Source organism: Natator depressus, chromosome 4 (genome assembly GCF_965152275.1).
Source record: "Natator depressus isolate rNatDep1 chromosome 4, rNatDep2.hap1, whole genome shotgun sequence".
Taxonomy (NCBI): Eukaryota; Metazoa; Chordata; order Testudines; family Cheloniidae; genus Natator; species Natator depressus.
Genome location: NC_134237.1, coordinates 123,280,849 through 123,425,027, shown reverse-complemented (window position 1 = coordinate 123,425,027; position 144,179 = coordinate 123,280,849). Strand labels below are relative to the sequence as shown.

Genomic DNA, 144,179 nt, shown 5'->3' with positions numbered 1-144,179 from the left:
TCCTGGTGGCCCTGTCTGCCGGGGGGGGGGGGCAGCTCCCAGAATCGTGGCCACGCGGGTGGTGCTGCGCAGAGCCACCTGCACACCCCCGGCACCAAACAAGAGCTGCCCCAGGTAAGTGCTCTGCACCTCCTGCCTGCCCCAGCCCTGAGCCTCCTCCCTCACCCCCACCCTGAGCGCCCTCCCGCACCCTAACTCCTTCCCAGACCCCGCACTGCACCCAGAGCGCCCGCTGTATCCCAAAGTGTTAAACCAAGATTTTCAAAAATAATAAAGCATATTCAATCACATTGCTCTCACTAAAAATATTATTAATAATAATTTTTTAGTGAGAGCAAAAAGGCTTTTTGTACCGTTAATAAATAAATAAAAAATATTTTTAAAATATTGTTTATTTCATCTTTATCTCATCATTTTTTAATTTCTATTTTTTGTGAATGTTTTATAATTTGCACAGTATATTAGTACAGTAGTACATGTATATAATTTATACATAAATAAATATACATATATTGGGGGTGCGTGCTCAAAAATTTTGTACTGATAGGTGCGCGATCAAAAAAGTTTGGAGACCACTGGTCTAGGGGGTTTCAGGACCAATGTTTGATTGTCTAGTGGACTCTGGACTCTGGAATTCTCTTCTCCTGTTGGTCCAACAGAGGCCGTTTTCTAATCCTCAAGCCCTGCTGGGGCAAATCCTATCTGTTTAGCTGGGCTAACAAGATGAGAAGAGCAATATTAGACTTGTGGTTGTTACAGCAGAATCTCTGGTAGTATTGTTATTATTTATGTGTACTGTGATAGCTGGGCACTGTTAACACAGAGAACAAAAAGGCAGTTCCTGCCCAAAAGATCTAATTCTATATTAATGTGTTATTGTCTTTACCTGCACACAAAGATGCAGCAACAAGCATGGTGTTAAATCATTACAAAAGTTCTTCCATGTGCTTCTTCAGAAGGTGAAAAAACTCGTGTCTTTTCCCCACTCTGTGTCACTGAAATGAGGACTTTCCAGACGGTTTTCTTCTTGCTGTCCAAAATCCTCCTCTCCTTGTTTTTATTTTCCTCTCTCTCTCCAGCGCTGCTCTCGCCTTTGGTCTAGGCACTCTCCAGCAGGAGTTGGGGAGCAGCTAGCTGCCTTCTGAAAGGGCAGCAATAAGTAACACTGTTTGCAGTCAGTGGGCAGCCTCTATGTCTTGGCAAACACCCCTTAGAATCTCAGCATTTGGACAACAATCTTTTTAAAATGTCTCTGCCCGATACTTTCCACGGGTTCTAGGAAAAAGGTTGTAGGCTATTTCTGAGACCTGGTGTACACTGGGAAATTAGGTCAGTGTAAGGGTGTGAAAAGTTCACACCCCTGAGTGACGCAGTTAAACTGACCTAATCCCCGGTATAGATAGCACTAGGTCAACGGGAGAATTCTCCCGTCGACCTAGCCACTGCCTCTCGGGGAGGTGGATTACCTGTGCCAGCGGGAGAAGTCCTCCTGTCGGTATAAGTAGTGTCTTCACTGAAGCGCTACTGTGGGTCTGAGGAAGTGTTGTAAGTGTAGACAAGTCCCTAGCAGTTACTGAAGACTTCTAGGTTGCAGCCCCAGGATGCTGTGTACTTAGAGTGGGGCCCAGTCAGGATTTGATTGAAGGAGCCTAGGTTATTAGGTCTGTCTGCACTTTACTCTTCCTTTTTTTCGAAGCTCTTCTGAAAACCTGATTGCTCTTAGAAAAAGCATCACGGACTGTGATGTAGTTCTGGGCTTTACTGTAGCATTACCTAAACTGTACGATAGGTTCAAAGAGTGCACACCAAGCAAGGTACTAAGCCCCACCTGAGCAATTGACGTCAGGGGGAGATGCCCACAATCAGTGCCTTGTGAGACGAAGCACTTTGTTCCTGGAAGTGACTTCAATGCGGGTATATTCAGGCCCTCTGTATATTTATAGTTTCTAACCTTATTCTGTAATGGTGGGCCTGATCCTGCAGTCCTCACTTGCATGACACCCCAGCTGAAAGCAGGATCGTAGGCCACACAATCAAGCCCTGTATTAGTTCTGTGGAGCATCTGGGGGCATATTTTGCTGAAAGATACTATCTAAAATAAAACATGTTTATCTGTTCGTTTGTGTTCACTTTCTTGGCAGATAATTGGTGGAGGGCGGGAAAGTTTGGCTGTTAGAAAACAAACCCAAATCTCTATTGTTAGCAAGGAAAACCAGATCTAAAATAAGGCATAAAACTTCTTAACCAACAAGCTTTGCTATTTAATTCAATGGGAGCAGGCTAAAAATTGTGAAGCCCTGCTCCCAGCACACTGAATGCAGCCTTTATAAACTAAACGAAATTAAAAAATGGAGACATCTAGTTGTTTTCTTTCTTTCCTTTTTACGCTGGGGGGGGTAATAGTGATCATATTTCCTTCTTTTTCTGATATTTTTCTGTAAATAATAATTGGTTCCTTTGTGCCGGCATTTACACATTGGCAGTTGCATGCAGTGTTTTCTTGGAGGTGAAAAGAAAAAGGGAGTGATTTGTTTCAATGGGTTATTGTTGAGTGAATGCAAATGTCTGCTACCACTGGAGCAAATAGGAGTGGGGGATTAGGAGAGGGGAGTTGGTTGAGTGGCATAGGCCATCTGTCCTGGTCCTGAGAAAAGAGGATCCTCATTTGCAGTGTATGTTAATTAGCAAGCTGATTGGCTCAGCTGTCACCTCTGTAGATTGAAAGCACACAGGCACAATTAAATGCATGTCCTTATATGTTTATCAAAGCACATGTTTTAGGCTGCACTGTTTGAGTTGTAATTTTGTCGTCTTAGGTGCTGGGGTGGTTCTTTGCTATTGTGCCTACAAATATATATAAAAAAAGAAAAGACGTTAATTAAGATGTGATCTGGACTGTTTGCTCAAGCGTCTCTGGCAATTGCAGGCTGCATTCTTTAATGCACTCGAAATTACTCATTTGCATCAATAGGCATTAGCTGAATTTATTTCCATGCAAATGTATTCCCTTGATGTTTCTGCACAAAGTGCTGGGCATGGAAATATCCGTATGGCAGGCTTGGGCTCCTACAGCGTCCCCATTCAAACAAAATGTCAATATCTTACTCCTAAAAGGACACCGTTCGTTAAAATAAAGCACTGGCTGGGTTTGGGTTTGTTTGTTTGCTTTTCCCCTACAGTGACACATGCAAGACAACATCCCAGTAATGTTCCTCTGGGAGAGGAAGCTGTCTGCCTAGAAGCCCCAGGGAGCTATTTGAGCTTATGCTCAAATAAATTGGTTAGTCTCTAAGGTGCCACAAGTACTCCTTTTCTGTTTCCCATGGTGTCATTTTTTGGTGTATTTGCTTGCTCTGTTTGAGCCCTTGTGCATGGACAATGCCCCCATCTCACACACACCCTCCTCTGTGGGTACATAGGGTCCTGTCTGCAGGTCCTTCTGCACAGGTGCTCCAGCACATCTGTAGAGCAGCAGCTCACTGGGGTCTAAGCAGACAGGAGGCGGGCAGGTCTGGGCTGATGGAGCCACCTCTTTCAGAGCCCCCAGCCATCAACCCTTCGCACAGAGGAGTGAAAGGGCTGCAAAGCCAAACAGCCAGGGAGTGCTTCTGCTGCTGCTCCTTAGCCTAGAGTCCTCCCTACTGCCTCTTCAGAGAACCCATAACCCACGCTGCCCAACCAGCTGGGATGGGTGCTGGGAAGAGGCATTGCCATGCAATACCCACACTCAGTGGGACCTGACTAGGACAGGGGCCATGTCCAGAATTCCACTGCAGTATCTGAAAGAGGAAAGTCGCAGGAACGAACAGACTATCCTTCCCAGCCCATCTTGTGCTTTTGGTGTCAGACTCCCAGAATATAAAGAAAGGGCCACTTCTTCATTCTCCTTGAAAGAGAAACACCTGCCTGCACAACAGGAAAGATGGTATTCACACCGTGTGTGTGTGAGCGCATGACTCCCTGTGAGCTGATTTACCAGCCAGGGAGGGGGGAAACAACCCCATCTATAGAGCACTTCAGGGATCACTTCACTGTCAAAATAAGGTCCCAAAACAAGAGCAAATAACCTTAAAATACTGGGCTGTGATAACCAGAGGCGTTCCCAGCGTCCAGCAGCCGGGAGGGGAGAGGACATAGCCTTCCTCTGGTATAGCTCTTCCAGGCGACGCTAGAGAGGACTTCCTGGACTCTGCATCCTCTCTTGGCAACTGCTTCTGTCTAAGAGGCAGGAAGTTTCACATCTGGTCTCCTGCTTGCTACTAGTCATGTATCCTGCAACTGCAGCTTCCAATTTCAGAGTCCCCAAGGGCCACCAGAGCCCTACTGGGAGATGCTTATGCACCCCAAACCTGAGTGTCCTGGTCCCCTTTCCCATCAAATACCTAGTCACTTAAGGGAAAGTTCACTGAGCAGGGAGCCATGAGGCCACAAGTTCATGGGCTGACTGTATTGGCTATTTCCAGCCACTTGTATTGTTTTAAAATGTGATTGTAATACACGGACATATTAATAGACACACAATATATGCACATAAATACACATCCATGTATGTAAAGTTTTCCAAATCATGTAGGATGATATGGGGCAAAATGTACCAAATAAGTGTAAAATCTTCTATTAATTAGTAAAGCTAAAGACTTTGCTCCTCCTTTGGAGAGCTTATCATGTGTCACTAATTTAGAGCTCGGTGCAGAGCTAGTGAAAGAACAGCGTATATGGTATTTGTGACTAAATGGGGCTTATCCATGGCACAGACTATCAACCATATTCAACCTTGGAGATGGAGTCCCTCTGTCTGATTAGCGCACTGTTCGCAGGTCTGGTTCTAGGGTACTAGGGGCAGGCAACCAGGGTGGTCACCCTAGGTGCCAACTTCCAGGGAGTGCTGTACCATTGTGCCACTCGGCTTTTCTTTTTTTTTTCTTTTCCTCAGCCGCTCAGGGGTGAGCATCAAAAATGTTTTCTGCCCTGGCTGGCAAAAAGCCTAGGCCGCACCTGATTGCATGATCTATGAAAGCCAGGTTGGAACTGGTGAAATTTCTCTCCCTCGGTTACTGATGATGAATCCCATTAGGAGGGAGACCCAGGAGAGCGGCACCGAGGTGGCCATTGATGGATGAGGTGTGCTGCCTTGTAAGTATGCTCCGTAATGGAGTTCCTCACAGACTAAATTCCATTTTAGCTTTTTTTTTTTTAGTTGCACTGTCCCTTTTTCTAATGATTCATGGGTGCTGGCCAAGTATGAAATTCCCAATCCTGTTTACTGGCAAAATTTGCAGATTTTTTTGTTTTTGTTTTTTATTTTTAAAATAAAGCACTAAATCAGCTATATGTAGGGGGCTGGCAGATGGCTAACGGACTGTGAGAAAATGGTAATTGTCAGGATTAGAAATCTTAAAAGGGAATTTAAACAAAGCTCAGTGACACTTGATGTGATTGATCTCTGGAATTATATTTAAAATGTTTAAAAATAATGGCCGGAGGCCTCATCATGGTAGTACCTCAGTACCCCTCATGTGAGGCAGGGCAGTCCTATTAGCGCCATTTTACAGAAGGGAATGAGGCACAAAGAGACTTGTTCAAGGTTATATGAGAAGTCGGTGGCAGAGCAAGGAATGGATCCCAGGTCTCCTGAGTCACAATCCAGTGCCTTAACCACCACACCGGTGTTCCATGCAGCCTGCAAGGATCAGGGACCGGGACGGGAAGGCTATCTCCTCTGTGGGCAGCTGGGATATGTCATGTATTGAGCAGATCCTGGGACAGGAAGTGAAAGGGGGCATTGGAAAAGGCAAAGTGCCACCTTCTTGGCATCGTTTCTCCTCACCCAACCCCATAGAAGCCCCTCTGTGGATACGTCACGAAGTGGAGGATCCATTAGTGAGGAATGGGCAGGCTGAGGGGGCAGCACTGCTGCTGCATCCTGGACCCATGGGGTTTGATAAGTACAGTGGACCCTGTGATCATTAACGTACCAAGCAGCCCTTTGTGGAACTTTCCAGGGACACTGGCCCGTGGGAAGCCCTGCTGGAGCTCTGCAGCCTAGGCTCCAGGATGGAAACAGGGAGTAAGTACAGGCCCTCCTTGTAAGAGGCCCTCTACTTCACTGTATCTTGGATGATCTTCAGGCTTAGAAACCAGGAGCCAGTTCGGCCAGAGGAGACTCAGGGTCTGTCTAAGCTTGTCTAAAACGTATTTCTATTTAAATCTGTTAACTAACACAGCTAAAAACCCTAGTGTAGACAGAACGAGATGTATTTTCACTTATGTCTGCTAGTCCAAGTGGACCCCAGGTGGAATAGTGGGTTCACTCCAATCAGCTAACAGATGCTAAAATACAGCTTGTATTGTTCTATGCTAGGGTTTTAAACTGTATTAGCTCAAATGTTTTAAAAATACGCCTTTTATCCTAATTTACACCAACCCACTGTATGGAACTGTCTTGCTTTAGTCTAACAGTTGCAATGGACAGTGAGAAATAAAACTGTTTTATTAAGAAGTTTAATGCTCAGCACCATGCTGAATGACATATCTATTTCGCCATTGCAGTTGAAGGTAGAAGCATTGCTCCACCATCAGAACAAATGTCACTGTCTGATCAGTAAAAAGATAAGGAGTACTTGTGGCACCTTAGAGACTAAAACAAATTTATTTGAGCATAGGTTTCAGAGTAGCAGCCGTGTTAGTCTGTACTCGCAAAAAGAAAAGGAGTACTAGTGGCACCTTAGAGACTAAGAATGCATCCGATGAAGTGAGCGGTAGCTCACAAAAGCTTATGCTCAGATAAATTGGTTAGTCTCTAAGGTGCCACTAGTACTCCTTTTTTATTTGAGCATAAGCTTTCATGGGCTAAAACCCACTTCATCAGATGCATGCAGTGAAAATACAGTAGGAAGATATATATATACACAGAGAACATGAAAAAATGGGTGTTCCCATACACACTATAAGGAGAATGATCAATTAAGGTGAGCTATTATCAGCAGGAGAAAACTGAAACCTGAATGATCAGTGATCCTGAGGCTAGAATCCCTATGTCACAACTTTTGAGAACTGCCTGCTCTGTGGCGATAATTAACAAGTACAAAAAAATGCTAGGTTATTATTACTAATTGCACAATTACTTGATCTACCTCTGGCACTAACACAACACTAACACTGCCTTGTGTAGCCATTTACATGGCACAAATGGAGTGCAAAGTGGGTGTAAATCGATACTATCAATGTGAATGTCGAAGTCTGATTTACACTCACTTTTTCCAAGTGTTAATGGCTCCACAAGGCAGTGGAGAATCAAATCCCTCTATTTTGGCTGCAGGACAATATCACAAAGAACAGCAACATAATTTTCTCAATACTTTCTCACCCTGCTATCTCTGAGGGACCATTCCAAGGAGCGAGACTGTCAAGCAGACGCACACACATATATGCTCTTTTTCCTCAGAAACACTTGTTGGGTCACCTAAAGTATTCACCCCTCTTGGCTCCTATCTTACACAGCAGCTTCCAGTTCATTTGTCTGCAAATTGGGATTCATAGTCACTTGCATTTCTATTTTGAATCCCTCCTTTGAGCATCCATAATTTCCCTTTTGGAAACAAAGCAGAACAGTTGCAAAAAATTAAAAAAAAATAAACAAGAGAGAAAAAAACTCTTAAGTGCCTCATTGAGAATCAAAGAGTTAAACTATCAAGGGAAGCTCATTTCAGAGAAAACCTAGTGGAATTATTTTGAAAGCAAATTGCCCAAGGTATTCCAAGAATGTTGATATCCAAAACTGTCATAATAGTTGACCCTCAGATACATAAATATCCATCCCTTGGGCATAGTCATGGCAATAATATTAAAAGTGAAAAGAAAAAGAAAACACTTGTTGTCTTTCAGAAAGAGGGGAGTGGTGTTTTACAGCAGGGATTCTGAGCAGAACATGCAGTGAAGGGAAAGTTTTTTGTTTTTTTTTAAATAAGCTTCAAGCGCTTCCAGTCAGGAGTCTTTCATCTCCAGCTCTGTAACCATTTAAAGATGAAAGTCCTAAAGTTTCACTGGGAGTGATGAAAAACATTCCCTGGGGCCTTGCTTAAAAGTTTTGCTGTGCTTAAGAGTTTTTCCTCATACCTAAATTATAGGCAAAGAGCCAGATCTTGGAGGAGAGGCTCATCTGGACAGGTTAGGGTGTGTGCAAAAGTGGCTTAAAGCTCACATTTACACGACTCTGAACCTGATCCCTCTGCACCAAGTTAGAGCTGTAAATGGCCCTAAGAGACAAATCTGCCACTGAGGACTGGCATAATACCAAGGCATCCTGGTCACTTTTCCCTGCTATTCCAGCAGCGGGGGGGAGGCGTAAAAGAATCTCTAGGCTGTCTACACCATCACTCACATGGCCCTGCTCCTGCAATGAACTGTATTCGGTAGATCCCTTTGAAATCACTGCAGGATCAGAATGAGGCACTGTATATTACAGGGGGAATTATCTCCTCTGACTGTGGGGATCTGACAATTTTGCTATATGTGACTGAGAAGATCATTTTCAGTAACCTAAAGTCTGAGATTTGACCTTTGACCCTTGTGACGGGGTGAACTCCCCCCACACTGGACGGGGAAGGGTTGACTCCTCACTGTGGGCAGAAGAAGCCACACCCCCATGTCCCTACTGGCCATGCTCCAGGTGTAGCACCAGTATAAGAGGGAGCAGCCCATCTTAGTCTGGGCTGACTGATGGAGAGGAAGGACACTCCTTGCCAGCTCCTGCCAGGATCCACTGGATCCGCAGACCAGGGAAGCCAGAGGCGCCGAGATCCAAGCAGATGTCCATTTACCTGTGGACGCCCCAGGGAGGTCTGAGCGACAGGGGGTTACATCAGCCGAGGAACACAGAGACCCCGAAGACACTCAGACTGCCACCGCAAGTATCACAGTAGGAATACCGTGGGGGACTAGCCATTGTCCCGATGATGGTCAGCGTGTTGTGGATGGATCCCCACTGACCCAGTAGCAGACACACTCCCCACTGACAGGGCTGGGACCCGGTGGAGCAGGGAAGGCCTGGGTCCCCCTACCCTGGCCGTCACCCATCCCTCCTGGGTGGCGGCCCACATGGTCCAACTGGCCCATAGGCCATACAGCCTCACCCCAGAGGACAACCCTATTAACTCTGGCCGCTAGGCCATACAGCCCCGCCCAAAGGGCAATTCTATTGACTCCAGCCACTAGGCCATTACAGCTCTGCCCCATAGGGCAACTCTGTTGACTCTGGCTGCTAGGCCTTGCTGCCCTGCAAACCCAGGGTATTGCTATTGACTCTGGCTGCTAGGCCTCACTGCCCTGCAGAGAAGGACCACCCCACTGACGTAGGTTACGTGACCCCACTGCCAGCGGCGTATTAACGCCTAGGCTGACTAGAACTAGGGCAGCAAATTTGCAGGGGCGGCAAATTTATAATAGCAGCTAGAGGCTGCTTCCCCCGGCGCCGGTTCACAACCTCCTCCCCTGGCCCCACCTCAACTCCACCCCTTCCCCGCCCCCATTCCCCACCCTCTCCCTGCCCCTATTGGTCCCCTTCCCCAAATCCCCGCCCCCTCTCCTGAGCGCACCGCGGTCCCCCCTCTTCCCCCCTCCTTCGCGAAGCTGTTTCGTGCACAAACACTGGCAGGGAGCGGGGAGAAGCAGGACCCGGCGGTGCACTCAGGGGAGGAGGCGGAGCGGAGGTGAGCTGTGGGGTGGGGCCGGGACCTGCTGGGGGCGGCAATTATTTCAGGGCCTAGGGGCGGCAAAATCATTAATCCGCCACTGCCTACCGCCCAACCCTGATGCCAATTTGAGACACATAGGCATTGAGCAATTGAAGCATCCAGAATGAGGGCTGCTTTTGCAAATGTTGGCTATTAAACTATTCAGTGGATTCTCGCGAAAAACAATTCTGTTCTCGGAAACCAGGATCAGTCAGTGTATGCTTCACAAACAGGGGGAAAAAGGAAGAAATTCATGGGATAATTTATTCAAAATGAATAATTCAGCCAGCAGTAGTGACTACTTCACAGATTGGGTCAAAAGTTGAGTGCTTGAATAAATGAATTGCCCTTTCACAAAAATAAAAAGCAGAAATTTCAATATTTATCATTTGCAGACACACAAATATCCCAGAACAACATTTTATAATGAAGGAGAGCATTCAAATTCTATTGATAACCGGCATTAGAAAAGCAAATAATAACTGACTGGAGCATGTTTATGTATGAAAAGTGACTTTTCAAACAAACTGTCAACAGTGGGCTACGTTATAAGGCTATTAGGAAATAGAAACTCTGTAAATAACTTTCCTACCCTGGCAATTATTGAGCCTGGTGCCAGTAAATAAGCATAGTCTTGAAACACAAACTAAGCTGTTGTGAGTTCTGAGATACATGGTGAAAGCAAGACTGAAAGGTTAGTGATCCACAGCTGAGACCAGGGGAAGAGCCGTTGAACCGGACATAAAAGTGAAAGCTTTCAAAGACATCTCAGTATCACAAGCCTAAAGGAGTCATATCAATCAATGGATTTGGTATAAAATATATTCTAAAGTGAAGGCTTATGAAAGGCACTGGATTGACAGAGTGGGAGACTGGAGTCTTCTTTTCATCCAGGTGGAGCCCAGGCAGTGCTTTTGTAAGAGTCTGTCTTTCTAGCTTGGGTTTTATTAGAGCTAGTAGAAAAACGGCAGTGGAAGGTGGGGAAAATCACAATTTTGGAGGGACATTTTTTGTGTGTTTTTGGAATTTAAAATATTTCATTTTTTTATATTGCACCTGTGATATCTATGAGGTATTTGAGCAACTATCCTACACCCCACCAGCTTACAGAGACTGTAAAGTCTTTGGGTCAGGCACCATCTTTTGTTCCATGTTTGTACAGCTCCTGTCACAACGGGGTCCTGCTCCATCACTGGGGCTCCTAGGTGCTACTACAATACAATAAATAAATTAATTAAATTAAATAATAGCCCCATGAACATAAGAACATAAGACTGGCCATACTGGGTCAGACCAAAGGTCCATCTAGCCCAGTATCTGTCTACCGACAGTGGCCAATGCCAGGTGCCCCAGAGAGAGTGAACCTAACAGGTAATGATCTTGTGATCTCTCTCCTGCCATCCATCTCCACCCTCTGACAAACAGAGGCTAGGGACACCATTCCTTACCCATCCTGGCTAATAGCCATTAATGGACTTAACTTCCATGAATTCATCCAGTTCTCTTTTAAACCCTGTTACAGTCCTAGCCTTCACAACCTCCTCGGACAAGGAATTCCACAGGTTGACTGTGCGATGAGTGAAGAACTTCCTTTTATTTGGTTTAAACCTGCTACCCATTAATTTCATTTGATGGCCCCTCCTTCTTATATTATGGGAACAAGTAAATAACTTTTCCTTATTCACTTTCTCCACACCACTCATGATTTTATGTACCTGTGTCATATCCCCCCTTAGTTTCCTCTTTTCCAAGCTGAAAAGTCCTAGTGACTTTAATCTCCCCTAATATGGGACCCGTTTCAAACCCCTAATCATTTTAGTTGCCCTTTTCTGAAACCTTTTCTAATGCCAGTAGATCTTTTTTGAGATGAGGGGACCACATCTGTACGCAATATTCAAGATGTGGGCGTACCATAGATTTATATAAGGGCAATAAGATATTCTCCGTTTTATTCTCAATCTCTTTTTTAATGATTCCTAACATCCCGTTTGCTTTTTCTGACTGCTGCTGCTGCACACTGTGTGGACATCTTCAGAGAACTATCCACGATGACTCCAAGATCTTTCTCCTGATTAGTTGTAGCTAAATTAGACCACATCATATTGTATTTATAGTTGGGGTTATTTTTTCCAATGTGCATTACTTTACATTTATCCATATTAAATTTCATTTGCCATTTTGTTGCCCAATCACTTAGTTTTGTGAGATCTTTTTGAAGTTCTTCACAGTCTGCTTTGGTCTTAACTATCTTGAGCAGTTTAGTATCGTCTGCAAACTTTGCCACCTCACTGTTTACTCCTTTCTCCAGATCATTTATGAATAGGCTGAGTAGGATTGGTCCTAGGACTGACCCTTGGGGAACACCACTGGTTACCCCTCTCCATTCTGAAAATTTACCATTTATTCCTACCTTTTGTTCCCTGTCTTAAACATGCCCCCTCCCTATTCTAAATGGACCACCACTAGGATTGAGAAGGAAATGTGTCTCCATGACTGTTCTGTCCTTAGCTGGTAAGCTGAGGCTACACCAACAAAGCTGACTATTAATGCTAGTTATGCTGTGAGCTGCTTGTTTGGAAGGAACTGATGTGACACCACCAAATCATATCTCACTGCCCACCAAAGCACTGCTGGACAGCAGTGACTTTTGGTCACTACTGACCTGGTGCTAAATGAAAGCAGTAATTGAGCAGTCTGTATAGCCCATTGCACATACCCTGGGCCATCCAGCTTCAATCAGGCCATGATTCGTGTTTATCAAATCTACATTTTCAGTAGGATAAATTGCCAAACTTGGAATAAGCAAAAATACCTAGGCAGCCTTTTCATATTGTCTATATCACAGCCCCAGCTGAGATCAGGGCCCCTTCTGCTAGGCACTATCCAAACACATACAGAGCTCTGTGCCCTGAAGATCTTAGAGCTTGAACAGACAATGGGTGAGTGAAAGGAACTATCATAGCCATTTTACACACGGGGAACTGAAACACAGTGAGACATGTCTTCACTGCAAAGTTAATTCAGGCTCTGTCCCCGGTGTTGCCTCTAATTCTCCTCCTAGCCACACCCCAAACTCTCTCAGCCAAGTTTAGCATTGCTTTAAATCTGAGCTAGCTGGGGGTATAGGATGGACTAACCACTCAAGTGCTCATGGTCCTCCAGTGCCTTCCAACAATTCCTCCCCGTGTGCCCAGAAGGACAGACAAATTCTCCTACAGTTCACTGGGAAAGATTCATAGAGTGGTTCAGCTTACTGCAGCACAAAGACCCATGAGATATGCCTTTCTGAAGTCTATGGTGGAGTGCAGCACTAATGAGGAAAAGCAGCTCAGATATGGCTTTATAGGATGGCTACTCAGATCTGCGCTAGGCTAACCGTGGTGTGGATCACCTACATTAACTCTGAAGACATAGCCTAAGTGCCTTGGCCACGGTTACACTGGAAATCCATGGAAAGCCAGGAATTGAACTCCAATCTTCTGAGTTCTTGCCCGGTTACTATAGCCACAGAATATCTATTCTCCTAGATTGCCAGGCCCTAGAAAAACAAGAAGGGTTCTTGTTTGGTTGGTTTTTTGATAAAACACCATTTTTCTGATTGGCAATAAGAATAAAGTATTGTGGACGTAAGAGAGGCTAATGCTGGCCTTTCCTTACAGAACTGATACAGAGGGGAAAGTGTGGTCTAGTAACTGTAGCAAGGGGCTAGGGAATCAGCAGGACTCTGGTAGAAGCAGTTAAAAAAAGTGTTAGCTGTAAAAAAGTTTCCTTTCAGTTTTATAGCTTAACCCACCAATAGGAGAAATATTCCTAACTTCCAGCAAACAAGAATGACTGATTTTAATGGGAATCAGCACCAAAATGAAGGGCTTGCTTTGTAAAATACGTAATATAATCTCTCACCTATTAAAGGCCTGTTTCTCCATTGCCCTGCGCCTTGTGCAGTTATTTAAACTGGTGCAAAGTGGGTGTAAAATGCTACCAAAACAGAATTTGCTACTCTCTTATGTCAGTGCTAGTAGTATACCCCCACTTGACACAGGTGTGTGTGACTACTCAAGACTTCAGGCAAGGCAGAATTAAAGAGGCAAGATAGATAAAGAGCAGTTGAGCAGTGGCCTAGGACTTGGGAAACCCAAGTTCTGGTCCCTGTTATAAACCTCCTGTGTGACCTTCAGCAACTCTCTCTGTTTCAGTCCCCCATCTGTAAAATGGGGTGAATCGGATTTCCCTGCCTCACAGGAGTGTTTTGAGGACAAATTCATTAAAGATTCTGAGGTGTTCAGATGCTGTGGTAATAGAAGTCATATAAGTACTTAAGATAGGCCCTATGTATATTTTTTTAAGTGCATGAGTTGTACATGACTTTAGAGACGAACAGTAAAAACTCGGCAGCAAGTAAGGTGTGGCTCTGAACTTTGCCTGAGGTAATCTTAAACTGTTTGACTACTGCTGAATGCTTCAGTTACCATACCGCCTAATATTCCACGGATTGTCAAGGGGATGTTGCAGCTGCATAGTAGGAATGTGTAATGCCAGCAATAAAAGGGTTAACTGGCCCTCCGGCCGTATCTACACATTCCATATAGTGTAGCAATCTACTGAAATGTTCAATGCAAAAAAAAAAAAAAAAAGGTACACTTAGGCTATGGCTACACTGTGCAGCTTTTAGCGACACAGCTGTGCCGCTACAGCCATGCTGCTAAAAGCCGCGCAGTGTAGTTGCTGTTTGTCAGCAGGAGAGAGCTCTGCTGCCGACAAAAAACTTCCAGCCCCGCCTCACGAGCAGCAGCAGGTTTGTCGGCAGGAGAGCGCTCCTGCTGACAAAGCATTGTTCACACTGGCGCTTTTCGTCGGCAAAACATTTGTCGTTCAGGGCGGGGAGGTTAACACCCCTGAACGACAAAAGTTTTGCCGACAAAGTGCCCATGTAGACGTACCCTTACAGTGTGTATAAACTTTCCATTTATAATCACAGTAGAAAATACATTACCAGCATGCCAGGGGGAAAGGGCCTTCATAGCACTTCAAGGAGCCATTGGGTTGAATCATTTTGTTGCTTTGTTCAAAAGAAAATTCATATTTTTTGTTTTATTTTTTTCTGTTAATATTTTGGGTAAAAAGAGAGTGGGGGACAGTAGAAGAGAAGAAGTAAAGCAGGGAGAGCAAGATCTGGTGAATGAGACATCTGTCAGAGGGGAACATGGCAGCAAAAGGTATCCCTGAAATAGTTACCTTAATTCATCTAGATTCTAGAGCCTTGTGTTCATTCCTTTCAGGGGAGATGGATTCTCCTCTCATTAACAGTGGGGTGGCCACACAAAGGTCAGCGGAGTTGCACCGGTGCAGACCAGGTGGCCATAAGAGGAGAACTGGGCCCAAGGAGTTGGGGCAGCTGTGCCCATGGGGTGATCTCTGTTTGGAGAGGCAGTGACTTTGGCCCCCACAATGAGCCACGTCTCCGCGAGTCATTTTAAACCAGCTTTAGTTAAGATATTGTTGTGCACACTTGCTGTGCTGGGTTCTGCAGGCTGCTGATCTCACCTGTGAGATGCTGGGTGTCCTCGGCTCCCATGGAGGTCAGTGGGGCTGAGGGTGCTCAGCACCTTGCAGGGTTGAACCCATTGAAGTCTCCGGTACTTGATACAATGCTGCCTTCAGCAATTTTTAACCTTTCTTGGATCGCTCGTTTCTAGGGCAGCTGCCCTGCTCTACTTGTGGAAGAACCACCATTAACGTGCTCTGAACCGTGTAACGCTGTCGTAAGAAAAGCAAACGTCATTCTGGGATGTATCACCAGGAGTGTTGTGAGCAAGACACAGCAAGTAATTCTTCTGCTCTACTCCACGCTGATTAGGCCTCAACTGGAGTATTGTGTCCAGTTCTGGGCACCACATATCAGGACAGATGTGGACAAATTGGAGAAAGTCCAGAGAAGAGCAACAAAAATAAGGAAAGGTCTAGAAAACATGACCTTTGAGGGAAGATTGAAAAAACTGGGTTTGTTCAGTCTGGAGAAGAGAAGACTGAGAGGGGACGTGGTAACCGTTTTCAAGTATATAAAGGGTTGTTACAAGGAGGAGGGAGAAAAATTATTCTCCTTAACCGCCGAGGATAAGACAAGAAGCAATGGGCTTAAATTGCAGCAAGGGCAGTTTAGGTTGTACATTAGGGAAAAACTTCCTAACTGTCAGAGTGGTGAAGCACTGGAATAAATTGCCCAGAGAGGTTGTGGAATCTCCATCATTGGAGATTTTTGAGAGCAGGTTAGACAAACACCTGTCAGGGATGGTCTAAATAATGTTAGTCCTCCATGAGTGCAGGAGAGTGGACTAGATGACCTCTTGAGGTCCCTTCCAGTCCTGCAGTTCTGTGGTCTGTGCTAATGCCAGGACAACATGCACTGTTTAAACAACGTTTTAATGCTTCTCTCTAGAACATTCATTGTTCTTTGTGATGTTGTAGCACCCAAATGTGCACTGGGTGCTTCACAGAACCTGTGGAGAGAGCCAGGGGCAGGCTCATCCCTGCTTTAGGGCTGGGGCCTGCACAGAGGGAAGGTGGGTGGTGCATCCCCTATTCATGGACTCCCAGGTTCTGGATCCAGTACACAAAGAAGACAAGAAGTTGGTGTAACTGGGTACCTTGGATTCCTTTGGCATAAAGAGGGTACCTTGGTGGTGCTGACCCAGTGTAGTTGCTCTGTGTTGCCTCCCCGCCCCCCCCCACCCCCACTCCAGCCTGTCTCCCGGCATTGAGGCCATTTGGGGGAGGTGGCTGAGGGAAAGAGTGTGTGGCAGTGGGCGGTGTTGCAGCAGGGAGCAACTTAGAATCATTCTGAGACTGCTCCATGTTGTGCTAGGGGACAAATCAATCCCAACCAAGCCCAGGATCAGAGGATATAAAAGTGGTATAAAGCCACCTGTGCATCTCATCCATCCCCAACTGCACCAGACATATCACAAGCACAGCCGAGCAGCTGGCCTCAAGGATCTCTCAGCAGATTCAATAAACAGATGCAGAGAAACTGAAGAGAGAGAAATGTTATAGATTAAAGAGAACGACTGTGTCTCCTGTAGGTAAGGCACCTGATGCAATGTACGTAATGCAGTGTGGGTCTGAATGGAGGTCAGTCATGGCTGTGTTATCAGCTTAATGGGCTATCATCTTTTATAGCCAATAAGAAAGGAATTGGTCTCTGTCTGATGTCTTTCCATAGGTTGTCCACATCATACAAACCATCACAACTAGCACCTTTTGTTGTCAGGCTCAGAATAGAGAGGCAAAGGACTCAATGGTCATGGAAACTAGTCTGCTTGCTCTCACAAACTTATCACAAGGCATCAGCAAGGACCTGCAGCAGAAGCCCCACTACATGAGGAGAGGCCCAGCTCTGTCTGCCACTAGAGGGAGACATGGCTGCAGAGACTTGGCCAGCAAGGTACATCCCCTCAAGATTAGTCCCTCCTGCTGGGGGTTGAGGCACAGTGACATGTGAGGAAGTTTGCGCTGCTGTTGGCCTGTTTTATGCACATCAGTTTCCAAGGTGGCACGCGTCAGGTACTGTTTATGAGCATAAGATTAATTTCTTTTAAAAGAAAGGAGGAATCATGTCCTGTTAGTGGATAAGCTCACACCAGTTCATTCCAGTCTGTGAGTGAGAGAGAAATGTGTCCATGACCATATCAGTTTTGTCCCTGACTTTTCCTGCCTCTGCCAGAACCACGCTCCTTGCTACTACAGCTAATGCTGAGCTGCAAATATGTCCTCCCCAGATCAGGTTTTGTTGTTTGCGTTGAAGAAATGTATGTTGTGCTGGGTTGCTGTCTGGCTGCAAATAAAGGAGGAGTCCTTTAGCTCCTGCTGAAAGAGGGGAAATGGATGGCTCTGCTTGTGTACACAGATGACCCAGATTTTTGCAAACAGCCAGCAAAATGTGACAGGCAAATATATCCAAACCAAAATAACTACAGCCAAGGGAACGACTATGCCTAAGGAATCGTTCAGTGATACCAACTAACTAATGATCTCATGGAGAGCATCATCCTTCTTACTGGAGCACCATCCATTACTGCACTACTTACTTTAAGCTAATAAGAAACCTCCTTTCCCAGCTGAACTTGTGTGGGCCCCAAAATGCTGAGTGGGTAAATAGGAAGGAGAGAACAGCACAGTACTCACAGTAATACAGGAGGGAGAGTCCCGCTGAGGTTGGACTGGGAATCTCTAGGGGAGCATGGAGACAAAATGTTTCTTGTATCTCAGTTATCTGCTGAGAGTCTGATGAGGGCTGTAGCGATAGGTTGTTTATAGACGGCCTTTACAGCCTGCCCTGAAGGGCCTAACTGGTGCACTTGTGCCCTTTGCATAGACACCTTAGGGTGAACAATGCTGCCTCGAGCTGGTTCGGCAAAGGGGAGGTTGGTGTGGGGATTTAGTCCTTTGATTACTGGCATGGTGGACAAGGCAAGGCTCAGCAGTAGGAGACCATGCTCTAAAAAGTGCAGTGCAGCTCCAGCCACTAGCCCACACACACACACAGCACCGCCACAGGAAGGGGAATCCTCATGGCCATGTTTAATTATTTCCCCTTCTTGTGTGTGCCCAAGAATTAAACAGATGGCAGAAAACAAGCCTGTCAAGCCACATAGAAGACACAGAACAAGAGAATAAACCTTCATGGAAGTCCAAGGGCATTGGACTAGAATCCACGGCTTTGTTTCCTTGCAATACCTGGGTGACTCTTGGATACATGTTTGGCCTCCATATGCAAATCTATAAGACCTTTTCAGCTGTGGCTCATTACAAAGGCACAGCCTGTTTCTGAATGGAAACTGTAGCAAAAAAGAAAATAGATCTCTGGATGTAAAACTTCTGACATCTTGAATTCATAAACTGAGCGACAGCATTCTTGTGCAGAGTCTGAGGGTGGCCTTTTCGGCACGACCCTCTTTTATACCAGATGAGTCTAACCTCAGTCAGGATGACTCCAGCAAATATCATTATGCTAAAATGAAGAAAAGAACATAACTCAAGTCTTCACTATAAATTACATAAATGGGGGGGGGGACGGCGCACAGGGGACTAAGATTGCTGCCATCAATCCATGCTTAAGAAATGTCCATTGACTCTGTGAAGGGCTCCTCATTTCTTGGCCTATGAAGAAGTCTCCAGAGATGGTAATTCTGTGCTAGAGTCAGACAGCTTTGCTCACAGAGAGAGATTTTCCCAGTGAGTGAAATGTCCAAGAAAAACCCAGTAAAACAGTAAAAATACATTATAGAAACAGAAGAATAAACCAACAAACCATCCTGTTCCACCTATTGTATAACCAGACCACCTCCATTTTGCACAGCACACCCAGAGCCTCTCTTGTCAAGAGCCAGCACTGAAGTCAGGCACAGAGTGGGCTTCCTTTTAGAGTAGGGCTAGTCCTCCAAGATACATACACCTCCTTCTCAATGATGCAGTGACAAAAAGTTCTTGGGCTCCTTCCAACCCCCCAGAGAGGGAGCATCTCCTTTTCTCTTCCATTTTAACTCAGCGGAAGGATAAGAACAGTTCTCTGCTCAAACAGCAGCTTGCCCTACAGCAGATTTCCATGGGTATTTTGAATGCAGAACAACAAGGATTGTGCATATGAATGCTTATCACCTTCATACAGAATCATGTGAAAGAAAGAGATATGGTAAGAATGTCTGGGTAAGCATTTGACAGGGAGGTGGCCATGTGATTAAGGCACTGGGAGATCTCGGTTGTATTCCTTGCTCTGCTACAGACTTCCTGTGTGACCTTGGCAAGGCATTTAAATCTCTCTGTGCTTCTGAAAAATGGGGATGATGCTTATCCATGAATCCATCAATGTTGGTGAGGTGTTCAAATACTGCGGAGGTGATGCCACCCTAAGTATCTGGATGCCCAGCATGTAAGGACAATTTGCAGGAGTCACCTGAGAGAGTGCTTAAAGAAAAAGAGACTTTATCTAATATGCTTATCGTGACAGTCCCTCGTTACCATGTGGAGCGAAACTGCCCTGATTTGATCTAATCCTAAACAATGTGTACCAGCCCATATTCTCACAGTAGTAGCAGGTTTCCTTCTTAAAGCTTATTCTGAAACTCCTCCAGCCTACCCCAAATCATGCTCCTCCGGCTATTCAGCTAAGGCATCACCATTTCCCAGCAGCTTTCAGTGTCTTCCCTAATGTGACCCAGTTTGGGTTCAGTGACAGTATGCACTGCCAGCAGGGCAGTTCAGCTAGCTCAGGCTGTGCGAGCACTTTTATTTCACGATTGTTTTTTAAACTATCAGTAAAGAGAAGTGCAGGCAGCGCACGTCATTTTCCCACCTGAGCAGTAAGACGGAAGGCGCCAGCTACCCAAGATAAAAGCGCACAGAGCTGTGGTTGTGTGGGTTCCACCTACTGTCACCAGAGCGGTAACCATTTATTCTTAGTCTGTTCATCCCCTTTGCTCCATCTTTCCTCATACAGTTTAGTTGTTCACCTCATTCAACGAGTAAATCGTTCCCCTTTTCTCAATACTCTTATTCCTGTGAACCACATTTTTATGCTGGGTGGTTCGTTGCAAGCATAGGACTGAAATAATGGTTTATTGGCTGCAGCAATTCTCACTAGGTAGCTGCCTTTGTTTAACTTGAGTAAATTAGGACATTTTTCCTAACACCGTATAAACAGAGATTTTTATGGGGTGAAGGGAGGGTGTATCTCCTTGAAATCAACTTTCTGCCCTAAAGCCAGAAGTGTTTCAACCAGAGACATTCCCAGAAGTTATCAAGAGGCTTCCCCACTCTGTGGCATTCCCTTCATCATTTTGTAAGGTGAAATTGTAATTTTCAACCTATATTTTCTTCCAGAGTAGAATTTATACTAGTCATAGTAATAGTCATTAGCATAGCTGTCCATTCCTTGGGAGAGACGCATTAGTTGGTTTTCTTTCCCTCCTAGCAAATGTATCTTGCTATATTTTAGAAAAGAACAACTATTAAACAGTTTTACTCAGAGAGATGCATCCTGGTGTCTCTCATGAAAACCAGGCTACAGCCATAGTAGGATGCTCTTTTGTATGCTTCTATAGGCATAGTTTCACATGCAGTTTTAACAGACATAGTTTAGCACAGGGGTTCTCAAACTGGGGGATGTGACCCCCTCAGGGGATCATGAGGTTATTACATGGTGGGGGGGGGGGTCATGAGCCGTCAGCCTCCACCCCAAACCCCGCTTTGCTTCTGGTATTTATAATGGTGTTAAATATGTAAAAAAGTGTATTTAATTTATAAGGAGAGTTGCACTCAGAGGCTTGCTGTGTGAAAGGGGTTACCAGTACAAAAGTTTGAGAACCACTCGTTTAGCACACGTGGCCTTATTGCAGAGCGGCAGTGTGTGTAAACTGTAATACAGTTTTCAACAAGATGGTAGCTGTCTTTCAAACGGGGTCAGGACTTGGGTTTCCAAGAAGCTCAAAGCCCAATATACTAGTAAACATTAGGTAAGGTACAGAGTTCAGTATCATGTGCCACACTGGTAACTTTCTGGGAACCCAGAGGCTTTATCTAACCTCCATAAAATGGAGTCAGTGGAAGATGGCCCAATCTTCCATGAGGAGCTGGGGTCCTTGGATGCTGCTTGGCCTCAAGAGCCATCTTCCACTTGGATCAGATTGGGCAGTGCATGCTGGGACTTATAATTTCCATGGGCTGTGCTTCTGTACTGAAACAGAAGACAGCTGTGGCCCACTCTATGGGTCACCTTTAGCCCACGGGTTGCATTCTGGCCACCCATATTAGATGGACAATTTACAAAGCTGGAGGCTTGGGGGGTCCCCTGAGAAATAAAAAAATAAAGAAATGTTGGAAATTCTGGCAGCTCTAAAGATGAATTTCTTTGTTGTGGTGCCCAACACTGGCACAGCATGTCAGCCGCTGACGAAAACTCTGCACTCCCTCAGTAAAGGACCACCAACCAAGAAAACATATTGAACTATGAATGAAATTATTCTTCAGCTGTCTAAATTATACAAGTGAGGCCTTCCATAGCTGTGAGGGTGAGCCTTACCACCTGACATCCAACCTTCTTGATAAAAAAGATTGACACTTTTGCACCAGTGAAATTGAAAAAAGCAATGTCTTGGGGCCAGAGTCTGATAGACTTGCTCATGTTGATTAGCACCTTACTCTGGAATTGTTCCCATTAAAGTCCACAGAGCTTTTTGCGGAAGAAAGCGCTATTCATTGAAAGTTAAAGTGACACAACTGGGCCCTCAGTACTTACTTGGGTGTAACTGCTTAGGTCGCTTTGGCTTAAAACAGTGGTCCCCAAACTGTGGGGCGTGCTCCCCTATGGGGGTGCGGAGGAACGTTCAGAGGGGTGTGGTGGGGCCCGGGCCAGCTCCCGCGGGGGACAAAGAGTGAGTACCACCCAGCCCCATTCTGCCGAGGCCCCGGCTGCCACCTGCAGTTCCACCCCCGGCCCCAGCTCCACCCCCAGCCTCAGCCACCAGCCGCGGCTCTGCTCCCTTGGCCCCATTACCCCTGTCCGCGCCCCCAGCCCCAGAGCCACCACCCCACTCAGCTTGGGGACCACTGGCTTAAAAGGACTTGTTAAATATACTTTATTTACCACAGCTATTGTTGAAGTAGCGATCCACTCTGCAACATCTTGAAGTATTATGGTAGGCCAACAAGAATAATTAACATCAGAAAGCCTTTATATAAAGGTACAGCTTGAGCAGTTAAATGAAATGCAGACTTAAACAAATGATTTAACATAGACAATGGTGTCAAGCTGAAAATCTGCCACAGGTAGAGACAGACATCTAAATGCCTCCGAAAGTAAATGCCTCCAGAAAATACTCTGTATTCAATGGAAATAAATTTATAACAAATGGTGAGACCCGTCAGAGCGTTCAGCAACTCTTCATTTCCAATGTTATCCAGAAAAGAAAATGGGACTATGAGGGACATGTGTTAAGAATGAAGTGAGAGCATCTGCCAACACAGGAGTGCCATTGGGCAGCTGAAAGAACATGTGACAGACAGAATCCTACCATCAAACATTACTTAAGAGGGGGGAAACTTATGGGACTTAACATAGAGGATGTGCAAAGCACAGTCCAGCATAGACAGGGATGGCAGAGCATTGTTTGTGCCCTAAGTGAGGTCCAGTGGCACAGGAAAGATTCAGATTGCTAAAGTCCTGCAAATAGGTAACTGGACTCTCCAAAGGATTAAATGAAAGAATATGTCATTTTTCAACTTGTTTTAAAGAGACCCACCTATTTGAATTTCTTATTCTTGAACGTACCACCGTATCTCAAAAAATTCAAAACTAAATGACTGATGTTCAATCTACTTTTTTAAAAAGGGCAGTTTGAAAGTGTCTTCACTAGATGCTAATTTCCTAACTATTCAGAAAGTTGAAGTCTAGGCTGTGAGAAATGAATGGAATGCAGTGGCCACTCTTTCCAGCTTGCCAAGTGCCTTAGGCCCCGCCCTGGACTTCAGTGGGGCTCTCGAAAGGGTTCAGGGGTCTGCCCATGAGTTCAGGGTAGGACTGGAGCCTTCAGTAGTTAAAACATATATCCATTGTATGCATGATATTCCCTAAAGCTGGGGTGCTTTTAAGGGTGATCACTGTGCCTTTACTCTCTCATTCTTGATCTTATGTGAATTACAAATACTGTATTCGTGTAGCCTGACTGACTGCCTCAGGGAGTACCTGTGGGATTAGAAAAACTGTCAGATATGCAGATGTCTGTTATCTGCAAAGGTATCACCTGCAGAAAAATACTGAGCCTGGAATCTCAGGCCTTTGCTTTATGAAAGAGATAGCGTGCCCCAAGTATGCGGTGTTTTCTCTATACGTGTGCATTTTGTACTTTGCAAGTTCTGTCTTTGAGAGAAGCATTATCAAAATGTTGCCAGTTTAAATTCCATAGAACAGATCCTCAGCTGGGGGAAGTCAGTGTAGCTCCACTGAGGTCAATGAAGCTATACTGAAACACACCAGCTGAGAATCTGGCCCTGTTCTTTATGAAGTTCAAGTACTGGTGATAAATGAAGGTCATTTAAAATGCCATTATCAGTTTTACTGGAAGCAGGCTGATTGTGAAAAGAGAATTTGCAATGTTGACAAATTCTAAAGAATGACTCAGTAGAATACAACATTAACTGAAAACCAGTAGGCCAAATCCTCCCCTTACTTAGAAATCCTGTGCAGCTCCAATGAAGTTATATGAGGGAGGTATAAATTGATAGAATTTGACCCACAGTCACTGCTTTTATGGTGCATGAGAATGATCCATGTTCACAATGTATAAAGAGATCCAACTTTCTATATGTGTATTAGCTATATGGTTTGCCAGATTCCTGGACAAGGTACATATGTTTTCCATATTGGAGGATGAAGACATTGCATTAGGACACTGTCTCATTTGCGTTGTTTTGTCATCATGTTGTAATGACTCTGGAAACAGTACTCATCTTCCTCTTAAAATCTTCTGTGCCCTGTTAAACAGTTGACACATTCCATGCATCACAGAGGTGGCTGAATTGTAGTGATGGGTGGAAATGATTTCCTGTAAAGAAAATGTAAGTATGCGTTAGTTTCCTCTCTACTGTCTCCCTCTGCCCACCCCACCCCCACTGTCTTTGTACCCTTCCTTTCTTCCAAAGATACATTTAGATGGGACAGAGGTCCCGTTTATACTGTAGACTTGGACTTGACAGAACCTTGCTCTTAGGATTTTGGCCTCCTGAGGAACTGAAGTTATAATACAGAACACAGAAAACACACTCAAAATAACACCAAATGATTTCAGCAAGGCAATAACTATCTTTTGGAAGCCACCTACCTACTCTGAAAATCTCAGGCAGGTTTTCTTGGCTTTCTTAACCCAGATCCCCTTATTCAAAGGTGGTCTTGGGACACTTCAATATTACCACCTTACAACTTTACACCCCCTATTGCAGGTGCGGTTAAATAAAAGATGCATAAAACAGGGTAGATAACACCTCCTGGAATCAAATTATTTTTTCCAGATTATGTGACATTTTATGGCCTGGTTTTTTAGTTGGTAGTTAGTGCCTCTTGTCTAGTATCAGACAGATCCAAAAGAGTGTGTGGGTCACATCCTAAATATACAGTACATACAGAGAGAGCCTGGGACATTTTTGAGACAGGTAGGGAGATAACTATGGACTAAAAGAACTAGAATCAATCCAAATGATTATGTACACAATAATAATACTTTATAATATTTTTCATCTCAAATGATGCATACATCATCTTTGCCATATTAACAGTGAAAGTTCCAAGCCTTTTTTGTTTTTTTTTCCCCCAGTATGATTCTGTTCTGGCTTTTGAAGAATATATTTCTCCATAAAAATTTCACTGACCCAGTTCAATTTGGTTCATGGATCTTTTAAAGTTTTCCAACATCATCAAACATAAAATAAACATTCATGATGTGAAAGGCTGCTTGATTTTTCAGGTTTTCCCTGTCCATTCACAGGAAGAAGCATATATTTACCATTTTTGTGTGTGGCTACAGTGAGGGCCAGGCTGCAGACGGAATGACACTCACATTCTCAACAAGTATCGACAATTTCTCAAGCTTTACTGGTTGTCTGTCAGAATGCCTCATTGAACAGACTATCTCACACAGACGTCGCAAACAAACTAGATAGCAATTTCTCAAGAAGAAGAAAATTCTTCTTCCTGCACAGATAGATGCAGAGATGTGCAGTACGGTAATGCTGATATTCTGAAATGACTTACATGCTTCTAGCTCCACATTGATTTGAGGACAGATCGACATACCAGGGAGCAGGAAGAAAACAAGGGAAAAAAAGAAGACGATAATGAGCAAAGAATTTGAAAGGTAAATTATTGTTGTTGCCCTTTTTGGCCAAGCCGTAGCCAAAATTTAGGACCTTGCAGTGTGGTCTCCATTTGGATGAGAAATTGGTGACATGGAGCCAGGATATGTTCTTCGTGTAATGTGTTTATTTACACTGTGGGCACACGTCCTATTTCCCTCCACAGTGGTAGGAACAAAACAACACACATGACACAGCTCTCTTTGTACAGAAGCCTCAGACCAGCTACTGCTGACGTCTCTCTTGCTTCTTTCTCTCCAGAGACCCATACAGACTCACAGCAAAAAGGAGAATCCTCTCTGCTAACTGCTGACACAATAATTTTGTCCCAACCTTCAGCCTCTGGGTTTGAAATGCAGGAAATCCTGTTAGCTCCACATTCCCCTCTCAGCTGGCTGGTCTTGCCAGGTGGATCCAGACATCAGCACCGTCCTTTGTCTGCAGCTGTTTTTCCGATACAAGGTAGCTTCACGCACCCACTTTAGTGAAGCCTGTGAAGCGGACCATTAACACCTCTTTCATAACGTTATTTGTATATGTAGAACCTAGAGTACCCAACTAAGTTCAGGGCCCCATTGTGCTAGGTCCTGTACAAACATGTAGCAAGAGCCATTTGTTGCCTAGAAAAACTTACAGTCTAAAAACAGACAAAGAATCAGAGAGACACAAAGAGGGAAAGTGAATTGTCCAGGTTTACAGTCAGTGGCAAATCAGGGAACAGAATTGAAGTCTCCTAATTCACAGAGCAGTGATCCACCCAAGTGAAAGTTACATCTGCCCATGGCCAGTATTTAAGGCACCTTTAAGATTTCCAAGGTTAGTACTAGTTGTGGCTGACATTTTCAAAAGGTCTTTACCAGATTTACCCAGTGTATTGGCCTGAAATAAAAAAAAAAAGATGTGGAAAGGAACGTTAGCTCATCTAGCGAATGCAGGGTTGATTCCCAACAATCTATATTTCCCAGTGCTTTTCCCAGGCCGATTGTAAATGACTTAACAATGGGGCTTCCTTCCCTCAGAGTCTAATAGAGCTCACCCTTGGCACAGTTCAAGAAATGGCTTCTGTGTAGAGTCTCTCCCTCCAGAGGCCTGCACAGACTCTCTGCTAACTGCCTGAACAATAATTTTATCCCAGCCTTCAGCCTCTGGAAATGCCAACAACCCTGTTAACTCCACACTTTCCTTTGGGCTGTGTGATCTTAACCAGGTCCCTCTGTCCTTCACCATCATCCTCGGAGACAAAGCAAACTCTTATCTGTGAAGAGCAGCAACCGAAAAGCTTTGGATCCTGAGAGCTGGATCATGTCACATTTCTCATTCTGAAAGGATAATCAACAAGAGGGAATCCCTTTCCTTGGGAATACTCCCAGTCTTAGGGTATGTCTACAATGCAATTAAACCCCCCAGGCTGGCCCATGCCAGCTGACTCAGGCTTGTGGGGCTCGGGTTAAGGAGCTGTTTAATGGCAGTGTAGACATTCACGCTCGGGCTGGAGCCCAGGCTCTAGGACCCTGCAAAGTGGGAGGATCCCAGAGCTCAGGCTGCAGCCTGAACCTGAACATATCTACACTACAATTAAACACCCCTTAGTCTGTGCTCTGGAAGCCCGAGTCAGAGTCAGCTGGCACAGGCCAGCCATGGGTGTCTAATTGCAGTGTAAACGTACCCCTAGAGTCCATCTGTTATGAGAAGTTTTCTAGGCGTTTTGCCTGTTTTAAGAACAAAAACTGTCCATTTTTCGAAAAGGTTGTGGTTCTGAACACATCAGAGCTACATGGACAACTGCCCTTTCCCACTGTCATCTTTCATTTCACAGCCACTTGCAAGTCTGTTTACTCGTTGCATACTGTGCTATAACTTGAGCCATAAATTACATCCATAGGAAACATGTTAGAGTATCTAAATGTGTCTTGGAATGCACGGAAATACCTGTCAAAACACGACTCTTGTATCATTGTTAATTCTACTAACATTCTAACTTTTCCCTTGTTGATTAACTGGCTCTGTGTAACTCCTTACCTGCCTCCTGTCCAATTTCTATGTAACTACTGCTTTCAGCACCACAAATATTTTTTCTCTAAGTGATGAATGAAATAATTTATGCCACAATTACTACGTAGAGGCCTTTCAGTGCTGCACCAAGCCAAACCTCCAGGACCACAGATTGCTTTTTTTGTTTCATTTGATCTGGACATACAATATGCTGCATCGACAGAATCACATAGAAGCCACTTCTGCAGATGTTCAGGAGCAATGAAGACTTAATATACCCTGGTTATGACAGTGCTATATTTGATGTCATGATGAGAGCAGAGGACTGAGAGCCAGTTAACCTCTCTGTGCCTCAGACTAACCACATGTAAAGTGGGGATAATACTTATCTGACAGAGACCATCATCTGAGAAGTGCTTGATAATTGCAAAATTGCTAGACATGAACATGGGATCTGTAAAGTCCACTCTTATTGTTTCATGCTGCAGAGCCAAAAAAAATCTCTTCATGATCATTTGATTTTAAAAATGGCTTGTATATTTAATATACTAACATGTGTCCAGTATTCATGGTAGAATCCACACACCCTCTTGTCACAGTAGTATACTCCAAGCAGGGTTTATACTGTGCTTCTAGTCAAAATTAAACTGCCACAAGAATTGCCAAGGAGATACACATACAAATCAGCCACTAGATGAGGCTGGGATGGAGTCAGACACTGTACTGTATCGGCTATGTCTTGTGGGAATACACTGTCAGTATTAAAGTGGCTTTAAGAATGATTGATTTGTCCCAGCGTTCAAGTCCTATCATAAAGTAAGAAAAAGTGCCACTGAGGAGAAAAGCTCTGCTGGAAGCAGTAGAAATAACATCCTCATCTTGAGTAAAATTCTTCAGTCCCTAATAGATTAAAGACCTCAAATGGTTATTAATTATTGATAATTATTGTTTTAATTAAATGGCCAGTGTACGAACTTTAATAATAACTAATATTCCTGCCCCTCCCAATCAACCCACACTGTGGAGAGGAGAAGTTCCCCTGAAAATCCACAGTAAGGTGATTCCAAGGGAGAAACCAGTTAAGCAGAGTGTTTCCCTTGTAATTTACATAGCCATCTTCCCTTTCTTAGCAAAATATCTGAATGCCCAAGGAGCATGTGGATACAGTAAACAGGGTGAAAGGTTGGAGGGGGAGCCAATGAGCATCTGCACTAAGCAGCAGGATGGCAGAGGAGCTGCAGGTAAATTAAGGCTGCACTGACTGACACTGTCTGTGCTTCAGAGTAGCAGCCCTGTTAGTCTGTATCCGCAAAAAGAAAAGGAGGACTTGTGGCACCTTAGAGACTAACCAATTTATTTGAGCATAAGCTTTCGTGAGCTACACCTCACTTCGTCGGATGCAATCACGAAAGCTTATGCTCAAATAAATTGGTTAGTCTCTAAGGTGGCCACAAGTCCTCCTGTTCTTTTTACTGTCTGTGCTGTGACTGCCACACACAGTCACCAAATGGGTGTCAGTCAGCACTAATGGCAGCACAGCCACTGCCCCTTCGGTGCTGGCTGGGTAAGGTTGGGGCTGGAGGGGAGTGTGAATGGGGAGTCCCTCTATCCAGCTGGGCAGGATCTTTGGAGATGGGAGCCTGGATCTCCATAGCTCTCCAGCCTACCACTGATGATATGGATAATCCTGCCACTGCCAGTTCTGCACCTCTGCCAGTTCTGTGGATTAGGACAGAAAATGCTTAGACCCCACCCACTTTTATACAAGCGAGGAGCATATGTGGGATGACTTACTGATGAAGATTTCAATAAGGGGCTGGGCAAACTGTGTCGACAGAGTCTGTGGATGGCCTCAAACCTCATCGGAGCGAGGTCCACATCTCCAACACACCAGAAGGCTGCTTGAATCAATACCTGAGCTGGTCCACAAAGCCGCTACCCTCTCCTCCTTTAAATCCCGCCTGAAGACCCACTTCTTCTGCGTCACCTACAAGAAGTGAGGTGGATGAGTGGTCTGTTTGCTTTCTTCCTGCTCACTTACTGTGCAAAAAAGGGGTCCAATTCTGGGAGGCAGGTGACGGTGGATCTGGAGCTAGAGATTGTTGGGGAGGAAAAGAGTTTGAGAGGAAAGGGAGAGGGGCTCAGTTGCTGGAGGAAATTTAATGAGTTTATCTTAGAGCAACAAACATCCAACTAATAAGCTGTGGACCTTTAACCTGCCCGATCACTTTGCTGGCGTGTTGCATCCTCTTCCCCCTCCTTTGTCTAGCTTTTCAGACTGTATGTTCTTCAGGGCACAAAAAATGCCTTGGACATTTAGGGCTCTACCTCTGTATTAATAATTAATGAAAATAAGATGGAGCTTTGTATTCTTGCATCTGGGACTGCACCACCATGCACAAGAGCAGGGCAGTGGCAATCTCCTGAAGTGTGGTTTAGATCTCCTCTACACCAGGCAACAGTGCAAATATGGAGTCACTCCTGACCAGTGGAATTGCTTAAGTGTGGCCACTGGGCTCCCAGTAAATGGACAACATTGACCTTGGTTTAGGAAAGTTTAGCAGATCCTGCTACAATGCTGCATTAGTCTCATAGGGATAGGAGTACACAAGTAGTCTGCCATTTCAAAAAAATATCCCCTGCCCCCCCAAAGTAATTCTGTCTCTATGGCTATCAAAGGGAAATGTGGTGATCAAGGCTCATTTGAAATGAATACACACTGTGCATGGTGTATATTTGATAGGTCTGTCTGGCAGAAGTATCTTTACGTTCTTATTCCCCAAGCCTAGAAGCAGAAGATAATTTTCTTCTAAGGGCTTGATTCAATCCCAGGCCTCTGGTAGCAGAAGCTGGTAGGATCTATGCTGGGGGAGGAAGGTATCCTACAGTCACACGCTCTAGGGGCTCAGAGCCAGCCCATGGCAGTGGAGGAGGTGACATGGCCAGCGTCCCCGGGAGATATGTTGAAGTAGGATTACTTCAGTATCCAGTTCCAAATCTTTGTTTTTCAAACCCTCCAGAGGTTCTCTCCAGCCTTGTGTCTTTCTCTTCTTCTCCCCATTTCCTCCAGGTCATCCAGCACTCCCCTCCTCTCTGCCCTTTCATACTGTCTCACTGCTGCAAGAGCCGCCTCCTCTGCAGCTGCTGCAGAAGAGCCTTCCTGTAGCTCGCCAACTCACCAAAGCCTTATCCTTTTACAAAGCTCAGCTTAAAACTAGGGCTGTCAAGCAATTAAAAAAAAATTAATTGCGATTAATCGCGCTGTTAAACAATAGAATACCATTTATTTAAATGTTTTTGGAGCTTTTCTACATTTTCAAATATATTGATTTCAATTACACCACAGAATACGAAGTGTACAGTGCTCAGTTTATATTTATTTTTGATTACAAATATTTGCACTGTAAAAAACAAAAGAAATAGTATTTTTCAATTCACCTAATACAAGTGCTGAATGCAATCTCTTTATCATGGAAGTTGAACTTACAAATGTAGAATTATGTACCAAAAATAACTGCATTCAAAAATAAAACAGTGTAAACTTTAGAGCCTACGAGTCCACTCAGTCCTACTTCTTGTTCAGCCAATCTCTCAGGCAAACAAGTCTGTTTACATTTGCAGGAGATAATGCTGCCCGCTTCTTGTTTACAATGTTAGCTGAAAGTGAGACCAGACATTTGCATGGCACTGTTGTAGCCGAAGTCGCAAGATTTTTAAGTGCCAGATACGCTAAAGATTCATATGTCCCTTCATGCTTCAACCACCATTCCAGAGGACATGCATCCATTCTGATGATGGGTTCTGCTCAATAATGATCCAAAGCAGTGCTCTAGTCTATACCTCATCCCTCTTAGATTTTGGAAGGCACTTCAGATTCGTAAATCTTGGGTTGAGTGCTGTAGCTAACTTTAGAAAGCTCACATTGGTACCTTCTTTGTGTTTTGTCAAATCTGCAGTGAAAGTGTTCTGAAAATGAACATATGCTGGGTCATCATCTGAGACTGCTATAACATTAACTATATGGCAGAATGCAGATAAAACAGAGCAGGAGACATACAATTCTCCCCCAAGGAGTTGAGTCACAAATTTAATTAATGTGTTATTTTTTTAACAAGCATCATCAGCATGGAAGCATGTCCTCTGGAATGGTGATTGAAGCATGAAGGGGCATATGAATGTTTAGCATATCTGGTAAATACCTTGCCCATGTGAATGCCTGTTCTCACTTTCAGGTGTCATTGTAAATAAGAAGCGGGCAGCATTATCTCCCATAAATGCAGGCAAACTCGTTTGTCTTAGTTATTGGCTGAACAGGAAGTAGGACTGCATGGATTTGTAGGCTCTAAAGTTTTACATTGTTTTGTTTTGAGTGCAGTTATGTAACAAAAACAGCTACTTTTGTAAGTAGAAAAGGAGTACTTGTGGCACCTTAGAGACTAACACATTTATTTGAGCATAAGCTTTTGTGAGCTTTCATGAGCTTCATCCGATGAAGTGAGCTGTAGCTCATGAAAGCTTATGCTCAAATAAATTTGTTAGTCTCTAAGGTGCCACAAGTACTCCTTTTCTTTTTGCGAATACAGACTAACACGGCTGCTACTCTGAAATCTACATTTGTGCATTCTCACAATAGAGATTGCACTACAGTACTTATATGAGGTGAACTGAAAAATACGATTTCTTTTGTTTATCATTTTTACAGTGCAAATATGTGTAATCAAAAGAATAATATAAAGTGAGCACTGTACTCTGCATTCTGTGTTGTAATTGAAATCAATATATTTGAAAATGTAGAAAAACATCCGAAGTATTTAATACATTTGAGTTGATATTTTATTAACAGTGTGATTAAAACTGTGATTAATCATGATTAATTTTTTTAATCGTGATTAATTTTTTGAGTTAATCACATGAGTTAACTGCGATTAATTGAGAGCCCTACTCAAAAAATAGCACTTCTCCCTGATTTAGGCTTCTGACTTTCCCTCTGTTCATCTGCCCTTATTGATTACACAGTTTGGGCTGTGTGAAATAACTTTTATAAGACAAAGTTGCATTCTCACAACCTTTCAAAGTTCCATGTTTTTCATTTGCAAGCTTAGAGGAAATCTTAGCATGGTAGTTTAGCCTTATGTGATGTTTACTCTGACAATCATTTGGACTCTTACTCTTAGCAACAATGAGTATTAGCTTGAAATTCAATAAACGTGTTTGGAATCTCAATCTCTCAAACTGACGAGTTCAATAAAAAATGGTTTAGCCATTTTCACGTCCGTTATTGATACAAATGGATGCTGACATGATCTGTGGCAAATTTACTTCAGTATGCATTTCTATTATGCTAATTCTCTCCAATGCTTCAATTCTAAAAGTTAGGAAACCTTGACCTCTTCTCAAGCAGGCTGATGAAGATCTGATTTTTGAACCAATATTTTAGCCCAGTCTGATATTTAGCTAATAACTTTTTATCAGTCTGGAGAAATAACTTGTTACTGTATTATGTAGGTATGGTATTGAGTGCATCCAAGCCTTCCGGTTATGACAAGATTTATTTTGGCCAAATTCATTGTATGTACATAATCTGATGTGATTCTGAGGTTTATGCAGCTGTGCCTCTCTATAATCCTGAAGCACCTGCTTCAATACATTAAAATGTTCATTAATATTTAACCTGTTTCAATGTTTTGTTCATCCTCCGTATTGATTCACACTTGTTTTCTGTATACTAAGGAGACTAAATATGAAAATGTGATGATCCACTGAATGGGCTATTATATGATAGATATTACATGATGAGATACCAACCACTGTGCTACCTGGACACATTTTACAAGGCTTAAGTTACGTCCATTAACATTCCAGGTAAGAAGAACAAATCACCATACTCCTCTGCTGTCCACAGCTTTTCATCTGACTATTCAACTAGGAACCCAGGAATTAATAGTTTAATTGATTAAAAAGACCTGAGCAGACAGCCATCTTGCATCTTTCTCTTTATGTGACCAGATTCATACTTAAGCATATTTCTGCAGAGAGTAATTCCAGATCTGTGGGCCCGTCACTAAGAAAGTCATGCCTCTGCCTGCTATGAGCATCATCCTGGGAGCATCAGGTTCAAAGGACAGGTCTTGCAGTGATTCAGAGATAGTGAAAAGAAAAGGAGTACTTGTGGCACCTTAGAGACTAACAAATTTATTTGAGCATAAGCTTTCGTGAGCTTTTGCTGAATGCATCTGATGAAGTGAGCTGTAGCTCACGAAAGCTTATGCTCAAATAAATTTGTTAGTCTGTAAGATGCCACAAGTACTCCTTTTCTTTTTGCGAATACAGACTAACACGGCTGCTACTCTGAAACCAGAGATAGTGAAGCAGTCCTTGAGGTAACATGGGCCTAGGACATTCTTTATACCAACTGGTAACTTGAATTTCACTCAACCATCAATTGGCAAGCAGCACAGAGACCTCTTGTCAGCCAACCCCCCCTACAGAAGACAGGCAGCTGCATGTCAAGCGAGCTGGAGTTTCCAGATGACTTTCAATGACAGTCAGAGATGCAGCCTGTTGCAACAGTCCAACCAATATGTTATAAAGATGTGGATGAAAATTGCATCTAACAAGATAAGGGGCAATGTCTTTGCCAAAAAAAAAAAATTTCTGGGAACTAAAGCAACTTGGAAGTCAAGGAGCCATGTTGTGTCTAGTAAGAACTCCAGTCTATTTGATGACAATTCGACAAACGCTCTCAACTGAGGGAACAGTTGTAGATTTCACCAAGTCCTCAAAGCCCTTCCAACTGCCAATCAGTATCACCTCCACCTTGCCTGAGTTGAATTGCAGTCAGATGTCTTTCCAAATAGATCCTAGTTTTCACCAGACATTGGGTTGCCAGGAGACGACAAGGAGATGCACAGCAGAGTGACATTGGTGTAGTTATGACACTGCTGCAACCCTTATCATCTCACAATCTTATCTAGCAACTTCACATAGATGTTGAACAAAAGAGGTGACAGGATTGAGGATTGCTGAGAGTGGTCAGGAATGAGGAGAAATTACCCACCACCACACGCTGAGAAAGGAATGAGCAGAACCACTTGAAGGCTATTCTATCCACTGTAACAAGTGCCAGCAACACTTTGTGATTGGTTTCAGAGTAACAGCCGTGTAAATCTGTATTCGCAAAAAGAAAAGGAGTACTTGTGGCACCTTAGAGACTAACCAATTTATTTGAGCATAAGCTGTCATGAGCTACAGCTCACTTTGTGATTGACTGCGTTAATGGCTGCTGAAAAATTGAGAAGTGTCTTCTTTCAGTAAGGACAGCCAGCGTCCATCCCTTGCCTTCTGAACCCTGATCAAATGGGATACAAAGAACTTTAGGACATTAAATGGTTGGGAAGCTAGCCAATCAGCATCTTCTAAATGAGTTTTCTTGATAAGGGGTAGTTGGCGAATGAGAGGTAGTTGGCCAAGATGCTCATGCTTAGATTTGATTTCTCTAGTGGCTGCCTGACTATAACTTGTTTCAGAGCTGTCAACAGATTGCCCTCAATAGGAGGCATTGACAGTTTCTTCCAGGACAGGGTCCAGGCATATTAACATGGTGTTAGAACAAAACATTAATAGGATCTGTTGCTGAGAACACTGGCAACATACTTATGTCACGTATTCACAAGAACAAATGCAGCCCTTGCTCTAGCAAGAGCATCTTAAAGTGACTTGATTTTCATCACAGACAACTGTGGATATTAAAGGGCACTTAAAATACTAATGTACAGTCTGTGAACGCACTTTCTATAAAGAGTAAAAACTTAACAAATGCTTAATAATGTTAGTGATTCCTACAGTCTGATAAAGGAAAAAATCCAGTATATTTTTCTTTGTTAAATGTAGCAATAAATTAAGATGAAAGGTACACTCAGTATATCTGTCTGGGGATAGATACTATGTGTCTTTTGGCATACTGACTTCAAAATAAATTCAGAGTGTTGTATAGTGTTTACATGTGCATATAAATAGACTTTTTAGTAAGAATGTGACCAAGATACAAGTCAGAATCTTCGTTTTTAGCTGCATACACTTCATCTAGGAAGCTGTTACAGTTGTCACCACAGAATACAGTGAAGCAGTTCCCAAAAATCTGTGCTTAAGTGGATCTGTGTTCTGCCATTTCAGTTGAATGTACTGGGGGCAAAGTTTGATAAAACGGAAACCTAAAAATATTCTGCTCTGGGGAAAACTACAAACTGTGAAAGTCTTCTTAGAGGACTATCTCAATACCACTTTGATTCTCTGTTGCAAAGAGCTCCCAAAGTGTTTAGTTTTCCTCCATATGAAAAACAGTTCAAAACCATTAATGTGTTGAGTTTATATGATTGCATGTTCAGATCTTTACATATCTCAGCTAGCATAAGAGGCAATCTCCCAATTCACTATGCTGGGATCAGATGTTATATTTTCTAAACACAACTCTTGCCCCAAGACTCTGTCAATAACCCCTTTCAGGGTTTAACTTGATCCAACATTTCAATGATTCAAGGTCACGGTAGAATTTGGCTTCATCTGATGTGGCAGCAGGATATAGTGTACTGTGCACAGACCTAGGAGCAAGGAATTCTTTGTGCTATCTCTAGCTGCCTTATGTGGATTTAGGAAATTTACTTACCCTCTCTGCCTTAGTGTCCTCATGTACCATGGACAATAATAATTACTGAAGTACTATGAGGGATAATTAATTGTGTTACTGCTCTCTGTGCAGCGCCAAATTCTGTACGCTAATGATACATGTAAATGAGATCAGAATTTGGCTCAATGTCTTCAAAAAGACAAGGGCCTAGACATCTTCAAAATGACCATGAGATCACAATGTGCCCCTTTCTGTGCTATGTTAATTTATTATTGTCATTGTAATTATTGTACTATTTATTGATTTTCTGGCACCAATAACTTAGCATTTGTGAGCGACACCATCTTGTAATTTGACACACTAGCAAATGATCCTTGTGCCTGTACAATAACCCTATTTTATTAATGTGTCTGATTCCCACCCCACCATTGTTTTCAGTTAAGATTCATGTTCTCACATGAGAGGGCTGCTGAGATCTGGGGTTTCCTTACCCTAGACCCATATCAATTTTTCCTGACACAGTACGACAGTATTGAGACATCAATATCTCTGTGACTGATAAAGGTATCTTGACAGAATCTGATCTCAGTTACAATGGTGCAATCTCAGAGTAATTCTGCTGAAGTCAAGAGTGACTGACTCCAGACTGGCAAAGAGATCTAAACGTGGATCATCATCTTTAATTTGGTTTACTACAAGGAAATCTCAAAGCTGCCAAGTGCCAAAACATTTGCCTTAGATTTTTACAATTTTGACAATGCCCTGTATCTATTTGCTTTAAGAGGTTAACTATCACACCCGCTTGCTTTATTGGATCCCCCAAGAGCTTTCTCATCTGATGTGGATAATATCTTCATCTCCCTATCTCAGGGATTTACTATGTCAAGAGGATTAAGACAAAACTATGACTTATTCCCAGCACAAAACAATTTGAATCACCTCTTAGCTGTAAATGATGCATGACAGTGAGTCAATTGTGGTATATTACAGCGCCTGAGATGATTATGGTATATTTGTAAGATTTTAAACTAATTTTAATCTCTCACACATGTGGTGAAGAGGATGGTCTGCTGAAGAGCCTGGCTTCATTCTGGAGGAGCTGATTATGCTGAGAAGAATCTGATTTTATTTTAGGAGAGGGTGGAGTCTTTGAAAACTATGGCTTTCTGGAGGCTGTGCTTCTAATGTTACAATGCTCAGAAGCAACCTAGCAAAATGCTTTTGTCTCTTTTTGTTCTCCTCCTATTAAAAAGATACTAATAATTAATAAATCAGTGTAGCTGATGCCCACCCACAGTTTAGGAAGTTGTGGGACAAGTGATATGATCTACAAATATTTCTCTAGTGAAGATAATAACATGGGGGGAAAAAGTGTGGGATAAAAGAATAGACTGTCCCTGTTAAATAATAATAATTAAGCATAAACAATGAAAAATAGCACTTATGTAGCCTTTACTGTTGGAAAGCACCATATAAATATTAAATAATGAACTCTCATAACACCCTCTGTGTGCATACTGAGACGATAACAGCCTTTGAAAGGATGTTTTCTGTCATTTTATAAATATATATAACTAATGAGACAACAGAAGGAATCACTCAGACCCAAACATTTCTCTTCCCCTTCCCAACCCTCCTCCGCCCCACTCAGCAGAAGATGACCTCAAAGGCCTTTTCCAGCTTGGATTCCTATAACTCCATCAAATCATACGATGTAAGCAAAATAGTAAGAATAACAGGAATCAGCAAGGAGAAACTCCCTCTAGTCCAGTGGTTCTCAACGAGGGGTACGTGTACCTCTGGAGGTATGCAGAGGACTTCCAGGGGGTACATCAACTCATGTAGATATTTGCCTAGTTTAACAACATGCTACATAAAAAGCACTAGAGGAGTCAGTGCAAACTAAAATTTCATACAGACAATGACTAGTTTATACTGCTCTATATTCTGTACTCTGAATGGTAAGTACAATATATTCCAATTGATTTATTTTATAATTAAATGGTAAAAATGAGGAAGTAAACAATTTTTCAGTAATAGTGTACAGTTGACACTTTTGTATTGTTATGTCTGATTCTGTAAGCACATACAGAAGTATTTAAGTGAGGTGTAGCTTGGGGGTACACAAGACCAATCAGACTCCTGAAAGGGGTACAGTAGTCTGGAAAGGGTGAGAGCCACGGCTCTAGTCCATCACCCCAGCAGTGCAGGACTGTTCCTCATAGCATATTTTGCAGGGCTATGTCCATTCCAGTTTCAGGGGTCCCCAGAGATGTGGCACTCTGCTTGCTGTCTCTGAGAGGGAGCTTAACAGTCTAGCTCTCTGCTCCGTGTTTCCAAACCAACTCGTTCAGGGCCGTTGGGATCTGGGTTCTGGTCCAGCACATGCTCCGGGACTGGAGTTGGGGGCAGAGGGGCAGACCCAAACTCTCCCCAAGCTGGGAGGGCTCTGAAGTCAGCGTCTTGCCCAGCGCTTAATTTGTGCCAGGGCCAGGCTTGGCAGTTCCTAGCCCGGGCACCTCCGGGCTTGGCAGTTCATAGCCCCGGCACCTCCGGGCTTGCCGCCTCAGTTATGAATGAAAAAAGTGGCTTGCTCCCCAGCACCTCTTGCATTACAAGTGACGCAATGCTCTTGCTGCGAACCCCTCTTTCAGGGCACCGCCGCTGACTCACTGGCCGGGCTCTGACGGCTGCGGCCCCACGTGCCCTGCCCGGCCGGAGGGAGCCGAGCCGGGCCGGGCTGCGGGCCCGGGGGCAGACGGGCTGGCGCGGAGGGGAGGAGCCGCCCCCTGCTCGGGGGCCGGGGCGTGGGGAGGAGCCGCCCCACCCCCGGCCTGGCAGCCGGGCGGGGGGAGGCGGGGTCAGCGCGGCGGCTGCTCCCCTGCGAGCGGCCAGGCGGCCGGCTCAGACGCGCTGGGGCTGCGGGAGGGAAGAGGCGGCAGCGGCGGCGGCTCCATGAGCAGGCGGTGCCGGGGCAGGGAGCGCCGGGGGCTGCCGCGGGACTCGGGCAGGTAGGTGACCCGCGAACAGCCGGGCTCGGGCTGCAGCGGGAGCGCGGGGCACCGTCCCTGCCCGCTGGCAGCGGGCGCTGGAGAGGCAGCGGGCTGGGCAGGGCAGCCGCCGCCGGGCGCCCTGGGGCGCTGCGTCGGGGGGCAGCTCCGCTCCCTCGGGGGCTCTGAGCGGCCCCCTCCCAGGGCCGGCTCGATCTCCCTTTGGGGGGCCTGCATTGCAGCCGGTAAGGGGGGGGTGCTGGCAGGGACCCCCCAGCTCCTTGCACTAGCTGGCGAAGGGGCTGCAGCCCGTCAGCCCCGGGGATCCCTAGGCGAAGCCCCCGGGGCTGCTTTGCAGAGATGGAGGAAGCGCATCGCTGCGCCTGGCAGGGGGTTGCTGGGCTCTTGCCTGGGACTTGCGGGCTTGTTTTTCAAAGGGAATGAAAAAGAAAAGTTTCCCAGGGACGTGCGAGAGCTCGCAGCGCCTCTCTGTCGCCTCGCGGCTCCTGGTTGTGCTTGTTCTGCGGCGAGAGATGCAGCCCGAGCCAGCTCGTTGCAGTGTAGCCCTCTCTAGAGACCTTCCGAAACGGGAGGGGAGCGGGATGGGGATGGAGGTTTCATTTGCACATTTTAAGAACAAGGCAGAGCGCAGCTTGATTGGGTTACATTTACCTTTGCTGTATTGGGCCGCAAAAATGGAAAGCTGGTAAACAGGGAAAGAAAGACAACCGAGTGCAACTTCTGTGCATTAAAAAAAAAAAAGTAGAGAAGCAGATTTGCCTTTAAAAGAAAAGGACAGATTGCAGCGTTGACACACAAAAGTCTAAGGTAGTTTTTACACACCGCTAAAAAGCAAACGAGCTGGTGTCTTTAAGTGGCTTGCATCTTGGGTACACAACGCCGATGAACTGTGGCGGCGGTGTTTCAGGAGATTGCCCCGTTAGTACGTGATAAAGCAGATCAGTGAAGTAGCTTTTGCGTGGCTTGCAAACTCGTGTACCCCGGAAAGCTGTTAATCGGGTGGTATTTTTAATAACAGTCCTGCAACTTCTGCGCTTAAAAGAAGACGCGGCTGCAGATCGCAACGCTTTCACGTGAAAGAGAAAGTCTGTTGCTTTAATTCTGCGGTGCTGCTCCCTGAGACTCACCGGTCTGGGCGCGTCTCTCACTCTTGTGGCAGAGCCTTGGTTGTGGTGGTGCAGCAGTGATCCCCATCGCAGCCGGGACCCCGGGGAAGGGACAGCATGCGGCCGGAGGATGTCTGAGGCTGGCTGGGGCAGTTTTCATACTACTCTGCTTTCTCCGAGCGTTGCCAGAGGAATGATTGCTGCGTGGGGTGCCTTCTTTTGCTTTTACCTGGTGGTGACTGTCAGCAGCCTCCCAGAAGCCAGGCTGCCCATCTCAGACCTAGAAGACAGGATCACTCGGAAACCAACAGGTAAGGGCAGCTGTACAGGATGCTGGGTGCTGTGAATGTTGGTACCGGTCCCATCCAGCGGTTGGGTTTGCTCTTGCAATCTTCCAGGGGAGGGGGAATGGGGACAAATCTCCAAGGAATCCTTGTTGCTTTGCCCGCTTACTTCACCAGCAGTCATGATAAATGCACAAGACTTCCATCTCCTTGTGCAATTGCAATCCTGGTGTTCTCCCAGGCAAACGAAATGTAAACGTTAAGGCAGCAGGAGTGCAAACTGTTGAGTGCATCTGAGCTGCACAGCTTTGCAGGTGCATTGTTTTGGCAACACAGTTCCAAAGTAAAAAGAACAGGAGGACTTGTGGCACCCTAGAGACTAACCAATTTATCTGAGCATAAGTTTTCATGAGCTACAGCTCACTTCATCAGAAAAGTTGTTGGTGTTTTGTTTTTCCGGCCACCTTCATCTGCATGGGCACACCAATGAGAACTGGTGTTACTACATTAATTGATAACTGAGGCTCTTCAAGGGGTAAAAATTAAGATATACTAAAACTGCAGTAAGTTCCACCTATACCAGCCAACCAACCCCCTGTCCTAAAAGGTGATTTTTAATCGTAAACAGGGTTTCCAGTAACATTGAATTTGACTTTCAGTTGACAGCCAGGTTTTTTTTTTTGGGTAGCTGCTTAAGAGCATTGTGACAAAGGTGGCCCACAGATAAAGTGAATATATGCCCATCCTCAGCAGAGTGATGGAGAGGGCTAGACTGTATAAATGATAATCTTTATTTATAAAGAGCCACGCCCACTAAAATTCTAGTTAGCAAGAAATATAAGCACCTTTTAAACTCACATAGAGTGACTATCATGATGTTTTAAATATTGGAGTCCAAGGTTAGGATTTAAACTTCAGTTAGAAATACTGTACAAATCCACTCTTCAAACATGCCCTCATGATCTATTCGTCTTGTGAAATGTGTCCCATGCACTTTGTAGTGTTTGCTTTGTAGTTGGATTTTTGCTTACAGAGACTAGGAAAATAGTGAGCAAAAACAGTTATTAAAAGTGGTCTCGTTTAGCGAGGGGGCTTGTTTTGCTTGCTGGCTGGAATCATGACATGTACCGCTGTTACGGATTTGGTTCATGTCAAAATTACTAATCAGAGCTTGGAAAAGCAAAGATAGTTACATGGACACCATACCTCTTATTCTGTATTAATTTAAAATGTCTCTCTATATATTTGTGTGTGTGTGTGCAAGTACACTTTGCAGGGATAAAACCAGAATCGTGGTTCTTTTTTTTTTATTTAAGTCATGAAATAATGTGTGCTGAATTGTGAACATATTGAGAGGGAGAAAGAAAGTGTTTATGGGAATCCAGTAACTATCCTTCTCAAGTGAAACATTAACGTAATCAGTGAGCAAAGTTAACATACAGGACAAAAGCTGTTTTAAAAATATACGGAATGTTTAAAATTGGTGTCGCTCCGATATGCCTCAGCTGCTACCTGAGTCTGTTTATTTTTCAGAGGCCTTTAATGGAAGGTCGTCTCTCTCTTTTTTTAAAGGTTCCATGCACCAAACAGAAAGTTTCCATTGTTCAGGAAAGGGTTTGAAGCATGTTCGCCAAAAAAGTGACAGGGGAATAAATGTGCTTCGTGGAGGCTGGGAGGTGGGGGCTTTACTTCCATACCCCTTTTGGTTAAAGCTATAAATCACACTGGGGGTTGGTTTTGTTTTCAAGAAAGTACTAATAAAACACTAGATTCTTAGTGTAACTCATTTGGCTCATTTTTCACAGCCAAAATAATTGATTTATGGGGCAACATCTCAGCTACTTTGTCAAAGCAGCTGAATATGGTGTTTTAAGAGGAAACAAGAGCAGCCTGTGCTAGTGAGCTTTTCAGGAGTTCACTCAATTTAGTAGTCCAGATTTTTTCCTGTTTTAGTCTTTTTGTTTTGTTTTTTGGCCTGTTTGAGCCAAATTCTGTTCTCAGTAACACCAGGATAAATCGGGAGTGCCCCCATTGCCTCCACTCTGGATTTATACCCACAAACTGAGATCTCAGTTTGCAGCCCATGGCACTATTTTACCATGGTAATGTTCTGTTCTTTAAAGCAACCAGGCTTGCATTTTAAGTTAATAGGATGGCATTTGAAATATATCAAATGATGCACAATCAATGGCTTCCAGCGTGTTGCTAGACTGTAAGTGGTTAAAGAAAATGGTCCTACGCTGATGTGTCGAAGAGCTAAGTTACACTGTGGAATTTCCAAAGTTGGTGGTGAAAATTCTACGTGCAAGTCTATTTTTACCATGTTAGCTTTTAAAAGTAATGACACGCTTCTGATCCTGCTGAAATCAATGCTGAAACAGCTATACAACTTCAGATGGGGCCGGATTAGGCCCCAGCTGAGTGCTTCTAAGGTAGAGCATATTTTAAAATATTTCTCCGTTGGTTTCAGTTGTTGAAAATAGCGGTGTTTTTGACATACATCATGTTGATGTGCAAAATGTAACAGCAACAGCTGATCTTGGGGAAAACAGGTACATGTACAAAGCCACTAAAATGAGACAGAAGCTTCTGACATCTGAAATATGGAGTGAGAATTTTTGGTTGGCTTGTAATGATGATTAATTGGCTGGTCACTCAAGGGTAAGGGACCTATTTTGAATGTACAGGGCGCCCTTATTTTGGAAAAAGATTCTGCAAAAGAAACTGTATAAAGAATATAAACAGTTGGAGCCAAGTAAAAACATGTTTTACTTTTCAATCTTTAAATTGAATGGCAAAAAGCAAATTCTTTCTCCTAGTCAAATGGGTCATGGGTATTGGCTCATTACTGAAGGTTGTTGTTCACTAGCTTTCGCGTTTACAGTCTAAAGCCTTATTTTCCATAAAGGGGCTTGGAAGGATTTTTCCCTAGTGATCTAATTCTCCACACGGGGCTGTGAAGGCTGTAACAGCTACTGCTTTGTGCCTATGCTCAGCTACATAAAACACACATTGAAGGGAGGCATTCTAGAGGTATGTGTATGTTTGCTAATATGAATACTAGCTATTAGTGGAGGTGGAGGGGGTGCAAGTTTTAACATCTCCACAGGGAGGTGTTCTGCTGTTGGCAGGAAGAAGGCAGATGGCGGGGTTGTTGCTGAATAGAATCCAAACTGAAAACACTAGGGGCCTCATCTAGGCTGAGTTTCTCTTCTCTCCCTTTCTCGGGCTGCTGCAGGAAGAACAATGTCAATTTTTTTTTTATGAATGAAAGTAGAGAGGCAAGGCAGAATTGAATGTGTTTGTCATTCACTGGCTATGACAGAGATGATTAGGGAGGTCAGTGAACTCCTTTGCTGCCTTGAACATGCGGTCACTCTATTCAGCAGCCACAGAATAGACATCAATATAAAAAAAGCCCTTCCAATTTGCATTAGTATTAGGATAAAGATATTACTTCGCACGATCTGTGAATGTCAAGTAATGCTAGTTGCATTGTTAGGGAACGGATTGATAGAAATAACAACATTTCACTTTAAATACTTCTGCAGGCTGTCCTGCCTCAGTTGTGCTTATCTTTCATATCAGCCGTGTGTGTGTGTGTGAGAGAGAGAGAGAGATATGACACACGCACATCATATTAGAAAGGGAAATTTCTCTACATATTAGATCTCTATTCATCTGAATAGCACTTTGAGCTAGAAATTTTACATCAAGAAAGAAGTTTGCATGTGTGTGAGAGAGAGGAAAAAAGCCATCAAATCTGTCAGTGGAACTGAAGTTTAGTGTAGTGTAGTTGTTGCATTTGATCAAGTCCTTGCGAACAGTTAGTGAAAGTTACTGTACTGCTCCAAATAGTCACTTTTCCAAGCCCCCCAAAAAGTGCGATTTTGGTTTGAACTTACCATTGATATTTGAATATTAATGGTCTCCTGCAACTTCTCCAGTTTGAAATACTGATGGCATACTTGGTTTGTTATTGTCTTCAAACAGCTAATAACAAGTTTGTTTTCCTTTATCCTTCCCAGCTTCAAACTAGCTGAGGATACATAGTCTAGGACATAATTATCTAGGTTGATGGTCATTTTGTTTTATTGTGACTGTGTTCCAGAGTCCACCATGAAATTTAACTGCATTATTGTGAGTTTTAATGGACACGCATAATGTCTATAGTGATGGTCAGCTTTTACACAGTCTCTTAAAGGTATTTTTAAAGGAACTATAAAACTGTGTCACATACAAATTAGTGTCATTCTCTACTTTGTAATTCAGACCTAAAATTCTTTATAATGTGCTGTTTTGAAGAGTATATCTAATCATACTTCTTCAGCTTAATAGATTCATTTAGTCCTTTTGCAGTAGTAACAATTTTAAAAAAATGAAATGTATATGTTAAGATTAGCGTATTTCACTGAATCATAAATTAACAAGGCATTAGTAACAGATGATGAGAGTTTTGCACCATATCCTTTAAAGAGCAAGGAGTGAGTTGGCAAATCTGTTGAGTGCAGAGTGTTAACAGACTTGATGCTGGACTTGTACACGTCAGCGTTTCTGTGTCTGTAGATTTAGCAGGAGCCTGGATTAAGCCTGTGGTTGGTTGGTTTGATTTTTTTGTTTTGTTTTTGTTTTTTTGAAGCCTTCATTAACAAATAGTAAATGAGGATGCTAACAAGCTGGGATAAGTGTAAATCTAAAAATTGTGAAGAGAAGTGTCAATCTGCAAATTAGCTGATGCAATTAAAATGAGCCTGCTTGACCATTAGGATAACTTCCATGGGTCCATCTCTCAAAATTTCACCCCAATTCAGGAAAGCATCCATATTCAGGAAGGGTGCTTAAGCATGCACTTAAAGTTAAGCATGTGCTTAAGTACCATTGAAGTTGGTGGCACTTAAACTTGTGTTCAAGTAATTTCCTGAAGAGGAAATTTCCAAATCTGCACTCTTTCTCTTTGGGGTCCAGTCCTGCAGTCCATTCTAGGATGAAACTTCCATTTAAATGAATGGGAGTTTAGTCTCAGTACACACTGTAACACTAAACTCTTCTTTCTCTATCCAATGAATGAGTAGAACTTTGGCGTAAAATGTGGTATTAGAAAATACTACATTCTTTTTCCCCTTCACAGAACTTCAATGCATCTATCTGCTACTTCAGATACAGAACCTAAAAATAAATGAAAGTGCCCCAGTTCTCTGTTTCTAACAGTTACGAAGATTTAACTATTATGAACTCCTTTAAAAGTTTACTGAACCACTCGTAAAGGTACATACTGCTAACCAGGAAACAGTTTAGAATTGAAGACATTAACTAAACAATATTTTGGGATAAGGTAAAGGCAAGACCCACTAAAATATCTTTCTGTGACAATCATTTTAATCTACAGTATTGAATGTTGTATAGATCTTATCAAACCGCCCAAAGACTTCTTGAAATGGGAAACAAAGCTATCTATCCTTGATTTTGTAGCTTAGGTGTTGATACCTTTAATATACATGGTGAGAGTGCCCTAGGGATACAAACATGCTTTTGCTCTGAGGTGTTACTGGCATAAGCCGGGGTAGAGCTGGCAGTCATGTACCAAATTCAGAATTTTTGACAAATTTAATTGGAATATCAAATCCAAAATCCAGGATAGATTTTTCCCCAGTTTTTTTGACCAGGTAGAATTAAGTGAGATTCCACTGATTTTACTCAAATTATACCAAAGTGAAAACAGTTTGAGATGGGAATCAGACTCTGGATATCTTGAGGAGGCAGGCAAGTACCCAGGCAAAGCGACCTGATTATGGGTATAAATCTTTCAAAGATTTATGCAGGTACTTTAATTTTTGCATGTGACTAGTGCTCGCTGCAGTCAAGTTTTTGTAGGATCAGGGTCCAGCATGCTTATTGTTTTACACAGTATAATTACATTGATCCTCTGCTGATTGGGTAACCAGTACTATAAAGTGTAGAATATTCTAATCCTGGAAAAAATTACTACCATAAAATGGGATAAAAATGACCAATGTCTGGCAATGTGACTACTTTCTCTCAGCTAGGCTGAATCTGATAGCCAGGCAGCTTATTTAAACCGTATTGATCTGTAGTATTCCCTGTTTCCTGACTCCATTAAGTACCCATAACAGTTTTTCCACTGGCAAGTGCTTGTAACTGATCCTTTGTCAGTGTTGCGTGAATGTGTTTGTATAGCTTTCCACACTGTTCTGTTGTCTTCTCTCTCTCAAATCCAAAACAAAACAACAACCCACGAATAAATCTAGACCCTTAAAGCTGCTCGGTAGCTGTGTCAGATGGCACTTTCTCAGCTTCCCCTTTTACATTTCTTTTTAATACTGTTTAGTTTATAAACCTTAGTCTCCTCCATGCACCAGGCTGAATGCCAAAGAGGAAGGCAACTTCATAAAAATTCGACATACTCCCTTTCTACAGATTATTAGACTGCAATTCAACAAATCCATTCACAGTGTGTGTGTAAATGGGCGCTCCAGCCCAAGCCCAAGTGTGAATATCCAGCACCCCAAGTGAAAACTCTTGAGATAGAATCATTATACAAGTTTCAGAGTAGCAGCCGTGTTAGTCTGTATTCACAAAAAGAAAAGGAGTACTTGTGGCACCTTAGAGACTAACCAATTTATTTGAGCATAAGCTTTTGGGTTGCATCCGATGAAGTGAGCTGTAGCTCACGAAAGCTTATGCTCAAATAAATTGGTTAGTCTCTAAGGTGCCACAAGCACTCCTTTTCTTTTTTCATTATACAAGGGATATCTATGCTGCAGACATGTAAAGTATCTTAGAGACTGCAAGCCTCTACACTGCAAAAAGAGCCTTAGATAATCTTTTGCACTTTGAATGTGCACTTTTCCTCATGCATATCTGAGTTCTATTGCCCGTGCAAGCTGTACCTTGAGTGCTATGTATGCTTATCACTTTAATTTTCACTCCTGTCTGTTGGTTGTACATCTGGAGCCCTTATGAAAACCCTGGTGTATAATTTTGTCTGAGTTATAACTATCTTCACTGTTCCCCTCTTTCTGATGCACTTTCAGCTTATAGTTAGCAAATGCTGTGGACACTGTTTGAAGGTGCTGTGCTGTGTGTTTGTGAAGAAGGGGCTTCATTGTTGCTGAGAATGTGATATTCATTCTGTGCTGCCCTCTAAAGAACACAAACTTGGCTTGAATAACCAGGAAGTTTCTGTAATATCAAAAACAAACAAGAATTCTGAGATAAGACCACAGTAAAACCTTGGGTAAACTTGGTAGTTAAAATGTGAAAGGTAATCAGTTGTAAACCTGCCCTGTCCTTCTGATAAACTATCTGAAGGAGTATTATAACACTGAGGAGTACTGAGACTGGCCAGGTGTTGTATTTGCTGTGAGACTCAAGTTGCATAGTATATCAAAGCTTCAACTTCAAAAATCAAAACATTTTAAAATAGGAAACACTTCTCCACTGGAAACACTGGTTTAGTTTCAGAAGAACTGGATTAGTATGAAGGTTAGGGTATTTGCTACGGCGCAGCAGCTAGTATGAGATTTGATTTTTTTGTTTGGTTTTGTTTCAAAAAATAAAACCAAGGGAAAGCTATAGAATTTGTTGAAGACAGTAATTATTTAGATGTTGCATTAAATCTTGGACCTGCATTGTAGAGGGTTTTTTCAAGTATTAGTTTAAAGAAGCGTCTCAGTCATGGTCACCAAGGCAATGGGAACTTTCCAATTGATTCATTTGGAACAGATCTGTGTTCCAGGATCTATACCTTTAACTCAATGTAAAGTTTCACAAATTATAGTTCATGTGGGTGTTGTAAGGTAATGCTCACTAAAAAAAACCACCATGAAATATAGCATAGTGTAGTTTACACCAGTGAACACATTACTGATCTTAAAACCTCAGGTTGACATATGGCAGCTTGTCTTTATTTTCTCTTTCTTTCACCAAAGGCAACCAGGTGTGACGGCAATTTCAGCAACTCAAATTTGAGACTCTTAGGAGGATAAGCAAATTGTGGCTTTTCATGGTGTACTGTGCAGTGATACATGGGAATTTGGGGTCAGAAGAATAGATTTCAAACTCTTGTTGCTTGATGATGAGTTTCAACATATGTTACACTTCTGGCCAAAAGCTGAACGCTTAGTAGTGTGCATTCATGATCTAAGACTAGGGACCAGTCTATACACAATTTGAGCACAGTGATTTACTGAAATTAGTACAATTTCTGTATGGGTAGCCCAGCCGTTAAGCCAGGGAGTTTGGTCCAATATCCTGTTGTAGTAGAGCAAATGATGATAAATGTCTAGAGTTTCAGGCTATGTCTACACTTAAAACACTGGTGTAGACACTCACTGTAGTGATGGGAGGGGTGTCTAGGCGGACCAGAAGAATTCTTCTGTTAACCTAGCACTGTCTACACCAGGAATTAGGTCAGTGGATTTTTCACACCCCTAGCCAGGAACTCTTCAGTGTAGACCAGCCCTAAGAGTTTTGAGTTGAGCCAACATGCAGTCAGGGAGCTGTGAAAATGCTAGGTAGTATTATTGGGCTAAGACCCTCAGTTTATTCGATTTTTTTTTTTCCCCCCCCCATTCAAGTAAACTCCCTCATTGAGGTCAGGGGGGAATTTCCTGAGCAGGAACCAAGTTCGATCTGAGGACCTGAAAACCCACAGGAGCGGCCTGAGGGAAAAAAAAAAACTTCCACACACACACAGCTCCCCGCACTCAGCCCCACCTGAGCTCTGTTAAGGAACAAGATCTCCATTTGCCCCCCTCCAGCCCCAGCCCCCAGGCTTCCCCAGCCAGCAGCTGCTCCCGAGAGTGCTTTTACAGGGGGGATTCTAACTGTGGGAGGATGGACCAGAGCACGACAGAGTAATGCAGCCTAAGGATATGTTACATTTCTGCTCTGAGGTCCACATGGGTGCTGGAGGGATAATGTGCATCCCTTCTGGACCACTCACTTCTTCGCATGAGTGTTGGACCTGCATGCAGTCAGCTGGGGAAAGGAGGAAATGCTGTTGTGGAGGTTGCCAACACCCCCTCTCCCCCCCCACACACACTTTTTCATGCAGAAGGGGGACTGCAGCATGTAGAGGGCCCTCTCCCTGTGCAGAACTATGGGACAAGGCTGGTCCCAAAGTAAGGATCTCAGGATTTGGCTGACTATGAACTGAGGAGCTCTATAGTGTTTTTTACAATACTCTTGACATTTGGTTGTGGAGCCTCTACAGCTCTGTCAGAGGCAAGTTTTGTCAGCTTGTTCCATGGTGTGTGTGTTTTTGTTTTTTGAAGCTTTCTGTATTGCCAGCTTGTAGGTCCTGCCTGGTAAAACACAAACATGGGCCTGATTCTGTGCCCATTGAATTCTGCATCTGAAAATGCCCATTGACTTTCAAAGAAAACAGGCTCAAGCTTTTAACAGATTACAGTATGAGCAGCTATTTAGCATAAGGAGGGATTGTTTGGAAAGGATTCTAATGATCCAAACATTGTACCAAGCAGAAAAAAATTAGTTTATAATACTAGCCAGCTGTGTGTGGTGCGTGCGTTTTGTTTTTTGTGCCTTTTTTTTTTTTTTTTTTTTTTTTACTGTCTGCTTTTAGTGTTTGGTTGATCCTTGGTCTTCCATAAACTCCAGTTTCTCCAGAAATGTGCCTTGATATTGGGAAAGAATTCTTGTGATTTGCCAGTGGCTGTATTTGTTTATTTTTATAATTCTTATCTAGATTTGACACAGCCCCCATAACTACTTGCAGTTTGAATCTGCTGAAGCAAAGTATTCTGACAAAGCCACAAATATTGTTTTGACCTACAGTAACTCTTGGTTTGAAGTCTGAGAGAGAGAGACAGGATCAGAGGAATGTCAGTCAGTGTCATATTAGCAAGATTCTCATGTCAGTGTGTTTCCATCATATCAATGTCGCATGGCATTAGTACCCTCTGCTGTGATTTGAAGTTAGCACAATACAACAGGGAAAGTGTTAATAATCCACCACAGGGGTCTGTAATTGAGGCGGGGCTCAGACTGCTCTCTGGCAGTCCACGTACTGGAAGGCAGGAGGCCAGCCTCTCCAGAACTTGGAGTGTGAAAAATACTGTAGCAATTTGCATAGGAACAGAAGATCAGTGAATGTGGTGGCACTCTGTCCCTCCTGCTAGAATAAACTGTGGTACAATGGAGAAGGCCTGGTACATTGCGTACCCTCTAAGGAGAGTTCCTCAGAGTTTAGAAGACAAACAGGCTGATGGGGTATCAAAGAGAGTTTTCTGAAAAGTTGTTTTTTTTTGTTTTTGTTTTTTTTTGTGTGGTGTGTTGTTTTGGGTTTTTTAAGTTTGGAGTCTGAGACTTAGAAATCCTCTCCCAGCGTGTGTTTTAACCATTTATTTGGAGATTGCAGTAGTCCTGAAGTAGTCCTGATTTTTATAAACGTCTGTGAATAGGTCACTATTGCAAATGTGTTGTTACTAACCAGTACTTGAATCCATAAGGAATCAGCACATTGGGTCAGAGCAATTTACCTTGTGAGATTAAATCTAGAATATGAAGGGGAAGGACAAAGCCCAATAGAAATAAGTCGCATGCGTACCTAAAGACAAATCCTTTATTACCTCAGTCTCTAATTAAAATAATAACTGGAATTAGGCATAGCGCTATCCACTTTCTATCTGTGTGATTTGTGTCTGTAAGAATAAAGCTTTTTGTGGTGGGGGGGGGGGGTAGAAGAAAATATTTTAATCTTCCTTTGGTAGCTGGTGTTTCTGCTTTAGAACTGGTAAAAACCGTATTTCTCTCTGCCTTGGAATACACATGCTTTTTGACAGTAGACAGCTGTCCTTTAGCACTTCATGAAAGAAGAATAAAGTTTTAAAGAAAAGTTCCCCAACTGAAATAGTAATGTTAATACACTGAGGCTGGGGATTAATGAGTAATTGGGAGGAGTTGATAGCTCAAGGTGCATAAATTAGTTGATAAATGCTGTGTTAAAAATAAAAAAGAACTTGCTATTGAGCTGGGAGAACACTTACTGTACAAAGTGAATGCAATATTTTTTGCCAGTTTGTTATGCATGAGCGCACAGTTCTTCCTCTTCCCCCTCCCTGCGTGCCTCCCCCCCATCCCACCCCGCCGCCTTCTGCCCAGACAGCAGATTTTCATGAAAGGTGTTTTTACTGAAAACTCAGAGAGCCTCTTTCTTGCAAAATGTGGTGGAGATGGTTCCCTGGAGGCCTAGAGAAATGAGCCACAGGAATGGAAGCCCAGAACTCCCACTAACAGGCCTAATAGCACTTCACACTACAGATACACTTGGGCCTCACAGCATGTATGTCATTAGTTCCCTTTTGCAGAGGTAGAATCCAAAGGTGAGAGAGGGAAAGGAGCAAATTTGCTGTGATTGCAAAAAAGTTTTGTAAAAATTAGCAAATGTTGTCCAACCTCTCCCCCCCCCCCCCAACCTTCAAAACAAAATTGCTACAAATATCTGGTTTCAGAGTAGCAGCCGTGTTGTTCTGTGTCCTCAAAAAGAACAGGAGTACTTGTGGCACCTTCAGCTTGTCCTGAGAAACCGCTGAATCATGGCTGAATGTGAAGTGGTCGTTCCAGGTCAGTCCTAAAACATCAATGTCCGTTCCAGGTCAGTCCTAAAACATCAATGTCAAAATTTTCATTAAGTGCCTTACTTTAGGCACTTGAAATCTATAATTAAGCACCAAATTAAGTGTCTGGATTTTTTTTTTTTTTCAAAGTTTCTCGGCATCCACAGATCCGCTTAGCTTGGAGTTAGAGGCCTATATTTAATAATAATAATAATATTTGGGACTTTTCATCAGTAGATCTCCAGGCACTTTACAAAGGAGGTCAGTATCATCACCATGCTACAGAAACTGAGGCACAGAGAAAGGAGGTGCCCATGGTCACCCAGCAAGCCAGAGTCAGGAGTAGATCCCAGATCTTCTGAGTCTTGATCTGGTTCTCTGTCCACCAGCTCACACTGAGACCTCTAGATTTGAATATCTTGACCAGGGTTTGCATTTGCAGGTACTTCATAAAATCCCTTTACAATTTTCTCTTCTTCGAAGTGAATCAGCTAGTCTCAGCTGAGCTTGCCCCTCTTCAGTCAGTTGTTGCTCAGAGGCAGCTCATTGGGAAGACAGCAGTTTCAGAATCTAGCAGCTGATGCTCACAAACTCTATTGGGTGGGGAAGAGCGGAATGACCATGCTGAGCAGAGGCCTCAACTCTGCCTCCATTCAGCTCTTTAGCCATTCACTGGCCAAATGCATTTCAGGGAGGGGAACACTCATAGGGCTGCCTCTTCCTTCCCCCATTGCTGCTGCAATCATTATCAGATGGAGGGCAGGGGGCATGTCAAGTGGATGGGGCAGCAGAAGGAGATAGGGACTCCAGAAAGACCAAAGATGGGGGGAGGATTGTAGTGCCGTTTGTTTTGGCTACTGATTCAATTAAATAACACCATTATTTGGATCTGAAGCCAAAAGAAACCCAGCCATAAAACCTCTGTCCCCAAAAGTGTTTTGAAATCTTCCCCCCGCTAAACCACATGCACGCACAACTCAGACAAAAATGAAACTAAGTCCCTGGATGTGTTTATTGATTTGTACTGTGACTTCAACATGTGTATTATTTAGTGAAGAAATAAATTAGTCTTTGACTCACTTTTATTTATAGTTATGGTGGTAGATGTGGGTCTTAAGAAGGAATTTGAAAGAGAAGGTCATGGGCTACTTGATTAACTCAGGCAAGGATGCGTGGGTGGAAAACCACAGAGTAGATAGTTGTATATGAACAGACAGCTTGTTGAGGTTGGTGTCAGTGCCTGAATAAAGGGATTGGGGTTGATACAGTAGTTTGGTGTTCTGGAGAAGGGATTTTAGGTCCATATCCATAAGGTAATTAGGCTGCAATTTTCCATTGATTACAAATACCTTTGTGGATCTGGGCCTTTGTGATTAAGGCCACTGAAGCGGGGCTTAGGGGAGACCTGGGTTGTGTTCCCATCTGTGTCACAGTTTGCATGTGTGACCTTAGGCAAGTCACTTGATCTCTCTGCGGCTCGGTTCCCCATCTGTACAATGGAGATAATGCATCTTTTTGGTTACCTTTTGTTATCTTTGTTTGGACTGAAAGCAGTTGGAGCAGGGACTGTTTCGTACTATGCGTTTGTAGAGTGCCTAGCACAGTGGGCTCTGATCTGGGTTGAGGCTTCTGGCTGTACCATAATACCAGAAAATACATTGAACTATGTATCTGAAATAATACCATGTGATCCAGTACTTCAGTGTGACTGAAACACAAATCCTCCTTACAAGGAGGCATTTAGAGTAGGATAATACAGAAGATGGAATGTGTTAGTCCTGGCAAAAATGCCTGAAACTTTTTTTTAGGTATTCTCAAAAATGTGTAAATATTTAATTTACTGTTCATTGGGGGAGGGAGAGAATCCTACTGTAGAATTAAACAAGTCCCTACACTCTTTACAGGAATTAATTTGCCAACCTACTGCTTGAGTGCAGCTACCTTTGGGGTGAAAAAGTATCAGCCGTTTAATGATGCAGAGCAATACCACACAATAGTTAAAGACAGAAAGTGAAGAAGAATACTGTATCCATATGAAATTGGACAAAACTAGGTAGGCAGAATTTCATTAACCAGACTAGAGTTTGGCAACTGAGGCTAACATACAGCTCTGCCAAAGAGCCGTTCTACATGTTCAAGACCACAGGTGGTCAGGACCGTAGTTTTATATCTCATTGGAAAGACAGTGTCTCCAGAAGCATGCAAATGCACCATTGGTTCAGAAAGGATTTGTAAGGCCATCCGTTGAACCACTAATGCGATTCCTTACTGTAGGTTTTCCCAGCCAAGTTATGAGAAGACTCAACATGTCTCAGCTTAGAGATATGACCAAATCACAACCCAGTATGTTCTTTTAGGCCATTGCAAACCCAGAAATAATCCTCAATGTGACCAGAAACTTCTATTTCTGTTGTTCAAGTAGGAAAGCAAATATGAAAAGAATCAATTTCTTTGTCCTGGACAAAATGTCCATTCTTGCTACTGTTCTGTTGTATGCAGGTTGGATTCCACCCCACAAGTGATTGCATCTAAGTCCCCATATATGGTACAAATATAATTGTCAGGGAACATGGTGACAACGCAGTTGTCCCCTGACCTAGCTATAACACAATTACAGGTTTTGATCCTGTACTTACTGAGGTCAATGGTAAAGCTGCAGTTGATTTCAAAAGTGCAGGATCAGGCCCCAGAGTTGTAGCATGGCTGGGACCTAACTATGTCCTGGTAGCTTGGTCAGTCTTTGACCATCTAATGCTTTAGCTTAGTTAAATCACTTCCACTCTACACACGCTGACTGTGCTGAAACTGTGTCCTCAGTTATATTTGTAGCGTGGGTGAGCAATAAGTGGTGGTATATGTGAATAACTGGTGGAAAGCCTTTGGAGTTGGTAGTGATATCTAAACACGCAGTATACCAATCCATCAGACAAAGCCTGCTGGTTTTTGTTTTGGTCTTTTTTAGTCTGATAAATCACCTTGAAGTCAGAGACGGTTTTTCTTCGGTAAGGGCCATGGGATTTGGCCCAATCAACAAAAGATAGTTATAGTCTATATTCAGTTGTCAGAGGGCAAGAATGGCCTTTGTGGTTAAAGAACTGCCCTGGGACTCTGAAGATCTGGACTGAGTTCCAGCTCTACCAAACACTCCCTGTGATGTTGGGCAAATTGCTTAATCTCTCTGTGCCTCAGTGGCCTATCATTAAAATGGGGACAACGATACTTCCTTCTCCCACCCTTTGTCTTGTCTATAAGATTGTAAGTTTTGGGAGGGCAAGGACTGCCACTTACCGTGTGTATGTACAATGAGGCCTTGATCTCTTGTTGGAGTGTTTATGTGCTGCCGTAATACAAATAATTTGTCCATTCCTAATTGAATGGTGAGGGGAAAGAGGTTCTCTGAGAGTTCATTCTCAGCTGTCACACAGGAGTGTTTTTAAAACTAGCAATTTTGGGGGAGTGGGAAGGGAGGTTTGGTGGTATAGAGAAAAGTTTGAAAAACTTCGGGGTGGGAAGGAAAGAGAAAGTTGTCAAAATCCGGAGATCACAGAGGGTAAGCAGGCAACTGAAAGTGGCGAGGGATCTTTACCTAAGGAAGTTAGTAAATATATTCAGAAGTTATATAAAACAGTGTACAAATGTCTGTAGATTACAGAAACAAAACAGACTTCTATTTTATTCCAGGACACAGGAAAAGACCAGTCTTGGAAAGTGCATTTCCTTATGGAATTATTAAGGGAGTTTGGAACAGAAGTGTTAAATTGAATCTGGCATTTCTGTAGCCGAATCTGTTTCAGAATTTTGGACTGATTTGTGAAAGAGGATGATTTGGAAATGTTAAAATTTGTTTTTTTGAGGGGTGGGAACAGAGACACGCATGACTTCCTTGAACTCTTTCTTAATTTATTACGTGCTGTTAGAAACCCATCGTAATAGATACGGTTACACAAGACCATTAAAAGATCAATTCTGTTGAACTTGATGCCCTGCTGCTGGAAATGATCAAATGTTACATTTGATCGGATTTGTGTGCGTGTATGTAGTTTTTAAGCCGCCAGGTTCTGATAATTTAGGGTTTGTTTTCCACGTCTGTTTTGTATAACTTCGTGGACTTGATAAAAATAAAGAACTGACTGTATTTCCTACTAAAGACATGGAACAGACATTACCATGGCATTTGAGTGCAACAAGGTGAAAATAGAAATTTGTGTAAAAGAAAAGATCAAACAAGCTGAAAAAAATTGGCCTCTAGATTTAACAGAACACTGAATTCGGAGCTGTCTGCTCCCTTTAGTGATTTTTTTTTTGAGAGAGAGAGAGAGAAATAAGAGAACTTCTGAACACCCACTTTTTATATAGTGTCAGAAAGCATCATTTTTTAAAGCTGAAGGATGAGAGCGAAGTTTTACAGTAGATGGAATGTTGCAGCCTCTGCTTTTAAAACCCATCTCCACGATTTCTGGCTTAGGTTAAAATGGATAAAACTCAGTAAAACCCCACAGAAGGGGAAATTGGAGACTACAGACAAGCTTTTCAAACTGGGAAGCCTGGCATCTAAATCCACCCTTAGCACTGAAATAACTGGTGTGGTTTTGAAAGCTGTCGAGCAAACACAGCTTCCATTGAATTCAATGGATTCAGCACCTTTATAAAATCAGGCTACTAATTTTAGATTGGGATTTAGATGCCTAGCCTTAGACCCCTAAACTTGCGAAGTTTGGCCTTCAGTTTTGTTAAGTGTACAATGAAAATACACCAAAATTATGTATTTTATTTTATTTTTTTACCCTATTAAATATAACTAGTAGAGAGGAGTCTAAGCCGTGAAGACACTTGCTCTGAGCTCATCCTTAAGAATAAGGAACTATGCAAGGGGCCCATTTTATATCATTACAGGAAGACAATTTTTTTGTTTGGTTTTGCTTTACTCCCAGTATACATAAAAATAAGCGCCAGAAACCTTTACCATCTCCTAATATGTGTTGTGAGGTTTTTTAAAGGGTATTTTTTAAAATTGCTGAACTAAAGGCAATCGATAGTTTCATAATTACAAACACTAAACCATAGTCTCCAGGTAGAGGAGTTTCCCTCTTTATATGGAGGAGAAGGTAGAGTGAGGAAACAAGGCCAGGAGGTTTTGAGGTTTAATGCTTATTAAAGTTTTAGTGGGTGGGAAAATTCAATCAATACATTTTGTTTAATGCACTGAAACTGGTGTTAGCTTTCACTAGCTGCACTGGAGAGTAGTTTTCATTTTGAAACTAGGACACTCGTAGTTGGAATGACAATTAATGCTGAGTGAATATGGTCCCAGTTGGAAGCCCATTTTTGAATAGAATGAAAACTCCCCCACCTCCAAACATTGGCTCCAGAGTGTAGTAGCTTCCGTTTTTAATTAGCAAGCCAGGCAAAATTTAGCTCATTGTGTCTTTCTCCTCCTTTGGCCCAGTGGATAGCTTGGATTTCTCCGTCTTGTTGTCAGGAGGCTGTTCTTTTTATTTCGCTTCGTTTTTGGTGCAGGGGGCTTTCAGGATGCTTAGGATTAAACTCATTGTTCTGGGGTATTTACAGCCAGCTGCCTGTATTAAATGAAGATTAGAGGAGCGCACATTAAAAGTGCAAGGAAACTCAGAGGAACTGGGATTTGGTATCTGCATAGCTGTGAATTGAAGGGGAAAGGTTGGGGTTTTATGGCAGATTTTTCTGATGCCATGTGATCTCGAAGCAGACTCCATAAAGCATCACTAATAAATGCCCAGGCTGGTCCTGGCTGGGAGTGAAAAAGAAACTATGAATCTTTGCTGTTTCAGTAACTGCCTCAGAAACAAAACTCAAATCTAAACTTCTCCGTTCAGGCCTGCTGAACTTTGCACTGTTTAAATGTTTGTCTCATGACACATCCAGAGCACTCACGTGTAGACATTAACTAATTGTCAAAACACCTCTCTGAGGTAGGTAAGTCTCAGTATGCGGGAGATTAACTGTTTTGGAAGGAGGTGGAGGAATTAAGGGAGGGAACGCAATAAAAAATACCCCAAAACAGCCTTTAAATCTTCGCATTTTTTGCCTTTATAATGATGATGTACATGTTTGAAAGACTTTATAGCAAGGTTAAAAAAAACTTGCATTTCCCTCCTTCTCCTACGCCTCTTGTACTACTTGTTTGCTTAATTGACTGAATCTTGTTGCAAGCTTCCCAAGAGCCTAGCCAGTACCCTTCGCAACAGCCCAGCTGTGTGGGCTGGTCCGGCAAAGGGAGTAAGGATGTTGTGGTTATGGTCAAGGTTTGGATGTTGGGATGCTGAGGTTTTGTCAAAGGTCACTAAGGAAGCCTGTTGCAGAGGTGTGACAAGTATGTGTCCTGCTCCCGTAAAGATCAGTGACAAGACATCCATTAACTCCAGTGGGAACAGGATCCAGTCCTTAACCACCCTGTGCTCTAATTTCCCTATCTGTGTTGTAGGTTTAATATTTACCTACTTTTTGGGGATATTGAGAAGCTGAATCTCGCAATTGTTGCAAGTCCTTCTGAGATCCTTGGGTATAAGGAGAGCAAATCAAAATACTAACAATACATGCAACGTTGTGTTAGGGGCAGCCTCCTTTCCCCTTATGCTTGAAACATTGTGAGAGCAGGAGGCTGGTTGCTGCTTTTTCTTGTATTTATACAATTCAGCCTGCCTGTCAGTAGCTTCTCTCAGGTGCAGCAGGATATTCAGTCTTGTTCCTCCTTGTCACTTTGCCAGTCTAGCTTCCCCCTGTAAACGGCTCAGATCTTGAGGAGAGCTCCAGAATGTGCTACGCATGTGTTGCCACCAGCTGTTAGCCAACTTTGGAATGTATTAAAATGCAGCCTAAAGCATAGCCTGCAAGTCAAACATGGCCCAAAGAGTTCTAAAATGTAGGTCTCTATTCCCTCATCTTTAGTAGGGAGCCTCAATCCATGAGGGCTACAGGTCCCAGCATGTAGCGCCCCATCTTGGTCCAACAGTCGTCTTCTTGGATCGAGGCGGTGCGTTGCATTCTGGAGCTTGTCGTTTCCATGGCTGTTTTGAGCAACTCTGTCTGCAGTCCCAATTCAGGTAAAATGTGGGCACCTCACAACATCCTGTGTGTTTGCTATGCAAACATGTGCAAGTGTCTCTGCCATACTCTTCTCATTTACAATATGACCCTTTAGGACTGTTGATTAGTAAGTCGAGGATACTTCAGATCTGTTTTTAGAAAATGCTTCTGAATCATTATTGGGATAAAATCAAAGTTGGTCATTGTCTTTTTCATTTAAGTTCTGTTTGAGGATCCCCACATTGTGAAATAAATGCAGACACGTTTGAGCTCTATGGTGCACCAGATTTTAAGAAGACCTCGCCAGTCACTGTGCCCCACTGCTTTTAAGAGAAAAACACAGATTCCAAATCCTGCCCTCAATTCTGGACACGCAATAGCCATCGAAGTCCTGTGTCTAAGGGTAGATTTTAAATATTCCCAATTTGTTAGATGTATCTAGTTTAGTATAATGAGACCTGTTTGACTTACTACCTTATGAGAAAGGAAAGTAAATCTGAGCTAGAGTATGTCTGTAACTATTTTATATGTGTTACTTTATTTCTTCTTCTGACTCGGTATATCAATTAGGTGATTTAAGAAAACACTCCATTAAAAACAAAATACTGTAGAATCCTGATGAATCCTGTTTTCTACTTGGTTGATGAAACAGAAAGCTAATTGCTAGTAGTAAATCCATTCAAAGGAGGATTGGAGGGAAGGAGAAAAGTTAATATTACTCCTTGAATGCCACTTAATCTCTGAAACCTTTCATGCAGATGTAAATTAGGATTTGCACAACAGAGAGTCAACAGTGGCTCAGTAGATGAGGCAGATTTGTAACATCTGCTTTTCCATCCTAGAAGCCCTTCAAAGTCAGTATGACTGTATCCAATCCAAACGCTAATGATTTTTCCCATCAATCCGAGTTTATAAAGAAAACAATATACAAACAAAACAAAATCTGCTTATCATTTTTAATTACATTTAATGTTGTTTGTTTTTTTTAATTAAGTCTTTACTAAGAGGACTAACATTTTTCTACCTACGGTTGTGGTCATATGATGGCAGTTAATCTGTTTGCTTTTTTTTAGTAAAAGAACATTAACTTCTTAGGAAGAAACCTAGGCCAATAACAGTTCCAGAGTATGGAGGCTCTCATAGTGATAAACTGTTTTATACTGCAGTGGTTCTCATTATTATTTTGAAATCCATTTAAAGCTTTTTAAAAACAAAAAACCACAAACTACTGCTGAAAGATGAAATTGCTTCTTCAGAAGACTAGGGTCACATGCTTAAAAACTTGATTTCCTAAAGTCAGGCCCCTAGATTGCTGTTTAGGCACCTATACAGATGACCTGATTTTTCAACAATGTGGAGCACCCAGGAGTTCCCGTTGACTTCAGTCAGGCAGCTGGGTGCCCATTGCTTCTGTGAATCAGGCTGCTTCAGTGTTCTATTGTAGATGCCTGTGATTTTCAGGAATGTTGGGCAACCCCAATCCCTATTCTTGTTGCCTGTGAAAATCAGACCATATACCTGGATTTAGGTGCATAACTTAGGCAACCAATTTTGTGAATTTTGGCCTTTTGGCCTTTGAAGAATTTGTCATCTTTCATCTGATCTGAGTCTTGTTTTTAAAGGTTTAAAATAGATTGCAGAATAGTACTGAGAGATGGCAGCCTTCTGTTATTAAAGAAGCAAATATTTTTTTGCCCTAATAGTTTCTGAACTCCTGAACAATTACTGATCTTTGTTTCTTCCAAAGAAGCTAATGCAAACACCTACCTAGTGAAACATCCCAGATGGCATTGTTATCTGAAAGGAAAGACACTGTTTTTCTTGCACCATCACTGGTTACAGCCTGATACTGTGGAAAAATGATCCATGAAGGTTGAGAACCGTGCATTGAATTTTTTCTCCCCTTTTGTCAAAGATCTTACACAGAAAGCAACAAAATTGGTTTTGCCTGACAACGCTGCTCATTTGATTCCTAACACATGTTGGCACATTTATGTAACCATTATATTAAGTCTGTAATGGCATCTTCAACAAGGCACTACTGCTTCATTGGCATTATAATACCAAATCTATGTAATGTGATCTCTGCAAAGCAGTATAAATATCTCAGGGCAATGTCTAGCTGAGCCACATTGCCCTCAAGTGCGGGGAGCATTGCAAAAGGACTGGAGTTGTTGGGATCACAGCAGCCAAAAGGGGCGGGGGCGGGGGGGGGGGGTGGAATTTTGTGTTACGTAAAGTTGGAGAGCACTGCAGAATAATTTCATCATGATAGCCTGACATTGTTTGGTGACATTTCATCAACATTTGATGTTTGCTGCCCTGGATCAACTCCCCCACTCACTGCAAGGGTCATTCCCTTGACCTTATCTTTACTGACAAAATGTGCTTTATAAACAAGCAATCCCACAATCTTAATTGTAACCCGTTGCTCTCCCTTCCACCTCCCCTCTGTTTCTGTGTTACCAATTTTAATGTGATGTCTGGACGTAGATTGGGAGCTGCTTGGTTCAGGATCTGTTTCTTCTCCATGTTCTGTGACATACCTAACACACTTTACTCACCCACTTAGAAACATAATCATTCAGTATTTCCACGATAACATGGCAATGCAGTGTTCATGTCACTATGTATCTCTGATTGATGAGAACCTTGGATGCCCTTGCATTGGGGAGTGTGGCTAGAGCTTAATGTATGCAGGTAGTGAGGGGGTTTATAATAGGAGGAGGAAGGAAGAATAGCAGAAGCACAATCAGGTAGCACAAGAGTTTGCTGAGTTTTGTTCTCTCCGACTCTGATTTTTACGATGCTGTAACTTCCTTGACTTCATGGAGTTACTCCTGACTTCCTCTGCCGGGAGATTGGAACTGGAATCTGGACCAATGGACTCAGTGCTCAGTTGTGTCTATTAGCTTCTGCCCTTAGGTGGGTGAGGAGAGAGTAAGAGCTATTTGAGACTTCCTGATCCTGGAGCTGGCCAGAGCTGCTCTAAATTTTTTTGGGAGGGTTATGGCCCTCACAGGACCAACTGCCAACTGGAGATGGCTAGAACATGGTGGTGCTCTGGCCATGTCCCCTTCCTGGAACCACCCTTACAGGCCCTATATGCTGGGGCAGGCAGAGGAGCTGGCTATATCAGCTCTGTCACCCCCAGGCAAAATCTGCTGTGACGCAGAGGGTTGAGTGGGCCTCAGAGCTGTGTTCTCATTGCTCCACAGATTCATCTGTATAATTTTGAGCTCAATTTCCCATGGAGTGATCATAAATTAACTTCAACAGGTGAGCATACCTTGCATGGGTTGTATTCTAGGTGAAAGGTGGGTGGAGCAGGTTAGCTCCCCTGCAGGTAACAAAGTGTGTTCTTCACAATACCAAATTAATCAAACACTTTGATAAGATTGTGGAGTGACTATCTTTTTGTGTGAGACTTCATGTGCAATATGAAATACGTCCACCTTAACTAGAAAGGAGGTGCAAATGATAAGAGGGCCGATAATTTCATAATGTGACTCATTGACTTCAGTGGAGTTTCAGCAGGAATAAATTAATTTCAACCTATGTAGCTTTCCCCCTAAGACAAGAATAGCTTTCAGTCAGTATAACGAGAAAAAACACAGGGAATGGTAGAACTCACCATGCCTGTGTCTTCTAGAACAGAAATTGCCTCCAACGTGATTCACAAGTAGACGTTTTAATGAGGGAAGCAAAGATGTTTGACGTGAAGGCTAAAAGTGTGTCCTATGGTACCTGGATATTTTGCCACATAGAAGTTCTATATTGAGTCAGTGCTGTGGGCAGATAATTATGACCCCCTATTAACCCTTGTATGGAAGTCACCTAAGAGAAGGGAAGTCAAATCTCAAGTCTGATGGAATAAACTGATTACCCAACAAAGGAAGGATGGTCTGGTGGGTAAGGAACTGGGCTGAGATGCAAGGGATCTGTCTTCTACTCCCATCTCTGCCTTAGGCTTCCTGTATGACCCTGGGGAAATTATTTAATCTCTCTGTGCCTTAGTTTCTCTGCCTGTAAAATAGGGATAATACTTCCTTACCTCACGGGGGTGTGGTGAGGTTAAATTCATTGCTGGTTTTGGGGTGATGAGATTCTGTGAAGATATGGGCCATCTAAGTATATACAAACGCATTTCCTTACTTCTGGCCTTACACTGTTGGCCAAGTACTATATGAGTGTAATCCTCTGGAAACAGGACGCCACTCTCAATAGGCAGATGGTCTGACACTGTATTTTACTCCCATGTTCCTACTTAATCTGTTGTCACAACAGATTTTGCATGATAAAATATAGTTGCTGAATTATGTAGTATGGCGTTTGTCTATAGAATTAGAATGAAGCAAGGGATCGATACAGTGTAATTACCACAGTGCTTATTAAAATCTTTCATGTTACCTGCCCAGTTTTCAAAAAGTAAAATATCCTCCATTTAAAAGTAAAATAGCAGAATCATTTAGTCCCTTGTTACAGAGGACTGTAAAATGACCCTGTAAAACATCATTGTGGGGTTCAGAGGGTTAGCTGCATGATAGAGAGAGAGAGACATAGAGAGTGAGAGAGACACAATTCTAACTATACTGACTGCTGCAGTTTAAAAACAGTTGCAGGAGTTAAAAAAAAAAAAAAATTGGTTTCAGGTTCATCCCAAAATGAGTTTTGATGCCTAAGAGGAGTAGACATCTGATGGAAATACTAGCACACTTAAACATTGGAACTAAAAACCACGCCAAAAGGGAATTATTGCTATGGATGAGCCAAGCAAACAGGGAGATATGAAGTATCTTATAAGTGAACGCGCACACAGTCATTTGAAAGAGCTGAGCCAGTTGCTTTTTATTGTAGAAGACATTTCTTTATTAGCTCTTGTAGCAAATCTTTTTTTAATTCTCACCAGTCTGAAAATGGTATCTTTAATAAGTTTGCTACAAGGTCTTTCTAGCAGTGACATGCATTACTACAAGAGCTGATCTTCGTTAGAAGGGCCTCTTGGTAATTCTCTGCTCATTAGTGCTTTGGATAAACTAATAAATGGTTGAATTTTAGTCATATCATGGGAGTCCAAACCTAAATTACCTCCTCCTTTATAAGAACCTATTAAAGCTTCATACTCATTAATTCTAGCATGGTTGGTAAGTGACATAATAAGCTCCCATAACCCTTGTGATAATTTTTATACCTCTGAAAGTATTTGTTTGTAACTGTCTGTGGATTTTGAAGAGACACATTTAGGTCCCAAATTAAGTTTTTTTTTCTTTTGGGGGTGGGGAGGAGTTTTATGACCTAATTGTAACAGAAATAGTTCATGAAAGTTTTTGAAAGAAAGATCATTGAAAATGCTATTCTCTTTGGAGTGAGGGTGATCTTGTGGTTAAAGCACTGGACTGGGACTAAGGGGATCTGAATTCATTTTCTGGCTTTGCCCATAAACTTCCCCTTTGACCTTGGGCAAGTCACGCTGAGAGTCGTAGTTTAAGGCCAGAAGAGACCACCAGATCATCTATTCAGTCTGACCTCCTGTATATCATAGGCCACCAACACCTCCCAGCACCCGCACGCTAAACCTAGCTGTGCCTCAGTGTCTCGTCTGTGAAACGCTTCCAGTCTCCCACGCTTGTCTTTTCTTGTTTCAATTGTAAGCTCTTTGTGGCGGGGGTTGTCCCTCTTACTATGTCAGGCTGCAGTCACTATTGGAACCTCTAGGCTCTACCATAGTACAAATAAATAACAATAGTAACAGATGTTGCAAGACTAGAGAGCCCAGATATGAAACTAATGATTATTTTGACAGTTCCCAAAGTTGTGCTAGGCATTTCACAGGAGAGAAGACCAGAGAAACTGCCTACAATGACATGTAGCCTATTTGTGACCGCCAGTAGTAAATATCTCTAATGATGGACACTAGATAGGGAGGCCTGAGTTACTACAAAGAATTCTTTGCCAAGTGTCTGGTTGGTGGTGTTGCCCACATGCTCAGGGTGTAACTGATGACCATATTTGGGGTTGGGAAGGAATTTTTACCCAAGTCAGATTGACAGAGACTATGAGCAAACTAGAAAAGAAGCCTAGAAAAACAGACCTGTCTATTTTCCATTCTCTATGCGGATTAAAATGTATATAGATAGATAGATACAGCTAAGTAACTCAGTTGAGATCCAGTCGGGCAGCACTGTAGGGGGGAAGGGCAAGGTACCTTCCTAACAACCCTCATCAAAACAAAGCTGTCAGAAATGACAGATGACGGTGCTGTGGCCACAGCAGAGACCTCAGACCTCAGCTGTTGCCAGTCCAGAGCCTAGAGTAAATGTGTCCTTTATTACAGTAACCCCAAAATGGCTTTTGTAAAAATAGTTTGTCGCTTTGTCATGAAACAGTTTCATTATCACTTTAAAAGGGAGGCTTATTTTTAAATGGCTGTTCCATTCAGTGCAGTTTGCATTTAGTCTGGGCTTGTTCCTGTTTGGTGAATTTATGATATAAACGCCAAAATATACAAGTCTTGATCACTTGGCAAACAACTTGGGTAAAACCGTGTATTTTATATGGATGAATTGTGCAGCTGCATGGGGTTTGTTTTCTAATGGATTAAATTAGCAAGAACTTCCATCAAGGTCAATAGACAAAGAACAGTACTCAGGCTTGCAAGTGTGAAGCTATATATGGGGTCCTTACATTGCAGGTCAGAAGTTAGCACTATTGAAGTAATACTCGGGTTGTGGTGCAAACCAGGAAAACCAAGGAAATTCATAGTTAAATGGAAAACACCATAGTGGTGTTTCCTCTCCTCAGCTGTGTTCTGCCCAGGGGTCTCACAGGTCTGATGTCCATGAGGAGTTTTCCTCAAAACTGTTGTTCAGTGGGAAACTGGGTTTTGACAAAATGAAATTTTTCATGCAAAGTATGTGCCTTCTCCAGAAACTTAGTTTTTTTCATCAAAAAAATGAACACTTGAAAACTGAAATATTTCAGCGTGTGAACGTTGCTGCAGTGCCTCTTGGGGATTCGAGTTCAGCTGCTTCATGTTCACATTTTCCTCTGTGGGCCAGGCTCCCGGCCAGATGACCTCTCCCATGAGGGGCCATGGCCAGGGGCTCACATGATGCACCATCTCCCGCTCCAAGAGCGGAGACCATTGTGCATCATGGGTATGTCGTCTGAGCATGAAGCCTATAGAGAAGAATGGGAACGTGAGGCAGCTGACCTACAACTTCCATAAAACAACTGAGCAGCACTTACAAATTTAAGTATTCAAGTTTATGGCTGAAATATTTTGATATTCAAATTTCCACTGAAAATGAAAAATATCCAGGGGAGGCAAATTTTTTGACCAGCTCTAATCCTAACGCTTAATTGCCACAGGACAACCTAAAGATAGAGGCCCAGATCTTCAGCTAGTGTCAACTGGTTTCACTACATTGAGCACACTAGCTGAGGATCTGATCCACTGATGTCCAATTACAAATCCAGACCTGAACTTCCTCCGATCGGGACAAGGATCTGAAGTTGAGCTAAATTTAAGGTGTATTTGAATCATAGGTTTGGACCCATCTTTGAATGATGGAGGGTGAAATCCTGGTTCCATTGAAGTCAGTGGAAGTGTTGCAATTGACATCAGCAGGACCAGGGTTTCACCTTGAGGTTGAGTGGCAGTTTACTGATTATTCTCATTAATTGGTGTAAACTGGGAGTAACTCTGTTGAAGTAAATAGTTACACCAGAGTAAAATCAATGCCAGTGCAAAATCAGACCCTGGAATTGCAGTCTCAGTGTGTATGTATAACTGTTGTTAAAATTGATGGAAGTTAAACAAACAGCTTACCTATGAGAAACATCAAGGCTTTAAACTTCTTTTCTTTTGTCACCATCTCATATAAAACTAAACACGACAGATTTCTACTACAGTAAGTGCTCAATATGCTGCAGCATTGTTGCTACGAGCTCTTGTGTTTTGGAACATCATGATTGAATATAGATGCCTGGAGCTTTGTGTCCAGCCTTAGGGTTGTTTTGTCTGTGCAGCTCCTAGCTGGCTGGATAGATTAAAATTCTGCTCCATTTTGAATGCAGTGGCTATTTCAGAGCTACTGAATGGGTCAGTTAACTTTTAAAACTCTTCCCGCCCCTTGTGCTCTGCCCAACCTTCTCTCCTGGAGTCTTCTTCACCCATTCTGTGGGCACCATCACACCACCTCATATTTCTGAAACAAAGTCTCCATTAAGGTCCATGAAACATTCCAGTGGTACTAACCATATGCAAGTCTGTGTGTGTTCTACATTGTAAAGTATGACCACGGGAAGGGCCAAATCCTCAGTCACGTGAGTATCCCCATTGAAATCTGTGCAGGGACTCTCAGGGGACTAGGATTTGGACTCTGGACCATGAGCCCTTCAAGTCAGGGACTTATTTGTTTGCCCCAGCCCACCCAGCATGCAGCATCGTATGCGGTTATGACTCCACTGCATTTTGTAGGCTATCCCACGTTTTGGCCATTTTTCTAGCTTTTTCCTGCCTCAAGAAGGAGTGGAGACAGCCTCTCTAGCCCTGCCAGAAACCAGGCTGTACAATGGCGCTGTGTGTGCATGACTGCGATACTAGTGATTTTTTTTTTTCTTTCTTTTTGCCTTCCTGCTTGCTGGGGGATCAGGAGGAGGGCAGGGCAGGGCTTAATTCTGACAAGCCACAGGAATGGGAGGCTCTGGGCAGAGGAGAACAGCAGCAGCAGGAGCAGAACTTAGATAACTTATTGTAGAGATGACCCCCATGTTTCCCCTTCCCAGTTAAGCATAGTGGTTTATAAAGTGTTTTGAAGTGAAAGATAATACATTAGCATAAGGGGTGAAGTCTTGCCCCCTTGCAGTCTGTGGGAGCTTTGACATTGACTTCTCAAAGGCCAGGATTTCACCCTAGATATTAACCTTGGGTTATCCATTTGCCATAAGATACACAAATAAGGGAGCCAAAATCATCCTCCCTCATGAACTATTTGTCTCTTCTTTAAAATAAAATAAAATAAAATTGGCCAAAATAACATTTTGTTTAATTGAAGAAAGAGAAACGGCCCCAGGCCTGATGCCTAATGTAAGCTGAAGCTCACTACAGAAAATGTCTGTAGCTCAATTACAAACCTCAAAAAGAGAGAGGGCTTTGTAGGGGCAATGCTGACACAGCTGCAAAAAAAACAAACAAACAAAAAAAAAAGGCCCAATCCTGCCTAGTCCTGCTTCAGTCCTGTTGACCCGTGGCATGTTGTAATGTGAGGCTCTAGGGAACAAGTTGTAAACCTGGTGGCACTAATTCCAAAATCATTTATTTCACTGACAGCACGTACTGTTTTTGTACTGCAACTTTGCTTGAATTTCATTCACTTCATTGACCTCACAGTGAGTAAAGCAAGCAGGATTTAGTGCCATCAGTACCTCTAAGTGAGCTGCTGTTAAAGTACCAGCAGCCCTCGGCTTTGACGTTCGAGTTACGACAAAAGGCACTTAGGACGTTTATAAATTGTCATAGTGTTTTGACTTTACGACACTCGATCCAACATTGTTCCTATGGGAAATTCGAGTTATGACATTTTCGACTTATGGCTCAATTTTCAGGAACCAATTGTGTCATAAGTCCAAGGGCTGCCTGTACTCAATCTAAACAGCACCTGTATGGTGCTGAATGCTGTTATCTGACTAAGGCAAACCATTGATTGTCACCAATTGATGGTATTTCCGCAGGTTTCATCTCTTGGCTCCTAGGTGCATGAGATTAGCAAGGATACAGGTGCCATGGCTGCTGTCATCAGTCAAGCCAGGCTCTTTGATCACTGTTTGATCCCTGCGTTATTTAGTTATTTATTTTTCTTCTCCATCACAGAATATCTGGGGAGCGAGACTGCCTTTCTGGAGGAATTGGTGTTTGGAAGTGGAGATACCATTGAACTTTCCTGTAACACCCAGGGCTCTTCCATGTCAGTTTTCTGGTTCAAAGATGGCATTGGGATTGCACCTACCAACAGAACACATATTGGACAAAAACTGTTGAAGATAATTAATGTGTCATATGAGGACTCTGGGCTGTACAGTTGCAAGCCACGGCATTCCAGTGAGGTTCTGGGTAACTTTACAGTCAGAGTAACAGGTGAGTGCTGTAGTGCAAATTTTTTTTTGTTTTGTTTTTTATTCTTGTTTCTACAGATGGCCAACATAGCTGGCATTCGTTCTCTATATTCTGCGGGCTTTTACATGAACTCTCAATTTCTAGCAAAGTCAAAGTAGACAGAAGTAGAAACCACTTTTCTGTAATGCATGTTAGTCTAGAGATTCATATCATGGGAGCTTTGGAAATGCTGTTATACAGATTGAAACCAAAATCCCCCTGAATGCTTATAGATGTTTAATTCACAGTACTTGGTAAAGTACCATAAACGATACACATCCCTTTGAGGTATTTTATGGATGGGTAAACTGAGGAATAGAACTCAGGAGTCCTGACTACTAATCCCCAGTTCTAGCTGATAGACAGTACTTCCTCCCTAACCACATGACATAATTTTGCGGATCCATTTTAGAAATATCATTTTTGTACACAATCTATTTGGCAATCTGGTACTTAATCTTAGGGCATTAAATTTATTATTGCATACTACATCTTTGCACTGGTGTTGGCACACAGGGTGGAAATACAGACTTTCACAGATTCTAAAGTCAGAAGGGACACTGAAATAATCTAATCTTACCTCCTGTGTAGTACAGGTCATAGAACTTCCCCCAAATAATTCCAAGAGCAGATCTTTTAGAAAAACATCCAGATTTTAAAACTTGCCAGTGATGGAGAATCCACTGCAACCCCCAGTAAATTGTTCCAGCACTTAATTACTCTCACTGTTAAAAATGTACATCTTATTCCCTTGGCCCCTTTCATCCCTCTGTCATTAGCTGCTGCTTCCATCTGCTTTGTGGTGTTGTGGTGGACTGTTTTGCCCTTCCCGCTAAAGGTTCTTCATAACATTTCTCTTGGGCACCCTCATTTCCTCGCACCAGTTGGTTTCCACTTGACAGCTTCATGTGGAGTCTGTGTGTTGACATCCAGAGTATGTGCCCCAAATATGTGCAATGTCCCCTTCTCATTCTAGTGGAAATGGGCTCCTGGTTTTCAGTGGCATTAAACGGAACATATCAAAACTTTCAAACAAATATGTATCAATGAAACAGCTCCTGTCATTTGCCTAACCTTTTTAGCATAATTAAGATAATTAGGGCTGGACAACCACAAACTGCTCCAAACATAGATTACTGAACTCTAAGGTGCCAGAATGTCTCTGTTTCTGACAAGTAATTAGTAGATAATTAGCTAAGAACACCCATCATTATTGAAAACTGCTGGACAGGTGGTTGGATAAACATCAGTGTCATTAGTTGATAATAATCCTGATTAAATAGATTAAGGCAGTGGTTCTCAAACTTTTGTATTGGTGACCTCTATTCATACAGCAAGCCTCTGAGTGTGACCCACTCACTATAAAATTTTAATTTTATAAATTAAAAACACATTTTTTATATTTAACACCATTATAAATGCTGGAGGCAAAGCAACATCTGGGGCTGGAGGTAACATCTCGCGACCCTCCATGTAATAACCTTACAACCCTATGAGGGGTCATGACCCCCAGGTTGAGAACCCCTGGATTAAGACCTGGCTTTCAAAGTATCTACGGATTTTGAGTCACCTATGGGCACTTTGAACCTATCTCCGTTTACTTCCTTTGGAGTTGAGTGCTAAGCATTTCAGTAAACTAGGCCCTGGGCCCAGATCCTCCAAGGTATTTAGGTGCCAAAAATACCTTTTGAAGATAGTGGCCTGGGTGTCTCAAATTGGACCCTTCAAAAATGGAGGCACCCACTTCTGAAAATCTGTCCCTAACCTTTTACAGTATCAAGTCACTCTTCTACTGCACCCGTAGTGATAACCAGACAGATGTAATCTGAAAACATACACTCAGTCCCCTCACAGGGGGTCTCTCACCATAGCTGGAACATTGTACAAATAATGAAATCCAAATTGTTTAAGGAAAAATCTTAATCTTGACAAACATCTGATTGTAATTGAACATTATTGGAGATCACTGTGAACATTTCAGGGTCATATCAATTAAATGGTTAAAGAAGTATTTGGCTCTTGAAAGATTTTCTTTAACTAGGTGCGATTATTGGGAATAGGGAACTTCAGGTTGTTAAAAAAAAAAAAAAAAAAAGATACAAACGTTTCTAAAGTGTCATTAAAATGCTTTTGAGTTCAAGGGGCAACGGAGGCAGGAAAGGGCAGCTGGCTATACACTCAAGTGAAACAGCTGTCAGACCAAAAAGTGGTAAAGTGAGAAATTGTTTTTAATAGTGGAAAGACTGATAATCTTGTGCTTTTAAAAGTTTAAGCCCCTGTGTTTTTCTTCTTGGCTAATAATAGCTAATAACCGCTTGAGAGCAAGTGAGTAACCTGAACCACCATTCTGCCAACATTATGCATCTTTGATTCTGTTAGCTCAGTGTCATTACAACCAAAGTGCTGCTGGGAGTTTCAGTTTTAGCTGTCAGCCATGTTTGTTTTAAACTTTGAAGCCTTTGCATTGGGTGGCACTAGTGGCTCCTGTTATATTCGCTTATGTTTCTTCATAATTACTACTGATTGCTTAGCGTTCAACTCCAAGAGTGAGACTGTAATCTGAGAGTGGGGTTTACATTCCTGCATTTTAAAAGTAACACCAGGGTTAGTTAGAATTCCTTAGATATCTAAATATTTGTTCGCTAAGATTATGTGGCATAATTACTCAGTTACCCTGGTATTGGTAGTAACAAACTGGAGTTTACTCTGTAACTGAGCAAAAGTAGGTCCTTTAAACTTATAGACACGCGTGTTTAAAATTTCCGTTTAATAAATGGTACAGGTACCTAGTGTCTCTGAGAGAGAGCTTCCTTCTTAATGATGCTTCCAGATCCACATTAGATTTACTCAGGAGGGCCAGATTACTATGTTAATGTCCATCCCTTCCGGGGTAACTAAGTTCAACAAACACTTCCTACACCTGGTGTCAGGTCCTGGCCCCTGACTGTGCTCATGCTGCTTTGCCAATGGTGGCCAGGCACTCCCCTCTACACTAGGTTCCAGCCCAGGGACCCTGTAACTGTCAGCCATGGTTTACATAGTTCCCTTGCCGGTGTTTCCCTGGGTCTCTTCCTGCCCAGCCTCTCTCAGCCTTTCTTCCCCACAACTTCCCTGGGTTGACCCTTCTTTCAGGGTTAGGATCCCAGGGTTTATTCTTCCCTCCCTCCGTCCATCTGTCCAGGTTTCTTCCGCTGTTCCTAAAGAGAGTGAGTGCGCGCTTTCTTCTGCTCTTAGCTTCCTGGCTTTGTACTAACCAGCTTGCTCCTGCTCAGCTGGGCTTCATGATCAATTAAGCCTGGTTTTCCCTCAAGGTGCAGCTAGGTACCATAGTTGGCCTGTCAGGTCCATATTAACCCTTTCGGGGCCTGTGTGAGGTGTACACCCTCTATCACAAGGAGTAAAACGAATCAACTTTTTCATTAAGGTGATCTGGAAATCAGGTTCAAAATTATTGCCTTGTACAGTAAAGGTTAATTAAAGAATAGATTTGTGTATGAATAGACTTAGAACCTTTTAAGCTTTGTCTTTAAAGCACAGGACCCTGGGTGTGGGTGGGATTCAGGACTTCACTAGTTAAGAAGGGATAGCCCCATTTCCCACCTGCAAACATTAATGCTTACATCTGTCTTTAAAAAAAAAAAAAAAAAAAAAAAAAACACTTCAGAATTGATCCTGCGTGCCAATTATTGACGCTCCAGTTCTGCAAGCCTCCCATGAACAGAATTGCCCTTGGAGCTGATGGGTGAGTGGAGTCATGGCAGGACAGGATCTCAGGTTACTAGTACTTGGTCTTTTCTCACAGTGCCAAAATGCAGCTTTTGAAAACTCCAGGCCAAGATTTTCAAAAATGGGTGCTTAATGCTAAGGTCCTGTGATCATATTTAGGCACCGACACAAGTGACTTGATTTTTCAAAAGTAGTGTGTGCCCAGCAGGTCCCCACTGAATTCAGTTCCAGTCTGGAACTCTCAGCACTTCTGAAGTCAGTCCACTTCGTTAGGCACCTGAATATGAACTTAGTCTCCTAACTTTAGACACCCATTTTTAAAACCTTGATTCTAGTCTTTCTGAACAGACTCAGCATTGTGAGTAAGATGAGACAGACCGTTTCTTTCTGTCAGTGATAACACTTACCTGATAGGAAAGGAAAACACCATCCATGAAATCTGTTTGATTTCTTGTCAAAGTATAGTATTTAGTGAAGAATGTGCTCCCCCCCCCCCCCCACACACACACACACAGTTAAGACTATATATTTTAAAGCATATAAATATCATTATAATCATGCATGCCAAAATAAGGATTACCAAACCTCATGCTTTCAAGATGCAGGGTGAGGAAGGATTTTACCCCTTCCCTCTCCCTTGTACAGCAGTGCACGTTTGGTCATGTTCTTGCCTTCATCAGGGTCTGTAGCAGATATTGTCAAAGGACCCAGTTCAGCAAAGCCCTTAAGCACATGGAAAACTTTCACCAAGTCCCATGGGATTTTAATGGGACTTAGACACATGCCGAAAGTTGTGCACATGCTTAAATGAATCTGGGCCAAACACAGGATGCTAGGTATGATGTCCCGATAATCTAATGCAATATGGTAACTCCTGTGTTTCTATACTGTGAATATTTCTGCAGGTTTCTCCAGATTCTGTAGAACAGTAATACGTTTATTAGCTTTTTCACTGTATTTATCAGTCAGCTGGATAAAAGACGATACAAAAATTGCAAGAACTCATCCTGGAACAAAGGCTGTTCTGCCCAACTTTGGCTAAATTGGATGCATTACGTTTCTGGCCACATGTTGAACGTTCATAGAATTTCTTACTGCCTAAAAATCTACTGCCAATTTCTTTTATTGCTATATCAAAATGTAAAAACAGCTGCATAATATTATGCCTTTTTTATATTTACTGGAGATTATTTAAAGTAAGAAGCAATGAATAATGCTCAAGCTTACAAACAGGCTTCAGGGTATTATTTTATTGGTTGGTGGTTTCTAAACTAACAGTAGCCACTCAGAAAAAAAGAACTAACAACCTTTTGTAGACAGCTCAATAAATGCAAACATGGTGTTAGGTGATGTGAAATGGTAGGGGTGAATATAGAAAATAATATAAAGCCATTACATATTGGTAATATGCTCTCACCTGGCATATGCATTTTTGGTCTCAAAAAGAATATATCCCATTGCAGAAAGGATATAACCAAAAAAGAAGAGATCCAGAGAAGGGTAGTAGTGAAAGTGCCTAGAAGCATGGAGCGACTTGGATATGAGGAGAGATTTTGAAAGATTGGGGTTGTGTAGCTTAGAGAGGAGCTAACAAGAGGTGAAATAACAGTGAGGTATTAATTTAATGAATAGTCTAGAGACAACAAACTAGATTCTCCCATTTTCCCTTTGAGACCTAATGAAATGAAAAGAGCTCAGATTTAAAGCTGGCAAAAGGAAATACTGTATTTGTCAAAGAAGCTTCCCCTTTAGGTAGCCTTAGTCCATTGTTATGGGGTTTTTTTACATCTGAAATACCTGATGCTGACCATTACTGGATATGGGGTATTGGAGTAGTGGACAATTGGTTGGATCTGGTCTGACAGTCTCAGTGTTAGTCAACTGTGTGAGGAAATAAAGTGCATCGTTGGGCCTCACACCCGCAAGGTGCAGTGGGAGCAGTGGCTCTATTACATGATGCCTCCCAGAGGCGGCGCGTGACCTCACATGCTCTCCCCCTCCCCCCGATTTCTGCCTTCCATTTGGCCCTGCTCCCTGAAATGCTGATGTAGCAGGGCAGAGCCCACCCAGTCCCATGCTGTCTCTAGCCCCCTACCCCAAGAGTTACGCATTGTCTCTGATCCCACCTGACACCCAGACACTTCAAAGCCCTTCTGCATGGTCAGGGCTTTGTGGCTCCTGGAGGCAGAGCAAGGGAGCAGCTGCTTTGCATGACATGGACTGTTTGGAACCAAGGAATTTTTCCATCAGAAATCTACCAAGCTGTAGTAGCTGCAGAAGACTACCACGTGATTCCTCTGGAGGGTTTTGTCCAGAACATCCATATAGACTGGACGCCCTGCCCATGACCCCAGCTTCCCCTCAAATCCTCCCTCACTGTGTTTCTACAGAGGAGCACAAAACAGGCAAGAGATGCAGAGCACCTGTACCCATTGCCCCCACCCGGTACTGCAGTTCAGCTGCTCATGCCTATAGGAGCATCATGACCTGGCCATTGCAAATATGTGCGCTGTGTCTCCAGAGCTGAAAACACTAACAACTCCACTGGCAGGCAGAGCTGCACTTACATAAAGTACCTGCTTTCCTAGGCTGGGTCTGCACTGCGTGCGTACTTCAGTATGAAAAATCCACATCCGAGCGACGCGGTTTTGCTGCCCTTAACCCCCCATGTAGACAGTGCTGTGTCGGCAGGAGACTTTCTCCTACCAACTGTCACGGAGGTGGATTTATTAAGCCCACAGGAGAGCTCCCGTCAACTTAAAGCGCCTTCACCAAATGTGCTGTAGCGGCGCTGATGTAAATTTGTAGTGTAGACCTGCCCCATGTCTCCTGATTGTAATGAAGGTACCGTGCTGCAGTTGTGACCGAGTGGCAAATGGTGGGTTTCCCTGTCCTCCTATCTCAAGTATCTTCCCCTTTGTAGTACTTAGTTCCCAAGAGTGTTAGTGGAAAGACCTGGTCTGGGGAACAGGTGAGAAGAGTCTGTGTCAGAAAAATAAGGGTGAGGAGGATGAAATGAAAAGGAAATAAAATTCTAATTGAATCACTCTTGTGATTTCACCATTGCACTAGTTCACTAGTCATCATAGGCCTTCAAAGACTTAACACACATGCTTAATGTAATGCACCATTTGTGATCCCATAGCAATGTGGAGTCAATGGGACTACTCAGAGTGTAATGTTATGCACACTGGTAAGTCTTTGCAAGATCAGGGATTCAGAGTTTTTCAGCCTAGACAGGAGCTGAGGTCCGGCTCCTCAAAAATATTGAGGCACCTGGCGCCCATGAGTTAGGCCCCTAAATACTTTTGAGCATCTGGACCTGAATATCTAAGATTTGAAATAGCCAGACAGGATCCTTCTTGGGGAAAATACTTTCCGGCAATCTTTAGCCACCATAAAGAAGAAGAAAAAAATCACAAGTCTTGGGGGTAAGAGGTTGTTGGTTGGTTATTTTGGTTTTTTTGCTGATAATCTTTAACACAAGGTTGAGGGAAACAATTCACACTTCTGCTGCTTCTGCTGTTTGGTTAGCTGTTCTGCATGGGCAAGTTGATAGCAGTGGAAAGAAGGAGGGCTTCCTTTATTGTTCTCTTGGATGAAATCTTAGATTCTGCAGAAGACAGTAAAAAATCGCAGAAAGGCCCTGAAGTTAGAGTTTCTGAGACACGTAGGGCCTAGTTTTCATTAGGGCTGCAGCTGCCCTCCGTTTTGGCATGCACACGCCTGTGGTATTTGTCCATCAATCTCCATTCCCCAGAAGTGACCGATCCTCTTTTGGACAAATGTGAAAAATCCTCTCACTTGTGCCCAAAAATGCAGTTATGGAGGGTGGGGGAAGGTGCAACGTTTCACATATGGAAGCTGCCTCTCGAGAGTCTGCTCCATAGTGGTTTAAAAAAATGACTGAGTTTAATCTACCGTTTCTTGTAGTGGTATCAAGAAAATGAAATACTGGAACACCAGTAGTAGTAGCACAAGAAGTGACTTTTTTTTCTTTCTTCCCTTTCAAGATTCTCCATCATCAGGTGACGATGAAGATGATGATGATGAGTCTGAAGACACAGGTAATGGCTTGTTCCTGAATGCATAGTCTGTTTCTTTAAAGATGTCGTTCATACTATTTCCACTCAAGAAGATGGTGTTTTCATTGATTACAATGTAGGGCATACAGCATATTATTATTATTCAGAATGTATATGGGGAACTGTGCAGCCTGGTGGATAGGGCACAGTCATGCATTCAGGAGACCTGAGCTCTTGTCCTGTCTGTGCTGTGGACTCACTTGGTGACCTGGGACAAGGGACAGAACATCTCTCTGCCTCAGTTTCCCTGTCTGTAAAACAGGAATGCGTTACCTACCTTTTGAAGTGCACTAAGGAGGTATCTTAGCTCATTCAAAGTTGAAGGTGATAGCCTGTAGCATTGGAAATAAGAATTCCCCTAGGTTTGGTACCTAGCCACCATAATGATGTGTGCTCTAGAAGTTCATAAATGATGGTAGGGCAGATAGTTATTATAAGGTCTTTATATTTATGCTCAAATACCAGGGTGGTGGTGATCTTCTAAAAATCTAGATAGATTTGACCTATCGCTTCAGCTTCTTGAACTATGGTATTAAACCTGTCCTTATATTTAAATTCAGGCAAACTCATTCTACCTGTGTTTTTTATTTCAGTGTCGCTATACTGATTCTACACCAATGGAGTATCTGAGCCTGTATTTTCTTTAGCCAGTTTAATGTTTTTTCTTTACTAGCTAGCTTTTTGAGGGAAGGAGCAGCCTTAGGCAAGATTCATTGATGCCCTAAGCAAGTACAACTCCATTTGATCTACACCCTCTGATACTCCTAGTGAAATCAGCCCCAAATCTGAGCCTCACATTGTTTTCATTTTTCAGTGAGGCTCTGTCAACCCTTGTGCATGGTACTTTGAGTGTAATCTCATTAATCTGGATCATTTCATGCTTCAGAGGCGTTAGTGTTGTCTTTTATTATTCACTTTATATTTCTGCAAGGCACATTGCTTGTGTGTGTGTGTGTGTGTGTTAATAAATCTATGTCTAGTATTTGAACTCCAAATCAGCTCTGTACCTTGGCAGAAATTCAGCATGACTGGAACATTTCTCCTACCCACAGCATTAGATCTCTAGGACTCTGTAAAACAGGTCTGCCACTGTAATAAATTTGTACCAGGGTGTCTTGCAAGAGGTGAACAGTAATTGGGAGTTACGGTGCCAGCTGAGCCATCGGCAACAGTTAGTGGTTTTCTGATACCTGCTCGTTAAGGGCCTGCTACTGACCAGCACCTCCTGACAAACACTGAGCACCTTTAATGCTTTGAAGCCAGTGGAAGTGAAGCAAGTAGTCAGCACTACTCAGGATTTGGCCCTGACTTAGAGAAACTCCTGATTTAACACAATTTATCGTTCTTTGCTTGTTTATGTATAGATATTTTTTTTAAAATATGGGTTATGGTAAACTGCTTCATCTCTTAGCACCGGGTGTCACAAAACACGGGCTGTGTGGTGTTACAAAAGGACACATTTTTCTTAAATTAAAAAGAAAAACCACACGTGTTTTGCCACATGTATTTATAGCTTATATTCTGGGTTTCCTTGACTTTCAGGGCTTCTTTTTTTAGAGCAGAAGGTAACCACTAGATTTACACCAAGGCCTCGCTATGAAGAGCTGGATTCTCTTTGGCTATACAATGGTCAATTAGGCTAGTGTGCGAAAACAGAAAGCTGTGAAATCATGTGGCTTGTGGCAGTGTGAAAGTGCTTTTTCCACCAGATGAAGGTGGACCCGCCGGTTAATCTTTGTCCAGTGTTCCTGAGTTTATTGCATAAATGGGAACCATGTCGTCAATCCCTTTGCTGCTGTATGGGACGCTTTGACACATGACCATCTATGGTATGGTAATCGTAAGTGCCAAAGATGGAAAAGTTGTGTTTGATCATCTAGGTCTCCCCCTAACTCCCAGGGCAATGTATTCAGAGTTCTTCACCCCATGGCCTTGTGTGTAGCCCTGATCCCACATTTCCCACTGGCAAAAAGCAGTAGGTACATGCCAGTGAAAACCATGCTGACTATTAGCAGAAACCTTCTGTATGTGCACGTGTGAAAAGGGGCCAGTCTGGGGGTATGTCTGTTGTTCCTTCTCCCCCCACCCTCATTGGCTCATGCAGCCAGAGCGCGAGCAGGGGTCAGTACAGAGGCCCAGTGCTTCCTCACAAATGGCCCTGTGCCTCTTGCAGAGATCTGCACGGATCACAAGGGAGCCATACCATGTAGGACCCAAGCCCCTTGCCCTTCCACAGGAACCTGCCCCAAGAAGTGTCTTCCACGGAACCTGGCAGAGCTTCTTCCCCACTCTCTCTCAGGTTTTCCCCACAGGAGAGAGAATATTGTGACCCTTCGTTCTCAGTCCACGATTTTATCAGGAGTCTCACAATACGTGGAGTTTTTCTTAGAGCTCCAGTTCCTGGAGTCATGTGATAATGTGAGACTCTCAGCTTATTTCATTTTGGTTTGGGTTTTTAAATAGTTTCTAGCTCTTGTGGCTGCAGAGAAAAGCTTGAAAATGCAACCCCCAAAAGTTTCCAAGATCAGAAGGGAAATATAAGACCCATCCGACCCCAAGTGTATTCTTTTCTAATGTTGTGGGTTTTAAGCCAATCTCGTGATCTTTTGGCGCCTGACTTGTGATTTTTTGAATGATTGGGGCTGGCAGCATCAGAGCTGGGAAACAAAGCAAAGACTCTCCTAAGCGGGACAGATACATGATGCAGAAACCCTGTAGAACGTTGAGGCAATGCATCTGCATAGAGTTCTCTGCTACTTCCATCTTCTTTTAATCCTCAGAAGTTTACCTGGCTAATACAAGTGGCACTTCTTGGATGTACTACTCTTTGGATCCATGCATATGATACAGAGGTATAGACAGAGATAGTCAGTGACTTCAGTGGAGCTGTAACAGTTTACAGCAGCTGAGGATCTCTCCCATTAAGTCAAGTTTTCGAGGACTAAGCCAAGCATGAAGTTCTAGAGATTACAGTCTGGGCACATCTAGTTCCATGAGAAGATACAAAACTGGGCAAAGGCCCAGAATTATTGAGGGCTTCAATGGAAATGGAAACCTAATAGTAAAATTGGAGGTGACCCCTCCTTAAAAAACAAAAAACATCTGGGAATAGCTTCTGTAACTTCAAATCACACCCAGATTTGCTTCAGCCAAGTTACAAATTGCGATCTGTGCTTGCAGCACCTAAATTATCCACAGCTGATTCTAAAACTAAAATAAAACTTCTTTGAGACCCACCTCCCCTACCCCTCTAATTTTATCTATTTATTCGGAGTCCCTGCTGCCTAGCTGGAGCACCTTCAAAGAACCAGTGTAATCTCCAATTAAATCTGACTGTGTACTCAGTGGCATCAGATGGGGAAATTACACAATTAGACTTGATTCTGTCTGGTGCAGAATTTCATGGCAGTACTTAATTGTTAAATGAGCGCTCAGCTACATTAATTATTCCAAGTATCGCTCCTCTTTTTTTAATTAGTCATTCAAATAGAATGGGTGGCCAGAATCTTCAACAAATAAAGTAGATCATTAGGCTTAGTATGTGATTTGTGGGAAAGGATCTAGATAATATTTGCTGTTCCATTTTTCACACCAGTGCATGTAGATTTACTGCCCGTAGTTAATTTAGAGGGTATTTATTTAAAATTTCACTTTTTCGCCCTCAGCGTTTTGTGCTCGAGGCACTCACAGGGGTTTGTGATTTGCATTTCAGAGAAGACTTAGCAGCATTTTCTCCCATACAAATAAAAAATGATCTACGTGCAAGTTACACTAAAAGCGCTGGTATTCTGTCAGCTTCACTGGATAGCAAGAATGAACACACCTTAAATGGGAGACTGCCATGGATATTTATTCTCAGGCCAAGCCTGACGCTAGTTGTGTCCAAATTGCACAGGGGTGGGACTTCAGCACAGGAGATCCCAAGATTTTAGAGGTCCCTTTATGAACGTGCAGTCATGTGGAATAGGACTCCAGTGAAGGAGGTAGGTCATGGAATAGAGCAATTAGTTTAATCGCTGTGGGCCTGATCCTGCTGGTGCCCATTGCACTGCCTCCTCTGCCTTGCAGGCTTTAAGGGCCCAATCCTGCTCCCCACAATGTCCAGCAATAAAATGTCCTTGGGTTTCAGTGGCAGTATTTGTTGCCAGTGATTGATGCAACCTGAACTTCTCTCATTAAATTCAAACGCGTCTTTAAGTGAATTTTGATCTGAGTGAAGTTCCTTTTGCTTGGGAAGTTTAGATCTCAACCTTGGCCTGCCCTGCTCCCCACAGATTTGGGAAGATAGAAATGGGGAGGGTGTGGGGTCTAGAACATCTGAAGTATAACATTGGCAAGGAGCAGTCGTCATGAAGCATCCCCACATGTCTGTTGCTTTGTGAGTCATGAAGCCAAAGCTCCCAGCACCTGTGAACTGTGGCTGTCTTATTACACCTCAGTTATTATATGGCATTTGAAACTCTCTCATGTTCATTTGCTGTGCACCCAAGTTTACTGCATCCGTGATTTCCAAAGAACATGTTAACTGTACAATTCCTACATTTCCTTTTGTTGTTGTTGCTTATTGCTACAAATGCTTTAATCCGGTTGTAGCTGGCACAGTTCTGATCCCAGCGGAGTCAGGGCCTTAAGCTGTCTACTCAGCATAGTAATGTTTAAAAACTAGGTGAAATGGGGGTGATTTTGCTGCTAGGGTCAGATTCTGACTTCTGAGATGCACAAGCAGCTCCCACTGGAATCAACGAGAGCTGTTCAAGCATGTATGAGGAGAGAGTCAGGCCCTCAATACTTAGTCTTCATGATTACAGTTGTTGAAAGGCTGTTGAAGTATTTGGGTCCATGTGGTCTGCAGTCTGGTTGATGAAGCGTTAAAACAAATTAGAGTTGAGAGCAGTGCAAACTATACAACTCTTCTCCGCAAATAAAGAGATGTGCACTCCTGAGTCTACAGTTTCCACCGCCTTTCTCACAACCTGATGGCTTTCCAGCAAGGCAGGACAGCTACAATGAAGTGGAACTTGTGTCTCATGTTTGCAGATGCTAAAAATGCATGCTGGCTGGTCCAGTTTATGAAGCCTACGCTACAAGAACTTGCTTGCCAGTTCCTTGGGCCCTGGCATCAGCTAGCGTAAGGCACACATTTTTAACAGTGAGAGTAACTATCCATTGGGACAGTTTACCAAGGGTCATGGTGGATTCTCCATCACTGACCATTTTTAAACCAAGTTACGATGTCTTTCTAAAAGATCTGCTCTAGGAATTATTTTGGGGAAGTTCTGTGGCCTGTGTTATACAGGAAGTCAGAGTAGGTGATCACAATGACCCCTTCTGGCCTTCGAAAGCTATGCCCAGCTGGAGAAAGTAGGAGGGAATGGAGATTAGATAGAGGACTCTTAGTCAGTGAGGTGCATGTCACTTCAGCGAGCTATGCACTAAGCAATTGAAAATCTAATCTCAGCAGAGACAGTCACTTTGTCAAAATCTGCTCCTGGTTACAATGATGTAAATTCAGAGTAACCACCCCTGTGATTTTAATGGAAGGACTTCAGATTGTAATCATATTTATAGTACTTCACAGCTGGGGGCTAAGGGAGTTAGGCACTCTTGACTCAGTGGGATTCAGGCACTTGACTCCCTTAGGTACCTTTGAAAATCCCAGCCTATGTGTTATCAATATTAAGGATGAAATTCTTGTCACATTTGGATCCATGAAGTTCACTTTACAAGCTTGATTGTGCCCAGCTCTGCATGGGTGCACATGGAGGTGAAGAGGGTGCAAAGAGCATTCCCCACATGGTTGCACCCCTGTGTCCTGGACTCAGTGCAAGAGCCCGATGAGATTAGCACCTCTCCAAGGGGGCAGGGAGGGGTGGGATATCCATTCCTGCTGTGCTTCCTTGAAATCTGGGGGTCATCATGCTAGCACAGTGTCTTCGGCAGCTTTCCTCTGGGGTGACACATAGAGGTGCAGGTCGAGTGATGCCCCCAGCACATGGCCGTGGAGGAAAAGTGCTCACTAATTAATCCCATCCCCTACTTTATCCTTTGGGGCATAGCTTTGCAGGTTAGGTGATGCAAACGCCCAAGGAATTTGCAAGCAAGTTCTTGTAACTCAGACTAGATAAGCTGCAGCACCCAGATCAGGAAAAAATGACTTCATGGCCCCGGTGTTTGTGTGCTGTTATAGACAGGACAGCTTGGGCTCTATGGTGTAAGATCAGCCCTGTTTTTATTTTTTTAGATACAAGTAGAAACATGAAATCTGTTTTGGGGAGGAGTAAACTGGCAACTTAACAGAAGAAAAAATAACTCTCAGTGCTAGGTGTTGGCCCAAAGGGATTCTACAGCATTTAAAAGTTTTTTCCTGGAATTAAAATTAAATACTGAATTAAGAACCAGCAAGAGGGGAGGACTTTCCATGTTAGACATGGACACTTTTAGCCTCAAAATCATCCAGTCAGTTTAATTCAGGTATGTTTGTTAAATGTGTTGAGACCCCTCCGAGGAAATGCAAAGTGTAATTGTTGCACCAGAAGTTTACCTGGCTAATACAAGTGGCACTTCTTGGATGTACTACTCTTTGGATCCATGCATATGATACAGAGGTATAGACAGAGATAGTCAGTGACTTCAGTGGAGCTGTAACAGTTTACAGCAGCTGAGGATCTCTCCCATTAAGTCAAGTTTTCGAGGACTAAGCCAAGCATGAAGTTCTAGAGATTACAGTCTGGGCACATCTAGCTCCATGGAAGATACAAAACTGGGCAAAGGCCCAGAATTATTGAGGGCTTCAATGGAAATGGAAACCTAAGTGGCAGCATTTCTCAGAGCTGACACGCGCACACACAGAGTAGGTAGTTTCTAATCCTTTGGACGGTAGCTGCGATTTACTATTGACCCACGGCTGGCCTGTCGCAGCAAGCTTTGATTACACATCATAGCTGAGAAAAATAAATGAGTAACCCTGGCAGCCTCCTGCTGGGTGAGAATTGACGCCATTCCTTTATTGTGCTGCTGTCTGTAACCCGTCAGTGGAGATGAAACATTGCCTGGGAGGCAGTTTGGAACTGTGATAATGTCTCCCACAAGAGGATGTCTGAGGTACAGTGAAGCTACATCCATGCTAGTCTTTTTTGCCAACTAAGGTTTCCTATTGGTCTATGTATGGTCCTCAGCCCTGTAGTGGCTGGGTGCCTCTGAAATGTCAGTGATGTTCCCCTCCACATTTTACAGATGGGAAACTGAGGCACAGAACGATGAAGTAGTTTACCCAAGATATACAATCAAGTTGTGACAGAGCCTAGAATTTAACTCAGTGGTTGGAGCCCTAATGTAGACAGTTCTCTAGGCAGCCATTGGCATGTTACTCCCATGTTGTCAAACCCTGCTCAAAGCATTTCTAGGCTTGTCTGTGTCTAAATTGCAGACAGTGCTTTGTCTGTGCTAAGCTCCCACCCAGGTGTCTGCACTTGTGTTAGCAATGAAGGAAAATCTGAGGCAAAAAAAGTCTTAATGGAGACAAGGCTCAAAAAAAGGGAGAGGGAAGGAGACTGGGTAACATTTTCAAAAATCCCGTTGACTTTCAGTGTCATTGAAATTCATTATGAGTGGCAGAAAGATGTTGGAATAGTGAAAACACTTGCTTTTCAATGGAACCTAGGTGATTTGGCGTATGAAATGTAGGCTCCTAAGCCACTGTGGTGCTTTTGAGAATGTTAGCAAGGGAAGGAGGCAAGGAGGTTCTCTTGCCTGTAGGGTCACATGAGGAGTTTAAAGGCCTTGCTATGCTCAAACACCATTCTCACAGGTGTACCTGTCTGTGTCAGAGAGGTGTCTTCCTCTTTGCAACAACTGGTTCGCATGCCCTGCATCTCCAGGGCTGGCATTCTGCTGCTGGACACTTCCTTGCAACTTAGATAATGTATCATCTTAGCCGCCAGCCTTGCCTTCTTCTCCCAACCACTGCAAGCCATTAGGGACAGATTCTGCATGCCTGTGTCTCCCCCTGATTTCACTGGGAGCCATATGCATTAAAGGGCAGAACGTAGCCCGCTGGGTGACATGAAAAACACCCAGAAATACAACCGGGTAATGTTTCCTTAAGCAGAAATCACACTTTGGGAGACTTTTTGTGTGTGCGCCCCCCCCCCCCCCCACACACACACACACACACACAATGTAATAAGTTTTCTGCCACTGTCTTAATATGTATATATGTAATGGTTGTAGCAATGCCAAGAAACATTGCTGTCTACTTAGGCAGATTATAGAAGTATCTTGTGTGAACAGCAGTATTTAACACTTATCCCTGTTCAACGGTAATATGAATCCTTAAAACTAAAACCACTTGTAGTTTAAGAAAGTGAACGTGATAAACCAGTTTGGAGTTTGGTTTTTGTCTTTTGTTTTGGTTGGGGGGTGGGATACAATCCCCTTCACTTAGAGGCAAACTCTTCCAATGCTTTCTGCTAACATTACTTTACCTTGGCTCACTGCTTGGACCCTCACAACTCTTTCACAGTTCCAACACCTTCCTGCCACCCACAGTTCTTGGCTGCCATTCTGTTGAAGTTATATGGATGCATTTGTAGAGTCTGAGGGCCAGATTCTGATCCTAGTCTGGAATAACTCCACTGGTTGATTGCAGTGGAGTTACTCCAGATTTACGCTGGTGTTACCAAGAGCAGAACCTGTCTGTAAACAAAGTCTTAAATGCAACCACTCTATCCGAATATATGAGAATCATTTGACTGGAAAGTATTTCAGTATAATTCATCGTAACTACAGCAGGGAGCAATTTAGTTACCACTCCACATATGCTGAAGCTTCTTAGAAAGCAACTGCTCCACCTCATGTTACGTTCTACAGAAATAAGCCTATTTGCTTTGTGTCTTTCACTTCTCAGGTGCTCCTTATTGGACCCGTTCAGAAAGGATGGAGAAGAAGCTGCTCGCGGTGCCAGCAGCAAATACCGTTCGCTTCCGTTGCCCTGCAGCAGGCAACCCCACCCCATCTATATACTGGCTGAAAAATGGCAAAGAATTCAAGGGAGAACACCGAATTGGGGGCATCAAAGTAAGGCATTGTGGGTCTAATCTTGACCGTGCTGTGTTCATTAGTCTCTGGATCTATTATTGATGGATCAATCGGAGCCAGAGTTCACTGAGCAATCCTGACAGGGGCAAGTGAGCGTGAGATCGCTGGCTTTACGTAGTAAATATTTCCATGACCATTAGGGCTCGTGACGTTTTTCTGCTCAAGAAGTTTTTTCTAAAATACATACAAATTGCGTTTCCCTCAGTACTGCCCGTAATCCTGGCAACTTTATCGTAAGTGAGAGAGAAGGATATCGGTGTATATCATCATGAACCACAGTGACTGTGCCAGAATGGGGATATTTTTGATATTCATACTAATTGTTCAAATAATTGTTAAAACTAGCTGCTGCCCATTTTGGTGGAATGCCAACTCTGAGCATTTGCTTGTGTTGCTAGTCTTTTTAAAAGTAACCTAATAAAAACGGATCAGGTGTATTGCTGTGCTAGCTGCAAGAACTAGAATCAACAAGGTACAAAGAGGTTTTTATCCAAGTTACAAAAGTGCAAACCCAGAGTGATACCACTGAAATCAGTGAAGTGACTCCTGACTTACACCTGTGTAACAGAGATCAGAGTCTGGTCTAAGCTCTTAAGCATACCTCTCTCTGTCATCATTCAGACATGTACCACGAGCCCTGCAGAAATACTAGGACTCTGTTCTGTTTGGTGGTCATTGACATTCTTGTGACGTAAATGACTGACCTGTGGTGAAAAGATGGAAGCCCCTTTGCCTTGAGTAATACCAAAGAGGGACAGGTTGGCAGTGTGATTTCGAAGGTGTTGCGGCCATGATGTCTATGAACAGAGCCCACGGACACCAAAAACCAGTAAATGAATGCCTAACCAGGCGACTTATCTGACCAGCATTTTCCGTGCCACCTTGCAATTGTACATCAAAATAAGGTAGTAACTTAGCAGGAAAATCAGTTGCTCTTGATTTCCAAACCCCCCCCCCCCCCCAAGTAGTATACGAAATGTCTTCCCGTTTACCATTTTGGGGAACAGAATAGCTGGTGGGATGGTTATAAACACAGCAGAGTCACAAGAAAGAAAAATCTCCCTTTTTCCAGACTGTTTTCGTCCTTCGCTCAGGCTGCTCTCCTGGAAGAGCTGAATATGATTTTCACTTAAACCTTTGAAGCTTCCTAATCAGCACATTGTGGTTTGTTGACAAGGTTGAGGGCACAGAGGCAGTTCTAGATCTGTGCCACAAGTACTCCTATTCTTTTTGAGAATCAGGGAGGTAACTCCTCTTTGCAGCTGATCGGATAACCGATAACATTTCCAAGTCACCCAGCGCAGCGCACACATTTTGTACTAATTACATGCTGTGCAGATCATCATGAACTGCTTTCAGGCTTGCGTGTGCAGTTTTAACTGCTTTATGCAAAAATGTGTGATGACAGCTGCACTAAATTATGCTCGCAGAATTAAACCTAAAGTTAAAAGTAATTCCACTTCCCACTTTTCTGTGGGTTGAATCTACCCTTGAGTTCAGATAGAGAATTTTCATCCTCTGCATCACAGTAACATCTCTTGCACCATAGCACTTTATTTTCTCTAGAGGCACCTTCCAGCAATAAGGAAATGTTTAAAAAGCTATCAGAGGCATTGTGGGGCCTGCTACAGCCCTATTGGTTTAATCCCTCTGTCTGTCTAGACACAGATCTTTCTCTTCATCTCTAGATACAGAGACATCACTCTTTCTCTCTTTCTTGACCCCTACCCTCGTAGAGCTTAGATAGATACCCTCGTCTGCTGTAGATATGCCAACTTATATCAGGTGAGAATCTGTGCCAGAAAGAAAGTAAAAAATAAATCAGTTCAGTGTATAATTTATTGAAGATTAAACTCTCCAGGTACAATTGAGTTTCTATCCCAGGATTTAGGCCCAATAAAAGTGAATGGCCAGATCCACAGCTGGTGGAGCTTGGACAGTTTACACCAGCTGTGGATTAACCTGCAAAGCCTAGAATCACAAACTAACATTTCCTCTTTTTCTTTTTCTCCAGAGTTCAGAATAGTTTAAACTCTGCTGTTGGGAAATCTGTGGCCAGCAGAAGAAAGCTGGAACTTGCAACATGCAAGTTCGGACTTTTTTTTTTTTTTTTTTTTTTTTAATATCCCATCCTAACATATAATTTTTGCCTCTATTAAATGGCATTTAGATACCACCTAATGTGCATCAAAACTCAAAAGCGGGGGAAGAGAAGACTTCCAAACATGGATTAAATAAATTATATACAGTTCATCCTTAAATGGCAGAGGAGTGAAATTCTTATGACTTACCACATGAAATTTCCCAAAGAGAATTAATAGTTAAATCCTTGCTGGAATCTATAATATTATAAGCCTGTGTGTGTTAAATGACCCTAGAAGGGAATGGTGGGTGGGGGCATGCTGGGTGGGGGAGATTGAGGATTATCCCTTTCCCAGACCATTGCACCGGCTTGCATACCAGTCTAGCAAACATGGGCTGAGTTTTTAAGTGTGTCTGCAAATGTTTGTCTCACAAGGAGCCAAAAATGACAACACCAAATAAACCAGAGGGATTTCCAGTATCTCACTGATTTGATTAAAGTCTGCAATGAGTTACTTCATGTTTCTAATGGTTTATCAAGTACAGTGACTGCCCAAAATTGGGAACATCCTTCTTGTGATCCCTTGGGTCTGGACTCAGCTTTCGACTAAAACTTTTCCTTAGTTGTTTTTAAAAAACCTTTCCAGACCGGAACACAACTCTGAGCCACAGTTTGAATCTGTATTCAGATCCCGTTTCCCCAGAACTCAAGTCCCATACAATGAGGTGATGGACACTTTATGTCTAGAATAGGCAAGACACATGGCTGGATGTTTGGAGTGTTTGGATCTAGGTTCATGACACAGCTTTGCCATGTGATTCGTATCAGGAGCCAAGCTTTACCAGAGTTCAGATCCTAGATACTAACATGATGGGTGCTTTACAAATGCCTAGGAGAGCAGGATAAAGAGGGGTGTGCCGATGCAAGGCTATGATACAAGCCACTATAGAGATAGGTCATTAACAGGTTTAGACTGAGAAAAAAACCCTTCCTCCCCCCCAAAGTTCTGGCATCAAGTCTGGTACAGTTTCACATGTAAATTACATGACAGACTGCCCAGTGGAATCTCCAGGAAGAGTATCAGGAAGAGATGGGCCAGTAAAGAGATTCTCTTATCACGGTGAAATTTTGGTCCGGATTAAGCCCTCAGATGCACGAATGCAGTCCTGCAAGAGCCCATTGGATATCAGGGGGCAGAACTGGACCCATAATCCTCAGCAGCCAAAACCTTTCTGCAGTCAAAACCTTTGTCTTTGTTACATATACATTTAAATGCAGTGACATGCTTTGATGTCAACACTTAGAAATGAGGTTAGGAAAGTGAGCCAGTCAACACTGTTCCTTGTGCAGATGCTGAGATACAAAAGGTTGGGGGAAAGTATAGCTTTATGGCAAGAGCGTGATTTCCTCCATTAAAACCTTACACCCAATGCCCAGTACAGTAACACTGCTTTTGACAGTTTAATTGTGCTCTGATCCCTTTAAAACAAGGCATGGGGATCCAGAAAACAACTAGTGAAAGACGATTACAGCAGCTCCGTTTGAATTCACCTGCTGTAGCTAAAAGTGCTGACAGTTGATTACACTAATTTTCTGCATCAGCCCTTGGTCTTCTGTTGTGTGCAGAACTGGCATCACTGATGTCAGTTGGTTCTGTGTACCAAGAACCTGCTCCAAAACGCGTTGTTAAAATACTGTTGATAGCTGTTTGGGGGCAGATGGCTTCTAATTAATGTCCAGAGGCTTGGGAAGGTTAATGGACTCTGCTCACGTGTGTGTGTGTGTGTGTGTGTGTGTGTGCATGAATCACTTTGAGTCTTGTTGGCTCACAGTTGCTTTCTACATCAGTTCAAGATTTTCAGTGCTACCCACATATGTGATCTCACTTAACTAACTGAGAGTTGTCTAGTGAGTTATGCAAGGACGACAGCATTCACTGTCAACCCTGCAACTGATGGGCCCCTGTGACCTTGGCCAAGTCACTTAAAGGGGACACCATTGGTCTGAAATCCAATCAATTAAAAAAAAGAGAGTTCCATGTCCTACACTTGAGCCAGTGTCACCCTGACAGTTTTCGGCTTTACACTTGTGGTTTTCCTATGGGTTTTTAATGTTCGTCTCTCACTTGTTACCCAACGGAAGACATACCCAATGAGAAAGGGAAACAGATAACGATATAAAAGAAATAGTGAGGCTGGCTGTACAAAAGTGCTGCCTAATACCCAGAATAAACAAACTGTAAAAAATACAATTTTTTTTTCTCCCTGGTCTCTTTCAGTTCTACTGGTCGGTGGGTGGGTGTTACTGGTAACACAAGTAGGTTAAAGATTTGCCAAAAAAAACCCAAAGGTGTAGTTCTTTAAGCTAATGGAGTCCATTTAAGTTCTCTGGCCCTCAGTTGACTGGAGTATGGGATGCTAACTTATTTAATGTCTTGGAAGCACTTTGAGGTCCTCTGATGAAAGGCACAAGATAGAAGTGCAGCTAGCAATTATTTGTTTTACCTTAGCACCTATGAGCTCTAGTTGAAGACCCGGCCCTCATTGTGCTGGGTGCTGTACAAACATAGAACAAAAAGATGGTCCATGCCCCAGTGGGCTTACAGCCCATTATTTATATTATGGGAACACCTACAGCCCCAGGCAGGATCAGAGCCTGTTATACAGCCCACTGTTCAGCTGATTCACTGGGCTTGATTCTCACATAAGGACCACTTTACACCAGGCAGGCAGCGTAAATTGTCCTTAAGGTGGTCATAGCTCACATTTACAGACGTGCTGTAGCCCCGTCACGCTGGCAGAGTGGGGGTGAAAGAGGCATGGGAATAAACAAGAATGGGGCCCATTGTATTTTGCTATTTGTTCGTTGATTATAATGGTCCAGTGAAATATTAGCTGGTGATGTCTTATGCTTGGCTGGGGTTTTTTTCCTCCCTCTAGTTACGGCATCAGCAGTGGAGCCTAGTGATGGAGAGCGTGGTTCCATCCGACCGAGGGAACTACACGTGCGTTGTAGAGAACAAATATGGCAGCATTAGGCACACTTACCAGCTAGATGTATTAGGTAAGATTTCTCTACTTCCTCTTAACTTCTGATATGCAGTCGTCATCAAGCGGCTGCTTGATGGCTTCTGTGCAATGATGATTTTGGGCTTAATCATATACCCTGTCCCGTGAAGTGACTGATGCAGGTCCATGACCACAAACCCAGCTGGCACTCATGCTCAGCGAACGTTCAAGGAGCGAATGCACTGTCCTGGACATGATGCTTCCTGCTCAGGACTGAGGCATGTTGATTGGGGCAGTGTCGGGGAAGCCTATGCTGCAGCTCCCCAGGCGTACCCCCTTTCTGTGGGTGAGCAAAGAGCTGTGTTCTCTGGGATTGCTCATCCAGTGCCTTTCATGAGCCCTAGTCCAAGCTCCTGTGCAGACACTGGTAGTGGTGCTGAAAGCCGCAGACGGGCATGTTCAGTGGGGAGAGGTGTTTAAAAACAGGTTCCCCTTTTTCATTTCAGAAAGGTCACCCCACCGGCCTATCCTCCAGGCAGGACTGCCTGCCAACCAGACTGTGGTGGTAGGGAGCGATGTCGAATTCCACTGCAAGGTGTACAGTGATGCCCAGCCTCACATCCAGTGGCTGAAACACGTGGAAGTCAACGGTAGCAAATATGGATCCAACGGAACTCCCTATGTCACGGTGCTAAAGGTTGGTAGACGCCGTTCCCTTTCTCATACAAGGGAGGATGAACGCCTCCTCTGTGTTGGTCTCGGTATCTCAGTGATGCCATCTGAACTGCTTAGATATTTCAAGGATTTCCAGAAATGTTACCTTCCTGGATCCCTGTTTTGTCCCATGCTAATACAGTATTGCTAGAAAGTTATGGATCCTCATGTTAATCCATAGGGGTGTGCTCTGTACTTCCATGGCAGTGAATGTGAAGACTCCCCAGTTAGTCAAGGGATAGAGGTGCCTGTTCAAAACAACCAGTCACAAAGCTTGAAGGCATAAAATTAAGGAGACCTTCTGAAAATGTACATCCATAGGGTAAAATCCTGACTCCATTGAAGTCAGTGGGGATTTTGCCATTTACTTCAGCGGGGGCAAGATTTCACCCATAATGGGCGAAGTAGATGAGATGGTTTTTATGTTCAGCCCTATTAATTTGCTGTATTACTAATACAGGTAAGGAATCTTTCTTTTGTGTTTAAAAATGTGATGCCAAATCCAGTCTTCAGTGACCTCTGTGCAAAAATCAAAGTTTGGCCCATGTTTTATACCTTGACAGTTTCACTTTTAATTAAATCTGTGCATTTCAAAAGAAAAAAAAAAAAAGAGAGAGAAGTAAAAAACAGTTGTGTTCCAAGCCTTGCTCTGTCAGGAACTCCATTTTCTGCCTTTTTAGGATCATGTTTTTGCAGCTAGATGAGGCTTTGGTACCTATGTTGATGAGAGACAACAATGATATCTAGTGTCATGTTAGATTAATTACAGCTAAGTATTGCTTCTGACTGTCAGAGGACATGTACAGTCATCTGCCCTATCACAATCAGAGTTGCAATGATTACTAGCTACTGTGCTTCATTGGTGAAATTTATAGCTGGTGGTGTGGGGGAGAGGAGAGACACAGAGAGCTCAGAGCTGAGGACTGGGGTGAATACAGCACTGTGCAGGTGACATCATTATTTGACAATTTGTTAAACCACCCACAAGTGTATAGATGAGGGGGCAAATAAATGCCGTTAAGGGTAGCATTTTCAAAAGTGACTTGTAGGCCGATAGGAACCCAACTTTCATTAAAATTCAATGGGACTTGTGCTCCTAAACTCCTGTGTCACTTGTGAACATGATCTTAGGCTCCTTAGTTTGAGTGCACCTGAAAATTTTGCCCTAAATGTTTAGAACCAGGAAAGATACAAGTTAGAGGGGTTGGTTTTCCTTCCCCTTGTTCTTCTCAAAAATCAACCTCTGCCTGTAGCTGTACAGCGCTTACATGGAGAGTTCAGTCCAAAGATTAGGTGTTCTCATTCGTGGTGAGACAGTAAGCTTTATTTAGATATTCATAAACAAACTCGAAACTGGAATTCTAAAACACAACAAAGCCCACCCCAGCAGCATCAACAGTTCAACACCACAGGTCCTAGGGGGGAAAGTATTGTTTAAATCACATCATCTGTGCGTTCCAAGTTTCCCTTATATAATTGTTCCAGTGTTTATAGGGGAAGGATAATGAGAGTAATCTGGGCAGATAGGATATCTTTTTTTTTTTCCTTTTTTTCTTTTTAAACTATCTTTAAGTGGCACACGAAGCCAGAACATTTGGCTGTAAAAGTCCCTTTTTACAGTAAAATATCACAGGTATGTCCTTTAAAGTAATGTCCTCCCCATTTTTTTCTGGAAGCAGGTTAGGAAAGTGTCTTGAACAGCTATGCAACGGTTTGAGCCCAAACTGAAACTGTCAGAACTTATCTGATTATGTACACTAGCCTGGATAAATACTGTGGGTAAGCAAATGGGTGTGAGAGTCATGACACTTGTGCGGACTGTGTTGTAATGAATGATATGCTGTCAGGTGAAATTTGACCTAAAATGGAGGAAAAACCCCATGTTTACATACATGTGTGCATACACATACACCCCAATTTTAACATATAACCATTCCACAGTGTTTGCACCCTAAATAACACCACATGGTGCTAGTGCCTGAGAACAAGGATGTGACCATGAGCCTGATTCTCTTCTCACTCCTCATACCAGCGACATTAAAGCAGTTACTCCTCATCCAAGCCCAGATTCAGGAAAGCATCCCTAGTTGGCAAAGTACTTAAGTCCCATTGAAGCCTAAAGCTAAGCATGTGCTAAGTGCTCTGCTGAATAGGAATGAATTTGAGCATGTGCTTAAGTGTTTTCTTGAATGGGGCCTTCCAGTGTTCTGAGAGAATACGGCCCAGCGACAGCAAACAAAACTAAAACCAACCGGTCCATTTTCCTGGATTGAGCAAATGCAAAAAGAAAACCGTGTAAACCATAAAAAGTGTATTACTTTTAAAACTCTTCGCAGTTTACTGAGGTGCTATATGTAAGTACATTTAAAATTCATAGGACTCACTGGAGTTAGTCCAGATTTGCAGTTGTATCTGAGAACAGAACTTGGCCCTTGATTGTCAACCCGACGATGTCCCTTTTACATAGCAGATCCAGCATATTGTCAGTTTCAAGGCACATTTTTTTCCTACATGTGAAGTTAAAGAATGATCAGGCTATATGTACAGTACTGTAACTCAGCCAGTTACATGATAATGGAAGCCAGAGACCCTGGAAATCATTACCCAGATTGAACTCACACATTGGAAGAAACGGTGGGAGACTGTTCTTCAGTATTTGGCACCACGAGTTGATAAAACTTGTTGTTTTTCTGGCTGTGCATAAAGATTTGCTTAAAATATGCATGTATTAATTTCCCAGTGATTTCACAGCAAAGTACCAAGTGCTGTGTCACATGCCACTCGGTATAGTCCCCTATGTGGTCCTTACAGAACAAACTGCTGCTAGCTCTGGAAGTTCACAGAGTTGTGCAAACAGCAGACTGTGTCACAAACCCAGGCTCCTACTCTGCTGTGGCAAAGAATTATACATATAAATAGTGTTTAAAAATTAAACACTGAGCAGCAGAGGCGTTAGATTATTAGAACTGCCAAATGCCTTCTCCTCCTTGGACAGAGTGAGCTATGCCTTCTTAAAGGTGTGAGCACAGGCAGGCGTTTGGAAACAGAAGTTTGATTTTATTTTTATTTAATGGAAGCAGCACACGTATCCTTGCTACCTCTGATTAATCGTGACTGCATCTGGTTGTGTTCACGCTGGTTTATGGCATCGGGGTTCAGAGTGTTTCCATTTCATGACACATCATTGTGCTCAAATACTGGGCTTTGGTTTGGTTTTGTCAGTCTCGTCTTTGTATGGGTTATTTTTAAAATGCTAAAGATAAGGCAAAGTGCTAATATCTTGGAGCTGAATTGCCCCTTCCCTTTGGAGCATCCCCCACATTATTCTGTTACGGAGCAGGGTTTGTTCTGCCCCTGTGGGAGGAGACAGTGGCTCCGATCTCAGTCCCTAGCAGTGCAGCTCTGCTGGAGTCATGCTACCAAGATCTCCCATGGCCATGGTTGCCTTAAAAGGGATTCCTGGCTATAAGTCTCTCCAGTGCAATCTCCACCGGGTTGGAGGGACGTGATGCACTTCCATGAGGCTGCCCAGTCTCCTGATTCCAGGCAAATCCCTAGTCCAGCAGAGGGGCTTCTGCGGAGTCCAGAATATGGGTTGGATGGCACACTGGAAGCGGCTGAGGCCCCTTTCGTGCAGGAGGGAAGGAAGAGCTGCATGTCAGGATTTCCCTCTGCATGTGGCTCTGGGGGAGCACAGTCTCTCCTGATCATTAAATTTAATGCTACACTTTAATCCGTTCTGAAATTGCTTAACAAAACCAAACTGCCATCTGGATCAGTTACCACAAAGCTGGGCCTAATCTGCGAACAAAAAGAATTCTGTAGAACATAGGAGGAATTAGCAGGATGCGCCGAGGAATGTTATCCATGTGCCAGTCAGGGGGACTGAAAACTCCTCATTCCAGTCTCCAGCAAGGGATGGTGTTAGCCCAGGATAAACTGTACCCTCGCGATCAATACACAGAGAGTTTAATTATAAATAATGAAGCAGCAGCAAGGAAGCTTGCTTGCTCGTCGATTTAAAGATGGATTCAAACAAACTTTGCGAAGTGTGAATATCAGCAATGAGATGGGGCCTGAAACTGCAAAGTCCACATCAGAATTTGAACCCTAGGCTCATCTGGAATGAGCTTAAGTTCCTAATTATGGAGCTGATCCTGCAGTCCTTTTTGCAAGTCAGATCTGCGGAATCAGACCCGAACGTTGTGGCTGTAGACTGGGTCAGGCAGGGGAATAACACAGCGCTATCACTTCATTTTATCTTCCAGAATTGAAAGGGGTATTTTTCTAGCCTTTCAGGCATGTGTTGAGACCATCCAACAGGGTTGCACAGTTTCAGACAAAAGCAAAAACAAGTGTTTAGAAACAAACCTATGTGCCATTGCAGCAGCTTGGAAGACAAGAAATAAAACCCCGTTTAATGGTCTGAAGTTGGATTGATTTATATGCACCACTTTATTTAGTAAAGAAGAGTCTCCTATGTGAAGTGGAAAAAGTTACAGCTAATTTCTGAAAGGCAAAGTCAGCAGTCGGCTTCAGACTGCCACTGCTTATATTTTGTCTCCAGATTCTATTTTGGAATCCTGATAATTGAAACAGTATTTGCCGAGTTGGGTTGCAAACACAAATCTCCATGTAAGCCCTTTTCCTGCTGCTTCAGTCTACAGCGTTATTAAGAAACCATAGAATCTTTGGCTTCCTGGCTGCCGTTTAGATGCAGAACAGGGTAATTATCTTTTTAAAAGAAAGATTATGTTTGCCTTTTAATTGGAGAAGCACCAGTAAAAGGAGAGGAGTGAACTTGTGCGCTGTTAGTGGGCCACATCCAGGTCACTTTGCTCACTCAAGTCTTCAGTAGTTCTCCTCACGTGAGTAAGGTGAGCAGAAATTAAAGTATAAAATGGTCATGCTCAATCAGTCCTACGCTAACATAGCTTCGATGGAGGTATTGTTTGGTTTACTGAAGTTCAGGTTTCTGTCTGTTCCTGCAGTCTTGGATCAGTAAAAACGCTGAAGCCGATGCTAACCTAAATCTGTTCAATGTGACAGAACAAGATGAAGGAGAATATCTGTGTAGAGCCAACAATTTCGTAGGCATAGCCGAAAAACCATTTTGGCTCCACATTCGCAAACCAAAACCAGGTAAACTATAGACTCTGTCCCAAGGCCCTAGCAACTGCAAGAATGAGCTTTAACATTTTAAGACGCTAGTGATTAAAATGACTATTCATTTTGTATTAAACCCTGTCAACTGATGCTGAATGGCTTTACCTTATTTCCTTGCTAATTATTTTGAAAGAATTAAATGCCTGTACATCAATTGCAATGGAAAAATTCCCACAATAAAATGACTGTCAAATTTTGCTATCAGCTTTTTCTGCTCATATTCCTTTCTCTTCCTAACAGCTGAGTGCTGATAACAGGATTGCATGCTAATGACCTTTGATGTTCGAAGCTCTAAGAAATCAAATTCACTTGAAGATTTTTGCCCATATTAGTATAGTCAGTAACCAGACTTTTTCCTTTCCAATAGTTATTCACAATTAACATCGATATTAGATCATGCAGGCAAACACATAAGTAGAGAACAGCAGAGGCCAGTCAGTCCCTGGTTTAACTCTGTTGGTTTACACTCCAGAAGAATTTTGCCTGAGTCTTGAAAATTTTCAACTAATTATAAAGTGAGAGGCAAGTCAGCTAGTCTATCTCCCTGATAATGTAGGAGTGTTCCCTAAAGGGCACTTTCTAATGATGATCCAGAATTACATTTTCGCATCAAGAGCTGTATTATTAATAGATAAGCTTTTGGTGTTGAAATTGACATTAAAAATGTCCTTCTGATTGAATATTTTTCTTTATTAAGTCACCATTTATCTGGTCAACACTTTACTCTTTCCTCTCTACATCTCTTCTTTCTCTTTTTCTTACAAGCTCTGCTTTTTCCCCCCACACTCACCCTGCTAACCAACAGTCAGTCCTATTGTGGGGGCAGTTTTTCCTTTTGATGCTTTTGCTTGCATGCTTCATTAGTGGGACAGAGTAAGAGCCTGGTGAAGGGAACCTTTTGCTTTACTACAGGTTGCAAACGGGAATGAATAAATAAATATGGAAGACGGGCCACTGAAAACAAACAAACAAAAAAAATCTTCATCTGCTTTTGAAATTTGCCTGTAAATCCGTGTGGTGTCCTCAAACTTGCTGGGAATGTGGCTTATCCTCTGTTTTTCCTCTTTCTATATATGTGTATTTTTTTTCCTCTGTAGACGGCAGGTGTTAACACAACGGATAAGGAGCTAGAAATTCTGTACTTGCGAAATGTTACTTTTGAGGATGCAGGGGAATATACTTGTCTCGCTGGGAATTCTATTGGGTTTTCACATCATTCTGCTTGGCTGACGGTTCTACCAGGTATTTCCTTCTGCGCTGTCCCCTTTCTTTCCTCTTGGTGATGCTTCAGTGTTCAATTTAGAAATGCCAAGTTTCTGCAAACTCTACATTACATGGAGCAGTGAGTTTTGATCTTTAGTCGACTTCTCTGCAGAAAGAACTCTCCTCTCCAGTTTGCTGTGCAGATCTCTAATCCAAACTGTGGTTGCATGTTAAATACTGACATGTTTCATGTGTTATCTGAGGCTCACAAAGCACTTTAGAGATCATAATGATCTGAACATCTCAAGATCCCTTTGATTTAGGCATGGAGTATTATTCATACTTCAAGATAATTTCTCAGCCTGCTCATCTATAAATGGAAGATCACTGTGAGAGTCACTTGTAGAGATGGAGGTACAGAACCCAGGAGTCCTGGCTCCCAGGCACTGCTGGGCTGCTTTTCAGAGGTACTAATGGTCTGAGCACCAACTGAAGGGAATGGAAGCTATGTAGGCTTGAAAATGGAGGCCGAGATGACCACATCTTGTGCTCATTTAATGTGCAAGAGTTACATTGGCATAGGACAAGTTCAGAACATGCACTAGAGAGATCTGCACTGCTGATGAGAGAGCCTGCACTATCCCACGCCCTGAAAGCTGGCCTTGTGTTAAAATGCATGAACACCTCGTGTGTGGGCTGGGCTGCTTGGGGAAGGTGCAGTCCTTCCTCGGGCAGCATTCCCCCTGAAGCTGATGGGGGTTCTGCCCCAGAACAGTTGCAGAAGCAGACCCAAATTCAGCCTTTTCTTTTTATGTAATACTCATTTTAATAGTCCATTGAATGGGCAGCAAATTTTATTCTCCAGTTCCCTGGTTATAAAACATGTTTTGAGCCTCCCTACCACCACCACTGTTGGTAGCCCGTGCGAACGGACGTGCCCCAGAACATTTTTCTGAACCAGAAACTTTGGCATTTCTAAACCCTGACGTTAACTGAATTGGTGATTTTTTTTTTCATATTAATTGCCATTTTTAGGGGTCAGAGTGTCTCCTCAAAGACGAGCCTTGAGGCAAGTGGGATCTGCTGGTTCTTCTCTTTAAAATGGCTGGTGTCTGATTCTGTTTCCGCTTCTGCCATCCCCTTGATTAGAAAAACGTTTCTGTTGGTTTACGTTCGGAGGTTTATATTATTATAAGAATCTGCCTAGATCGTATCATCAAATTGTTGCATTGGTTTTAAAATGTATGAACTCATAACATATTAAAAAAGAGAGAGAAAGAAAAAAGCCCGGCTAAAGTGGAACTTTATAGTGAACTCGGATGCAAGGAAGTTCCAGGTGTAGCAAACTGGAATGTGGGCTCCAGACTGCACCAACGATTAGAGAGATGCAGATTGTAGTCTGTCTGCGGTGACTAGGGTGACCAGACAGCAAGTGTGAAAAATCAGGACAAGGGTGGGGGGTAATAGGCGCCTATCTAAGATAGAGATCCCAAAATCGGGACTGTCCCTATAAAATCGGGACATCTGGTCACAGTAGCAGTGACCCTTCCACTTTCAGCAAAGGGAGAAAAGGGGATCAGAGACTTCAGAGCTATGAACCTTGGGGTTTGATCAAACGCAGCAGAACCATCCCAACAGTATTTCATAGCATCTATACTCCCAGCCCTTTGGGTATAGGGCCTGATCCTGTGAGATCCCTCAACTGCTTCTGACTTCACTGGGGGTTAGCAGAGCTCTGCTCCTGCCAGGGTCAGCCCCTGTACAAAGGTTCTCTGCTCATCTGGTAAGCTGGCTCACAGCCATGTAGCTTGCCGCACAGTGTGTATGTGTATATGTAGACGATAGCCATGCCCTGTTTATGGGTAGAACCCCCGTTTTTTGCATTGCCACATTCCTTCAAGGACACACAGCCACTGAGAGCCTGATCCAAAGTCCAATAAAGTCAGTGGAAAGACTCCCATTGAAATCAATAGGCTTTGGGGTGGAGCTTGAGTGGTCCCATATCCCCTTTGCCCATGAAGAAGTAGAGTTCCCCCATGAGTTTTCTTCACTACTGCGCCCACAAGTACAGCTGCGTGGCTGCTTTCAAGTCACGTGCACCCAGCTCAGCATTTAGCCCAGAGTGAAGTGACAGTGTGAAAGAAAATAGTGATTTCACTATAAGGCGTTCCACTGCTGATTTAAAGAACCATTGGGCATCCTCTTTCTGTTAGTATGATTTTGGTTTTGCTTTGACCCCTTGTAAATTCAGAAGTGCCTGGACTGAAGGGAGCAGATGGGGAATCAGTCTTGATTTGTGCTTTGCTTGAGGAGGGGTTGCAGGATTGAGCTCTGAGTGCATAATGCTAATTATGTTATAGCCATCAAAATGATTGGGCTCATGGCTGTTCAATGGGCCTATGGGAAGTTCTGACCTTCTGGAATCCTGAGGTGGGATTTTTGCTAAAATAATTGGGATAATCTGTCCTTTTACTTGTCCAAACAAAATATGTACATCATGAATTATAATATATTAATGTATAATTAAGCCAAGTTTCCCATTTATCCTCACCCAAGTATCACATTTTTAACCTCACTGTACTTTGGAGACAGGCGTGATTCAGGTGGGATAAACTGAAATCTTAGCTTGAGTTGTCATATTAATCCCTTGTCTGGGGCACATCTGTTGCCAGCACTGGAGTCAAAACCGATGAGTGAAATAGAGGAAGGGCCCAATCCTGCATTGTTTGCAAAAGCAAAACACCCATTGTAGGCATTCAGAGCTCTGGGTTTGGGAGGGCTCCTGGATCAAGTCCAACGGGGTTATGCATATACAAAGATGTGTCCAACCTAGGCCTGATCCAACTCCCACTGAAGTCAACGGGAGGATTCCCATTGGTGACAGTGAGCTTTTGCTCGGGTCCTACCTGAATTTCTCACACTGCATGTGTACATGTTGGCTGCTGTCGCCTGTCCTCGCTCCTCACTTCTGTCTCTTGTTACTCTACAGAGCTAGTGGAGATGGATGATTCTGGCTCCGTTTATGCTGGCATCCTCAGCTATGGGACTGGCTTTGTTCTCTTCATCCTGGTGGTTGTCGTCGTGATTATCTGTAGGATGAAAATGCCCAACAAAAAAGCCATGAACACCCCCACTGTACAGAAAGTCTCCAAATTTCCTCTCAAGAGACAGGTAACAGAAAGTAGATACAAGATTCCTATCCCCCCATAGCCCCAGCCTACCTTTACATTTCATTTCTATGTTAGGAACCTGACTCTGTGTTTCTTACTCAGGCAAAAATCCCATTAATGTCAGCAGGGCCTTTGCCTGAATAAGGGTCAGGCCCCGTGTCTCAGTTTGTTTCACTTATTCGTTTATTTTTTTCAGTGAAAACGTAGTGTGTGCCAGTTAACTCTTTTTAGTTTGCAATTATTGTTTGTCAGAGGCCAGCAATTCCACAGAGACCTGTGCTTACCTAGGACTAATAAAACAGACCTTTAAACCAGCCCTGCTGGCCACACGTAACATCATCCTGGGGAAAATTGACCTTCCAGAGAATAGTCTACCATCCTGCTCCCCTAGCCAGCGTGAAGGGGAGGAGTGGGAGAAGAAGTGTATTCTTGGACGTGTTCCCACTGAAGTCGCTAGCAAAACTTCCACTGATTTCTGTGGGTCCAGGATTGGGCCTTCTTTCTGCAAGGGACAGTGATGGCACTCTGTACCATAAAAATCCCATCCAGTCGTGCATCAGTGACTGGCACTGCAGAGCAATAAACATAGGAATTAAAAAGGACTGCAAACCCTGCTGATTCAGCCTCTCTGGCTGTAAACTGTTGGCTTTTACAGGACTGGGAATGGAAAGCTGGGACTGACTACATGGACACAAACACACCCCATGTATATGGGCCAGAACTTCAGCTGGTATAAACTGATGTAGCTGGTATAAATCAATGGAGTCCTGGGTTCAATGAGGCCACTCTGGTTTACACTGGCTAAGGATCTGGCTTTGCATGTCTAGATATATACACTCCCATAATGTGAAACTGATCTTTTTAATTTCTAGGTTACAATTTATTGTAAGTCTTCAATAAACAAAGATTAGTTCAAACTGATTTTCTTGGCTGGTTCCTTTTCAAGCACGTCTGCAGGTATCTGACACAGAGGCAGTTGGCAATAACATTTTATTTGCTCTATTCAAGCAGGTGTCATTGGAGTCTAACTCTTCCATGAATTCCAATACCCCGCTGGTCAGAATCACCCGCCTCTCATCCAGTGATGGGCCAATGCTAGCGAATGTCTCAGAGCTCGAACTGCCTGCTGATCCCAAGTGGGAATTAACGAGATCTCGGTGAGTCAAACCCACACGCTGAATATACGTGTCGCTCTTCTGTCTTCATTCCACTTCTCAGCACAATCACACATATTAATTCATTTGTTTGTGTCTGTCACTTCAGCCTGACTCTGGGGAAACCTCTGGGTGAAGGTTGTTTTGGTCAAGTGGTGATGGCAGAAGCGATTGGGATCGATAAGGACAAACCAAACAAGGCCATCACTGTAGCTGTCAAGATGTTAAAAGGTACAGAGAACAGCACCATGAAGGAATGGCAGGAGGTGGGGCTGTTAGAGAGGCATTTGCCCTTGGCATTTATCTTGGTTTGGGGTTTGTTTTTTATTTTAAAAATATGACTACATAAGAAGAGCAAACCTAAGGCCAAATTCTCCCTTTGGCTTCCATAACTGATGCTTGTTTCCACAGGTTTGTGTTAGGGTGGGTCACAGGAAATGATAAGTGTTACGTTAAGGATAGCTAAGTGGATACAGCATTGGACTTGGCCACAGGAGACCTGGGTTCAGTTCCTAACTCAGCCCCAAATTTCCTGTATGATGTTGGACAAGTCACTTTATCTACCCTTTATCTGAGCACCCTGCCTTTAAAATAGGGATAATGCTTCCCTATCTCCCAGGGATATTGAGTATAAAATCCATTCAGGATTGTAAAGTGCTCATCTACTTGGGGGATGAGGGCCGTATAAGCACTTCAGTAGATCTTCATATCAAATTGAACCCTGGCCAAGCTCCCTGAGGTTACATCTCAACAGTTTAAGAAGAGGCAAAACAATGAGGTTGGTTGGGCTCCTCCAGATTCTCCTCTTTCCCCTGCCTAAAGCACAGAATCTGCAGTAACTTGACTAGTTTTCCCTTCCATGCTGTGGAAAACATCTGGAGGGGAGTGGCATGGCTAAGCCAAAGCAAGGAGTGCTGAGGTTCTGCACCATGTTAATACTAGCACCAGCTGAAACGTTTTTCTAATGAAAAATTTTTCCGTGAGAAAGTGGGGTTTGACAAAACCTCGTCAGTCAATTTTGATGAAACTTTTTTTGATGGGGAACATTTCAATATTGCCAAACTGAAACATTTTGATGTTTTGTGTTTTGGTTTCATTTTGGAAACTGAATTATTCGGGGTGGCTTTTACCATTTTTCCATTCTTTGTAACTGGTTTTTCTAACTGGAGAAAGCTGGAAACAGTAAAAGGTATGAAAATTGTTTTTCACCCATTTTATCACATCTTTTACCTGCCCCTGATTCTTTCCAGTACGAAAAAAAATGGGGGAAAGTTTGTATGTATGTATGTAAAAAGGAGGGGTAGAGTGGAGGTGAAGCCCCAAAAATCCTAAAACAGAAATCGACAACCCAATTTTTTTTTCAGTTTCTAAACAACCAAACAAAACACACAATGTTTTATTTCCCTATCAACATTTTTCAGAACTTTTTGTTTGGCAACAAGTTTTGATGTTTCAAGTTTTCACTCCGATTTGGGACACTGGAATAAATTGCCTAGGGAGGTGTGGAATCTCCATCATTGGGGATTTTTAAGAGTAGGACAAACACCTGTCAGGGATGGTCTAGATAATACTTAGTCCTGCCCTGAGTGCAGGGGACTGGACTAGATGATCTCTCGAGGTCTCTTCCAGTTCTATGATTCTATGATTAACATTTCCCACAGGATAAGAATTTCATTTCCTGACCAGCTTTCATAAATGCTCAGCTGGTCAGATGGCCAGCCTCCATTCACTGAGTGTATAACATATTGTATAGTACTAATGCACTCTAGTTATGCTTTTACTTTCTCGACTGTAAGAAATGCCTATTCCCTTCCTAACCGTTTCTTTCTCTCCCCCCCCCCCCCCCCCCCCCCCCGTCTTCGCCAGATGACGCTACTGACAAGGACCTTTCTGACCTGGTGTCCGAAATGGAAATGATGAAAATGATTGGGAAACACAAAAATATCATTAACCTCCTAGGCGCCTGCACACAGGATGGTATGTTTCGGAGAAAGCTCTATGCTACCATCGTACTTCATGATTTCAGTGGTAAACAGTCCCATTCTGCTCTGTGGTGCACATCGTACTAGCTCAGCCTTGTGTGCACACAGTTGCTCTTCCATACCTCTACTGCAGGTTCCTGGCCCAGCAAGCATCAGGGTTTCCCCCCTGTAATGTAATATTGTGCTCCTGGAGCCTCTTATTTAGGTTGTGTCGAGGCCAGGAGGATTTTACCCTTTCCTCATGCATCTGAATTGGCCACAAGATTAATTGTGTGCACAGACATAACTAACTGTGCTTTGCTCAGTGAGAAGTTGGGTGGCTTTTTGATACTGGAGCAAATATATGGTGTTAGGAAGGTCTCTACTTGTTATCAATACTGGTTCTTCTTTTGTTTTTCAAATGCTTTTCCTTAGTATCCTTCTCCTTTTTGGGGGGAAAAAAAATGGAGCTGGAAGCGGAGAGATTTGGTGGGTTGACTGTCATTTATTATTATTTACTCACTGAATGCCCAAAATATGCTGGGCAAGACTCGTGATTAGAGCTTTGGCTTTGAGTCCCAACTCTGTGGGTTTAGGCAAGTCACATAATACCATCTATGTCTAAGCCTCCCCAGCCATCAAACAGAAAGGATAATGCTCACCCACAGGGCAGTTAGGCGGGTGAGTTAATGTTTGTGAACGGCTCTGAAGAGATGTGTTTGTCAGAGGCCACTTGGCTATGGAACCTGACTGGAAGTCAAGAGACCTGAGTGCTATTCCTGTCTAACTTTCTGAGGTACTTTGGTGGCCCTCAATACTATAGTATCTGAGCACCTCATAGTCTTTAATTCATTTATCCCCAGGTCCTGTGTGGTAGGGAAGTTCACAGATGGGGAACTGAGGCACAGAGACAAAGTGACTCTCCCAGGGTCACACAGGAACTTTGTGGCAGAGCTGGGGCTTGAATTTGCGTTTACTAGGCTAGTGTTCTAACCACTGGCCCATCCTTCCTCTTCAATGCTACATTTGCTGCTGATTTGTCATGTGACTTTGTGTAATGTCACCTGACCACCTCATTCCCTTTCAGTAAAATGAGGCTAGTGACACTCACTCCGTTTTGCAAGGCGCTTTGTAATTATGATATAACAGCCAGGTTGTGACTGTTCTTTGTTGGCAGGCCCACTTTACGTTCTGGTAGAATATGCGTCAAAAGGGAACTTGCGGGAATATCTCAGGGCTCGTCGGCCACCCGGCATGGATTATTCATTCGACACCTGCAAGCTGCCAGAAGAGCAGTTAACATTTAAAGATTTAGTCTCATGCGCCTACCAGGTGGCCCGTGGCATGGAGTATTTGGCATCTCAGAAAGTGAGTTGAGAGACTTGGAGTCTGTTGTTTATCACATACGTAAATATACATGTCGTGCCATAGGTGTGCAAAGCGCATTGCTGGCAAATAAATGACTGGGTTCTGCCTTTAAGAGCCTACAAGTACAGGAGTTATTTTTTTCAGTAAGAAATGCATTGCTACTTGCAAAGCAGCTCTGTTTAGGGACCTAGAAGTCCATTTGTGTATTATCACATCATAGAATTATAGGATATCAGGGCTGGAAGGGACCTCAGGAGGTCATCTAGTCCAGCCCCCTGCTCAAAGGGGCCCATCCTGCAGGACCAATCCCCAGTTTTTGCCCCAGATCCCTAAATGGCCCCCTCAAGGATTGAACTCACAACCCTGGGTTTAGCAGGCCAATGGTCAAACCACTGAGCTATCTCCCCCTCACCCCCGTCCCATTTGTGAGCGACTTAGCTGGGTGCCGCTTTGCTGTAATCAACAATCCACCAGTAAGTGTACGAACACTATGGCAATACATGGACGCTGCAGAGTCCGTATGAAAGGCAGACCTCAGTTGCGTGTTTTCAGTGAGCAAATACAAAGGTCACACAACAGAAACATCTAAATACAGAGTTAATTGACTTTCAGATGTCCGATCCTCAGTCTATCTCAGCCACTATCCAAGGGTGGCCACGGTCAGATTTAGAGCCATGCTGAGCTGTACGCTGCATCTTGGTGGTGTCAGGATGACAGCAAAATTGAAAGTCACTTTGAGAGGTAATCTCATCTCAGACAATAGAATCAGGAGCCTCTGTGGCCCCTTTTCAGTAATGCTGAAAGTGCAGAGCATCAAGGCCGAGGCAGAGACGCAGCCTGTGCCAAACGTTCGTTTGTTAGAAGAGCAGTATCTCTGTTAAGTTACCAGGTGATCATAGACTCCCTTGGAGTTGCCCAGCGAAGGATTTGGCCCATTCATAACAAGACCTGACGCTTAGAGCTATCCATGGGCTCCAAAAGCGCTTTACAAACCTTGGACCTGACACTATTCTCACACTTGCGTCACTGGAGTTACTCCTGATTTACACTGATATCAGCAATTGGACAATCAGGCTCATTTTACAGATGGGGAAACTGGGCCATTAGTTTATACACAGTGAGTCAGTCGTACAGCAGGGAATCAAATCTTAGTGTCTTGATTCCCATTGCCTTACTGTAAGTAAACCATAAGCCCACACTCTGCTCCCTGGTGGTGGCAGCTTGGTGTACAGCCCTGGGATCTGTCTGCTCTCCCGTGTAGGAGAAGGGGCCAGTCTCCAGTCTGAGTGTCCCGTCCTGAGAGAGCAGATGAAGAAGCATTGCTGTCTTGCCACTGAAGGCGAGTGTGTGTGTTAGATGTTGCTAAGAAGCAGTTTGTCTGAGACTGCATGTGGCAGCGATGACCTAAAGGGCGAAGAATTAAATGGTGCAGCTTTATTGGCTTTCAAGTAAATGAAACGGCACTTCATAAACCACGAATCGTAAGCAGCTTAACGAGCCCATATTTATCTCTGTGCTCACCTTTCTCAGTGCATTCATCGAGACTTGGCAGCCAGGAACGTGTTAGTCACTGAAGACAATGTGATGAAAATAGCCGATTTTGGCCTAGCCAGAGATGTTCACAACATCGATTATTACAAGAAAACAACCAATGTGAGTATGCAGCTGCCAAGTGCATGGGAGTTCCCAGTGGTGGAGGAGTCAGCAGCACATGCTCATGGTCCACACCTTCTTTTTAAACAAATTACTGCATTGAGAAAAACAGTTTGGCCCTGATCCAGCAATTGGTAGCAGACAGGCAGGCCCCCTGCACCCACAAGGAGCCCCGTTGAGATCAGTGTAGTGCTGCCTAGACACTGCAGTCCACCCATGCACTGTCAGTTGCAGTATTTGGTGCCTTCGTGGCATTTTATTACAGTTATTTCCAGTAGTGATGGGATCCATTACATCTACACATCATGAGCTTTGACAAAGTGAAACTCACTTTATACTGAAGGAGAAAACAAGCCACCTTGGTTGTTCCTATTCACTGCAGCTGTGGTTATATTGACCCTGCACTGCTCATATTCATAGCTTTCCAGTACCTCTCACTTCAAGGGATGTAACTCATTCTAGTAATAAAGTTACCTGCATTTCACACACATCCCTCTCTCTTATAGCTGAAAAGTATTTGCATCAGATACAAAGAATCTTAAGGCTGAGGCTCTAGAAGGAGTTATTTACACTACAGGAATTAATCTTGCAGCATTTTAAGTTTCCTTGGGAATCATTTTCATATAACCCTCGTTTTGGGTCTCTGTCACACATTGCATTCCCCCTTTGGGCCCCTGGCAGGGTGAGAGGGATAGTCCTGTTGAAATGATAGAAACACCCTATTTGATTTCAGCGGGACCATAGTGAAGCCATTGGGTGAATTCACTCTGTGCATTTCCCCCTATAGTTCAGACTAAGCAGCATTTTTGCATTGAGTGAAATGGTCTCTTCAAGCCAGCGAGGCCCGTGTGTATTGGTCCCACTCTATTTTGAAAAGGTCCAGCCCCACAGCTGCCTTTGTAGACGATGGATGCTGTGTTTCATACAGAGATTTAGATGCCTCAATACATTAAACCTGCCTTGGCAGTGAAATGCAGCATGCAAGAGGGAGGGTGTTTATAACACACATAGTCAGTGAAGACCGGGGATCAAATGTTATAATCTGTTTACATGTGGCCACTACTGCCTGCACAGTGATCAGGGAAGCAGATGTGGTTGCTAATGAAAACGTTTCAAACTGGATTAGAATAGAAGATTCAGATGGTGCCGTTGTGGCTGAGTGAATGTGCTGATGGAACATTCCCTTTGTCTTCCTAATTACAGGGTCGGCTGCCTGTGAAATGGATGGCTCCAGAAGCATTGTTTGACCGGGTCTACACTCACCAGAGCGATGTGTAAGCATTACCCACATTTAAAAAAAAAAAATTGAAATAAAAGCAAAACAAAATACCGGAGGATCAGAAAGACAAATGTGCTGCTAAGCACAAATGGGACTCTGAACTCTGGGCTCAGTGCTGGTGAAGACTGATTGCAAAAAAACAAAGCTCTTCGCTCGACCATAAGCTTTGTAATTGATTCTGAAATACAGTTCTGTACGTGCGACATTGCTCTGCCCTCAGATAGCAGCTTTCATCCAAAGATCTCCAAGCTCTTGAGCTAAGCCTCTTAGTACCTGTATAAACATAGGCAAGTGTTTCATACTCCCTTTGTAGATGGGCAGACTGAATCGCAGAAAGGCTTGATCTTGCAGTCTTTGCTCAAGCAGAATTACCATTGACTTCGATCTGGACACTCTCACTTAGCTACAGTAGGAGGCTCAGGCCCTATATGACTTGCTCAGAGTTACTGGAGCTGGTCAGACAATAATTCATTAAATACATTATCTGATCAATTTTGCTATTTTGGGGTCAACTAATTTATTGTACAAAACCATGTTTACTTTAACCTAGCTAGTTTTAATGGCTGTACACTGTAAGAAAACGGCATAACTGGAATGAAGAACAGAACAGGCTGTTAAACTGTTTCGGGTCATGGCTGAACTCAGGGCTATCCTCTTTAATTTATATGAAAGCTGAAATTGCCCAGCTAAGCATGATAGCTATTTTATTTTTTAATAGTGGGCTCCTTGCGCCAGTTTAGCAGAAAATCTGTGGGACTGCCAAATACGGCTGTTTCTCTGCTTAGCTGCAGACAAATTTGTATTCTCTCTTTCTGTCAATTTCACCTGCTGTAGCTTCGGTGATCTGAAATCATAGTTTCAGCACGTAGGTAATGCAGCAATGGACACGTCCGTTTACCTAAATTAGAGAGAGAGAGAGAATCTCTCTTTTAAAAAAAGAAAATTAAGGAGGCAAAAGATATTTTGAAAAAGAGGGCATTTAAATGTAGCACAGCTGCTGTGCTAGGGCATGTAACATTAGACCTCTGCTGATTTTTTGTAGGGGGTGTTTCTTCCAGTCCGGCCAGTGAAATAAGCGTTGTAACAAGCAAGTTTTGATATCAGCTTGCACAGTGGCCTGTGGTTCCTAGCCTGCAATTCAGTGAAGCTGTGCATGAATAATTTGATTTGTTCCATTCAGTGGAGCTGGTGGAAGACCTAACAAAGAGCCAGGGGTAATAAATGGGCTGTCACCTATCTGATTAAATGCTCATTTCAGTTTCAGACATGGTGCCTGGGATTTCTTTGCTATTGAGTTGGATCAGCAGAGATCTCCAAGTAACTAGTAAAAATGGCCTAGGCAATTAGTCATGCTATTGATGGCTGTGTTAGCTATGCATGGCTGCACCGAAAGAAAGCAAAAAACAAACAAACTAAAAAACCTCATTGAATTTTAAACACCTTTCTTTGGCTCCCAGCTGGTCTTTTGGAGTGCTGCTTTGGGAGATCTTTACTTTGGGTGGGTCTCCCTATCCGGGAATTCCAGTCGAGGAACTCTTCAAACTCTTAAAAGAAGGCCATCGGATGGACAAGCCAGCAAACTGCACTCATGACCTGTAAGTGAGAACATGGGAAGGAGTAGCCTTACGGCTTCATTTCTAGAAACCTTGACTGATGCAGGAGTTTATTTTCCTTCTTAATTCAGTTTCTCCAGTCCCCTTTCCAGTGTGTGTATAAATATCGCTGCCCATTCCTTTGTCTGACCCCCACTTGCTACTATTGAGCTGGCCCTGCTGTGCGATTGTCCAGCTGGCTCCAGATAGACTTACCGTGCCTGATGCCTTTAGGCTCATTATGTCACTGACAGACAAAATATGCAGCTACACTTGCTATGCTTGGTCGATTCATGTCAGCCCTTGCCCAGCTCAGGTCTGTGGATTTGCCTAGTGAGGCTCAAGCATAAGCAGACTAAGCAATTGCTTAGGGCCCTGAGCAGTATGTGTTGGGGGGAGGATAGTCCTGCTTAGAGCCCCCAATGGGCTAGCACCGCGTCTGGTGACTTACCCTTTGAATACAGCTTTTCCTGCCTGATGTATTTGTCTGATTGCGGCACTACCCCAGAAACAAGGGTTTATATTTCATGTGACCCCTGTAATAAGGAACTTTGAGAGATTGCTCTTCAGAGCCTCTTTCCGTTCAATATACAGTTGCCTATATAAAGAGGGCCAAATTCTGTCTTTTAGTAGAGTTAAGTGAGGTGTAAGTCAGGAGAGGGTTTGGCCCACCCAGATGACAGTGACAAGTAGTAATAGGGACATAAGCTCTTCTGTCTGGTCCCAGCACATTGGTCACTGTGCAGATGAGAAACGCTTTCTGTGGTCCTGAGACCATTGCTAGGAGGCGGGTTCTGAGCCTCAGAAAATGGCATCATTATGTTTAGTTTCCTTCCTTGTTGTTTCAGCTTCAGTAATGCCCTAAACAAATGTGAATTTAAGTAACATTTAATTGCCTGTGTCTAACTCCAGCCAGTACGCTGGGACTGAGGCAGGACAAATCACTATTCAGTGAGTGTCGTGCTAGCAATACTCCATTTTAAGCCTGTTGTCTCGCCATTCCCTGCTGTTGTCTTTTAACTCTTCCCTGGTCCAGTTAGCTTTGCCTACTCCACACTGTGGACAAACCGGACCTGCTGTAGGCAAAGCTTTCCCTGCCGTATGTTGGATTTAAAAGCAGACTAATCTGAATGAAATTAGTATGTGCTTATGCTTCATAAGTGCTGCATCTCTGTGGGAGGACTCCTTCTCCTGTAAACTTCATTGGTTACTGCTCAGGGGAGAGGGCACTCAAGACCAGTAGGGCCTGTTGAGTGTCCTCTTGCTCCCAGCAAAGCTCCTTATCATTGTTTACCATGCAAACCAGATTTCTGACTAGGACATTAGGGGTTTCTGTTTGGATAATCCAATGGCTTCCTCTTCAAATGTGATCATTTATGGGCAGCTTTGTGATTTGTAGGTTGCCCACGTTGTTGTAAAGGGGTGTGCGTGCATGTCAAAGAAATCAGTGTGAATTTCCTCCTCCTCCTCGTTTTCCCTTTGGGGCCTCCAGTCCTGCTGCCAAGACCATGAATGCTGGGGCTACGTAGAGCTCCGAGCCATTGGCAGCCTTAGGCCTCTGCTCCTGATGCCTGTTGCCAAGGACCGTGTGATAGACAGCTACAGTAGTAAAGCTGCTGATAGACCCAGCTGCCTTTCTCGGTACTCCGTAGCCTGGGCTATCCCTCCTTCTCTACACCCAGTTTCCATACCTGCCCCTCTTGGGCTCCGGCACTGCAGGCTGGAGAGGTTTCCCTAGGTAATCCCCTTTCTTTACTTTACTTCTGCTGCAGGCATACCAGCTGGGTTGTGTTATGCCCTGCAGCAATGCACTGACTGGTGGCCATGTCTGGGCTGGGCAGTGGGTGCAGGCACAGAAGGAGATGCATGTCTCACTTTGCTTAGGGCAATGCAAAGGAGTGGGGGCTGGCTCTGCCCCAGCAGTTGCTTGGGCCGGGACATGTGTATCTGCACACATGCTCTTCTCTCTTCCTCCCACACCCCTGCCCGATCACAGGGAAGACCTCTTGCTCTTTGTTCTCCTCAGGTACATGATCATGAGGGAGTGCTGGCATGCAGTCCCATCGCAACGGCCAACCTTTAAGCAGCTAGTGGAAGACTTGGATAGGGTCCTTACTGTAACATCAACTGATGTAAGTGTTTCTCTCTGGCTAAAGATCAGTCCTGAACAGAGATGGGCCAGAACCAAAACCCTGCAGTTGATCTCTCTTGAGCTCTGGAGGTAGTTTGAAATTCAGACCTGGTCCCTATCTTTATGATGGGCTAAACCAAAATCCCAGAGCCCAAAACGCTCATGCTTCAGGGGTGTTCAAAACCCAGCTCTGGCATTTCCAGATCTAATCCTAATGCTTGTGGTAACTGAAAAGCATTGCAGCATCATTAGTTATCTCTTCTCCCCAACCCTCGACCCACATAACCATGTGACTTTTCTCCTTGCAGGAGTACCTTGACCTCTCCGTGCCATTCGAGCAGTATTCCCCCGCCTGCCAGGACACACACAGCACCTGCTCTTCGGGAGACGATTCCGTGTTTGCCCACGACCTTCTGCCAGATGAGCCATGTCTTCCCAAACACCAGCAGTGCAATGGTGTCATCAGGACATGACTCCAAAAACACAGACGGACCATGGGAAAAAAACTCACGAATGTAGGCTTGGGGGAGGCCGAGGACAAACCGTAGTGAAGGATCTTTGAATGAAACTGCTTGGTAATTCAAGAAGTTTTTTGTTGTTGAGCCGTAGAAGGGTTGTGGGGGTTTGGGGTTATTTTTTTTCCCATTTTGCTGTATAAGAAGTCAAAAAGCACTGTTTGGCCTGAAGGAACTAATCTCTTGCCAAGATGATTATTATATATATATATATATATTTCAAAAAAAAAAAAAAAAAGTTAAATCTAGGGGTGCTGATCTCTGGACCTCCGGTAATGTATTATCGAGTGCCAGAGTTGCCATTCTGTGCCTGCAATACAAAGAAGAGGAAAAAAAAATCTTTCTTTTTCTGGGGAAAAGTGTAAAGAATCTAGAAATTCTTTGCTTATGCAATCTGTACATGAACCTTTTTGGTGAAGCTGAAAAGCCACATTGCCTGCAGGGATTAATATATTTATATAAATAGCTGTATTTTTGTTGGTTGGGTTTTTTTTATAGTCGCTTGATCATTACCCAGCTACTTAGAATTCCCCTCCCCCACCCCCACCCCCACCCCAATTCCTTTATTTTGACATAGTCAAAATCTCAAAGGAGTTAATGGTTTGGTAGCAAACAGCAGTTTGACTGTAACAGATCATAACCCACTCTTGCACTAGGGTTGCGGGTGACTGGTGTATATACAGAAGAGTCGGAACATTCCGAACGGAAGGGCAACTGCATGAAGGTCATTGTAACATGTTCATTTTTGGGTTTATAGGGAGGAAAGCATCAAACAGTGGCAGGTATAAAGGTACCACATGTCTCCAGGAAATTGCTAAATAATTAAATCACAAGCAGAATTAGTCTCTGATCTTGCAACTTCTTACACATGGGCATCATCAAGAGCCCCATTGTCTTCATGGGGGGCTTTATGTGAATGCAGTATTTTGCCAGTGTGCTGCATGCTGCAGCATCAGGCTCTAAGAATGTAAAATTCACGCTCTTCCGATGGAGATTTGAGTTTTGGGGTTTTGCCTTTAATGCCCAAGAGAAGCAGCTGTTTCAGTACTTCTCCCCTTTAAAGCCAGCAAGTTGTCTCCATTCCATCCGCAGTGACTTGGAGAGAGAAATTACGGGTACCTGTAGGCAAGAGCCTTTAACTTATATCAAAAAGGTTTATTCCAGAGAATTGTGTACATATCTATAAATATATACTGTGTGTGTGTGTGTGTGTATATATATATATATATATATATATATATATATATATATATATAAAGAATGTATAATACTAATGCAAAGTAAAGCAGTACTGAGAGGGAAATCTCTCAAAATAAGAGCATTGCAATCTAGGATATACTGATCTGGGCAAAAGATTTTGTTTTTATATCTTCACAGTTTTGTTTTAAAAATTGTATCTTAACATGTATATTTGTAAATTTATTTATAGACATTAACATATCTGTTCATTGGTTGAAATAGCATAGCATTACTGTAAACTTTAAAATTTACTGCATTTAAGTTCTTTAACTTATTAAATATGGAGAAAAATATAATAATCAAGTTTTTCTTTTGTGTTTACGGGAAATATTGAGAGAATGTATAGATGTACAGTCCTTTAACAAATTACATTTAATGTTATAAATATATATTCATTTAAAAAAAATTAGTTTATCCTGGATTGCAGTGAGCAAAGGTAAGTTTATTTTGCAATACATCGTCAGTGGTTAAATCCAAACAAATAACAGAGAGATGATTTTTACATATTTGAAAAACTAAGGCCAAGAATTCTTCCATCAGTTTAACCGCTGTGCATTAAGGGGTTGTGGGTGTTTATTTTTCTATTTTTGAATGAAGGTATTCTTTGTGGTTGGTCTTAAAAACAAGTATGCAGCAAAGCTAAATGTTGACTTTGAATGATGCACATTTATTTATTTTTTTTCTCTCCTTGCTGGTATCACTGCATTTTTGGATTTAAGAAATAACACACTGGCAAAACAGCAAGAGGAGCCACATTCTTTATAGGGGAAGTACAATGATTGTATATCGTTTTAAGTCTCATGCATGCTAAAAATGCCAATAATGCCTAATTTGCTAAACTTAAATTTGTATGCTATTTATGTGCCAAATCACTGTTTAAAAGCACACTAAATAAACAGGGGAACTTTAGTATGGACCAGGAAGGCATGGGGAAGTATTTTTATGAGAAGATTTTAACTCTTTTACTAACACAAAGAGTCAAATATCATAATTACATGGTGGTTTGGTTTATTTTTTTCCCCTGTGCATACAACATATCAATGATTCAAAATAACAGGCCAACAGCATCTCACATTAGTATTATTTTTTTTAGCACCACAAGGCTCTTCTCATAAAAGTAGTAATTTATAGTTTGAGGTTATGTCAGTGGAAGTTCTTGAGAAAGTAGATTTCTATAGATTGTTTCTTTTTTTTTTAAATTAAAAAGAAATTTTGGTATTTTCTTACAAATGTCTGCTAATTGTACATTCCAAGTACCTAAAGCATTAGGTTTCCCATAAAAAATGTACACATTTGTGCATGATTTCAAATGTTATTAGATATTATAAATATATATATAATTTATTGAGGTTTTTACAAGATGTATTTGTAGACTTGTTGACTTTAACATTTCTTATACAATGCTTATATAGTTTTATAGCCTGGACTGTTATCTTTTAAAGCTTTTTAAAAAAAATTTAAAATTCCGATTTTGTTACATTTTATACTGTTGATGTTACAATCCACAGATTTTCATAGTGTGAAATTTTTTTTTGTTGGTGAGCAACTTTATTCAGTTTATTTTAATACTGTATTTCTTTTCCTGACAGCTGCAACTGTCAAAGGTGTGAAATGAACACTAAATAAACCTATTCTGCTTTTGTTAACATGAAAAAAACGTTTTTACCCAAAAATACAAATAAATGAGTTGTTGAATTTGTTTTTCCAGTTTTAATGGGCCTGTTCAACAATAAATCCTGTTTTCAAGTGTGTCTTTAGTGATTGTCATGGTAGAGAGAGATTGTATGGTGCTGCGTTGTGATATTTATTTATAGGCCTAGTCTCCACCCAGATTTTGTGCAGCTCTAACTATTGTGGTTAGGGGAGTAATTTTTACCAATAACAGTTATTCCACTACAAGCCCTAGTCTACATACAGCGTGCAGGTGCCCTATACTACTAAAAAGTTGATTCCCCTTCCTGTACTGGTATAAGCACCTTTACAGCAATGTAACTTCATCCACAATGTGGGAGGGCACGTGTGAAGGCAGTTCATCTTTTGCATGGAGATAAAGCCTTACTCAGTTGGTGAAATCGTAGCTTTACTGAAGTCAACAAGAGTCTTGCCATTAATTTCAGTAGGGCCAGGATTTCCCCTAGATGAGTAATATTTACTCCCCTGGGTCAGTGAGGCTACAGTGGTGTAAAATACTGTTCTCTGTGAGTAAAAATATCAGTCTGGTCAGTGGAGACTATTTGAATTTGTCATTGTTGTCATGGGCCCAATCCTGTTTTCCTTACCCAGGCAAAAATTGCATTGATTGTAATGGCAGTTGGCTTTAATGTGGACGACAGGGTTGGTGCGTTTAGTATCACGAAAAAACTCAAGTATTCTTGCAAGGTCTGAGTGGCCTCGGCACCCATTGAGTGAGAGGTGAGGGCAATCAGACTAGGTCTTCAAAGGCATTAGATGCCTAACTGCCACTGATTTCGGTGGGAGTTAGGGTGCCTTTAAAGATCAGGGCCTCAGTACCTTGCAGGATGGGGCCCTGCTACAGCCAGTCCTGCTGCCAGTGAAGGGCTGGGAGCCAGAGGGGGCCCAATGTTTTGCTTTGTGTTGAGGCGTGGGTTAGGTTTTTGCATTAAGTTGCCCCTGGTGGGATTTAAAACAGCTGACCGATGTATCAGAAGCTTGAGCAGGCCTTTAACTGTAATATCACCGCTCTCGAGCACTAGGTTTCAGCTGTGCAACTAGCCAGACCTACTGAGCTCCAGTCCTTCAAAGACTTGTGTCCGTATTTAACTTCAGTTACAGGCCATGTCTACAGGAGGGAAAAGGTGTATTTTTAACATATGTTACATTCCTAGTGTAGACAAGGCAGGTGTAGTTTTAGCACTTTAGCCGGTCAGTGGAAATACTGCGACGGGGAGCCCAGCCAGTGAACACAAGGCCACACTGTGTCAAGTTCATCCCATCCGTAAGTCTTTGCAGAACTGGTGATGAACATGACAGATGTTAGCTGCAATTACAAGGGGGGAAAAGGAAATGTGATTTCTTGGTTTTTAGATTTTCCTTTGCATTTTAGGGAACACACACTTTTGGCATGCTATGACATGTTTTGAAAGCAAACTGGATAGCAGAGTGGCTTATTTTTCATGCTTTGGGGGCAGATTTTAATTACATGGAGTAGTGCCTTGGGCTATGTCTACGTTATAGACCTGACAGGCACAGCTGTACGGTCTCCTGCATAGCCACTCTGTGCTGATGGGAGAGAGCTCTCTCCGGCCAGCATAATTAAACCAGCCCCAACAAGCGGCGGTAGCTGTGTCTGTGGGAGACGCTATAGAGCTACCCACACAGACACTTCTGTCAGTGAGACTTGTCAGCCAGGGGGTGTGAAAAAACACCCCTGACCGACATAAGTGGTGGTGTAAACAAAGCCTTAACTGACAGTCACCGCGGACTCCAGTGGGACGAGTTAGGCACGACAACTAAGGGTATTAGAATTGACCCTTAATTTTTATATTCCTGCTTCCTGTCCAGTAGGAGGGTGTATTCTCAGGCATAGCCACAGTCACATATGATCAAAGCTTTTTGTTTTGAACCCAAGTCATTTGCTGAGCATATTGTCTGTGGTGAGTGAATTAGTAAATGTCTTCAGCTGAACATGAAGACTGTCAGGGCTTCCTTTTCTCTGCTTATTGGAGCTGTAGCAAAGAGAGCTCATACCTACAGGTGTTTCTACTTTTGCCTAAAGGGTACCAAGACTATACATGCTTGATGAATGTGTAGCCTTGTGTGTTAATTCGCCTCGAGTCTTTAACTGGGTGTCCTGAAACATTTCAGATATTGCTGTCAGGACATGTTGTGCTAACGTGCTCTTCTAGGCTACACCTTTAGCCTTAGATGTTAGGATTGAAAAGAATTCTTGATATCATCTAGAAGTCCATCCCTGAATCGCTGCAGATTTCTGCAAAATCCTTGTTTCTTTCTCTGTCAAATTTTGCCTGGAATATCTGCCAGCATGGAGATGGCATGAGCTCCCTGGCATGTCATGTCATTGCCCTAGTGATTGCTGCCGCTTTGAATCCTACCCAGGTTACTAGTGACTAGAAGCTATTACCATGTGCTGACTGCCTGGTGGCCAGTTTGAAATGGTGGGGGGGCGGGGGTTCTGAATCCATCTCCCGGAGGCAGTCTATATCACAAAGAACTGTGATCACAGCCATTGCTCCCTTCACTTTCCTCTCCTCCCTCTGCCCGGAGGGGTGTTCACAGGCCACTTCCCCTTGAATGGTCCCTTGAAATATGTGTTAACTACTTACACACTAAAGAATCTGTTCAAATCTTTTATTTAGCAGTGATACTCTGACTTAGGGCAGGGTTAAAGTGCTACCGTGGCATAAAAAAACCCACCTCCGTGAGGGGAATAGCTACCAGCACAGCTCCCAACACTGGTGCACTGTCTACACTGCCACTTTGCAGCTCTCGGGGGGGGGGGGTGTTTTTTCACACTCCTGAGAGAGAAAGTTGCAGGGCTGTAAAGTGCCCATGTAGACAAGCCGTTAGTTTCTCAGACCAGAAGAAGAGCTCTGTGTAAGCTCCGAAGTTTGTCACTCTCACCAACAGAAATTGGTCCAATAAAAGATATTACTTCACCCACTTTGTCTCTCTGATAACCTAGGAGCAACATGGCTACACCAGTGCTACATGATGGCGACTGGCACTCAATGGTGAGCAGCCATTGCAGCGAGGCTGAGATTAAACCAATGTGGTTCCAGATCTTCTTTTTATGTTGGTTTTACACCAGTGGTTTGTCTACCCTATACACCTACTGTGTTGTAGCCAAGACTTGAATCTGTTGCATGAAGTGTAAAATAGTCTGTCCAAGATGCTCCCCTCAAGTGAGGGTTAACCCACCTTCCTTAGCTATGAAAGACTCCGTGTTGCCACCTGTGCTTGAGAGATGACTGCAAGATACAGGCTGTCAACCTCACACCAGCAGAAATAAGTTCCTTTGATTTCTCCCCTCCGCTCACCAAAATGAAGCAAGAAGGAATGTTTGCAAGTGAATATAACCCAACTACCTACAAAAGCTGGTCTGGTAGTGAGCATTCCTTGGGTAACTACTGTCTGTAAAATAAATACCCCTTCTGCAAGAGGACTGGCAGTAAGCCTACCTTTCCTGACACAAAAATTCCTGTAGGCACTGACAGAAAGCATGGGGAAAGCTCATGGAGAGTCAGCCTTCTGCCCAGACCACCAACCTGAGAATGGAAATGGTGTGATATGTGCTTGCCATCTTGGGTCTCATGATGTCATTCTTCCTTTACTTACCTTTCATTAGCAGCAGTATTAACTTTGTAGGGTTGGGTTTTGTTGGGCGGCTTCGGGCTCAGGCCCGTGGAGGCGGAGCAGAGGTGAGCTGGGGTGGGGGGGGGCGTGAGGAGGGCCACCCGTGCCACAGCAGGTAACCCGGGGGACACGCAGGGGAACCGCTCCCCGCCCCAGCTCACCTCCGCCACCCTTGGCCTGAGCATGAAGTCGCCGCCTGCTTCTCAACCCTCCCCGGCTTCCCGTGCAAACAGCTGATTTGCGGGAAGCCGGGGGGGGGGGGCACGGAGAAGCAGAGTGGGGCGGTGCGTTCAGGGGAGGAGACGGAGGTGAGGTGAGCTGGGGCTGAGCGGGGAGCTGCCGGTGGGTGCTCTGCACCCACCAAATTTTCCCCGTGGGTGCTCCAGCCCTGGAGTACCCACGGGGTTGGTGCCTAAGGCACCACTTTAGATGTGATCAGTGGGGGAAGTGGCTGCTCCCCCCCCCCCATCTACGTTACCCTGCCCCTAGGAGCCAGAGGGACATGCCCCAGGTAAGCACAGCCAGGACTCCCCACCTTGCCCCTCCCCCCCAGCAGGTCCCTCTGGCTCTTAGGGGTGGGGTGGGCACCCACTACGGTGGCCCACAAGACCCTCCTGCCTGGTTCTGGGGGCAGTCAGGGGATAGGGGAGGGGGGTGGATGAGGCAGGGGTCCCAGGGGAGGGCATCAAGGAACGCACAGGGTTGGATGGGGCAGGCGTCCCAGGGGGCAGGGGTGGGCAATGACCCCCTCTTGGGGTGAGGAGGGAACCAGTTAAGATTTTGGCAGCTCATCACTGGGCACATCACCTTGAATGGTCCTGTAGAATACTTATACTAAACAAGCTGGTCGATCTTGTATTTAGCTGTGACAGGCAGAGTACCTTTCCCAGACCTGAAGAAGAGCTCTGTGTAGCTCAAAAGCTCTCCTCTCACTAACAGAAGTTGGGCCCATAAAAGATAGTACCTCACCCTCCTTGTCCCCCTAACATTTCCCTGCTCAGTGCTATGTGAAGTTCTTGAAAAAGTCCACTTCTAACACTGTGCCCTCACACAGTGGGCATGGTGGTGTAGGCTGGCCTTGCTTAGTACATAACTCCTGTAAGTGGAAGAGTGAGGCATGGCACCAGCATCATGAGCACAGGAGAAGGAGGCGAGACCTTTTGAACTCAGCGCTGGTGCCACGTGAGAAGGTGCTAGCGCTGCACCACGACCAAAGGGAAAACAGGAAGCACCATGCCCGGTTTTAATCAGTGGGAAGGCAGAAAGCTGCAGCAGCCAGCTGTAAAAAAATGCTATTTTAGGGCTCTAGCAGTGCCAGCTCCCAAAAGACATGCTGGGAAGCAAGTTCCCCTAAGAAGGCCAAGCAGTACTGGGGAGAGTTCGTTGGCAGCAGGGCGTCACCAAGAAAGATTCTCCTCAGAGGGCGTTCTCTGCTGTGTATTATCACCACTGTAGTGCATTCGCCCACTGATACTTGCTGTGACCATGCCTTTGACTCAGTTTCCCTGACTATAAAAAGGGGTCGATAATCATCATAGGTTCGGAAATTCCATGGCACACGATGTATGCGGCATGTCAGCTAGAGTGTCACTCTCTGCACCCATGAACATACAATCTAAGGGTATGTCTACCCTTACTGGGGCTCAGCGTTGTGGCGATTGATACATTGGGGGTCGATTTAGCGGGTCTAGTGAAGATCACAGATCGCTCTCCCATCGACTCCGGTACTTCACTGGAGTGAGAAGCGTAAGGTAAGTCGACGGGAAAGTACCAGCACCTAAGCTACGTCGACTCCAGCTACGTTATTCACTTAGGTCGACTTAGCGCCGTAGTGTAGACCAGGCCTAAGACAGTACAGATAACACAACTGGCATCAGAACGCCCAATAGCAATTTGGACCATGAGGCAGTGAAAAGAAACTGGAGATGAGGTTGGTCCGCCCCGCTCTTTATCTCCTCGGGCAAAACCAATACAGGGGCACATGCACGGACCACTGAACGATACTACTTTCATAAAGCTCTGGCTGTGAGCTCAAGGCACATAGTCATAACCCTTGGTGGCATATAATAGGGACCATCACTTGCAGAAGAACCAGGCAAGATATAGTCCAGGGGGTGGTTTGTACTACACCTCTTCAGGGCACAATGAGCTCAGTAACTCCAGGCAGCCTTTCCAAAACAAGGCCTGGCATACAGATTCTGAAAGTCCTTTGCTAACCTAAGACAGGCAAAAATTAAGACAGTTCAGCTTGGGCAGTTCCAGGCCAGGGCTCCCTTGAGCCATGCTGTCATCAAAGACATCACGGCTATCCCTGGCTATGTCACTTTTTGCTTAGTTCCAGGAGAGAGCTGCTGAGTTTGTTCCACCAGCCAGCTATTAATACCTCCCTCCCCCATCCCAATCAACCACTGCTGAGAAAACATTCGATTCCCATGGATACTTGTCAGTTGTTTGGTCTTTGTGGCTCAAATTGTCTTGGTGGATCCTCCATTGATATACCTGGGTTTTAGCCAATCCTTTTTCCAGCCCATTCATTCCACCAACTACTTGACAATACCACATGCCTCCTGCTGAACCTCAAGAGCAGCTTTTTAATCCTTTTGCACACATTGGGTAGCAATGCAAAGTACAGAGAGAAACAGAGGCATGCATAGAAATCAGAAAAATACTACATGTATTAATAGGCAGCAGGTTTAAAACAGAACAAAAGGAAGTATTTCTTCATACAATGCACAGTCAACCTGTGGAACTCTTTGCCAGAGGATGTTGTGAAGGCCAAATCTATAACAGGGCTCAAAAAAGAACTAGATAAATTCACGGAGGTTAGGTCCATCAATGACTATTAGTCAGGATGGGCAGGGATGGTGTCCCTAGCCTCTGTTTGCCAGAAGCTGGGAATGGGTGACGGGATGGATCACTTGATGATTACCTGTTCTGTTCATTCCCTCTGAAGCACCTGGCATTGGCCACTGTCGGACGACAGGATACTGGGCTAGATGGTCCTTTGGTTTGACCCAGTATGACCATTCTTATGTAAGTTGTTGACACCCAAAAGGAGTCTCAACCCAAGAACTGTGAATCCAACCCATGAGCCCTCTGGCTTGTGAAAGAGAGTCATGACTGAAAATAGCCAACAGCTTATTCAGGGAAAGCCTCTTCCCTTCCTTCTTCATAGTCTCATAGACCTTAAGGTAAGAGGGGGCCATCATAATCATCTAGTCCAGTGGTTCTCAACCAGGGGTACATGTATCCCTGGGAGACTCAGAGGTCTTCCAGGGGGGTACATCAACAGGCTGCATACCGAAGTCAGTACAAACTAAAATTTCAAACAGACAATGACTTGTTTATACAATATACTGAAATTTAAGTATATTTATATTCCAGTTGATTTATTTTATAATTATATAGTAAAAATGAGTAAGCAAGTTTTTTTAGTAATAGCGTGCTGCGACACTTTTTTATGTCTCATTTTGTAAGCACATAGTTTTTAAGTGAGGTAAAACTTGGGGTACACGAGACAAATCAGACTCCTGAAAGGGGTACAGTAGTTTGGAAAGGTTGAGAGCCACTGATCTAGTCTGACCTGCACATTGCAGGCCACAGAACATCACCAATCCACTCCTGTAATAGACCCCTAACCTCTGGCTGAGTTACTGAAGTCCTGAAATCATGCTTTAAAGACTTCAAGTTACAGACAATCCAAAACCTGCAAGTGACCCATGCCCCATGCTGCAGAGAAAGGTGAAAAACTCCCAGAGACTCTGCCAATCTGACCCAGGAGAAAATTCCTTCCCAATCCCAAATATGGTGATCAGTTATGCAGTCTCATCAGACCACCAGCCCTTCTATAAACAGATATAAGCAGGGTCTGACAGCTAGCTGGGGAGGGGGAGAGACTTCAGGAGCAAACTGTAGTTACATGAACACATCTACTCTGCGTAGGTATCCAGCAGACAGGAGCTGTGTAGCTTCAAGTGATCAACTTTGCCTGGTGTTGGGTTACAAATCATTTTAGTACTGAATGCAGGGGTAGTGAAATGTTGTTGTCGATGTTGTTATCTTTATTGCATGACTAAAGGGGAGCAGAACTGTGCTGAGCTTGTCCGGATTGCTCAGTTGAAAGGGACTCGCTAAGCTTGGGGCTCAAATGCCAGACTCCTGTGAGAGTGAGAGGGGTGGGGACAAGTATCCCAGCCAGGAGGAGTGGATGCTCCCTAAGAGTCCCTTGTCTGGTTTAACCTGTTCCTCCCCACTCTTCAAAGATAGAGCTAAATAGGTTCCATGAGAAGCCTTGTTACTTTAAGTTCTCTAAAGAGCTGACAATCACTTGCATTGGGACAGTGTCGCTCCCCAGCCTCAGAGCTGGAAATCACTAAGAGCTGGGTGCAACCTCAAGAGACTGACCTGCAGAGGTCAAAGCAGAGAGGCAGGTGGCAGAAGGTGACAGGTGAGTGGAACAAGTTGCTGGCGGGGTGGCCAGCGGAGAGGAACCACAGCTGGTGGGGCGGCCAGGCGGCAAGGAGCTGCAGCTGGCAGGGTGGCCGGCCAGAGCAAGTGCTCAGATGGCAGAGCAAGCAAGGTGCCTTCTTCCTGAGGTGGGAGGTGAACTCACACAGATGCACCTCAGAACCCTGGGTCCTCACGGACCCAGGACATCCACTGTGAGTGGGGTATGGTATGGAGCAGAGAGGGGCACAGTAAAGGAACTGTTGGTTGTAGAACTCAAGAACATGAGGCAGAAGATACTACCCCACGCATGCTGGGGTGGGTATCCTGCTCACAGTTTTATGATTATGAATCCTGCTTGTGGCATTTTCCCTAATTAATGTCAGCTGACTTTCCTCCTTTCATAAAAAGTTTCTTTTCTACACTCAGACTCTGTGCTTGCGAATGGGGAAGCATTGCCTCTCAGAGGCACCCAGGGGTGGTGTGTAATGTTCCCAGGCTACTGGGTGGAGCGCTGAGCTGGTTCTGTGTCGTATTGTTGAAAAGGAACCCATAGATATTGAACTCGGCCCTGGTTGCTGCCGGCACCACCTGGCAGAAGGGTTACACACACAACAGATTGATCAACACTGAAGAAACACACCCTGGATACATTGGTTCTAGCCAACTATTGCCCAGTGTCAAACCTCCCCTTACTGAGCAAGTTCATAGAGATGTTAACCAAAGGCCAACTAGATGCTCATCTGGTTGACGTCAATATCCTAGAGTTAGGCCCGTGTGTGGGACAGACAAACTTTAGTGGCACTGATGGAGGATCTCCTGCTGACAGTGGATAGAGAGCAGACATCCATTCTTACCCCCCTTTAGAGCTATAGCGTGTGACACTGACAACCACAATACCCTCCTTTTCCACCTGAGAAAGGGAGTTTGGGATCCAGGGTAATGCACTAAAATAGTTTAAGTCTTTCCTGGTTGCACCCACTGGAGCAGTGATGGTAAACTGCACCTCCACCGCTAGACCCCTCACTAGTTGAGTCGGGCAAGGATCAAGTATCTCACCAGTCCTATTCAATATCTACTTGCAATGACTTATTGAACTGGTCAGATAACAAGGACTCAAGTGCCAGTAATATGCAGGTGACACACAGCTCTGCTTATCCTTCACCACACAGAAACACACCATTAACACCAAAATGTGCTGGACAAGATCAGCTCATGGATGAAGAACATCTGGCTGAAGCTGAATCCAAGCAAGACAGAGGTTATGCTGGTGAGCAGAGAAAAACATTTTGAAGAATTTGCAACCACTGTGCTGTCTTCTTTGGTTCAAGGCACACCCACAAGTGGTCAGTTCAGTCCATAGCTCAGGGATTCCTTGCTGACACTGAGCTCGGATGTAGCAGCATCTGCAAGTAACACTTTCTAGAATCCCAATTGGCTAGGAGACTCCATCTCATTCTGGCAAATGATGACCTAGCCTCAGTTATATGTGCCTTCATCACCTCTCAGCTGGACTACAACAACGTGATACACGTGGGCAAGAAGATTCAATGCTTAAGAAATTCCAACTAGTACAGAACACTGCAGCACGTCTCAGCAACACAGGCTACCACAAGCACATCCACCCTGTCTTCTACGCCCTACACTGGCTTTCCATTGAATATCGAACAAATTCAAGGTCTCTGTCGTTAACTTCAAGGAGCTCCGTGGCCTGGGCCCAGGGTATCTAAAAGATGGACTAAAGCTCTGAGATGAAGACTGTGGTGGAAAACTTTGCTCCTCTGGCACAAGGGAACTTTCTACAATAAGGGTAGAGCTCGTCTGTGCAGGAGACGGAACTTTCTCAGGGGCTGGCCTGACACTACAGAATGATGTCTCACAGGACCTGAGGACCATCACAAACCTCACCACCTTCGGCTCCAACTGCAAGGCACATTCCTTTGATTCTACCTTCTCTAGCTTATTCATGTTGTTTTACATTTATATAGATTTTAAAACACTTCCCCAAACAAAACGCCCTACTTCACACGCTCCTCCTCCTGGGGAGCGGATGAGAGAACAAACACCCCAACAGATTGGGTTTTGGCCTAGGTACCGAAGGCTCCATCTCTTTCCACACTACTCCAAGAAGATGGTAGGGTACAGCTGATGAGCCCAAGGATCAGTGTGGGAGAAGGCATTCTTGGGGAAGGATGCTCTGCTGTGGAACTCCCTACGGCAAGTGATCAGGGTAGCTCCCTTGACTAGGTAGATTTAGAGCACAGCACAGGATTCATCCTCACCTCCACAGAAGTAGTGACACTGCTGAGCAAGCTTTCTTCTCCCCCAAAAATCTCCCAGAAAAAAAAAAAAGGCAGCCCATGGAATACAACCCAAAAGGACACAGAACAGAGAAGATTCTTACCCGGACAACGCTGACGTTTAAAGCTCCTGTATTTGGCAACCAAACAATACAATGACTGGTAGATAACTACGACTATGTGGATAAATACAAGAAGCACAACAAGATAAATACTAAAGCTCAAGATTCAGACTGAGATGCTTGGCTGTGACCAAGAAGCATATACAGCAACTCAGAAGAGAGATGCAAATAAACTACCTTTGTACTCCCCTGATCCCTGGATGGCTGTGCATCAGGACATCTTGTGCCAGCAGAGCTTGCCAGTGGGGCTGACCAGGATCCGGGCTTAAGGATTTTCTGTGGCCCCTATACATGCTAGGATTCTAGGATAAGACTACTTCTTCAATTTGTGTCCGTCACCAGGATGAAAAACACGTGCACTCCACCCACTGCAGCACATGGATACCTGGTCTCTCGCTTGCTTACTCTCTCTATGCTATAATATGCAAGTCTACTTGAAATCAACTATTATAGTTAAAGCCAGAACAAATGGGCACACGTTTTTGTGCTCTTATGTAGTCAGGAGAAATACAAGGACAGTGGGTGCATTTTAAAGGTTTCTACCAGTTCTACTGGCATTCACCAGCATGTATAGGGACTCTCAAACTAGAAGCTTCAGACGGATAAAAACATTTTAGGTATGATTTCTGTACCTCTGTACGCCCACCAATTAGCACGTGATGAGGTGCAGCTGGTAAGTCTGAAATATTTTTGTGGGGGTCTAGAAGTCAGGACATTTGCACCATATTTTTTACGTGGTGCTGTGTTTTGGTTTTAGCTAAGATTGGAGTTTGTTCTAATTTATTGAAGAATAAAATATCAGTGGGGTGTAAAGAATACTGCAACCTTCAGATACTGAAGTGAATTTTCAAGCAATGCCACACTATCAGATTTCTCTTTGTCTGAGTAAAATTTTATTACATTTTCCGTAATGAAGCTTGCAAAAACAATACTGTTACTGGATATGCAGTAAGCAGAAAGGTAAGTACAGTATACGTTACAACATTAGTGCTATGTTGACATGGAAAGACTTGTCTGATAAATGAGTTTTAGATACAAGACTGGTGGGAAAGTCAAAAGGAAGAAAGAAGAAAAAGTAAAGAAAGGAAGAGGAAAAATATAAGGGAGATAAATCCTTCTTACTAAAGACTAGCTTGGCAATCATAGAATCATGGAAATGTAGGACTGGAAGGGACCTCGAGAAATCATCAAGTCCAGCTTTCTGCACTGAGTAAACACCTTACAGGTGTTTGTCTAACCTGTTCTTAAAAACCTCTAATGATGGGGGTTTCATAACTTTCCTTGGAAGCCTGCTTAACAGTTTAACAGTCCTTATAGTCAGAAAGTTTTTCCTAATATCTAACATAAGTCTCCCTTGCTGCAGATTAAGTCCATTACTTCTTGTCCTACCTTCAGTGGACATGGAGAACAATATACCACCCCCCTCTTTGTAACAGCTTTTAACATATCTGAAGACTTATCAGATCCCTCCGCTGTCTTCTTTTCTCAAGACTAAATATGCTGAGTTTTTTAACATTTCCTCATAGGTCAGGTTTTCCAAAGCTTTTATCATGTTTACTGCTCTCCTCTGGACTCTCTCCAATTTGTCCATCTTTTCCTAAAGTGTGGCACCCAGAATTGGACACAGTAGTCCAGCTGAGGCCTCACCAGTGCCCAGTAGAGCAGGACAATTACTGCCCATGTCTAACAGATAGCACTCCCCTTAATACAACCCAAAATATTAGTCTTTTGCAACTGCATAAAATTGTTGATTCATATTTAATTTTTGATCCATTACAACCCCCAGATTTTTTTCAGCAGTGCTACTGCAAATGCTATAAGCACACTCTCCACTCCATTATCCAAGTCATAAAGAAAAATATTGACTAGTACCAGACCCAGGACTGACCCATGTTGGGCCACTAGATATGCCCTCCCAGTTTGACAGCAGCCCATTGATAACTACTCTTTGCGTAGGTCTTTCAACCAATTGTGTACCCACCAGATAGTAATTTCATCTAGACCACATTTCCCTAGTTTGCTTATTACAGTGTCATGGGTGACTGTCAAAAGCCGTACTAAAAATCTAGATATAGCATATCTACAGCTTCACACCTTGGGAAGTAACCCTGTCAAAGAAGGAAATTAGATTGGTTTGGCATGATTTTGTTCTTGACAAATCTATGCTGGCTATTCCTTACTATCCTATTATCTGCTTACAAACTGATTGTTTAATAATTTGTTCCAGTATCTTTCCTGGTACCAAAGGGCCAACAGATCTATAATTCCCTGGGTCTTCTTTGTTCCTCTTTTTAAAGATAGGCAATGTTTGCCCTTCTCCAGTCCTCTGTGACCTCACCTGATCTCCAAGTAAAAAACTGATCAGTTATACTGGGTCCAAGCCTGCCATTTTCAAGCAAAAATATCCCGTGAAGTTAAGGAATGTTTGTCAATGCAGAAGGGACAACAGAATAATGACCACTGGGCATGTGTACTTGTGTGCATACTACACAAAAACACGTATTGTTTATGCAACATTAAGGTTGAGAAATCTAGCATCAAGAAATGCGCAGCTGAGGTTGAATGATCAGCTTTAGCTCTGTCTCCTGTGCTTATGCCTTAAAGTATGATCGCTCTGTACATCTTTGGGAATTAATGCAATAGGCACTATGCCAAAGCCAGAAAAACTATAACAAACCTCTTAACTATCACCTATAAAAGCAAGGACATCAGTTGCTCCGAATATTATCATTCTTACGCTGCCCACAGAGTAACACACCAGCCGTGTTTCCTGGATACAGGTGGGCTGTGCTTGGCCAAGGAACTAAGGGGCACACACAGGACACAGCACTTTGTGGGAAATTGCACCTTTGTGCAAGACTGTACATCAGACAGGATTTATTTCAGGCAGGGACATCAAAATGGCAGTTGAAACTCAACCTTAATGGTAGCTGTGCCCACTATGCTGGGGAGAAGAGCACCTGCCTGTCTATATGCAGAAACACACACAAGTATATTTCATCAGATGGCTCTTCAGTGGCCTATGGGCAGTGAATCTAGTGGCTTCAGTCCAGGTCCTAATGCCCAAACAAGGGTGCACCAGAAAAGAAATCACCACCGGAGACTGCCTAAAATGGTACCAGAATTAAGATGTTGAGTGTTGCCCCTGGTGTAAAGTGGCTGAATCTTCTTAGTCCCACTGAACTCAGGGCCGGTTGGAAGTTCTCTGCACCTCCCACCTGAGTGGACGTGGAGTATGAATGGCTTTCTACAGACAGTCCCTCCAAAACAGGGTTGAGAACCATGCTGGAGCAATGCCTGCACTTTGCCTGTTTACAGGAGATGGGGTGACCAAACAGCAAGTGTGAAAAATCGGGACAGGGGGTGTGGAGTAGTAGAAGCCTATATAAGAAAAAGACCCAAAAATCGGGACTGTCCCTATAAAATCGGGACATCTGGTCACCCTAACAGGAGAATCAAGGTCGAAATTCTGGCCCGTTGGAATCAATGGGAGCTTTGCCATTGACTTCAGTAGGGCCAGGATTTTCCCCCAGAGACTTGAGTCTATACTGCCCACCCACAGTGTACGGGGGTGGGGAAGGGGTTCTCTGTGACCATGGGGCCTATTTCTGCTCTCCTGTCCATGCACGCTTCCGGGCAGAGCTCCTGCATGATAGTCCACCGGCTCCTTAGACAGGTTTCAGAGTAACAGCCGTGTTAGTCTGTATTCGCAAAAAGAAAAGGAGTACTTGTGGCACCTTAGAGACTAACCAATTTATTTGAGCATAAGCTTTCGTGAGCTACAGCTCACTTCATCGGATGCATACTGTGGAAAGTGTAGAAGATCTTTTTATATACACACAAAGCATGAAAAAATACCTCCTCCCACCCCACTCTCCTGCTGGTAATAGCTTATCTAAAGTGATCACTCTCCTTACAATGTGTATGATAATCAAGGTGGGCAGTTTCCAGCACAAATCCAGGGTTTAACAAGAACGTCTGGGGGGGGGGGGTGTAGGAAAAAACAAGCGGAAATAGGTTACCTTGCATAATGACTTAGCCACTCCCAGTCTCTATTCAAGCCTAAGTTAATTGTATCAAATTTGCAAATGAATTCCAATTCAACAGTTTCTCGCTGGAGTCTGGATTTGAAGTTTTTTTGTTGTAATATCACAGCTTTCATGTCTGTAATCATGTGACCAGAGAGATTGAAGTGTTCTCCGACTGGTTTATGAATGTTATAATTCTTGACATCTGATTTGTGTCCATTTATTCTTTTACGTAGAGACTGTCCAGTTTGACCAATGTACATGGCAGAGGGGCATTGCTGGCACATGATGTCATATATCACATTGGTGGATGTGCAGGTGAACGAGCCTCTGATAGTGTGGCTGATGTTATTAGGCCCTGTGATGGTGTCCCCTGAATAGATATGTGGGCACAGTTGGCAATGGGCTTTGTTGCAAGGATAGGTTCCTGGGTTAGTGGTTCTGTTGTATGGTATGTGGTTGCTGGTGAGTATTTGCTTCAGGTTGGGGGGCAGTCTGTAGGCAAGGACTGGCCTGTCTCCCAAGATTTGTGAGAGTGTTAGAGTCCTCAGAGCAATGGGCCTTGTCCAGGGTTCTCTGTGAGGTGGCCCCCTTCTGGTTTTGACCCCATGACCTGCACCCATCTCTGATTTTTGCATTCTTTGTCCCCCCCATAATTGACTGATAAGAACTGTGGCCCCTCACCTCACCTGAAGAGATGGACTTTTCATTTTCCTTGTGGGCTCCACCCACCAATGCAGGATGCTAGTTGGTGGCACCTTTCCTAAGCATTACATTCATTGGTTTCAGAGTAGCAGCCATGTTAGTCTGTATTCGCAAAAAGAACAGGAGTACTTGTGGCACCTTAGAGACTAACCAATTTATTTGAGCACAAGCTTTCGTGAGCTACAGCTCACTTCATCGGATGCATAAAAGTGGAAAATGCAGTGAGGATGTTTTTATACACACAGATCATGAAAAACTGGGTGTTTATCACTTCAAAAGGTTTTCTCTCCCCCCCACCCCACTCTCCTGCTGGTAATAGCTTATCTAAAGTGATCATTCTCCTTACAATGTGTATGATAATCAACGTGGGCCATTTCCAGAAAAAATCCAGGTTTTCTCTCCCCCCACCCCACTCTCCTGCTGGTAATAGCTTATCTAAAGTGATCACTCTCCTTACAATGTGTATGATAATCAAGGTGGACCATTTCCAGCACAAATCCAGGGTTTAACAAGAACGTCTGAGGAAGGTGGGGGGGGGGGGGAAGGGGGTAGGAAAAAACAAGGGGAAATAGGTTACCTTGCACAATGACTTAGCCACTCCCAGCCTGTGATGGTGTCCCCTGAATAGATATGTGGGCACAGTTGGCAACGGGCTTTGTTGCAAGGATAGGTTCCTGGGTTAGTGGTTCTGTTGTGTGGTATGTGGTTGTTGGTGAGTACTGTGCCCACAATAAGCTATTACCAGCAGGAGAGTGGGGTGGGGGGAGAGAAAACCTTTTGAAGTGATAAACACCCATTTTTTCATGATTTGTGTGTATAAAAACATCCTCACTGCATTTTCCACTTTTATGCATCCGATGAAGTGAGCTGTAGCTCACGAAAGCTTATGCTCAAATAAATTGGTTAGTCTCTAAGGTGCCACAAGTACTCCTTTTCTTATTACATTCATTGTAACTTTAAGAGAAGACCTGTTATGCTTTTAGCTCCTAATTAATTTTTAAAGACCCCATTTTATTTTTCAGAATTAAGTTATGGAAATAGGTAGGGCAAGAACCAGATCCATTATCAGTATAGCAAAATAACAGGTTTCAGAGTAACAGCCGTGTTAGACTGTATTCGCAAAAAGAAAAGGAGTACTTGTGGCGCCTTAGAGACTAACCAATTTATTTGAGCATGAGCTTTCGTGAGCTAGCTCACGAAAGCTCATGCTCAAATAAATTGGTTAGTCTCTAAGGTGCCACAAATACTCCTTTTCTTATAGCAAAATAGTTTTCCTTTGAGAAATTAGATCTGCTGTCTACAAAAAGATAGACCTTCCCATTTCCACATCCATTTCAAGCCTTGCAAAGCAATTCTGAGTGACACAAACCCATGCTGATCTGACCTGTATTTAGTTTTCTTTCCTGAAGGACTGAGTACTTTGTTCGGCTAAGAATATAGCTTTAGCTATCAGTTCAAACAAGTGCTAACTGCAGCCACTAAAACCTAACACTCAATTCTGTCCTCAGGGGAGACAAGCCTCAGATAAGGGGGAACATCTCACTTTGGTCTGGCTACACACTAATCAGACTTCTTTGTGGAATTCAAGCATGAGCAGGATAGAACTTAGACGTGGAAATCAGTACAGCAGAACCTCAGCATTACGAACAGCTTGGGAATGGAGGTTGTTCGCAGCTCTGAAATGTTCTCTGAACAAAACATTATGGTGGGTCTTTCAAAAGTTGACAACTATCTCTAAGTTCCGAACAGCTTGGGGGACGTACCTGCACTAGCTCTGATCGAGCTAGGGTGCTAAAATTAGGGCTTGGCTACACTTAAAACCCTACAGCAACACAGCTGTAGTCCTTCAGTGAAGATGCCACCTATGCTGACGGCAGAGGTTCTCCTGTCAGAGTGGGTAATCCACTTCCCCGAGATGCAGTAGCTAGGGCGATGGGAGAATTCTCCTGTGGCCCTAGTACTGTCTACACCAGGGGTTAGGTTGGTTTAAGTGGGGCACTCAGGGGTGTGGATTTTTCACATCCCTGAGCGACAGTTATACCAATTTCCTGGAGTAGACCAGGCCTTAGAGTGTAGCTGCCATGGTGAGAGCTGCTGGAAGAGCTAGCCTCCTCGAATACATACCCATCTGAGGCAGTAGGTATAAACTCGGGGCAGCTAGCCCTTTCTACCCCTCACACCGCTGCGGGTACCCACTATTTTTAACACACTAGCTCCATCACAGCTAGCGCGGGCCCATCTCCTTGAGCTGGGAATCAGGCCCCAGCTCGAACGTAGATGTACCCTTAAAGGGTGTGTCTACACAGGCAGTCACAATCAGCCCAGGTTGGCAGACTTGGGCTCACACTATTGTACTAAAATTAGCTGTGGCGACATTGCCACTCAAGCTGAAGCCTGGGGCAGGGTGGTAAGCTTCAGAGCCCAACCTCCAGTCCCAGCCGCAACTTCAAAGCGCTGTCTACACAGCTATTTGTAGAGTGCTAGCGTGAGACCAAGCCTGTCAACCCGGGCTGAGAGGCACGCTGCCCCAGGACTTGTAGACATAAGACACCAAAGTCTGAAAACTTTTCTGTTTTTTAAGGGGTTCTTCCGAAAGACCCACCCTGGCCCAACAGAAAACTTCTTGATATTTAGTATTTACCTCAGAAAGCCAAAACACTGAGTCAAACCTGCTCGGAATTGAACACATGGCTTGAGGAAGCTTATGCACAGTACATAGTTTATTCCAGTCAGCCCTTAGGGATGCTCTCAGGAAAAACAATCCTGACTGGTTTCCACAGCATGGAATCCATACACACAGCCTCACACAGACCCCCCGCCACATCCCAGCATTTATTTTTCCTAAAGTAATACTGTTGCATCAGTGACTCTGACTATGGAAGCGTGTCTAACACATCCAGTTGCCCTGCAGCCAGGGCTTTACCTGCACTCACTCACCATAAAACCCCTGTTGTTCTGTGGGAACAGCTGCTCCCTCCTGCTACACCGATACACCCTGCACATTCTCCAGGAATTTTTCTATAGGTCTAGTTACATTTTGCCAACAGCAATATACACTTTGCATGCTAAACAGAATATTCAAACGGGAGGGAAATGTTTTCTGTACACATTATTCTTGCTGGGCAATGGAGGGGAGGTAGACACACCCTACCGTACAATGGGGAACTTGTCTGCAATAGAAATAGACTAGGGATAAAAGGCCTCTCATTCTCTGTATGTTATGCATCAGAAATTCATTTCTAATCTACCTACATTATTTGCAAGGCACTGGTCATCATGGTTTGTTGTCATTGAGGGAGACTGGATGGCTCCAAGTCATGGAAATTTTCATGTCTAGGTCACTGATTTGAATCTAAGCCATGTTAAAAAAAAAAAGAAAAAAGCAAGTGTGGTTTCCACTCAATGGTTCTGTGTAGTCCTCTGTGAAATGGAGTTGGTGGTCTCAGTCCAGTTGCTGCTGAGAGTGACCAACACAACTGCCATTCATTGACCCCCTTGTTGCCATATGTACCAGAGGCACCGAGGACGGGATATGCATGGAGGCTGAAAAACTGTGAACTGTCCCTCCTGCTCTAGGTTGAACCAATTGGTGGGGCAGCCTGGAGAACCTTGTGCAGCGTGGTGCATAGAGAAATCCAGGCTCTGGCTTTTCATGTTTGGCATCCCAGCATTACCAACCCCACACACTCTCATGTCAGGCCCATATAATCATGAGATTTAATCATTTGGGCTTCGTTTATTTGCTTTCTGGTGATTGAGCCTTCAGGGTACACTGGGGTCACCTTCTCAGCTTTTCTCTGAAGCCATAAGGACTAGAAACTTGCCTTGTTGAGATTATCGCATAATACCATGATTCCTCGAGCTGGGACTTTAAGAAAAACCTCCATCATCATAAGACTCACAATAAAATTGTGAGAGATGGCAATCCTGCTTTTCACGTACACTTAAAAACACACACAAATAAATAAATAAATAAAAAGTAGTTGAGTTCATAGATAATAACATGTATAAATTCTGCACATCTAGCTGATGGCTCAATTCTGGCTACAGCATTTGTGTTAACTTTGGTGTTATTGCTTAGAGTAGGAGGTATTGCTTGAAGCCGACTTTTTAGGTCTGTGTTGATAATATGCAGTTAAAATCCTCAGGGTGAGATGGTGTTTCAGTAATACTTGTGTTGCATACTTGCCCTTGAACCATAAAAGTATTATGTATTCACTTGCATAACATCACATTGCTAATCATACTGGATTTATTACCATAACTTGCCCCTTTCATGGCTATTTCAGAATCTGCATAGTGCTGTTCTTCAGTTCTGCTTCTCCCTTCACTTTTAATTTAACTTTTGGGTGTGTACTTTCTCATCAGAATCCAAACCCCGCTTTTTCTAGGCTAGTTCAGAAGACCTTCCAACTTGGGTAATATTATTATTGCCATTATCATATCCCAGTAGGGCCTAGAGACCACTACCAAAATTGAGGCCCCATTGTGCTAGGCACTGCACAAAAACATAGCAGACAGTCCCTGCCCCCCAAATGTTTACAATCAAAGCGCACAAGACAGACATAGGGTGGGAGGAAGAACAGAGATAGAGAGAGATAAAGTGACTTGCCCAAGGTCACCTGGCAGAGCTGGGAACAGTACAGCCAAGCCACCTACCTACACCCTGCTGCATGCAGGCCTCCTGAGTGCCCAGCCCGTGCCCTATCACTAGATCATACTGCCTCTCTGTATTATACCTTACATCAACCAATCGCCCTCCACACACCTTAATTGTTCCTTTGCAAAGTTACAATACTGACTCCCCTGGTGGTAGGTGAAAGGGTTAATTTGTAAAAGCCAGCTCTCAACAGCTAACTCTTGCATAACAGCTGCTCATGTAATGCTTGTTACCATATACAATGCCAGGGAGGTTTGGTGGACAGTGTTTCTGTAAAACCAGTTAGATCCACAATGATACGCCTCTTCAGTTTGCTTATGTGGTTTCAATTAATTCCAGTTGACTTAATCTCATAATTGAGCCGGTTGCTTTTATTCTAAGTTTGCCTCCAGTCTCCTAACAATTCTTACTCCAAGCACAGGGGCTGTTGGTAACTCAGCTCTCATTGGGTGGCTTCACTCATCACTGCATCACATTCAGCTCCGAAAATGCTCGAGGTGACCACCAGCTGCTGAGCTACGTACGGCATGTCCTGCACCAGTAGAGTTCCAGGCCCTCTCTCGAAAAAGTCCATGTTGCTCCTATGGAGCCTTTACCAAAACCCTGTTAAATCACCCACCTTCTTCTCACGTTTCTCAAGTGTCTTCTCTTATCAGCTGGGCTGTTTCACCAAGATTACTAGCAGCAGGCAAAGCAGGAGGCTGCAAACTAGCTGATCTTATGGGAGAGTGGGCAGGAAGAGACCTTGAGCAGAACTGTCGTCGAGTTGGTTAAACCAGGTACTCCTCAATTCTAATCCCAGCTCAGCAAACTGTTTAATTCTTTGTCTGCCAAATTAAATTATTATGCACCTCAAATGGGGTTTAGGGCAATTAATTCATGTGTTTACAGTACTTTGAAGGCTCATGGTTAAATTGACCTCTCGGGTGCACAGTTGTATCTCCACTCAGGTCAACCGAATGGTACCCCTTTAATTTCAGCCGCAAATTTGGACCACAAACTCCTAATTGTTACTGTTAGCTATACAGGTACTGTAGGCAGGCGGCCAGCCTACAAGTCTGGTACCTAGTCATATTTGCTACAGCAGGGCAAAGAGTTTGGCAAGATAAGCCTCAGAACCAGGCCCATAGCAGGGTCTTTATTTCATCTGACTCACGATGCTCTACTTTGCACATTGTGGTAGAGGACCTAGATATGGTTCACCTCAAGTGCTGTATAAGTTAATATTGTAGTAACGCAGGCCAGTGAAAGCCAGGAATTCACACACTCATCTGACGCTCATTCAGCCATCACCTTGTGCACAGGCATGTATTACAGCACAGGTGTTACATAACACCCCTGAATCCAGCAACATGAGATGTGGCTGGATTGTCAGTTTTCTCTCTGAATTTCCTGGCTTTTCTCAGTGTCCTCACTGTAACACAACTTAACAACATGGTTATGGCAAAGGTGCTAATGAATACATGCTATGGTTTATTGATATAAATACTTGGGATGGAACTCTCCATAGACAGAGATAAGCAGAAAATGTCTAACCCAAAGGATCACATGAGGACTAGCTACAACCACCCCTCCAGATACTGAGTAGGGGGACTGGGTGGGAGAAGAGCTCTTTTTGTCTACATGGGGAAAGTGCATCTTGTTAGAAAATATTAAACACCGCTTTGCCCTTAGTGTGGCAAGGATAGAGTTAGCCACAAACCAGCTAACACCTTTTAAAACATGACCATCTTTGTCTGCACTAAGGACACAAAGCAGTGTTTAACATGGTGTTAGAACACTACCAACCCCATCTGCACTCAGCACAGGGTTTAACAACAACATGCCAGCTAAGCTGTGTTAGGTAATGTGTTTTCCAACATGATGCATGTTCCCAGTACTGCCAAGCCCTAGTGGCTTCACTAGGAGTAAGTCTATGGATATGGAGTAAGTCTAACCTGTCTGAGGCTCCCGGTATCTTACCAGAACAGCTGTGCTAAAGGAAGGTCAGCATTCACCCCAACTGAAGTCAATGGGAGTCCTGTTCACGGAGGGCATTATGAATGGACTCCAGGGGAGACAATCCTCCTAACACCACGCACAACTGCCAGTCATGTCAGTGAGAGCTCTGTGCACACCAGGACTGAACTTGACCCAGCATATCTAATTAGCTATTGTAGGCAATTTTGGCATATTGCTGGGGATGCATGTGTTGGTTCCAGCCCATAGGCTGGAATAGCAACAGCTGCCCTTTGAGGCCCACTGTGCAAGGGTTTTGAGCCGTGCGATCCATTGGTCTGTCTAGGCAGTGATCTCGCCCCATCACAGCAGTAGCTGACAGCCTCATAAACATGACCCTTCTGGGACGTTGGCTCCTCTCCATGCCCTCCCAAACTTCTGTAACCCTCCAACTGTGACTGGAGTGCTCTATAGCTGTATGTATGTCAATAATTGGCTAACAGATAAGGTGCCACTAGCTGTGGTCAAAAATGTGTCGCAAAGTTCCTGGGTTGTGTAGGACCAATAAAACATAAATTTTAAAACTTTTTGGCCCAGATACGATGGACCTGCTAAGCTGCACACAGCACAAGTCCAGGGGAGCAAAACCAATTCTGCAGTTCCCAGCTCAAGGGGCCAACAGTCACCATCCCAGTCCTCCAAAGGCTGCTCTATCTTACATCGGCTGCCAACAACCGAACAGGACCCATTCTGACAGCTGGGGAACAGCCAGGGAAGGGGCACTCATTGCAAGCCACCTCCCCCAGCCATGCCCCTTATTCCAAGTACCCAGAGTGGGGATTGCATACTAAGCAGCCCAGGACTGCTGGACAATTCCCCTAAAAGCAGAATCCTTCGCTGCCCAGTTAAAGCAGATTTGCCCATGTGCTTTGTATTTCCACATTGGCACAAAGCAGATGTGACAGACAATCCAGCTCTGGTTCTTTACCAAATTCCACAAAAACGCTCTACCCTGCGATCAGAGGTGACCTGCAAAATTCCAGCAAAATCAGTGGTATTTTGAAGAAGTTGTGGGGAGGTACTGTTGAAAGTCAGGCTAATAATGGGGATCTAGCTTCAATCTTTATGTGGGAGCAGGTACCAGCATCCTAGAACAGATTTGGTGCACAGTGCTTCAGCACAGATGGGCCAGGCCCCCATGCACCTAGGAGTGTTGTTGAGCCCTTTGTTTGTTCCATTGGAAGGAGACTCAACCCTGTCCTGACTCTGAAACTCCATGAACAGAACCTTACAGAATTTTTCTTTCTCCAGAACTCCCCACCCATACTTTTCACCAGGCCAAAGGGCAAGGAGAGAGTTAATCTCTAGTCACACATGTTTGGTTTTGGCGGCCTATCCAGAGAGAGAACATATCTTCTGTTAAATAAATGCCAATCCAGCAGGAGTAGCACATTCCCAGTAACAAGTTTTAAAATTGTTTCTATTTGCATTGTAATGAATTTGCCACTGGCAAAGGCTGGGACTCAGGAGTTAATGTACTGCAGGTTTATGGTAAGTGAATATTTTTGGAGCCATAATTCATGTTAATTGGCAGAAACTGTCTGCAACGCTATGAAATATGCTCGTTGTAGCTGCAAAACAGGAATCCCTGTGTACATCGGAAAACAAACATAGTGTCTTTTGCTTCCAAGCTCCACAGTTACTTCTATTTTTCACGTTAAATAATAGCTGCCTAGAGAGGAGGTGTAAATAATGGCAGATGCATCTGTTTAAAAGCAAAAAAACAAAGAACTGGAACCCAAGTTTACTTGGGAAAAGACATACATTCTCTTTCATTCCAGGCTTTGATCACAATCACATTAAACCATCAAGCCAGCTCAGTGCTATGAAAATTATAAGGCAATTACAATTTGTGTTTAAAGGTTAAAACACATAAAAGGAAGTATTTCTTCACACAACGCACAGTCAACCTGTGGAACTCCTTGCCAGAGGATGTTGTGAATGCCAAGACCATAACAGGGTTCAAAAAAGAACTAGATAAATTCATGGAGGATAGGTCCATCAATGGCTATTGGCCAGGGTGGGCAGGAATGGTGTCCTTAGCCTCTGTTTGCCAGAAGCTGGGAATGAGCGACAGGGGTGGATCACTTTATCATTACCTGTTCTGTTCATTCCCTCTGGGGCACCTGGCACTGGCCACTGTTGGAAGACAGGATACTGGGCTAGATGGACCTTTGGTCTAACTCAGTAGAGCCATTCTTATGTGTGACCCACTCACAGTGCCTCATTAGAAACAAAGGGCCAGAACCTCAGCTTACGATTATAAATGGATATAACTCCACCTGCCCCCACAGCCCCAAGCCATCATGAAAGGCTTGATTATGCCACCTTTATCCACCTCACTCCCTGAGCAGCCGCAGTGGGTGGCATTCCAATCCCATGTAAGTCAATAGCAACATACCCACTGACTGTGTGGGGGCCCAGATTTCAATGGGGCTACTTGCAGAGTATGATACTACTCAGCATAATGCTGGCAGAATCAGATACTAGGAAGCAATTGGTCTTGAGAAGCGATTGGGCAGAGATGGTAATGGCCGTACCAGTCAGTTCAAGGAAGGAGCTCAGGGGACCGGTGCAGAAATGTCTAAGCTGATGAATTGGGCAGGTGAGGTTGTGGACAGGACATTGGCTCCACCCCTCCACTCTCTTGGGGCCTGCCTAGACTAGGATAAAGGGTATCAGCTAAAACATGTAGCTAGCATGTTTTAAACCCCGTGTAGACAGGGCGAGTTGTATTTCAACAGGTGTTCTCTGGCAGAGGTGACGCCTCTGGTTTTCAAATGTGTCAGTTCAAGTGTGTTTTAGTCAGGTCCTTGAAGAGCAGAGTACCTGAACCAGTGCAGGAGGAAGACAGTAACTTGCTGCTGGGATAGGCCAGCAGCACATTGCTGTACCACAGGAGACAGAAGGAAGACGCTCCATTAGCAGGAGCACCAGTGGGAGCATTCTGAATCTATCGAATTTAGACAAGAGCCGGCAGCTGCCAGCACTTTCCCCTTGCTCTGAGCTAAGTCTGATGAAGTCGTGTTTAAGACAGCGGTGGCGGCCCAGTGGAGCCCTTTTTACCCTAGCATTGCTGCCCCTGCAAGAATGAAACCAGGTTCAGCAACAGTGGGACCTTTTCAAGAAAGAAGCCTTGTGTAGACATGGCAAGAATGAAAAGGGGTCAGCCCTTGAATTGTTCCAAAGGAACTAACAGGCTGAGTAAATCCCGTACCTGCCTACCTCCAGCATGAGAGGTCTTAGCCGGCATTTCTTATCCAGCGGTCACACCAAGAGACGAAGCCCACATGCTGCTTTATCAACATCACGATTATAGCGTCAAGCTCTGTTTGCATGGCTTGTGCTCCTCCATGCAAGATGGTTGCATAGCCCCGTTCGCTTGGCACTTGCCCAAGCAGCTGCTGATACTGCCCTGGAGAGACACTATAAAAATCAGGAAAGGGTGAAAAAAAATGAACATTTGTGTTCACAAGTTTGGATTTAAATGTGGAGTTATGGACCAGTGACTCTGGTCTCTACATGGGGGCATTTGCCTGACATTCTGGGTGCCTCTGTTCAGTGTTACATATTGGTCTGAGCTGCAGGATATGAGGCCAGATCCAAATCCAAACCCCCACATTACAGAGATATCCCCAATGGCAGCATTTGAAACTGGATCCCCATCCACAATTTGGTACCATAAACAGTCATGGAGGGACTTAAAATATGGTGATATCTAATAGAAGCAGAGAGAATTTAAATGAGGAGTACTGGAGCACATGCCTATCCCATTTCACAGCCACAGGTCTCCCTTTATACCCCAGTGAGTCCATGTGACACCACAGTTAAACTCAGGTCTGGAATGGGGGTCACAAATACAAGCTGTAATGGCCAAGGATGAAGCCTCTATATTCAGGCCAGCTGTCTCCCTGCACCACGTACTGATTTAACAGGTAAAGTGAATGCCACTCCTGCACCTCAATTTGTTGATACCCCCTAGAGAGAGAGTAACAGTTCAAGGATGCTACCATCTGCCAGAAAGACTGAGAGGCAGAAAATTACTCAGTTACCCAGGCTGTAGTTTTCACCCTAGCCAGTTGCACTAGGGTCTACACACGTGCTACATAGGTTACTGAGCATCAGCATTGAAGGACTCTCAGGCATTGCAATATAATTCCCTGGATATCTCAGTTCTCCTAACCACACTTTGCACCCAAGTGTAGCTATATGTTTGGGATGCTGTTCTATTAAATATACTCCAAGACAGATGTAATTGTTCTGCCCCAAAATTAGACTATTAATATGACTTATTATCAACTCTGAATGTACACTGGTATTTTTCCTGTGTGTTGAAAGAAGAAATCATTTCCCAGTCGCTCTATTCCAGTTCAGACTTGTTCTATTCTCCCCAGATATTCCAGGGCACAAAATTCAACAACACAGAATAATGGTGATATAATTATTGTGTCATTATTATTTTAGTGTTAGTATATTACAGAGGCACCAGTCATGGCTCCACACTTGAGGCTGAGCTGAATGCTCCATTTAAAAGCAGAGATTCAACCTCTTTGTAATGTACGAAAGACACAGCATCGCCTCCCCAAAATTACAGCGTTTACACAATGAATCTAGAATGACTTTACCTGGTAATTTCCTGGTAATTCTGTTAATTCGTTTATGAGCTAAAATTAATTGTTAAATGGGTCCTTTTAGAAATGTAACTCTGTCACACCTTTTACCCCTCCCCCCTCAATGATCTTAATGGTGAAAAAACACAGACTCTTCAAATTTCCCCTATAGCTAAAACACACTGAAATATTGAATAAATACCACATTTGAAGAATATTTTAGGAGTAATAGTCAATGTGTGTTTAATGTATTTTATTTATGATTTATATTAAACACACACACACACACACACGCAGAGTGACAGAACAATAGCTCTTTGCAGCCATTCTAGAACACCTAAACTAAAAGCACTTTATAAACCCTACTGAAATAAGCCTCCTTGGGCTTTGCATCCTCCATGTCGCCACTCTGCTATCATATGTGCAGCTGTGAAGTATTGTTAGTGCCATCTGACAGATGGGGAAGCTTGGGCACAGAGATTAGGGGCATCATTTTCAGGCTGAGTGTCCACACTGGCGTGGCATCACACCCCTCTTGCAAGCCAGCAGAATGGGCTCCATGCAGGCCATTGCACAGGGCACCATGGGTGGGGAGAGGGCTGCTCAATATGTGATTACACAGAGTCGGTGTTTCTAAAAACAGGGGAGGGCAGGGTGCCCGCAGTCCTGGAGAGCTGTGCAACAGCTCTACACAATGGCCACAGGTGAATTTCACTCCTTTACAGCCATACATTTGACATACATAAATTACTAATGTGTATATTGCCACAGTACCTAATAGCCTGAACCGAGACCAGGACCCCATTGTGCTAGGTGCTGTACACAGCCAAAGTAAGAGACGGTGCCTGCCCCAATGAGTTTACAATCTGAATAGAAAAGGCAGAGAAAGAGAACTGTTTTGCTCAAGGTCACCAAATAGATCAGCAAAAAGGCAGGAATAGAAGCCAGGTCTCCTGGGTCCCAGTGCTGTGCTCTAGCCACTAGACCACACTGCTTCTCTAGAAAGCCTGCTCACTCAGGCAGATGATGTACATTTCGCCTGCTGAGCTTTACACGCCTTAATAAGAGTGAGACACAGCCCCCTGACAACTCCCATTCTGAAGATGTAAATCCTGACATGCACATTTACAAAAATAAATAAATCAAAAGCTCAATCCGCTGTCTAATTCAGTCACTTACAGTTGTATTTTTACATGTAGATCTCTCTTTATTCCAAATGAGGTGATCAAGGCTATGGTGCAACACACTATGAATACCAGAATAGTATGCAACATGCTTTGTAAGCTGGAGTCCCTAAGAACTTTATCGCAATGGGATTTATAACAATCAGTGATCAGGCTTGCAGGTGCAAACCATTCCAATGGGTCGACA

At 43.5% G+C, this 144,179-nt stretch overlaps 1 protein-coding gene across 5 annotated transcripts; it reads left to right on the top strand.

Annotated features, from left to right (window-relative positions):
- The first annotated feature begins 39,147 nt into the window (after positions 1 to 39,147).
- On the top strand, positions 39,148 to 114,564 carry FGFR3 (fibroblast growth factor receptor 3). Of its 5 annotated transcripts, none has more exons than XM_074951829.1 (18): positions 39,148 to 39,254; positions 40,414 to 40,671; positions 69,181 to 69,444; positions 77,202 to 77,255; positions 86,179 to 86,348; positions 91,392 to 91,515; positions 91,967 to 92,157; positions 98,438 to 98,582; positions 101,533 to 101,721; positions 102,726 to 102,870; positions 102,977 to 103,098; positions 104,734 to 104,844; positions 106,006 to 106,196; positions 107,727 to 107,849; positions 109,053 to 109,123; positions 110,586 to 110,723; positions 112,747 to 112,852; positions 113,160 to 114,563. In XM_074951829.1, the coding sequence occupies exons 2-18, from the start codon at positions 40,491 to 40,493 to the stop codon at positions 113,322 to 113,324; spliced, it is 2,490 nt and encodes an 829-aa protein (XP_074807930.1). In that variant the 5' UTR covers positions 39,148 to 39,254; positions 40,414 to 40,490; the 3' UTR covers positions 113,325 to 114,563. The 5 variants fall into 5 exon arrangements, with proteins under 5 accessions (XP_074807930.1, XP_074807932.1, XP_074807931.1 ...); XM_074951831.1 differs by having other exon boundaries at positions 39,154 to 39,254; positions 40,273 to 40,671; positions 101,533 to 101,714; positions 102,725 to 102,870; XM_074951830.1 differs by having other exon boundaries at positions 39,154 to 39,254; positions 40,273 to 40,671; positions 101,533 to 101,714; positions 102,722 to 102,870.
- The last annotated feature ends 29,615 nt before the right edge of the window (positions 114,565 to 144,179 follow it).

Coding starts and splice junctions, on each gene's coding strand:
- FGFR3 (XM_074951829.1), top strand. CDS start 40,491: ATGTCTGAGGCTGGCTGGGGCAGTTTTCATACTACTCTGCTTTCTCCG. Junction 91,516..91,966: donor TTACCAGCTAGATGTATTAG/GTAAGATTTCTC, acceptor TTTTCATTTCAG/AAAGGTCACCCCACCGGCCT. Junction 104,845..106,005: donor AGGCGCCTGCACACAGGATG/GTATGTTTCGGA, acceptor CTTTGTTGGCAG/GCCCACTTTACGTTCTGGTA.